The sequence below is a fragment of the Neovison vison genome, chromosome 2 (assembly GCF_020171115.1).
Source record: "Neovison vison isolate M4711 chromosome 2, ASM_NN_V1, whole genome shotgun sequence".
Classification (NCBI taxonomy): domain Eukaryota; kingdom Metazoa; phylum Chordata; class Mammalia; order Carnivora; family Mustelidae; genus Neogale; species Neogale vison.
Genome location: NC_058092.1, coordinates 48,997,601 through 49,141,779, shown reverse-complemented (window position 1 = coordinate 49,141,779; position 144,179 = coordinate 48,997,601). Strand labels below are relative to the sequence as shown.

General features: G+C 39.7%; 1 protein-coding gene and 1 pseudogene across 1 annotated transcript; both read left to right on the top strand.

The window, feature by feature from the left end:
- The first annotated feature begins 25,770 nt into the window (after positions 1-25,770).
- Positions 25,771-118,658, top strand: C2H1orf87 (chromosome 2 C1orf87 homolog). Its single transcript, XM_044236768.1, is given in 13 exon segments — positions 25,771-25,895; positions 27,909-28,021; positions 29,153-29,238; positions 31,967-32,025; positions 52,885-52,904; positions 52,907-53,147; positions 56,925-57,081; positions 73,163-73,196; positions 75,275-75,411; positions 80,994-81,158; positions 105,448-105,538; positions 111,574-111,843; positions 118,320-118,658. Coding segments are annotated over 13 exon segments (1,659 nt in total). The 3' UTR covers positions 118,481-118,658.
- Positions 34,272-35,711, top strand: LOC122898719 (annotated as a pseudogene).
- Positions 118,659-144,179: the final 25,521 nt, after the last annotated feature.

Here is a 144,179-nt window from a genome sequence, read left to right as displayed (position 1 = left end):
TGAGAAAGGGGAACCCTCCTACACTGTTGGTGGGAATGCAAGCTGGTGCAACCACTCTGGAAAACAACATGGAGGTTCCTCAAAATGTTGAAAATAGAACTGCCCTATGACCCAGCAATTGCACTACTGGGAATTTACCCTAAAGATACAAACGTAGTGATCCAAAGGGGCACGTGCACCCGAATGTTTATAGCAGCAATGTCCACAATAGCCAAACTATGGAAAGACCCTAGATGTCCATCAACAGATGAATGGATCAAGAAGATGTGGTATATATACACAATGGAATACTATGCAGCCATCAAAAGAAACGAAATCTTGCCATTTGCGACAACATGGATGGAACTAGAGCGTATCATGCTTAGCGAAATAAGTCAAGCAGAGAAAGACAACTATCATATGATCTCCCTGATATGAGGGAGTGGTGATGCAACATGGGGGCTTCAGTGGGTAGGAGAAGAATCCATGAAACAAGATGGGATAGGGAGGGAGACAAACCATAAGTGACTCTTAATCTCATGAAACAAACTGTGGGTTGCTGGGGGGAGGGGGGTTGGGAGAAGGGGGGTAGGGTTATGGACATTGGGGAGGGTATGTGCTTTTGGGTAAATTGGAAGGGGAGATGAACCATGAGAGACTATGGACTCTGAAAAACAATCTGATGGGTTTGAAGTGGCGGGGGGGTGGGAGGTTGGGGTACCAGGTGGTGGGTATTATAGAGGGCACGGCTTGCATGGAGCACTGGGTGTGGTGAAAAAATAATGAATACTGTTTTTCGTAAAATAAATAAATTGGAAAAAAAAAAAAGAATGGCTCCAATCTAAAACACAGGAAGTAGCAAGTGTTGGAAAGAACATGGAGTAAAAGAAATCTCCGTGCATTGCTGGTGGGGATGCAAACTGGTACAGATACTATGGAAATAGTATGGAGGCTTCTCAAAAAATTAAAAATAGGATTGCCATATGATCTAGTAATTCCCCTACTGAGTATTATCTAAAGAAAATTAAAACACTAATTCAAAAATATACATCCAACCTATGTTTACTGCAGCATTATTTACAATAGCCAAGATACAGAAGCTACCCAAGCGTCAATCAATAAATGAATGGATAAAGATGAGGTGGTATGTATATACAATGGAATATTACTCAGCCACAAAAGAGAATGAAACCTTGTCATATACAACAACGTGGATGGTTCTAGAGGGTATAAGGCTAAGTGAAATAAGCCAGGCAGAGAAAGACAAATGCCATATGATCTCACTCATAAGTGGAATTTAAGAAACAACAACAACAAAAAAAAGAGAGAGACAACTCAAAACACAGATTCTTAAATATAAAGAACAAAGTTGTGGTTACTAGAAGGAAGATGGGGGGTGGGGTGGAATAGGTAAAATAGGAAAAGGGGATTAAGAGTACACGAATCCAGATGAGCATGGACTGATATATAGATTTTTTTCTCCCAAGTCTTTATTTAGATTCATATAGTTAGTATATAGTATAATATTATTTTCAGTAGTAGAATTTAGTGATTCACCACCTACATACAACACCCAGTGCTCACTGTATGTACACTCCTTCGAACTGTTGAATCACTATATTGTGTACCTGAAACTAATATAACACTCTATGTTAATTATACTGAAATTTAAAAATACATACAGAAGTAGATTCTCTTCCTTAACAACAAACAAACAAACAAACAAAGATTCTGGAACTAAAAAAATATAATAATCTAAACTAAAAATTCAATACGAGCATCACAATGAACCTGAAGTCAACAGAAACTATTCAAGCTAACACAAGGAGAGCAAAAAGCATGGAAAATTAAGAAAATACCATGAGAATATATAAGAAATGATTAAAAGGTCTATCATGTATATAAATGGAATCACATAAAAAGAGAAGAGAAAGGGTCACAGGCAATATTTGAAATAACTAAAAATTATCCAAAGTAGACAAAAGACATAAAGTTATAGATTAAAGCAGGATATAAACAAAGAAAACCACACCTAAGCCTATCATACTAAAACTACTAAAAACCAAAAACAAAAATCATTTTAAAAGCTGCCAGAGGAAAAACCACATTTACTTTCAAAGGAGCAATAACAAGACTTAATGTCTGACTTCTCAGTAGAAACTTTAGAAGCTGTAGAACTATAAAAATGCTTTTAAGAGCGCTTCAAGGAAGTAACTCTCTACCTCAGAACTAATACCAACGAAAACTGGTATATACTCAATAGAAATAAGGGTTTACATCTACAAAAACAAGACATGCACAGTCATGTTCATCACAGAGTTACTCTTAATGGCCAAAAATGAAAAACTCTAGCATCCATCAGCCCTAGAATGGATAAACAAATTGTGGTATATTCATATACTGGGATACCACATGGCAATAAAAAAAAATGAACGTATAGTACTCAGACAAGATGAATTACTTCACAGACCTCATGTTGAGTCTAAGAGCCAGAAAGAAAAGTAGATATTGTAGGATTCCATTTATATGAAGTTTAAGAACAGACCAAACTAACTCATGGATGAGAACATGGCATTGTAGTTAAATCTGTAGCAAGGGTCTTGTCCGGGAGAGGGAATGAGAGAGCATTCGAGGCATTCAAAACCTTGACTTGGGTGGCACATGCAAAAATTCATCAAGCCAAACACATAAGATTTGTGCTTTTTAATATATGCAAGTTGTTTCTCAATAAAAACAATGTTATTTATATCAAGAGAAAGAAAGCAAAGGGTAAATAAAGATATTTCCATACAAGCAAACAAACAGAAAACTCTCAGAAAATGTGTTGTCAATAGAATTACACTAAAAGAAATATGAAAAGCATTCTTTAGACAGCAGGAAAATGATCCCAGACCATAAAATAAAAATTTAGGAAAGCATTAAGGGCAATTGGTAAAGATACATGAGAATATAAAGTTAAATGACTACTCTCTGTATAAAACAATAACAATAATAATAATAATAATATCTTGTAAATGTTAAAATGCAGGTATTACTTGACTTGGCATTAATCACCAAAAATCAGGAAGAGAATAAATGAAGTGTAAGGGCTCTAGATCCTAGCAGTGTCTGTGAAGTTATAAAAGATCTAATTAATATTACACTGTAATTAGTTAAGGATGCTTGTTATAACTTCTTGGTTACCCACTATGGTAAAAGAATGTATAACTAGTTAATGGAGGACAGATCATAAAGACATACATGGTAGAGAAAATTGAGCCAACATACCATTATACACATTAAGTGGACTAAATATTTCAACTAAAGACAAAAGTTGTCAGGTTGAACGAAACACAACACAACAACATGCTCCTTATAAGGGACACTCTTTAAACATAAAAACATAGACAAACTGTAAGTAGAAAGATCGCTTCTTCAGCCAGGTTTCCGCAGAAACAGACCTTGGCACAAGACTTTGAGTTTAGCTTAGGGGATGCCAGGATTGTGCATAGGGTAGTAAGAAAAATAAGATGGAGAAGAAAGGAATATGGGATCTATTAATGAACAGTTTAATTCTTGAGGCAACCATAACTGAATCCCGGCATGGACAACCGAGAGATGGTATAAAATATGTATCACAGTTGTCTCACCAGAGGGATGAGGAAACTGAAGTATTTACCCCTAAACTCCCTACCTTATTGGTAGAAGTCTGTATCTGGGAGACCACTCACCACCTACATCCTGCCTGCCCCAAGAGTCATACCAACAACACTTCAATAAAAAAAAAAAAAAAGAAAGAAAGAAAAACATTTTTAAAGGTAAAACTGTCAGGGAGAGTCATGGCTGACTTCACAAGGACTCCAGAAGATCCTTTGATAGGTCCTGGAAGAGGGAACACTGAGGAAATACGGACAGGGCATCAGTAGCTTCAGCCACAAATGAAAAATGTCTATCATGCAAACACTAACTAAACAAAACAAAAACAAAAACAAAACACGAGTGTGGCCATCCTAATATCAGACAATATAGACTTTCAGGCAAGACATGCTAGCAGAAATGAGTATTTCAAAGGAATGCCTGGGTGGCTCAGTCAGTTAGGCGTCCAGCTCTTGATTTCAGCTCAAGTCATGATCTCAGGGTCTTGAGATCAAGACTTGTGTTGGGCTCTGTGCTTAGCAGGAGTCTGCTTAAAGTTCTCTCTCTCCCCTCTGCCTCTGTCCCCCCCGCCAACCCATTCTCTTTCTCAAATAAATAAGTCTTTTAAAAAATTTCATTAAAGATTTAGCATTTACTAATTAATATAGATTCAGTTGCATAGCTTCACAATATATAAAATATAAATTGATGTAAGTAAAAGGAAAAATAAATCAACAATCATAGAAATATCAGCATGTCTCTCTCAAAAATGATATGTATGTTGACAAAAAATATCACTTAATAAAAAATGGCTCAGCCATTTGGTCATCTGACTTGGTTCTGGCTCAGGTCGGGGTCATAGGGTCCTGGGATTGTGGGATTGAGCCCTGCTTCTGGCTCCATTCTTAGCATGGTGTCTACTTGTCCTTCTCCCTCCTCCTCTGCCCCTCCCTCCTACTCTCTCTCCCTTCAAAATAAAATAAAATCTTTTTTAAAAAAAAAGGATCTGGGTCACCTGGGTGGCTTAGTTAGTTAAGCAGCTGCCTGCGGCTCAGGTCATGGTTCCAGGGTCCTGGGATCGAGCCCCACATCTGGCTCCCCACTCAGCGGAGAGCCTGCTTCTCTCTCTCTCCCTCTGCCTGATGTTCTTCTTGCTTGTGCTCTCTCTGTCAAATAAACAAATAAAATCTTAAAAAAAAGAAATAAAAATAAAACAAGGATCTGAGGGGTGCCTGGATGGCTCAGTGGGTTAAACCTCTGCCTTCAGCTCAGGTCATGATCCCAGGATCCTGGGATCAAGCCCCACATTGGGCTCTCTGCTCACTCAGGAGTCTGCTTCCCCCGCCCCTCTCTCTCTGCCTGCCTCTCTGCTTACTTGTGATCTCTGTCTGTCAAATAAATAAATAAAACCTTAAAAAAAAAGGATCTGAATAACACAAATAATACTCTGGAACTAACTGACAGAACACTGCAAATGAAAGCAAGCAGTAACATAACACACATTATTTTCAAGTGTATAGAACATTTTTCAAAATTGACCATAAGCTAGACCATAAAGTAAAGCCTCAACTACTGGCAAATATTTGAAATCATAGAGAATATGCCTTCTGAAAACAGTGGTTTACAGCTAGAATTCTGTAACAAAAGTCTAAATAGAAGATCCCTAAAATTAGGGCACCTGGGTAGCTCAGTCAGTTAAACATCTGCTTTTGGCTCAGGTCATGATCTCAGGGTCTTGGGATCTAGCCCAACAAAGGGCTCCCAGCTCAGCAGAGAGCCTGCTTCTCTCTCTGCCTCTGTCCTTCCCTCCTACTGCTGGTGCTCTCTGTCTCTCTTTCTCTCTCTCTCACTCCTGTGTGGTCTCTCAAATAAATAAATAAAATCTTTAAAAAAAAATCCCTAAAACCAAAAATTATGTAAAATATTTCTAAATGATTATTGAGACAGAATAAAAATGGAAATTAGGAAATACTTTGCATTAAATTACAATAAAACATATAAAAACTTGCAGGATACTGCTGAAGTATAAGATTAGAGGAAAATGTGTAGCTTTAAATGCACATTATTAGTAAGGAAATTTTAAATATCCCAAATCCAACATTTTAAGTAATTAACTCAAACAGTAGAAGGATGGAAAAGTTTTTAGAAAGCAACAAATAATGAAATGGAAAAAATACAATAGAGAAAGTGAACAAAGCAAATTGATTATTAGAATAACAAAGTGAATAAATTCCTAGCAAGGCTTAGCATGAAGAGAGAGATAAAGAGATAGAGATGATAATCAGTTATGAAAAAGATCATTTCATAATATATTTTACAAATATATCTTTAAAAAAAGAAAGAAGGATAAGAGGATATTCTGAATAACTTTATGACAAAATTTTAAATTTTTAAAATTTAAATAAAATCACCAAATTCCTTAAAAAAAACAAAACTTGCTTAAATTGACACAAGAATAAATAGAAAATTTGAATGAGCTATATCTATTTAAAAAGTTAAACCTCCAATTAAAACAATCTACCAAGGGTGCCTGGGTGGCTCCATTGGTTAAGCTTCTGCATTTGGCTCAGGTCATAATATCGTGGTACTGCAATCGAGTCCTGTATCATGGTCCCCACTCAGCACAGATTCTGCTTCTCCCTCTTCCCCTCCCCTCTGCTCGTGATCTCTCTCTCTCTCAAACAAATAAATAAAATCCTTAAAAAAAAATCTAGCAAATGTAGAATTCTCAAGGTTCAGAAAGCCTAAGTGGTTAGTTCTTTCATATATTTAAGGAAGAGCTACCAATCTTAGATATTTTTCCAAATAATAGTAAATAGAATTTAACTTTATGAGACCAGCACGACTTTGATTCAACAATCTAGCAAGAATAGTACAAAAAAGGAAAATGTGAAAAAATTGCTCTCAAGAACATGTAAAAATCCTAAACAGTAAGAACAATTAAAAATTAACCAGTCCAATCTAGCATATGCAAACATGATTGTTCCCAAGGCCAGTTAGGGTTATTCCAGAAATAAAAATCCCTGGTTGGGTTAGCACTCAAAGTTCAATCCATGTAACTCAGTATATTAACAGAATGAAGAATAGAATCATGACAATCTCAATAGATGAAAACATTTGATAAAACCTAACACATTTCATTCTAAAAATTCCTAGCAAACTTGGAATAGAGTGAACTTTCTTTTTTTTTTTTTGCTTTATGTTGACTTTATTACATCCAATATTATTTTTAAAAACAATTTAAAAAAGAGAAGAACAAAGAAGCTTCACTTTTGAAAGAGTTCATATTTTTACAATTATGTTACATTCTATGTGTATTTCAAATATCTTTTTTTTCAATTTATTTATTTTCAAAAAAACATTATTCATTATTTTTTCACCACACCCAGTGATCTTAATTGAATATGTATTATCACACTAAATTGTGAAATCTTGAAAACTTTCTCCATTGAAACTGGGAATAAAACACGTGCTTAAAGGGTGCCTGGGTGGCTCAGTCATTGTCTGCCTTCGGCTCAGGTCATGATCCCAGGGGCCTGGTATCGAGACCTGAATCAGGCTCTCTACTCGGCAGGAAGCCTGCTTCTCCCTCTCCGACTCCTGCGTGTGTTCCCTCTCTCGCTATGTCTCTCTTTGTCAAATAAATATATAAAATCTTTTAAAAAACCATGCTTGATACTAATGTTTCTATTCAAAAGTGTAGTGAGGACTTGACTGGTAAAATAAGGGAAGAAGAAAAATTAAGAACGGGTATGGAAGAAATTAAAATGTTCTTATTCACAGATGACATGATTGCATGCAATAGACAATCTAAAAGAATATACAATTAAAAGTAACCAATGAAATTAACAAGGTTAATAGAAAATGTTTTTGTATAGCAATAACAAGTATAAAATAGCATTTTTTTCATTTTGTAAGTTTTTATTTAAATTCCACTTAGTTAACCTACAGTATAATATTAGTTCCAGGTATAGTTTTCAATGACTCATCACTTAGAACACTGAGTACTTATCACAGCAAATGCCTTCCTTAATATCCATCACCCATTTAGCCCATCCCCCACCCACCTCCCCTCCAGTAGCCCTCAGTTTGTTCTTTACAGTTAAAAGTCTGTTTTCTGGTTCACCTCTCTCTCTTTCCCTCTCTCACCCTTTCCCATCTGTGTTCATCTGTATTGTTTTTTAAGTTCCACATATGTGTGAAATCAAATGGTATTTGTCATTCTGACTTATTTTGCCCAGCATAATACTCTCTAGCTCCAACCATGTCATTGTAAATGGCAAGATTTCATTCATTTTTTATGGCTGAGTAATAGTCCATTGTGTATACACACATAGACACACACACACACACACACACATCACATCTTTATCCATGGACACTTGGGCTGTTTCCATAATTTGGCTATTTGATAATGCTGCTATAAACACTGGGGTGCATGTATCCCTTTCAATTGGTAAAAACAAAACTATTTTTAAAATGGCATTTACAGTAACATCAAAGATATGAAATACTTAGGAAAAATAATGAAAAATGTGCCATGCAAGACTTCTGTTCTCACAATTATGAGACATTCATTAGAGAAATTAAAGAAAACCAAAATGAAAGGAGGGATATGCTATGTTTAAGTATTAGAAAATTCCTACTGTAAAAATGTTAATTCCCTTCAAAGTGGTTCACTGGAATCAATATTGCCCCATTCAACCTCTCCGGCTGAATTAGCTATTTGTTTTTGTGAAAATTGATTCGCTGATTGAAAAAGTCATGTAGAATACAAAAGACTAAAAATAGTGTCTTGAGAAAGAAAATACTGGGAGATTCACCTACCAAATACAAAGACTCATTTAAATCTACACTAATTAACACATTGTAGTATTGGTAGTACTGACATGTAGCTAGATAAATTCAACAATAGAAGACTAGAGAGTATTCAAAATTAAACCTATACTTAGGTGGTACCTTGATCTGGACAGATAATTCTCCAAAGTGCAGTAAGGAAATAATGCACTTTGCAATAAATGGTACCAGGTCAACTGGAAATTATTATGGAAAAAGTAAGTCTTGGACCCTTCCTAACAACAAAAACTATTGCCCATGAAATGTAGATCTAAACATAAAAAGTAGAACATTAAAACTTCTAGGAAAAGAGATAATATCTTTATGACCTGAAGGTAAACAAAGATTAAACAGGACACAAAATCAACAACATAAGAGAAAATGTTATAAATAACACCATATAAAACTTAAGTATTTTATATGCCAAAAACAGCATTTAAAGAGTAAAAGGTCCAAACACAGAGTAGAATATATTTGCCAACATATATACAGCAAAGAATCCATATCCAGAATTTTTAAAATAATTTAAAAAAATAATTTTTTAAGATACTTGAAAAAGTTTCATTTCATAAAAGAAGACATGTCAATAAGAATATGAAAAGGTACTCAACTTTGTTAGGCATTAGAGAAATGGAAATTGAAATTATAATAGCACTTCATATCTAACAGAACAGGCAGAAATTAAAATTTTTTAAAAATATTTATTTACTTATATGACAAAGACAGAGATCACAAGTAGGCAGAGAGGCAGGCAGAGAGAGAGTGAAGCAGGCTCCATGCTGAGCAGAGAGCCTGATGCGGGACTTGATCCTAGGACCCTGGGATCATGACCTGAGCTGAAGACAGAGGCTTTAATCCACTGAGCCACCCAGGTGCCCCGAAATTAAAACTCTGACCACGCCAATTGTTAGTGAGTATGTGGAGCTACCAGAACTCTCATTCTCCGCTGCTGAGTCAGTAGGTTGCACTACTCTAGAAAACCTCTGGAACTATCCAATAAAGCTAAAGATTCACACACAGATGGTCCTGCTAGCTACTGGAAACACAGACGTAACCTGTCCTTGTACAAAAACACTTTACAAGAGCAGCAGTCAATTAAGTCCTAGGTAGCAGTCTCTGGGTTTTTCATCAATAATGCCAAGTAGGTATTTTTACACCCAATATATAGAGGAGTGTAATGAAGCTTAGGGAGGTTGAACAATAGTGCAAACTCACAAAACTAGTAAAGACAGAAAGATCTGATCTCTGTCTGTGGGATTTCCAGGCCTTATTCCTAACTGCCACCCTCTACTGTGAACACATTGCCAGTAGTTACCTATTTAGGTAAATAACCAGATCTAAGGATCTCCTACTTCCTAAATGATTTTCCTAGCACCTATCTTTTTTGATCTTTGATGAACAGTGTAGATGTGAGTTGGAAAAGGAAACATGTTAGGACATAGCAACAGCTTGATTTCTTACAAAGTTGTCTGGATTTGGGTCCCTAGAAGTGTTTTCAGGGTTTGCACATGCTGAAGCCAGAAGGGCTCTAAAAGTGTTTGTGCATGAGCACTCATTTCGTTAAGTCACTGAAGAAGAAACATCCTTCACTCTCCAAATAAGCTCTGGTCCTTCCACGCTGTAGAATAAACTTCTCCTTATTCTCAACCTGGCCTTGGCCTCAGGCTGCTCATTTAACTGCAGAGAGGAGACCACACTGAAAACCCTTCTGTGGGACGTCTTCCTTTCCCTGTGCACGTCTTTCACTGAAGCCAGCTCAAGCGTTCACGTACTTACTCTGCACACTTCAGCACTCAGTTTCCTATTCCTCTAAAATCTTATTAAAAATGTGTTTGTTGTGGACTCTGGGCTGACTCAGTCATTTAAGCATCCAACTCTCGATTACGGCTCAGGTCATGATCTCAGGGTCATGAGGTGGGGTTCTGCACTCAGCAGGGAAACTGCTTGAGATTCTCTCCATCTTCCTCTGCACCCCCTCCCCGTGCTCATGTATGTGTGCACACATTCTCTCTCTCTCTTAAAAAACAAAAACAAAAACAGACAAAAGTGCTTGTTGTTCACCTAGTAGGTGATTTTTATGGTCTTATCTCAATTAATCCTCAACACACATTTTTAGGGTAACTTCTCAGATTTCCATTTTGGAGAGGAAGAGAGGGAAGGTCAGAGGTATGAAGAGGTACACTCAAGGTCAAACAAATATTAAGGGACACAGTCAGGATCTATAGGATACTCGAGATCTCTCTTGCCTTTCTACATACTACCTAAATAAAGCCCACAGCCAGAGGTAGAAACACAAATACCTTCGTTACCTGGGGCTCCGCAAAAGGCCGATCGGACATATTTCAGTAGCCTCTAAAATACTAGTAATTGAATTGCATTACAATTATTCAGGTTCATTTTATAATTATTTGGACCAACTTATACATGCATTCATGTCAGGCCTTTAGTTGACACTGGATGCCAGGTACTGGGCTAAGAACTAGAAATTCATACAGGATTATTGTTAACATTATGACAGCATGTTACCCATCCTCACAGACCTTACTATCTAATTGGAAAAATATGCAGTTTAATTAGCAGCATGATCAAGTGTGCTGTCTATTATGATAGGGACAACTATGACCTAGATTATCAAGTTGATATACAGTCATAATCAGAATTCTGTTGCCAAGAGCTATGATAGAGTAAAAGATATTTTAGGTTTAAATCAAGGCATTATCAAAATAAGTTTGTACCTTTTATATGTATGTGCTTTAATAGCTAGAAAAATCTTAATTTTTTGGATGATTCAGAATAAATGAGAGATTATTCCAATATGATTGATTATCTGCCTTTGTTTTACAGTAAAACCAAAGCCTATTAACATGTATGGTTCTACCTTCTCTATCTACCAGAATATTATAGAAAGAGCATGGTCTCTGGAAACACAGACACTGAGTGTAAATATCAAGTGTGTCTCTAGTTTTTCTAGTTCTTTATTTTATTTCTGTTAGAAAAAAAACATTCAAGAGAATACTGGCAGAGACTTGCTGTGAGAACTGAGGAAAACAATGTATGTAAATATACTTTGTTATGTGTTCTATCAATCAGAACCTTTTGGTTCTAGGTGCTAAAAATCTAACTTAAATTAGCTTTAAAAATGGTATTTATTCCCACCAACAGTGTAAGAGGGTTCCCCTTTCTCCACATCCCCTCCAACACATGTTGTTTCCTGTCTTGCTAATTTTGGCCATTTTAACTGGTATAAGGTGATATCTCAATGGAGTTTTCATTTGAATCTCCCTGATGGCTAGTGATGATGAACATTTTTTCATGTGTCTGATAGCCATTTGTATGTCTTTATTGGAGAAGTGTCTGTCTATAGCAGGCCTCTTTGGAGAACAGTGTGGAGATTCCTCAAGAAATTAAAAATAGAACTTCCCTATGACCCTGCCATTGCACTCCTGGGTATTTACACCAAAGATACAGATGTCGTGAAAAGAAGGGCCATCTGTACCCCAATGTTTATAGCAGCAATGGCCACGGTCGCCAAACTGTAGAAAGGACCAAGATGCCCTTCAATGGATGAATGGATAAGGAAGATGTGGTCCATATACACTATGGAGTATTATGCCTCCATCAGAAAGGACGAATACCCAACTTTTGTAGCAACATAGACAGGACTAGAAGAGATTATGCTGAGTGAAATAAGTCAAGCAGAGAGAGTCAATTATCATATGGTTTCACTTATTTGAGGAGCATAACAAATAGCATGGAGGACATGGGGAGATAGAGAGGAGAAGGGAGTTGGGGGAAATTGGAAGGGGAGGTGAACCATGAGAGACTATGGACTCTGAAAAACAATCTGAGGGTTTTGAAGGGGCGGGGGGTGGGAGGTTGGGGTACCAGGTGGTGGGTATTAAAGAGGGCACGGATTGCATGGAGCACTGGGTGTGGTGCAAAAATAATGAATACTGTTATGCTGAAAATAAAAAATAAATTAAAATAAAACCTCCTCTAAACCAATTTTGAAAGCTAAGTGCCTCCTGTTTGAAGGAGCTGCTAGAAATTGTCATAAAATAGTCCTGGTTTTCCAGGCAATACTTTGGAGGAGAAAGGTGGGACTGACACGCGTCTGGACCTGCCAGGCACACCTACGGAAGTTGGGCTCTAAAGGCAGTCGGCACGGAGTGGCAGGGCATCTGAAGGTACCAGGGATGGAAGTCACATACAGAAAATGCCTATGGAAAATCTCTAGAAATTAATGTTTTGTTTTTTTAAGAAATATTTTTATTAAAAATTTCCCAATATTAAAAAAATGGTATTTACTGAAAATCATGTCCACACAGAAACCACACATGGAAGTAAAGCTGCTTTACACATCGTTGCCAACATCTGGAGGCATCCAAGAGGTCCTTTAGTTGGTAAATGAATTGATAAACGGTGGTACATCCAGGCAGTGGAATATGATTCAGCTCTAAATAGAAATGAGCTATCAAGCCATGAAAAGACATAAAGGAATCTTAAATGCACACTCTTAAGTGAAAGAAGCCAGTCTGAAAATCTCCCTATAATATGATTTCGACTTCATGACACTCTAGAAGAGGCAAGGCCATGGAGACAGTAGGTCAGTGGTTGCTGGGGATGGCAGTGGGGCACAGGGAGGAGGTAGAGCTCAGAGGACTTCTAGGGAAGTGAAAATACTCTGTATGTTACTATAATAATGGATACATATCATCATACATTTGTTCAAACCCATAAAATGTATAACAGCAAGAGTGAACCATAGGTAAACTATGGACTTGGGTGACTATGTATCAGGGTAGGTTCACCAGTTGTAACCAAATGTACTGTAGTCAGGATAATAGGGGAGGCTCTGTATTGTGGGGTCCGGAGGATAGGGGAAATTGCAGTACTTTCAACTATTTGGTGAACTTAAATTTGCTCTAAAAATAGGCCTTTCAAAACAAAAATGGTATTTACTGACGCCAGTGACTGAGAAGGGTGGGGTGGTTCTCACCCCATACACCGTTGGACCTGGGGGCAGAAGTGAAACCACTGGAATGCTCTCCATCTCTTGCCTTTGGTACTCTGTTGACTGGATTCTTTCTCACCATAAATAGTCTTCTTTAGTCTTCATACCTCATCCTGGTTGGCAAGGCTACAGGAAAGAAGGTGTCTCTCTTTCCACTCTTGTATGTATAAATCCTAGGGATTCTGATTACCCAAGCTTTCATTCTTTACCTACTCCTTGAGTCAAATAATGAGACTAGAGTGAATTATTGTGACTGGCTAGGAATGGTCATACTTTTACCCTATGGTGACAGGAAGAGGTATGTGGAATGATTAGCAGACCTATCAGAGCACTGTGGAATATGTTCTGCTTGAGGGGCAATTCTCCATAGAAGAAGGGATAGAGATAAACAAGCTGGAGAGTCAAATCTATACAATCCACTACCCAGAATACCTAAACTTAAGGTCTGTGGGTGTCTACAGATACCTCATGTTATTCTAGCTCTGTGATCTAGGCTTGGATCTTTCTCTGCTCTGTGCTTCATTTTCCTCAGCTATAAAACAAGGCACTTCATAGGGCCATAAACATTACATGAAATCATAAACCTAAGATGCTTTGTATCTTGGACGTAGAATTGCTCAGTAGATGGTAGCCATTCATGATAATATGAATTCCCAGCTCAAAGATATGGGAACAAAGGCTCAGAGAGGTTGTGACTTGCCCTTGGCCACATCCCCGAACACCATGATAGAGAGATCATAACAGAAAGTACAAGAGCCCAGAGCTCTGCAGACATTCTTTGCATGCTGGGAATTACACCAATGATTTATCAGTGATGACATCTGGTCCTGAGGGAGATAAGGCTCACTTATAGCTGTGCTTCGGGATACTCGTATAATAATCGTAATGTCTTGTACTGCATGGTGCTTTTATTTTTCAAAGTGTTTCCCATCAATTACATCATTTTACTCTTAAATATCCCTATGAGTCAGGGAAGACATTATCACCATTAGTTGTTCTTATTATTGATTTTTTAATGCCCTGTTTGTTACAGAGCAAATATAGCCATTCTCATTTTTTAAGCTGTTACAATTTTTTTTTCAATGAATTCTGGTGCTTAGCTTTCTCTAACTTGAATTGTTGTCTCCAAGTTGAAAATGGCAAATTTCCTTGACAAATGCACAGCAAGATGGCTTAGAAGAGAATCACTAAGGAGTGGGAGAGCTGAACATGCATTTTTACATGCAAACAAATGGATTACAAAATATGTGTTTCCCAATCCTGAACTTCTGCAGGAGCTCAAATCAGGAAGACCAAGGAATCTGTGAACTAGCTAATTCCACAAGTTAGCAGATGTTCACATGGGTCCCAGGCAGTTGCCAAATGAATACATTTCTCAATGTAAACAGAACCAATGGAAAATCTGGGCTTCATGAAATCTTGAAATCTGCCAAATTACTCCAGCTGAATGAAAATGAATTCTTACCTTTTCTCATTATTCAGAATAGAAAGTCTGATGCAGAAGGGGGAGGAAAAGGCCTAAAGTTCCAGATTCTACCACTCGGCTTTGCCACTGACTACCTGTCTTACCATAGCAAAGTGATCCCTGCCCCCCGAAGCCCCAGTCCCTTCTGGAGAATAGAGATACCATTAACTTCTGAGGAAGGTAGATCTGAGTGTAAATCCAGCTTTCCTACATTATGAAGGCATGACAAGTTATCCAATTTTCTCAGCCCTAATTTCATCAGTTGAACTGCTTATATTTGACAATTAAATAGTATCAATATACATGAAGACCTAACAATGTACCCAGCACATAACCAAGGTCAATAATCATTAATTTCTCTTTCACTAGAGCAAAACAATTAAGTCTACACAAACTTAATAAATACACAGATACATACATAGGTACATACCTACATACTTAGGTACATATATATATATATATTTATATACACATATACTCACATACATATATAGTATTATGCAGATAAATTAAAATAGTCATTTAAAATGATCATAAGTATATGTAATATATAATGTGTAATATATAGTACATTTTTATACTCCAAGATTTTTGAATTCTTGAATAAATATTTCCTCTTCAAAAAAAGCATCACTGTGTAAAAGTAGGATAGGCTCAGTCTATTCTGTCACACAATAATTATTGAATACCTCCTCTGTGCCAAGCACTTTCATGCATATAACTACTAGCAAAACAGATGTGGTCTCTTCCCTGTATATAATGGATGTTCAGGCAGTGATAACAAAGTGTTGCTCCTTCATGAGCAAAGTACCTAGGGAGGGAATCTGGGGAACATGTCAAAGGGCCCCTAAACTCATTCTCAACAGAATTTAGCCAGATGAGCATAGAGGCAGAGGATTCTAGATAGAATGAAGGGCATACAGGCATTAGCTTTAAGGAAGAATCTGAGAGATGTTTCCTAAGGCAGAATCTGTAGGAACTAACTGGTCAGAGACAAAATCTTTATCTACACATGCACGATAAGCAGCTACCATATGACAAAGGTGATCCTTGCAAGGAATTTCAATTTCTCTTAAAAAAAAAAAAAAAAAAAGGTCGGTGGGCACATCTGTAAACACAAAGCAGAGAAAAGCTTAGCTGTTTGGCATGCTTGGGTAACCAAAAACCTTGAACAGGTCTCTAAAAGTAATCAGTGTCACTGCTCATTCAATGTCTAATGGGAAATCCGGTTTCACAGTCTGGCTAAATCACTCATGGGTCATATGTCTTTGGGCAAGTCGCTTAACACCTAGACCTCAGTTTCCCCATTCTTAAATGTTGACAGTCATAAACCAGTCCACTCCTCTTCTCGACCATTCACATAAGACCAACAACATTAATGAAAGGGGTGTTTTGATATCACCTCCTGCCCTGTGATTTTATGCATTTAACATAAAACCTGATTTTATCATCAGCCAATAACCACTTAAAAAAAATGGAAACATCCTTGTATAAAAAGACTCTTGTGGGAATAGTAAAGGAATTGGAACTCACTTATAAAAATCAAGTAGCAAAACAATTTAGCTGTTGGTTCTCTCCAGCCCGGGCTGTGCTTTGCATGAGAAATGAGCTCATCTTTGAATGTAGCAGATTCTGCTTGTTTGGGTAGTGCTTCTAATCGAGGCATATATATTTTCCCTCAATCACAGGAAAACAAATTGTCAGTGGCATATTGCTTTGGTATTTCAACCATTTGTTGGATTTCCCGCCTCCCTAAATGTCTTAAACAGAAGCATGAAGCATGAATAGGCCAAACTAGAAAACCCAGGATTTATAAGCCTATTCGAGCCTTGTAAAGATTTGATCAGCAAATATGCCAATTGATACACCATAATGTTTTACAACTGCAGTTGTCTTGGTCTATAAAACTTATTATAATTCTGAAGGGATTTCTGCTTTCTTTGCAGACATTTCTGTTTTACTGCCACCTAATGTTGTATATTAGAACTAGCACTTCTGCCGTTGGAGTTTCAGGAGGCAGATGTTTCCAAGTATAGGAGAAAGAAATGATTCCGACAGGCATCTTTTTCTCCTGTTCCACCTTGCTTTTCCCGTGCACACATACACTATTCAAGCCAAAATCTATAAGGTTCTAGGATGGATAATGGCCTAGGATAGAGAAAATATCCCAAATCTACTTTTGCCAAAAAGCTGTGGTCTTTAATATCTACTGTCCTTATACAGTAACAAAGCTGATATTCTGACTCCTATCTGACTCCTCTTTTCAAAATCTCTACCAGTTCGAATGCAACACAGAGAAGCTTCTGGTCTGAGAAGTTAGCAGCCAGGATCAGTTCCTCAGATTACTAGACTGAACTTGGCAGACTCATTGACTCATTGCCCTGGACCAGCACACTGGGATGGCAAGTAGAGTTCTTTCCTAGGAGATTCCAGAAGTACAAAGCAAAGGAAGCAAGAGAAAAATCTCAGTCCCAGTGTACTGAGCATACAGAAAGAAGAAAGGTCCTGTTCTACGGAGACTCAATGAGTTCCCACAGGAATATTGATTCTAAGACTGTGCAGAAATGTTGAGTCCCAGTAGATCAATGATTTTTAACCCAAGAACAGCATTCCCCACAATGAGAATTTGAAATGGATGAAGGCCGTAGGGAGCCTGAGTGGCTCAGTCGGCTAAGTATCTGACTTCCGCTCAGGTCACGATCTTGAGTCTCAAGCCCCAAGTCGGGCTCCCTGCTCAGCAGGGAGTCTGCTTCTCCCTCTCCCTTTGCTCCTCCCCTCCCACTTGTGCTCTCTCTCTCAAGTAAATTAATAAATCTTTTTAAAAAAAAAAGAGATAAATGGATGAATGACTATGTTTTGATTGTTATATTGAATGGAGTACACTCCTAGAATCAAGGGTTCAGGGGTTAAAGTGGCTAAATGTCCTGCAATATTCCAGACAGTCTTGCACAAGAATGCCAATACCATCCCACCAGGACTGAGAAAATTCTTCATTCCTTCTTTCTTTCTTTGATAAAGGATTTTCTGAGCCCCTTCATGTCAGACTTCAGATTAGAATCTACAGATCTGATAATAAAGACACAGCTTCCCATAAATTTCAGAAGATCCTAGTGGGTAATACAAGCCTTCTCACCAACACACTCACACTTGACTGTTGTTTTCTTTTTTCCCTTCAGGATTTGGTATCTGGTAAGAAAGCCAGTTGAGCACAGCATCTCGCCCCTGTCAGAGATGAGGGTGTCCTCCAGGAGAAGGTTAATTACTGGCCAAAGATGCTATGGTCCAGTGCACTGAAAGCATCACACCCCCAAGAGACTCTAGCAGACCTGCCTTCTAATTGTTAGTGTTCATACCAAAGTGGAGAGAAACATCCTCTCTTTTTTCTTTTGTGTCACACTTTGTCATCTGCTTACCAAACAGATGCTGCTTGTGTCTCTGTCCCTTGGAGTCTCACTACACTATCTCTTTGATCATTTGCTTCTAGTTATGTGCAGATGTGGGCTACATGGGTGGGATACCTAAATTTCAGATAAACACCATAAGGTCTCTCCTATTTCAGGCTCAGTCCTACATAGTCACATAAAACCAAGTCATTTTTCTCCGTCTGCAACTTTTCTCCAACCCTGGAAAAATCCTTCATGCAAACCCAACACCTCAGGTTCAGTTCATTGGATACTTCTAAATCTCAATGTGAAACACTCCCTCTGGCTACACAGGAACTGAATCAATGTCCTTATGCATGTTAATGATAGATGGTTGACTGATAGATGGATGGACAGGTACACTAGAGAATCACATGTAAAACCCCTGACATACACCTGGTTCACCATTTTAGCTATGATAATTAATACATCTTTGACAGCTCTAATGTTAGTAATGCCATTTCGACGTAGGGCTTGAACTCACCACACTGAGATCGAGAAGTGGATGCTGAATCTACTGAGCCACCTGGGTGCCCCAGCAACGCCATTTTTAAAATGAAGAAACTGACACAGAAGAAGAAACAAGAGTTAGGCTTCTAACTTATCTCTGACTCCAAAGCTCAGACACTTTTAATCAAATCCTACCAGTTCTATATTCCACGCTGTGTAAAAATAATATCTTTGAGACCATGTAACATGTTAATATCACATGTAGGCTACTGTGTGGCTACTCATCAAGTTGGTGCCCTTAGTTCTTTAAACATGGGTTTCTCTCTCATCACGCTCTGGTGAGGGGGTGTTCCTCTGGAAGCTCTGGTCTATACTGGTTAGACTGCAGCTTGCAGCTGAAGCCAAAGGAGGTATCAGCTGTGTCTTGGCAGAGCCTACATCGCATGCAATGTATACCAATTCATGCTACTCTAGAGATAATAACAGGCAGATGACGGAAATAAGTAGATATCTTTCTTTCATTATGTGCTGTGGGTGGATAAACCGTAAGCAACATTTCCTGCATTTGAAAGTGGTAAATGCAACAGATGGAAAATTTTCTGTTAATAGTATATTAGAAATCTTACATATCTTAATTTTGTTTGTAAATACAATCTTGTTCTGAATCATAGTAATTTTTTTCTGTAAGTGTGGATGTGGTAGACATTACTAGGGCTCATCAGTAGCCACTTCTCTCTTCTCAGGCATACAGAGACCATATTTCCCTGACCCCTTTTTTATGATGTAGGCCATGGTACTCATCTGCCCAATGGGCTTAAGCAGAAGCAGTACATATGTGGTATCTAGAACAAAGCACTTAGTTCCAGGTGGGTAACCTTCCACAACTTTCTTCCTTTTTGCCATAGTCATCACACAAGTATGTGTTGAAATGAGGTGCCGTGGGGTCCACAGAGACCAGATTGCTGAACCAGCACATAGAGGTAATTGTCCTTGAGAACTGCCCAAATCTAGAGCAGAATATGCATGAATAAAAATAAACTTTTCTTAAAAAAAAATAAATAAAATAAACTTTTCTTTTCTTAAGCCACAGAGCTTTAGGCATGGTCTCTAACCACAGCATAACTTGGACTCTCATGAGCAACACTATGGGTGAGGTCACTTCATTCATATTCTCAAGTAGAATCCATATCTCTCTGTCCAAATCAAAAATAATATATGCATTTTAATCTAATACTCAGTGTCTTCAACAATCTGCGCCCAATCTACTATCCAAATTTTATTTTCCACCATTGCCTGAATGGAACTCAACACAATCCCTTGACCACATAGTACAATTTCTTTTTTTTTCTTTTTTTTTATTACCACTCCCTCGCTTAGAATATTGTCTCTCCCCTTTTCCCCTGTGTGTTAATATCCGTCAACACACAGCTAAAAAATTTCCTTTTTGTGATGAGAACTCTTAAGGGCTAGTGGACTCCTGGGTGGCTCAGTCAGTTAAGCATGTGTTTTCAGCTCAGGTCATGATCCCAGGGTCTCGGGATCGAGTCCCACACAGAGCTCCCTGCTCAGTGAAGAGCTTGCTTCTCTCTCCTCCTCCTCCCCTCATGCTCATGATCTCTCTATCTCACTCTCAAATAAATAAGATTTTTTTAAAAAGATCTAGTCTCTTAGTAACTTTCAAATACATAATCCATTATTATTAACTATAGTCACTATGCTGTACATTACATCCCCATGACTCAGTTATTTTATAGCTGAAAGCTTGTACCTTTTGAACCCCTTCACCCATTTTTACCCATCTCCCACCCCCTACCTCTGGCAACCACTAATTTTCTGTACCTATGAGTTTTGCCTTTTGTTTATCAGATTCCACAGGTAAGTGAAATCATACCATATTTGTCTTCCCCTCTGACTTATTTCACTTAGATAATGCCCTCAAGATCCAGTCATGTCATTGCAAATGGCAAGATATCCCTTTTTATAGTTGTGGGCGCCTGGGTGGCTCAGTGGGTTAGGCCTCTGCCTTCAGCTCAGGTCATGATCTCAGGGTCCTGGAATCGAGCCCCACGTCGAGCTCTCTGCTCAGCAAGGAGCCTGCTTCCCCCTCTCTCTCTGCCTGCCTCTCTGCCTACTTGTGTTCTCTCTCTCTGTATGTCAAATAAGTAAATAAAATCTTTTTAAAAATTCCCTTTTTATGGTTGAATAATATTTCATTTTTTTCCAATTTATTTATTTTCAGAAAAACAGTATTCATTATTTTTTCACCACACCCAGTGCTCCATGCAAGCCGTGCCCTCTATAATACCCACCACCTGGTACCCCAACCTCCCACCCCCCCGCCACTTCAAACCCCTCAGATTGTTTTTCAGAGTCCATAGTCTCTCATAAACCCTGCCCATTTTTAATTGGATTATTGGGGTGGGGTTGCTATTGAGTTTTTATGAGTTATTTGTGTATTTTGGATGTGACTCTCATATCAAATATAGGATTTGCAAATATTTCCATTCAGTAGGTTGCCTTTTCATTTTGTTCATGGTTTCCTTTGCCATGCAGAGCTTTCTGGTTTGATATGGTCCCACTTGTTCATTTTTGCTTTGTTGCTCTTGCTTTTGAGGTCAGATCCAAAAAAAATATTGCCAAGACCAATAAGAAGGAGATTACTGTCAATTTTTTTCTTTTAGGATTTTTATGGTCTCAGTTCTCATATTCAAATCTTTAAACACTTTGAGTTGATTTTTGTGCATGGCATAACACAGTGGTCTTGTTTCATTCTTTTGCATGTGGCTGTCCAGGTTTTTCAACATTACTTATCGAAGAGACTGGTCTTTTCCCCATTGTACATTCTTGGCTCCTTTGTCACAAATTAATTTACCATGGGTTTATTTCTGACTTTCTGTTCTGTTCCATTAATCTATGGGTCAGTTTTTGTGCCAATATCACACAGTTTTTATTACTATAGTTTTGTAATATAGTTTGAAATTAGGAAGCACAATGCCTCCAGCTTTGGTTTTCTTTCTCAAGACTGCTTTATCTATTTGGAGGCTTTTGTGGTTCCTTACAAATTTTACAAATTACAAATTTTAGTATTGTTTGTTCTATTTTGTGAAATATTACATGGAATTTTGATAGAGATTGTTATTAAATCTGTAGATTGCTTTGGGCAGTATAGACATTTTGATAATATTAATCTACCTAGTCATGGATTATGATTATTAATGAATAAACTTTAACTCTCCTATTGGTAATTTTGAGAAGATCATTCAAATCTGATTCATCATTGTATCCTCAGCAACTTGACCTGGGGCCTTAAAATTAAGCCCAGTAAATATTTAATAGATATGGATATATCCATGCTACTAATATAGTAAATTTTACCATAAAATCAATAGAGGCCTTTTTAGGGCACTATCAAGAAGCATTTCTTTTCTCAACTACTTTCTTACCTACCCTACAAAAATGCAGCATTGTCTTAATCAAGCCATGCTTAGTAGCTGGTAGGTGTACTGGGCATTGAAAAGTCCTACATCTACACAAATTCTTCTTCCAGGGCATGAAGCCATTATTAGGAAATGAAGTTTCCCATAAGAATTTCAGAATGAAGGAGTTTATGGCATCGGGCTTGGTGGTTGGCATTAAGTAGATTGGAACTTGGAGGAGGGTAGCAACAGCACTGATATTGAGAATATAAAGTGTGCCAGGACCAGTTTTAGGTTTGTTTTATCACTTGTTCTTCTCCATACAGCAGGCAGGTATTATAGAATGGTGGATGGTGCATAAGCTTTGTAGGCAGACTGCATGGGCTTAAATCCCAGCCTTGCCACTAACTGGGTGACCTGGGACAAGGTAATTAAGTCTCCTCTACCTCAGTTTCCTTAACTGAAACCAATACTCCCAGCCTCATAGAATTATTGTGATGATAAATGTGCTGGTAAAAATAAAACAATAAAAAGAGGGCCTGCAACTACTGGGTATTTACCCCAAAGATACAGATGTAGTGAAAAGAAGGGCCATCTGTACCCCAATGTTTATAGCAGCAATGGCCACGGTCGCCAAACTGTGGAAAGAACCAAGATGCCCTTCAACGGACAAATGGATAAGGAAGATGTGGTCCATATACACTATGGAGTATTATGCCTCCATCAGAAAGGATGAATAACCAACTTTTGTAGCAACATGGACAGGACTGAAAGAGATTATGCTGAGTGAAATAAGTCAAGCAGAGAGTCAATTATCATATGGTTTCACTTATTTGTGGAGCATAACAAATAACACGGAGGACATGGGGAGATGGAGAGGAGAAGGGAGTTGGGGGAAATTGGAAGGGGAGGTGAACCATGAGAGACTATGGACTCTGAAAAACAATCTGAGGGTTTTGAAGGGATGGGGAGTGGGAGGTTGGGGAAACCAGGTGGTGGGTATTAGAGAGGGCACGGATTGCATGGAGCACTGGGTGTGGTGCAAAAACAATGAATACTGTTACGCTGAAAAGAAACAAAAATTTTTTTAAAAAAGAGGGCCTGCATATAATAAGTGTACAATAAATACCGCTTTGAAAAACAGAATGATGTAATTGTTATCATCCTTTCACAGATTAAGATGCTAGGCATGAATGCTAAACCCACATTCCAAAGACACACAATAGTCTATGACAAGGTTGAGATTTGAACCCAAGCCTTCTGGATTCAGAGTCAATGTTCTGAATTCTTCTACCACAACTTCTCTGAGGGCTTCAGAATCACTAGGCAAGCATGTTACAAAGAGTATCCATGCTCCATCTGGCTGGGTGGAGGAATGATTAGACAAGGTGCCTTGTGAGGATCCTTTCAACCTTGAGATTCTATGATTTAGAGATGTTCAAAACTAAAAGCAAGTAAGGTTCCTAACAATCTGGGGCAGAAGTGGCCAGAAGGGTCTTTCTGTGGTCTCAAATTTCTCTATGGCCATTCTCTAGAACTTTTAATCCAACCACATTTTTCCAGGCCTCTTGTATTATACTATAAAGGTTAAAAACCCATGTTCCAAGAGAAGATGTAATGCTTTAGAGTCACACAGATACGAATTTTCACCACTGCTCTGCCATTTATTTGCTTTAAGTCTTAGGCAAGTTATTCAACCTCCTTTCTGTTTAATCTCTACCAGATTCCTATGTTTTGTAACCTTCTGGATACTGGGTGTACTGGTCTCTTGAATGGAAATAATGTAAACTCATGAATTATTATGGGTAACTTTTCTTCCAGTGGCCTTGGGATCAGAAAACAGCAGTGAATATAGTGGAAAAAAGACTAAACAATGCTGATGCACAGAGAGAAGTAGAAAAAAACAGTTAGAAAAGGAGAATTTTCCTTCATGTCCCTGCCTGTGTCAGAGGACTATTCATTTCTGCACTTGGGTTTCATGACAAAAACACCTTTTGCTAAAATTTGCTTTAGTGGAGTTTCTGCCACTGACCACCAATACTCCTGTATAATCCAGCACTTGAGACCAGATTCCACATCATCAGAACAAATAAAATAATATACCCCTTATAGGATCATTATTGAAATTAAATGAGTGCCTCCCTCAGTGACTGGCACCTTAAATAAACAGAAGATGCCATCCTTTGTTAAATTGTGGTTACTTAACATTGTCATTATTATACTATTACAAATTATCCAACATGTGTTTATGATCACGTACTAAATATCAGTACTGTGCTTAGAACTGGCCACATAACAAATAAGACATAGCACTCACCATCAAAAGGGCAACTCAGCAGGGGAGAAAGATCTAGAACCAGTAATTATAGTGAAGAGTAGTGGGCGGTAAGACTGCTGGTTTCCTGAAGAGAGCACACCTACCTGCCTGGGGATATTGAGAATAGATAGCTTCACAGAGCTGGTAACATTTGACTTTACCTTCAAAGTTAGAAACGGGCCAGGTGGAAGATATTTCAAGCAAACACAACCACCTCTGCAAAGGCATAAGGGATAAAATTTATGGAAGTTTTAAGGAATTGCAGGTAATGTGGGGATGCTTCGGTTAGGTGATGAGAGACAGAGAGAGGGCAGAGACAAGGGTGGAGAAATGGGCAAGAACCAAATCAAGAGGGCCAGAATAAAGGGTATGAATATTATATTAAGGAAGTAAGGCTTCCAACAACAAATTCTTACCAGATACCAAACACTGTTCTAAACGTTTGTTAATTCCTTTTGATCTTCCATTATAGTAGGTCTTGGTATTATCCACAAAGAAATAAAGGTACAGAATGCTGGAAGTAACACCATACTAAGGGCAGAGCCAGGTTTGGAGCCCAAGCAATTAGGGTTTGCACTGGGTTGAATTGCATCTTAGTGCTGTAACAAAAATACCACAGACTAAATAATGCAAATAACCACCACTCATTTCTCACAGTTCTGAAGTCTGGGAAGTCCAACATCAAGGAGCCAACCAATTCAGTTCCAAGAGTACCTTCTCAGGGCCCAGAGAAAGGGAGTACGCATCCCTTCGCTTCCTTATCCTTTCAAGGGAACTACTTCCATCATGAGGGCCTGCCCTTATGACCTCACTTAAACCTAATTATCTTCTAAAGGCCCCATCTCAGATGCTATCACATTGGGGATTAGGAATACATATGAATATTGGGGGGGGCCACATTCAGTTGATAGCAAACTCTATCCCCTTCAAATTGAAATCCTAACCCCCAGTATATTAAAATGGGACCTTATGGGGACCCTGGGTGGCTCAGTGGGTTAAAGCCTCTGCCTTCGGCTCGGTTATGTTCCCAGGGTCCTAGGGTTCTGCTCCCCACCACCTGCCTGCTTCTTTGCCTATTTGTGATCTCTGTCAAATAAATAAATAAAATCTTTAAAAAAAAAATGGGAACCCATATGGAACCAGGATGATTGCACAGGCAATTAGTGACATTATCCTGGAGTAGAGTGGGTTCAGGTGTGCACATGGGGAGAGCACTACATGGGCAAACATAGAGGCTTGAGTTTACCAACCAAGGAATGCGAAATATTGTCCGTAAACCACCAAAAGCAAGAAGACACAAGCATGGAACAGATTCTCCCACACCTCCATCAGAAGGCACCAACCTCACTGACACCTTTTTGGACTTCCAGACCCCAGAATTGTAAAATAATAAATTTCTTTTTTTTTTTTTAAGATTTTATTTATTTGACAGAGAGAAATCACAAGTAGGCAGAGAGGCAGGCAGAGAGAGAGGGGGAAGCAGGCTCCCTGCTGAGCAGAGAGCCCGATGCAGGACTCGATCCCAGGACTCTGAGATCATGACCTGAGCCGAAGGCAGCGGCTTAACCCACTGAGCCACCCAGGCTCCCCTAAAATAATAAATTTCTGTTGTTTCATCCCCCAGTTTATCGTACTTCATTATGACGAACCTGGTAAATTAATGCAGGGCCCAAAACTGGCCTATCTAATTAGTATGTGACATGATCACATGATAGTTTCTCCAGAACTATGGGAGGGGTTTTAAAAAGGAAAATAAACTTGGCCATGTTTGCACTCTGTTCTGAAATCAGCCTGCTGTTACTTTTTTACCCAAAGTCCTCCATTAGTCATGACGATCATTGGCGTGGGTCCTGTATGTTTCTTAGGGGGAAAAAGTATGATGCCCCAAATTCTTTGCACTACAGCTCAAGTTAATGTCAGTATCTGTCCCCTCTATTTTTGAACAGGGACCTCAATGCAAAATCCTTCATTTTTATAGATCTATGATTAAACTGTTCAAAAAAGCAGTGTTTTATTTTTTTAATCTTTTTAAAAGATTGTATTTATTTTAGAGTTGGGGGATGTGCAGAGCAGAGGGAGAAAGAATCTCAAGCCAACTGCGCTGAGCACGAAGCCCGTCCTGGGGCCTCAATCTCAGGATCCGGAGATTATGATGGAGCCGAAATCAAGAATTGACCCCATAACCAACTGAGCCACCCAGGCGCCCCACAAAAGCAGAGTTTTATTGCTTCCTGCTTATAAATTCACTCTACTTTGACTTACATGGGCAAAAACAAAACATTGGAGACAAGTATTTTTTCTCCTTTTCCTTACTCTATTTGATGGTAAATGTAAAATCATGAAGTTTTAGGAGGGAGCATTCTTTGGTTTCCTTATTACAACTATTCATCTTTCTTTGGGGAAAGAGGGAGCCGACTCTTTTGGAAGACATTTCTCTGGAATATTTCTCTGGTGACTTGTAATCTAAAGCTGTTGAATTCAAGGAAAGTTTTAACCACAGTATTTAATCTTCTAGAGACATTTATTACATAGCTTTTTGTTTTGCCTTGTTTAATATAAACCACTAGAGAGATGTTTCCTGGTTGTGTCATTTCATAAACCAGAGTGTGAAGTAGAAAATCCCAGATAAGAAGAGGCCACTCCTCCTTCTGAATTCTGTCAGAATATCTGCATTCTCAAAGGGAACTAGAAACTTAAAACAGCGCCAATGAAAACATTAACATTAATAATAATAGTAGTAACAACACCAACAATGGTAAACTTCCACAGAGGAGGTATAGAGTAGTGATGATAAAGATACTTCTAGAATCAGACACACCTGAATTTTTTTGCAGCTCTTAGTCTTCCTAGCTACATTCTCTCTGAGCAAGTTATCTTCTCTAAACCTCAAATTCCTCATCTCTAAAATGGGGATATTAAATCCTTATTTCATAAGATTGTTGTGAAGATCAAAGAAGATAGCAAATGAAAAGGTCTTAGCACAATGTCTAGCACATAATAAATATTCACGAAATGTTAGCTTCTATTGTTATGAATAAGAATGCAATTTATGAAAGCTTATTACATGTCAGGGGCTCTAAGAATATTATCTCCAATCCTGATAGCAATCTTCAGGGTAATTATTGTTTGTCTCCACCTCAAAGATAAGAGTGAAATTGCTTATTCAAGGTCATTTGGCTAGGAAGCAGCAAAGCAGAGGTTCCCTCTGGTCTGAAAAAATATATCACATTGCAAATGAATACCTTCAAACTGACAGAAGAGCTACAATGAAAAGTCTCCCTCTAGGTCACTGTGTTTCGAGTTGGCATTTATAAAATCTGTAAGTCAAGATAAGGTTAAAGGAGAGTCTTTAGTAGAATATCTGATTTGATCAAAATCCATTTACTTCTTCAAGCTTCATCACAGAATTAACAATGAAACTTAGAATGGCATTGAATCACTGCACCCCACATATGAACCTTAGCAACCTGAAATCTGAAAATCTCTACATTCACAAGGGCTCTTCAGGTAAAGATTAACTAATCTCACCTCAAAATATCTGAGAGGGAAATTTTTCACTTCTGTGTTTGGGAATTCTAGAATCTTTCTAGCTTCAGGCATAGCTAGATCCAGGCTCTTTGCTCTCATCCCTTTCCCACACTGGCTCCATTTTTCAGCTCTGATCTGGCTTCCTCCTCATCTGCTGAAAAGAAATCGATGTATTGATATAAATCTCTTCCCACAACCTCAATACCTTATCCTCACACTTTAGTGACCCCAACAGATAGGCCTCTTTTTCATTCAACAACTGTACATTGGTCATCAATAAGAACTCTGTTTGGCCTACTTAAGTCACAGACTGTGGTCAGTTCTTTGAAGAAGTGGGTCCTTCAATAACATTGCAGTTATTTCCTATGGGTGCTATAATCAGTTATCACAAACTTGGCGGTTCGTGATAATACAACTTTATTCTCTCAGAGTTTTGAACGCTGAATGCCCAAAATCAGTCTCACTGGGCTGAAGTCAAGGAATTAGCAGGGTCTGGTTCCTTCTGGAGCCTCCAGAGGAGAATTTTTTTTTTCCTTGTCTAGCTTCTGAAGGCCACCTGCATTCCTTGGCCCAAACCCCTTCTTTAAATCATTCTAACCTCTTGCTTCCACAGTCACATGTCCTACTTCCTCTTATGTAGTCAAATATCCCTCTGCCTCCCTCTTCTAAGGACACCTGCAGTCATATTTAAAACCCACCTGGATAATCCAGGAAAATCTCATCTCAAGATTCTTAACTTAGTCACATCTGCAAAGTCCCTTTTGCCACAGAAGATAATATTAACAGGTTTTAAGGATTAGAACATGGTTGTCTGAGGGACCATTATTCAAAGTACCAGAAGCATAGTCCAGGAAGTTATGGCAACCAATGCAAACAAATAGTCATACCATCAGGCAAAGAAAGACACATTTTATAAAGAGAGAAACCAGATTATACAGAGAATGGAGAAACCATTTGCAGCTTCTGGGGTCTGACTTGGCTTCTGGACAGAAAATTGTAATAATGATGATAGCAAACATTTGTATTGCCCACTATGTGTCAGCTATTGTTCTAAGTGGCTTACTTATATAACTCAACTAATCTTCATAAAAAATCATACTCGTTTTATAGAAGAGGAACCTAAGGCACAAAGATTTGTCAAAGATCACTTTGAACTAGCACAGCTAGAACTTGAAACCAAGGTATCTGACTCCCAGGTACATACTCTTGACCATTTGAGATGTAACTTACACTATGGCAGGCTGTCATAGTGAGTAAACAGAAGGGTCCTACACAGAGAGAACAGAATGAAAAAGGCACAGAAACAGAAAAATAAGAAGCAGATTCAAACCAGTTGGTAGACTGGGTGGGACGGAGCATAGCAAGCCTAGGAGAAGTAGTGGGAGATCAAACTAGAGATCTAGCCTGAGGATAACGCAAAGAAGACTTTGAAACCATGGACAACCTCTGTGACTGGTGGGAGTCCTTTGAGACATTGGGCTTGAGGGGCCTTCTCAGAATTGTGCCTTGGAGGACTAATCTGAGAGCAAGGTAAACCTGGGCTGGAGGAAGAAATAGGAAGCTGCCCCCCTTCCTCTACTCTGAGGTACTTTGTATATCACAGAATGTGCCTGTGTGTCTTGCTCCCTTGAGAGTGACCCCTAGAGGGAAGTTGAGTGTATCACCATGCTGCATGTGCCAACAGATGATACAGAACCGCAAAACACAGCAGAGCCAGAGGACAGGAGGCAGGCAGTACGGATGCTGGGCTGCTGCTGGAAATAGTAGGAACATTTTAGAGTCAATTTAGTGTCTTTACCCATGTTTGTTGAAGTCTTTAAACATAACAAAAATTTTCTAGAAATTCGGGAGATATAGGAATATATATATATATATATATATATATTCAAATCTAGGTTCTGTCCTTTGCCTTGGTGGGGTCTTGGGTAATTAGTCAACACCCCAAGCTCTATGTCTTTAAAACACAGGGGCGCCTGAGTGGATCAGTTGGTTAAGTGTCTGCCTTCCGCTCAGATCATGATCCTAGGTTCCTGGGATGGAGTTCCGCATTGGGTTCTCTGCTCACAGGGAGCCTGCTGCTTCCTCAGCCTCTGCCTCTCTTTCATTCTCTCTATAAATAAATAAATAAATAAATAAATAAATAAATAAATAAATAAATAAATATCTTTTAAAAATAAATAAAATATAAATCAAATTATGTTACTAGTAATTGTTAATGTATAAGGTAAAAAGTTGTCTGGCTCCACTGTGGGATCTACTTTTCCTCATTTTACAGCTAAGGAAATTGAACCTCAGAGAAAAGAACGGATTTATCCAAAGCCATACGGTGGAAGGGTCTGGATTTGAAAGGACAAGTGCAAGATTCCAATTACCTGCCAATCTCACCAAGGGAAAATCAAGCTTCAGGGAAAGAGCAGGACAATTGTGACTACACAGGTGAGTGAGATGAGCTTCAAGAAGGATGCTCACAGGTCTTGGAGAAGCTCCAAAGCACAGATTTGATAACGCTGATACTCTTTGCCTCTCTGCTGGAGCACTCAAGCGCCAGCGGCAGGGAGGCCCCAGCCACGCACAGCTGGATGGAAACTTGGTCCCCGCCTAGCAACAGCCTCTGCATCCTTAGCAACCTGGGAGGGAGCAGCTGAAGGAGCCGGTGCAGTGATCGGCCTGACTCCGGAGCTCCTATCGCCTGTCCTGTTCCCCGCAGGCCACCGCAGTTCTCGATCCCCAAAAGTACCTCTGAGCTGCCTGAGTGGGGAAACACTTGCCTCAGCAGTAATGCCAATCCCCCTGTTCTATCTCAGGAAAGGGCTCAGGACTGATGCACAACTACTGGGCAGAGAGGGTACCCCACTGTCAGAAATTGTAGTTCCTAAAATTTCCAGACAACTTCAAAGAGGCTGCAGGTCCCCCTGGAGAGGGCTACCCACTCAGAGCATGTCTTTCTTTCCTGTAGACCACATACTAAGTGAAGCTGGAGTCCAGGGAAAAGCGCTGGTCTACCTCAGACCTGGGCACTAGAAACGGGTCTAGTCATACTTGCTGTGTGAGTTTGGTCAAATGATACACCTCTCTGGGTCTTTGCTTACCAATCTGCAAAACATTTGGATTAGAATGATCTCTGAAGAGCTTTCAGTCTGGGAAAGTCTCTGAAAGAGAGTGATCAGCCTGGGGCCAGGTTTATAGAACTTCTAAGTTGTCCTTAGCCTCAGACCTTTATAAGCACATAGTATTTATCTAGTACAGGTTCTCAACTTCAGATTCACCAGATTATTGCAGAAACACACAGCAAAAATAACAACAAAAATCCCTCTTTCCTATGCACAGCACTCCTTCAGATGCATTATCTTATTGGAGTCACCCTAAATCCCAGAAAGGAGCACTGGAATTATCCCAGTTTTGTAAGCAGGGAGACTGAGCAGTGAGAGCTGAATATAAGATCTTCATATAACCCAATAAAGCCCTGGTTTCCTCTCTGACTTCATGAAAATCCTATCTGGCATCAGGAAGGTAGCATCTCCAAATGACTCAGTAGACCTGTTTTGCAGATCTCTTGAGTGGGATTCCCAATTCTGGTCATTACTGATTCTATGCCATTGAGTAAGAGACATAACTACATTATGCCTGTTCCCTCAACTGTAAATCAAGAATTATAATAGTAGTTAAGAATATCTTATTATGCCTTTATTAAGAATGTCAAGTGAGATAACATAGGTAAAGCATTTGGTCCTGCTATTGTTTTTGTTAATACTGACAAGGATGCTAAACTGACTAATGGGAAATCAAGAGGAAGAAAGATTTACTTATTTTCCAGCCCAAGGATTTGAAAGGGCTTTGAGAAGAAGCATGCCTTCCATTTGGGAGACCCCCCCTGGATCAGAAGCAATGCATGAAACCCCAACTATTTATTTTTAAGGATAAAAAAATGTGGTGAAAATCATTGGAAGTAAACACTTTAGGTGCCTTCTAAAGAAGCCAAAGATGTAAGTTTACTGTTTGACAAATATCTGCTTCGCTGGGAAGATAATGAAGTCTGGGTCTTTTTTTCTTAATCTAGAAATTTACATTTTTAAAATGTTGTCCATGGGAAATTAAGTCATTAAGTAGTAACAGTAGAAATAAAATAGTGTTGATAACTTCCATGAGCCCTGTTTTCCTGATAATTTTCATCTTTTTAATTCCCCTTACTCTTTAATTACTTAGGCAGATTTCTCAAATTGATGAGGAATATGAACATTGAGACATTTATAACTATTAATGGGGTATTGCTGCAGCTTCTCATCACGTTTGTAATCTCCTATAGTAGGAATTTGGAGGGGGGAGGGGGAAATAGTGTTAGTCAATTTGTTATGGATTAAAGGAGTGGGATTAATAATGAATCATAAATTATATGATTTTCACTTAAGATTCTATACTCCTCCAAGGGAGGGCTTCTCAGAGCATAGCTAAAAGGTCTTTCTTCCCTTCAGGCTCATCACAGTCGTATTTGAGGGAGGACACTCAGGTATCTCTAAAATTCTCCAGATACTTGGCACAGAAGAGTATGACTAGGTCTCTCTTCCAGCATTTTGGTGGTTCACAAAAGAAAAGGAAAGCACCAGACCCATCTTTCATGTAGTAGCTGTTCCATTAGTAGCAGCAGTCAATAGCTTTTCCCACCTGAGATTATTTCCATAGCTTTTGCCTTTATTTCAGAAACCCACAGACCAAACAAATAGACAAGCAGAAAAGATCTGGCCTCACAGAACACAGGTGCAGAGAGTAGTGGATATCAAACCTGGCTGTCATCAGAAACATCCAGAAAATCCTTTAAGAATAAAGAGTTGGGGTCCAAACCAAGACCTACTAAATCAGGATCTCTGAAGATGAGACTATCCAGAACACTGCAGGGGAGTACAGGCTTAGCAGGGGAAATTGTTTTAACTCTCCACCATCACTGTTGTCAGACTAGAGAAATTCCAAAGTGAGTGCTGTAATGAATTAGTAATGTCTGTCCTGACACAGGAAGTGAGTTTTGCAGCCCATGAGTCCTGCATCTGAGATATCTATAGAGCTGAGAGATGTGGACTTCAATTCTGGTTCTTTGCCTTCCTGGCCTTTTGACATTGAGACAATATTTCTGGCCTCAGATCCTACCATCTCTCAAGTAAGGCTAAAACCCATATACCCAGTAGGGTTGTTGTGAAGACCAAATGAGAAAAAGTATGCAAAGCCCCTTTTCAGTGCCTAGTAGTATATGCAACATGCTCAATCCATGATTCTATTATTATGATTGAAGCATATCTTTCCAGGGATGTGAGATATTTAGTAAAAAAATCAAATCTCATTCTATGGAATGCTTGCCATCTCTTTCATATTCTGTGTCTGAGATGCAGTCTACCTCTGTGTTGTAGATGAGAAAACGAAGATGCTGTGATATAACCTTATAATAATCATAATTATAATAATAAGATCTTCTACCAAAGGCCCATGGTTCGTGAGGAATGTACTAGGATCTGTTTGGATGCTCTACTCAGTTCTCCTCCCATCCAGAAGCTGACATTGCTACTAGACTAATTCCATTCCCATCCAGGGTTCTTTGTTTAGCCTATTTGTTCCAAATCCTTTTTTTATTCCAGGAGTATCAGAATCTAATGTTCCTAAAGAGTTTGCTGGGGGAGGATCCTTGTCCTTTTAAATATGGAAGGGAAAATTCCCTCTATCTTATAAAAAAAGTGCCTTTTATTTTTTCTATTCTTTAAATTTCACAATCTAAGAAATAAAAGAGTACATTAGATTAGATACATAAATTGTGAAATAAAAGGCATAGTTCTATTTCTTCTGTGATAATGGTAAAAAAAAAGTTTAAAAAAATATCAAAATAGGTTGCTTCGTTTCTGTTTTCTCTGGGCTTGATGTTGCTATTGCTGGAATGACATAGGACCCCTGACATTCTTTGATAAATATTTCTGTATGGTTCAAAAACAAATGATTCTCAAAAGGGTTCTTATTGCTGAGGTAAGAACAGACCCACCACTATCATGTCATGTGTGTCCCAAAATCTGTCTCAGAACCATTTTAGTTGGGCTATCTCTGTAGCTTTCAGCCTGAGCCTCAAAAAAGCTTTTTCTATGGGTTGAATCTGTTGAGTCCATTAGTAAAATATCTATGCATGAAACATTAGTGAGGCTTTTTCTGCCCGTGGTATCTCAAACTCATTCTTAAGGAACTGAGAACATAATCTTTCAAAATGTCGGTAAGACCATTTTATGCCTCACCTCCCACCCCAGCTCCTACAACACAAATGCCCAGCACACCGGAGTTTGTGGGATATAATCCATATGGTCATCTTGCCTGCAACAACTAGAGGCTGGGAGGGAACCCAGGCATCAACAGTCAGGTCATGGCATCTTCTGGTATTATGATTCCAAACCCCCACAAACTACCAGATGAGCCACTGATGGCCTACATGAGGTACAGCAGAAAGGTCTGGGATCAAGTAAAATCTTCCAACCCTGATCTAAAGTTGTGGGAAATTGGCAAGATTATTGGTGGCATGTGACGAGATCTCACTGATGAAGAAAAAGAATATTTAAGTGAAGATGAAGCAGAAAAGGTAGAGTACAGTGAATCTATGAAGGGCTATCATAATCTCCCTGCATACGTTGCTTACATAAATGCAAAAAGTCATACAGGAGCTGCTTTAGAGGAAGAAAGTCAACAGAGACTCTCGTATGAGGAAGAGAACCTTACATGAGCATCCAGCCTGCTGAAGATCCAGATGGCTATGATGATGACTTTTCACTGAAGCATACGGCTACCACCCGTTTCCAGAGAAACCACCACCTCATCAGTGAAATCTGTAGTGAGAGGGTAGAGCCAGACGTTCTGTCAGTTGTCACAACAGCTAGTAGGCAGGTCCTTAAACAATGGGTTCAGTATTTAATGGTTCATCAGTGAAAACTAGAAGCTGAACTTCTTTAAATGGACGAGGGACACCAGAAAAAGAGGAAATTTCTGGAAAGCACAGATTCATTTAACGATGAACTTAAATGGTTGTATGGTTTGAAGTGGAACGGATATGGAAAAAATTGCCACTGAAATTTCACAGGAAGAGGAATGGGCTGGTGAAAGACAGGAGGAAAGGGAGAAAGAGGCCACAGAGCAAACTGGAATGCAGTCAGCATGGTTCCTGAGGGAGAGCAAGCTGTGAGTAAGACCAAGGAGAAGAAAGACCAACAAGAGGGAGCCTGGGTGGCTCAGTGAGTTAAGTCTCTGCCTTCTGCTCAGGTCATGATTTCTGGGTCCTGGGATGGAGCCCCACTTCAGGCTCTCTGCCCAGCAGGGAGCCTGCTTCCCCCTCTCTCTCTGCCTGCCTCTCTGGCAACTTGTGATCTCTCTCTCTCTCTCTCTCTGACAAATAAATAAATAAAAATCTTAAAAAAAAAAAAAAAGACCAACAAGAGCATCCCAGTGGAGACAGAGAAGACACACCTTGAAGAAGCACCAGAAAGACAACAGAATGGTGAAGAAGACACATCTACTCCTGATGACAAGGAGAGCAGGCAGGAGGGGGTGAGCAGGATGGCTGAGGAAGGGACCCGGGAGAGTAGCACCGGCTTAGAGAACAAGAGTGCAACAGCGGAGGAGACCAACAGACCCCACCCCAGAAGATGAGAAGAAAGAATAAATGTTGCCTTGTTTGATGTGTTCTAAGTACTTGCTTAAATGAAAAAAAATGTAAAAAGAAAAATCACAAATGAATAATGGATGAAAAACAGAAATCTTCCCATCTAACCACGTTTAGTTCATACTTCCCGTAGGATATTTGGAGAGGATGGAATAGGATGGCAGACCTGAATGTGACCTTCATGGTGTCAGTCAGGGTATTAATTTGCTAGGGCTGCTGTATCAAAGCTCCACACATGGGGTGCCTTAGACCACAGGGAAATGTATTGCCTCACAGTTCTGCAGGTGAGAAGTCTGAAGTCAAGGAGTTGGTAGAGCTGTGCTCCCTCTGCAGCTGCCCAGAAAGGAGAGCTTGTAGGTCTCTCTCTCTTCTTCTGATAGTTTTGTGCCTCATGGCAACATAACTCTAAAATTCATATGGCAGTCTCTCTGTATCTGTGCCTATGAACAAATTTCCCTTTCTATAAGAACGCCAGTCAGTTGGTTCGGGGGTCCATCCTATTCTAGTATGACCTCAATTTAACTAACTATATCTGCAATCACCTTATTTCCAAATAAGGTCATATTCTGAGGCCCATGGGGTTAGAACTTCAAAATATGAATTTTAGGGTTCAATTTAGCCCATAACAACTAATCTCCCATTTTACAGATGGAACAACTGTGAACTCTATTGGGCTTAAAGGGAGGCCAGTTACTAAGAACTAAGACTGGAGTCGAGCTCCTTTCTTCCTCTTTTCTTAATTTAGCCTGTACAGTTATCGACAGATGAAAGGAAAATACTCAATACCCAGTTAGTAGTCAAGTTCTCTACAAAGGAGATCAATCTCCAGGCTATAAAGAGTGAAACAAGTGTACCTGAGATTCACGACCATCATTTGCCTCTCAGATAACTCCACCAGACCTCCAACCTGCTCTTTCTCTCTTTCTCTAATCCACTTTATAAAGGCGTGCTCCCTAGAGGGTAACCTATGGACCACCAGCATCAGCCTCACCTGGGAGCTGGCTAGATGCAGATTCACAATCTGCATTTTTGTTAATTCCCAAGTGACTCCTGTGTAACATTCTAGTTTGAGACGCCCACTTCTCAACTATGGCCAGCATCATCTTCCTAAAACACAGATCTAATGAGATGCCACCACCTCTAGGCACAGATTTACCCCTCCCTCTCCCCCATAGGTTTCCACAGCACTGTTAAGGGACTGTTATACTCTGTGACAATTTCCTATGCATTTCTGGCTCCTCCATTGGACTATAAATCCCATGTGCACAACTGCACCCCAGGACTGAGTACAAAATCTGATACATATTGGGAGCCTAATAAATGAACTAGAGCAAGATGGATGCCAAGAAAAATAAAGATCTAGAAAGACAATACATAGTTGCTTTCAATCCAAGTCTAAAGGCCCACGTTGCTAAAGTTGCATGCAGATGTTACCAGGGGACCCTGAGGAGTCATCTTTGATGATAGCTCATGGAAAGCAAGATAATACCAACTGAAAGGAGACAAATATTCCCATTTTCTAAAAGGAGATAAAAGTAGGTAATAAAACCACAAAACTTGAAGCTTGTGGGCAATCCCTGGCAAAACTGCAGGCCAAAGAATTAATATATTCGTTGTGAAAACAAAAACAAAAGTGATGGACACTAAGGTTGGCAACACGTTGACTAAAACCAGATTATGCTAATACAGTGGTGACTGAACAATTGATGTCAACATTCTGTGTTAGAGGCGGAGAGGCTGAGTGGATTGGTGTGGGGCCCTGTTTTTAGTCATTTTTAATCCATAACTGAAACCACTTCAGTAAACATGTAGGTTTACTTAGAGGAATGCTGAAAAGCCTTGGCAGGAAAATGAGCTAAAACCAAAAAAAAAAAAAAAAAATGAAATCAACGGAGATATACGCAAAGTCTGTCCTCAGGTAAGAGTGCATGTAAATGATCATATGGAATAAAAGTTTGGGTTTACTTGCTGCAAAAGACTAGAAAATCTATCTGTCAGTCTCTGTTTCCAATTCCTGGCATGGAGCTCTTAGAACCCTTGCAGTTTCCCAAGAGATAAGAGCACCAGGTGCATCTTTTGTCCTAATATTTGGTCTTTAACCCTGGTTCCTGACACAAAGCCCCTAAATACCTTGGAATTTCCTGTCTCTACTCCCCTGAGGATAATCCCATAGGGATGGAGAGCTCTGGAGAGTTAAGGATGGAGGCTGGTCACCAGAAAGACCAAGCCATGATTACAAACTTAGAACTTTCAGCTCTACCCTCTACCCTCTGGAAAGGGGAGAGGGGCTGGAGATTGAGTTAATGATTAAGCATAACTACATGATGAAGCCTCCCTAAAAATCTCAACTGTATGAGGTTCAGAGTGTTTCCAGGTTGCTGAACACATCTATGTGCTGAGAGGGTGGTATGCCTGGAGGGGCCATAGATGCTCCACACCCCTTCCCACATAACTTGCCCTATGCATCTCTTCCATTTGGCTATTCCTAAATTATATCCCTTTATAATAATCAGTAATCTGGTAAGTAAACTGTTCTGAGTTCTGGGAGCTGCTCTAGCAGATTCATCAAACCCAAGGTGGGGTTGTGAGAATCCTATTTTATAGTGGGTCTATCAGAACCACAGGTAACAATCTAGACTTGTGACTGATGTCTGAAAGGGGTGGGACAGACTTGTAGGATGGAGCCCTGAACCTGTGGGGTCTGTGCTAAATTAGGTAGATAGCTTCAGAATTTAATTGCATTGTAAGGATACCCAACCGGTGTTGAAGAATTGTTTGGTATGGGGAAACCCACACACATTTGGTGACTGGCTGTATGTGGTAGTCGTAGAGAGTAGAGGATAAAATGGAGTGTTTTTTCCTTTATATTTCTGTTTGTGCTCAGCATGAGCTGAGAGCATCCACAGGGAAGGATGCGGGTGGCCCAATTATTCAGAACTGGATACATCCCCTGTGCAATACTGCACCTCCATTTGCATGCATGCCATAATTTAGGAGGGACCCTGCCACACTAGAAGTGTGGATGCTAAAGGTATAGCATGATAGAAGATCCAGGGTATGAATTGTGGCATAGGAGAACATTTACAGAATCTGGGGATTGAGTTGCTAAATAAAAAAGGAATTGGATCCATTTCAAGAAATTCCTGTGAGTAGAGATGCTTCCAGTGAATAAAGCTGGCTTCTCTAGTTCCTTCCAGTGCCAAGACTCAATGACCCAAAGCCCTTCATTCTAGTTACACTGCTGTTGGTATAGTATTGTCATGTACAGGGGAAGTGGGTTGCAAATTTTTATAGGAAAGGGTAGCAAATACTTGTAATAATATGTGTTGATATTGATAGCCTAGAAATATAAAATTTTGGTATTTTCCCACATGACTATCCTGGAGCCTGTCATTTTTTGGCCCCTCAAAGCCCTTCATATTAATACATTATTGTTTCCCTTTCTTGAACTTTTTAAAAGCACTAATGTTAACAGTTTTATAAATTAATGCATATATGGAATTCCATCATCATTCCTTCCAAAAGCATTAATTGAGCACCTACTGAGTGCCAAGCCTTAGGAATACAGCAGTATACCTAAACTTCTAAATGATATACCTAAACTTCTAATACCTAAACTTCTAATGATGGGAGACAACATAGCAGACATATGAATAATGACTGTTTAACTGAGCATAGTGCCATGAAGAAAAATAGAGGAGGATCATAAAGGGATGTTGAGTCACAAAAGGTGTTCCCAGAAGGCCTCTGAGCAGGTTATTAGTTAGCAGTGAACTGGCTAAGATTGGCCCTAATTTATCCAGGTGGGCATGGTTCGCCAGATTCCAACTTCCCATATAACTAGCAGTTCTAGTTTCTTCTTCCTGCTCCTATCTCAGAAGAAGAGGCTGCAACTTCCCACAGCCCCAAGTTCTTTAAATATTAGACATCTGGCTTTCCTAGCAACTGCTGTACACAGCACCTGCTGCAAACAGCACTTAAATTGACCACCTGGAGCCCAAACAGATTTTTTTGTACAAGGCTGCCTTATGCTCACTTCACAAAAAGTGAGACTGTGTGGTTTTCCAGAAGCACAGTACTCAGAGATCAGGGCACCCATGTAGCCACCACTATCCTGCCCTGGAGGTTCACCCTGTCCCAAGTGGCACCACAGGTATTCACCATGATCCTGGTAGAAAGTAAACCATGCAGATCTCTGAAGAAAGAGCATTGTGGGCAGAGGGAACAGTGAATAGAAAGCCTTTGTGACATTTAAGAAGGAGCAAGGAAGCTAGTGTTGGTACAGCCGAGTGCACAAAGTGGGAGGGGATAGGAAATGAGGTCAGAGAGGCTAGCAGGACTCAAGATCACGGGCCATGTGGACCATGGTAGGAACTTAGAATTTGTTCTATGTAGAGTGGGAAGCCGTTGGAAAATTGGGAGCACCATAAAGAATAGTTCTGGCTGCTGTGTGGAGGACAAGTTGGAAGAGACATGAGTAAAGAGAGAGAGATCATTTAGGGATTCATGATGGTAATCTATGCAGGAGATTGTAGCAATGACCAATTATAACCTCTATGTAAAACCTGGATAAAAATTTGTGATTTATTCTTTTTTGAAAAGAAATAACTGATCATAATGCCTTATCTTTTTTTATTGTTTTTCTTGCTATATAATCTACATACTTTAATATCCATGAACTCAATCTTTCCTTAAAACAGAGCAACATCAGAGCACACACTATTATATCCATTTTCACAAGTTCACGATGGAGTATTATGTTAAAATCATATGTCTCATGCCTTTTTACTGCAGAAAGCTGTTTCTTTATAATCTCCTACAAAGGGTTGCAAGACATAGGCATGAAACCTACAATAAGAGTATATGGAAGTACGTAAATGAATGCCAAATCAGTGTTGTAAAAAAAAAAAATAGGCCCCCATTAATCCTAAATTTTAGAGACTATGAAATAAAAGTTGTTATTTTACCATTTGAAATCCTATATTTTAAAAAATAGAATAAAAAGTAAACAGAAAAAAACACTATTTACAATACAGGGGAAAAATTAATCCTCTTAAATGTGTGAGGTACTCCTGCAAATCAGTAGGAAAAGGAAGAGCAGCCCAATTTCACAAAGTGACAGATCTATGTGGGCAATTCACAAAAGAAGAAATAAAAATGAACACTAGATATGTGTGTGTGAGGGGGTGGGGGAGATTCAATCTGGGACTAAAAAAAAAAATTAAACAGCAACTAGACATTATTTTTACCAATAAAATCAGAAATATTTTTGTAGCAGAGATATCCAGGGTTGATGAGAATTTAGAAAAAAAGTACTCGTATGCCACTGGCTTTTTTTTTTAAAAGATTTTTATTTATTTATTTGACAGAGAGAGAGGGATCACAAGTAGGCAGGGAGACAGGCAGAGAGAGAGGGGAAGAGAGAGAGGGGAAGTTGGCTCCCCACTGAGCAGAGAGCCCAATGTGGGGCTCAATCTCAGGACCCCAAGATCATGACCTGAGCCAAAGGCAGAGGCTTAACCCACTGAGCCACCCTGGCATACTGCTATCGGCTTTTAAGTATATTTATCAAAAGCCTTAAAAGTACATGTAGTTTGTGATGAACACTGGGAGTTGTACCTAAAGTGATGAATCACTAAATTCTACTGAAACCGATATCACACTATATGTTAACTAACTAGAATTTAAATAAAATCCTTAAATAAGTGTATGTACTCTGGCATAAAACAGCTCTATCCATGAACCATTTCTGTAGAAACAATTATAGATGGATATATGGTTTGGTTTCAAAAATTTACGTAATAATGTACACACCCGCTAGTAGGAAATAGATGACCTAATTCAGAGGAGGATGACTCAGAAAGAGTTTGTTTATAAGAGTAAGAGAAATGCACCAATATAGCAGGAACTGTGGACCAGCAGAGGCAAAGTTGGACAGCCCCCTGCAATGTTGTCGAGGAGGGACACTCTGTAGAGGGACCCTCTGTAGCTCAGGCTGCTTAGAGAAATGTAGTGACCTTTGAGCAAGAAACACAAGAAGTTTAAGGCAATGTTGCACGACAGAGCCATCTTCTGCCAGGGCTACACATTGGCCAAAACCAGCCAGAATCAGAAGGCATGAGAGGAGATCTTTAGTCCACACAGATCAGCTTTCTGGGGTAAGGAAGACTGCAGGGAGCTAACACAAAGGAACATGTCCAACAGGGCAGCAATATTTAAATGAGTAAACATTGGGGAAACAGTAAATGTTCAACAAAATAGGACTAGTTAAATTAACTCTTCTATCTGCATGCAATGAAACACTAGTTACACATATAGAATGTTCTCACAGAGACTAAGTATCGATGTGTAAGGATATCGGCATTATATGGTGGACTGGAAATTCTTTTAAAAGATTATAAAATGGTATAATTCTAGTTTGGTTTAAAAGCAAAACAAAACAAGTTCTTGTGTGTCTAGGCAGAAATTTTCTATAATGAAATAATGTAACACCTAGCCACATTTAGTTTAACCACTTATAATTTTGAGAAATCACAGATTTATATTTATATAGTACACTTTTTTTAGAACTTATTTTTTTTTAGAACTTATTTTTTTAGAGCAGTTTTAGATTCACAGCAAACTTGAGAGGAAGGTACAGAGATACCACATACACCCTTTGTCTGGATTTTTGCATCATCTCCTCAATTATCTGCAGCCCCCACTGAAGTGATACATTTGTTACATTTGAAGAACTCACATTGGCTCAGCATGATCCCCTGAAGTCGATAGTTTACATTAGGGTTCATTCCTGGGGTCCTTCATGCTAAGGTTTAGGACAAATGTATAGTAGTAAGTATCCATCATTATAGTAGCATACAAAGTATTCCCTGCCCTAAAAATCCTGTGCTTCATCTATTCATCTCTTTCCTCCTTCCCTATAGTATGCTTTTTAATTCAATGATATCCCGATACCCCTAGTTCAACCTAATTAAACAAAGTAAAATAGCAATAATTATTACTCCCCATTCCCATAGACCATGTGGATGTATCCAGAGGGTAGTTTAGGAAAAGAACTGTTTGTGCTACATCCTCTCACAATATGGACAGAAGTCCTGGCTCAGAAATTGTGCCTTAAAGCACTTGAGATAATTGGGGGAAAGGTAAGCCAGTTGCACAATCACTTTGCTTAGAGTTGCAAAAGCAGAACAGGCTAGATTGCTGTGCAAAGGACATTAAATTTCAAGCTGATAAAGACTGGCTCAAAGATTTAAAGGCAGCACAGTCTGCAAAACTCTTGGGTATAAGCCATCTGAGGACATCATGATGAGGTGATGTTTGGTTTTTTTGTTTTTGTTTTCTTTTCTGTAAAATGAAGGAAACAGATTCTGAAGAATTGTGCTTAATCAGAGCAGGTTTTGATACTGATTAACCTGCGTTGGTTTTTTTTTTTCCAATTTATTTATTTTCAGAAAAACAGTATTCATTATTTTTTCACCACACCCAGTGCTCCATGCAAGCTGTGCCCTCTATAATACCCACCACCTGGTACCCCAACCTCCCACCCCCCCGCCACTTCAAACCCCTCAAATTGTTTTTCAGAGTACATAGTCTCTCATGGTTCATCTCCCCTTCCAATTTACCCAAAAGCACATACCCTCCCCAATGTCCATAACCCTACCCCCCTTCTCCCGACCCCCCTCCCCCCAGCAACCCACAGTTTGTGATAGGGAGGGAGACAAACCATAAGTGACTCTTAATCTCACGGAACCTGCGTTGGTTTTTAAAGAGAGTGACTTCTAGAACTCCTATTCACGGTTACTTGTAAAATACAAGGTGGTCAGTTAGGTTACATCATCTCTTTTTACCTATTTAAATAAACTTTCCTCAGTTCTTATGTACTACAAACTTTGATCTTTTGAACTTTAGTTTTGCCTATCAATAAAGAAAGTTCCAAGATTCCAGTGGCTTTCTTATACACTTACAATGAAAATACAGAAAGGGAAATTAGAGAATCGATTCCATTTACTATAGCACCAAGAACCATAAGATACCTGGGAATAAACTTAACCAAAGAGGGAAAGGATCTGTATTTGAGGAAATACAGAACACTAATGAAAGAAATTGAAAAAGACACAAAAAGATGGAAGACCATTCCATGCTCTTGGATCGAAAGAATAAACATTGTTAAAATGTCTATACCTCCTAGAGCAATCTATACTTTTAATGCCATTCCGATCAAAATTCCACTGGCATTCTTCAAAGAGCTGGAGCAAATAACCCAAAAATTTGTATGGAATCAGAAAAAAACCCCAAATTGCTAAGAAAATGTTGAAAAACAAAAATAAAACTGGGGGCATCACGCTACCTGGTTTCAAGCTTTACCACAAAGCTATAATCACCAAGACAGCATGGTACTAGCATAAAAACAGACACATAGACCAGTGGAACAGAGTAGAGAGCCCAGATATGGACCCTCAACTCTATGGGCAAATAATCTTCGACAAAGCAGGAAAAATATACAGTGGAAAAAAGACAGTCTCTTCAATAAATGGTGCTGGGAAAACTGGGCAGCTATATGTAGAAGAATGAAACTCGACCATTCTCTTACACCGTACACAAAGATAAACTCAAAATGGATAAAAGACCTCAACGTGAGACAGGAATTCATCAGAATCCTAGAGGAGAACATAGGCAGTGATCTCTTTGATATCAGCCACAGCAACTTCTTTCAAGATATGTCTCCAAAAGCAAAGGAAACAAAAGCGAAAAGAAACTTTTGGGACTTCATCAAAATCAAAAGCTTCTGCACAGCAAAAGAAACAGTCAAAAAAACAAAGAGGCAACCCATGGAATGGGAGAAGATATTTGCAAATGACAGTACAGACAAAAGGTTGATATCCAGCATCTATAATGAACTCCTCAAACTCAACACACACAAATCAGACAAGCATATCAAAAAATGGGCAGAAGATATGAACAGAGACTTTTCCAATGAAGACATACAAATGGCTATCAGACACATGAAAAAATGTTCATCATCACTAGCCATCAGGGAGATTCAAACCACATTGAGATATCACCTTACACCAGTTAGAATGGCCAAAATTAACAAGACAGGAAACAACATGTGTTGGAGAGGATGTGGAGAAAGGGGAACCCTCTTACACTGTTGGTGAGAATGCAAGTTGGTGCAGCCTCTTTGGAGAAGTGTGGAGATTCCTCAACAAATTAAAAATAGAACTTCTCTATGACCCTGAAATTGCACTACTGGGTATTTACCCCAAAGATACAGATGTAGTGAAAGTTCCAATATTCCAAATGAAAGAGCACTCCTTCTGAACTCAGGTGATGCGGGAGGTGTTTAGAAAGGAGACAGCACTCTACTTTATGACTAACATAAAATTATCATTTGTCAAAGGCTGAGAGAGGCTCTGTGCTAAATATTTTATATATCATATTTTGATAAGAATTATTTTTCTAACATCACAGAGTAGAAATTAAAAATTAGAGATGTGAAATAAATTGCCAAAGGGAAATGACATTTGGAGCTAGGATTCAGAATCAGGTCCATGAGACAGATAGTCCATGTCCTCAACTTCTATACTAATAGTGATTATAATTACGGGCAAATTTTGCACAATTATGGAAAAGATTTCTTTTTCTTTCTCTATGCTGTTCTTTCTCAAACTTTAGTGTACACAGGAATCATTTGACATGTTTGCTAAGAATACACATTTTTTTGTCCTGTTTTCAGAAATTCCAACTCAGTGAGTTCGGTGTTATCCAAGTTTGTGTTTTATTACCCAGCACCCTGCATGATTATGACCCCCTTGGGTGGTCTGAGGTTCAAAGGTTAGAAATCACTGTCACTTTCTCCAAGTCCAAGCACTTCATCCAATCTGGAGTATTTTTCTACCTCTCATTTCCTCTTTCAACTACATTTTGTATGTCAGTTCCTTGGTGAAAGAAGATTCCAAAGTGAAGTAAGCATTTCTAAGAGAATCATTCAAAACATGGAGGGGAGAATATTGAGGAAGCAAGGCCTGTGCACTGTCTCCTGTTTCAATTTTTGGACTTTTGACTTTTGTCATTTGCAACTTGACAATTGCATCCACCACCTCTTGAGACACATCCTTCACCTTTGGACTAAAACACATACAATGTAATATCTATCAACTAAATAGCCACTTTCTATTAGTTTAACTCTGTCAGCGCTGATCATAATTCCTTCAAAACAATCTGTATAATCTTGTGGTTTTTGCCTTTTAAAGCTTGCACTTTCAACTTGCAGTTTGAAGCACACTTTCAATTTTGGTCAACCCTGTGTCTCTGAGATTGCAGTCCCTCAAGACCCCACACCAATGTTTTTGCCTGCTTTCTAGCCTCTTCCTCTTGGCCAGCACCTTCATAGAAACATTTCCATCCTCTTTAAGCAGATTTGGTTTGAAATTCCTCTATGATCTTTTTACATCCTCTATTTGTTTTTCAGTTATCACACTATTTTTTTCATAAACTTGAAGACAAAATAGTCCACTGGATGCCAATACAACATTGACCAATAAAGTAGTAATGCACAGCTGAAGGACAAGTCAGATAGAAGGAAATATCCATGGTGTAAATATACGTCTAATGCTGTAGAACTGCGTGTTTAAGTGAAGAAAGAAGGACGCAAATGAGTAGGTGTGCTTGGGTATCACTTTCTAAGAGCTAAAAGTACTTCCTACCAAAGCAGAATTGTTGATTGGATGGGTTGCTAATTCTGTGTATAAAATAACCCTTTTATTTTATTCTTCCCTGAAAAAGTATACTTTGGTTATTTTCATTGGTTTCAGAATTTGGCTCAGTGTTTTAAGGAAAGAAATGAGATACGCTGTAAATATCTTTGGGAACATAATGAATTCCTTGCGCCTGGGAAGTTTACAAACCAAAGTTGAATGTCAGCCACTTAAGTGTTCCAGAAGGGGACTTTAAGTCTAGCTGGGAAGATAGACTAGATGGCTTTATATATGTTTTCTTTATTAACACTTGGATAAAAATCCTATTGTTTAAAACAGACAGTCTGTATATTATGGGTATAAAATTGAGGAGTAATGCAGAGGAAGGGGCATATGCTTTAGATCCACACAGATCTAGCTGTGAATCCAAGATCTCTACTTGCAAGGTGGCCTTGAGTAATGTACTTAACCTCTCTGACCGTCCATTTTATCATCGGCAGAATATAGTAATATCTAATATCTTTAACAATATTATTAGAATAACATGAAAGAATTTATGTAAATTTATATGCGGTATCTGACACAGAAAAGCATTTAGAATGTTAGCTCATATAATTCATTGATGAAGAGATGATTCTGGTATAGGTTTGGGAGTTAAAGTACTTTAAAAATCTTTCTGAAGACTAAATTTCTATGATAATAATATATGGTATAGCTCTCTGGAATTTATAAAAAAAAAAGAAGAAGAAGAAGAAGAAGGAGAAGAAGGGGAAAATAAAAGCCTCACACTTCATCACAATAACATTTGCTACATTAACACAGACTTCACATTTCAGCTTCCCCATGGAGTTTGGTGAGATTTTCAGCTGCGCTCCCCTCCCCAGTCCCATTTTATATTTTTATTTGGTTGTTGTCTTTTTCAAAAAGGAAAGTCTGGTTGTGTTGATTATCTGCTATTACTTCCAAATAAGAACATGCTTTCATTTACTGAAATTAGATCCCCATTCACTGCGTTGGCACGCTCAGGACTGTCTTCTCCAGAGGGTTGGAGGCCTGTTAGATGGCGCACAGTTGGAAATCGGTGGCACTGAGTCGCTGCCAAGGCTGGCAGACCTTTAAGATGGCATCTGGTGACCTTTTTGCTGAGCCCCCCGGGTCCTCCATTTGAGATTTGATGTTCTCGGCAGGGGTGTAATCCAAATCAAATGTGAGATCTGGTGAGTTGGAGTCACAGGGGAGGTAGGCCTTCGGGCAGACGATGCTACCAGACGCCCTTGCAATGTTTCTTTCTAACCCTGAGCCTCTGAGCTGTGGTAGAGGGTGGCACTGTAGGGCTGGTTTGCAGGAAGAGCCCAGTGTGACAGGAGACAACGGAACAGTTTTCGCCTCATTTATTTATCATGCAGCAATACAGTAATCCTCTCTAATTGCTGTAGTTCTGGGATGACACTAAACTCTTCACAGCATCCCGAAGTGCAGCAGCTGAGGACAGAAGTCCCTATGAAGAAGCTAGCTCTGCCTTGCTTCCAAGAGAGTGTTGGTGGCATTTTTTTTCTTTCTTCTGAAATGGCAAACTCCTATTTCCAGTACTTCAGGTAGATAGTACACAAGTCTAGAAGAAAGAGCTAGGAGTGTGTGAAAAGCATAACAACCAACGCGTGTTGACACATTGTTTGTGCTAACAGGCACATGCCATTTCTCAGTTGGGGAGTCATTTCATGATAATTTTAAAGTACTATGTATGTTGTATTTTGCTTTTTGATTTTTGTTTTTTTAAACCAGCTTTTACTTTGAACAGATTTAACAGGTTATTTTTGGTTTTACATCTCCTGTGACTGTTTTAAAAGGCAGGCAGATACATTTCACGTTTCTCGGGGAATTCTATCCTGAGACTGTTCACAAAAGGATTCCAAGGTGATTAAAGCAAAGTTGATCGCCTTCAGCCTGAGGAGTTAACTCTCAGCCCCAAACCCATCTTTGCTTTTAAATTTGCACTTCCTCCTCCTGTCCCTTCTGCTCCTCATATAATATAAACATCCATGGATTCTCTCTGGACCCTACTACCACTATGTGGGCATCTCAGTGCAGTCAGGCCAACTTAGGTTTAAATTCTAGTTCAGCTTCTGAAAAGCCATGTAAATTGGACAAATCACATAAACTCTCTGAGTCTTCATTTCTTCATCCTAAAATGAAAGTAATACAAGCACTTACCTATAGGGGTGATCTGAAGATTAACGAACTAGTAGTGTATGTTGAGTGGTTATAATGGGATTGTCATGTATTTAAATGCTCAGTAATATTATTTTTGCAACCATTGCAAATCATAGTTATTTCTCTTTTATTTATTTACTTACATATTTATGTATGTATTTATTTTTTATTAGAATTCAGTATTATATTATGTTGGTCACCATACTAGTCATCATTAGTTTTTGATATAGTGTTCCATGATTCATTGTTTGCGTATAACACCCAGTGCTCCATGCAATACATGCCCTCCTTAATGCCCATCATCAGCTCACCCATCCCCCCACCCCCTCCCCTCTGAAACCCTCAGTTTGTTTCTCAGAGTCCACAGTCTCTTTCCTCCTCTGATTTCACCTCCTTCATTTTTCCATTTCCTTCTCCTAATGTCTTCCATGTTATTCCTTATGTTCCGCAAATAAGTGAAACCATATGATAATTGACTTTCTTTGCTTGACTTATTTCACTCAGCATAATCTCCTCCAGCCCCATCCATGTTGATGCAAAAAAGTTGGGTATTCATCCTTTCTGATGGCTCAGTAATATTCCATTGTGTATATTGACCACATCTTCTTTATCCATTCGTCTGTTAAAGGGCATCTCGGCTCTTTCCACAGTTTGGCTATTGTGAACATTGCTGCTATGAAGATTGGGGCAAATATGGCCCTTCTTTTCACTATATCTGTATCTTTGGGGTAAATAACCAGTAGTGCAATTCCTGGGTATGGGGTAAGTCTATTTTCAATTTTTTGAGGAACCTCTACACTGTTATTTCTCTTTCCTATGAACTTCAAACAGCACTGATTCTTTGTAATATTCATTTGACATTGATTTATACACTAATTAGGTATGTTTCATATTTATGTAAATTTTATATGAATTTCTTTAAGCATGTTATAACAATGTAATATCTATCATATATACACACACATAAAGCCACACATATTATATATATAGTCTCACTGAATTTTCACAAAAGTGATACACCCTTGTGACAAACACCTAGATCAAAAAAACAAAAAAACAAAAAACAAAAAACCAGAATAGTACAGAAACCATGGAAGGCCCTAGGGCTCCCTTCTGGACTCTCTATCTCCCTAAAAAGGTAACCGCTACATAGAAGCTATCAATCTGACTTCTAGAAGCAAGTTTATACCAGTTGGTGGGACGCCTGGGTGGCTCAGTGGGTTAAGCCTTTGCCTTCAGCCCAGGTCATGAGCTCAGGGTCCTGGGATCAAATCCCGCATCCAGTTCTCTGCTCAGCGGGGAGCCTACTTCTCCCTCCCTCTCTGCCTGACTCTCTGCCTACCTGTGATTTCTCTCTGTTGAATAAGTAAATAAAATATTTTTTTTAAGTTTATGCCAGTTGTTAACTTTATTATTTGTGTTTTTTTGGGACAGCCAAATGAAATTAAATTTCTTGAGGTCAGAGATCATATGTTCTATGTCTTCTCTCATTGCAAGAATTATTTGTTAAATATACACTATTTGTTCTCACATTCCCACCTTGCTCTGTTATCATTTGACTGCACCTGTCTGGCAAATCCCAGCCTGGAATGAGTCGGACTCTCTCCTTCTCCGCATCTCCACAAGGACGTCCAGGCAATCCTAGAGAAGAACATGCACCCTCTCACACTGAAGCCACAAAACTGTGGTCTCTAACCTTCATGGATACTTGTTCTGATCAGCTCTTCTCCACTCGTCATAGCGGTTATCTCAGGCCATCTGTTCTTAGTTCAGACTTCCTTCCCTAGTGCTTCCCCCTTGAGAGCCAACAGGTAAAGCATACCTTCTATAACAAGGCGAAAGGCAAGCTGTCACCTGATATACAAATAAACTTGCCTATAGCCTCACCTATCTCCCTACTGCCCCCAACCTGAGATTTCATTTCTATCTCTGTTCTCTCAATGATACCCCATCTCCCTTTGTCAGTGTTCATCATAGTTCATCAATAATGTCCTCTCTTTCCCTCTGGCCCAGTGGATTCTTAACCGTTGGCATTTAATGTGTTGAAGTGCCCACAGTCCTTCAACGTAACAATAAAGCCCTATCTGAAACCCATATTGCACTCCAGTCACCAACCCCTCTTCTCTCCTCTCTTGCAGCTAAACTTCTTCACAGAGATTATACTTCCGGTATTTGGTTTCTTGACTCCCTCTTTCCCCAACCCACTTCAGTCTGGGGTCTACTTCCATTACCTCACAGAAGCACCTTTGTCAAGATGCTTGTCAGTGTCCTTAAGGCTTAATTCAATGGACATTTTTCAGAACCCACATTTCTTTGGACCCTCTGATACTGCTGACGATGCCCTTTCTCTGGAAACATCCTATCGTACTTTGCATCCAAGACCCCATACTCCTGGTTCCCCTCTACTTTACTGAGAATTTCTTCTAAATCTCCTTTAGGGCTCTTCTTCTCTATGTAAACAAAGGTGTTCCTCAGAGTTCTTTTTTTTTTTTTTTAAGACTTTTTCTCTGTCTATGCTGCCATGACCAAGAAGATTATTATAAAAAGTATACATACATTCAAATCATTGTCTGTGGTTTGGCTTTTTCAAATCAGTAAATACCAGAGCGACTGTTTTATGCTCAGATAATATGGGTTTTTTTTAAAGATTTTATTTATTTATTTGACAGAGAGAAATCACAAGTAGATGGAGAGGCAGGCAGAGAGAGAGAGAGGGAAGCAGGCTCCCTGCTGAGCAGAGAGCCCAATGCGGGACTCAATCCCAGGACCCTGAGATCATGACCTGAGCTGAAGGCAGCGGCTTAACCCACTGAGCCACCCAGGCGCCCGATAATATGTTTTTAAAATGGATCTTTTCCATTGCATCAGTACTAACGGCTAAAGTTTATAGAATACCTTCTATAGTTATACTGAAATTGACTTTCCTGATTTTAAAATAATATTTTATGTAAAAAATTTAGAATAATAATGTTAAAGATAGTATAGTAATATTCTGAGTTCTACTACCCAGAGAAACTTACTATTTATTTCTGGCATTTTTTTTACACATTTTTCTCACATAAATATATATATATATATATATATATATATATATATTATGCACATGCATCTTACATAGTTGAGATAATTATATTTTTCACTTATTTGTATAACTGGACATGTTTTTGTGTCATTAAAATTATTACTATTTTCGGGACGCCTGGGTGGCTCAGTTGGTTAAGCAGCTGCCTTCGGCTCAGGTCATGATCCCAGCGTCCTGGGATCGAGTCCCACATCGGGCTCCTTGCTTGGCAGGGAGCCTGCTTCTCCCTCTCCCTTTGCCTGCCATTCTGTCTGCCTGTGCTTGCTCTCTCACCCTCTCTCTCTCTAATAAATAAATAAATAATCTTTAAAAAAAATTATTACTATTTTCATAGCTTTATAAATTCTATCATATGAATACAGAATGAAATGCTCAACATATTCACCTGTTACTAAATACTTAGAGTTTGAAATTTTTCTTCTTCTATATTTTTACCCATAAAAAACAACCTTAAATATTGATTTAGTAGGTCAAACCATTACAACTTCCTGACTGACTCTTCAAATGTTTTGTCAGGTCACCCACTATACTAATTATGTCTATTTATATGGCCATTAGCATTTGACTTTCTTATTTCCAAAGACATTTCCTAAATTTAAAATGATGTCTTATATACTTGTTTTGATTTGTGAGTCTTTAGTTATTAAACACGGTTGAATCTTTTAAAAATTGTGCTGTTTATTTGCATCTATTTGAATCATTCCTACAGTTTCTTTTTTCCTTTTCTTTTCTCTATTTAATATTAAACTTAAATGGAGGACTACTGTGAGAAAAAGAAACCACAGGATGAGAGACACGGAGCAAGACTGCAGCTAGCAAACCCCCTTGACTGGAGGTCTTCTTCTAGTGGCCAACCCTAAAAATACCCATTAGATTTGTCAGTAAGATATGTGATAACCTACAAGGTTCATTTTTTACACCGCCATTACTTACCTTAAGGATCTGAGAGGATTTGGATTCTCTTCATGAATATGAGGAAAAGGATAGAGTTAAACTCTGAGAAGATAACACAGTCTCTCTATAGTAAATGATTCATACAGATAATCAATGTGTACTCCTTCGTTCCACCATGCTGAGTTACCACTGTTCACACCACGAGACTCACACCTTCTGTTTCTTACGCCAGCCTAGTGTATGCAAGACTGCCCTGTGATTAACAAAGAATAAAACTGTTTCTTCACAGCAAGGAAAATGAGAACTTGAAGGCAGAACTCAAACAGTACTCCAGAAATCCATGAATGGTGGTACAAGGCAGATGAGCACAGACCCCCCAGTTCCTACTTATCCTACTGATCAACAACTCAATCATGACCCAGAGGATAAGGAAGAAAGCAAGGACCCAGAGAACAATCAGAAACCAGAGAACAACCAGAAAGTCCTAAAAAGAGCACTCAGTAGCAGATTTCTGGATAGCAAAAGGAGTGACGAATACCCAAACTTTCCTTGGTAGTTGACTAGGAAAATTCAGGATTAGGTTGGAAACAGATTCACACCACAGGCTCTTGTTCTATTGGTAATTATTATATTTTTCTTAAGATAGACTTGGAATTTGTTTAAGTCCAAAACTAAATTTTTAGGTCATTTTGTATATTGCATCCTGGTTGACCACCAACCAAGTTGGCCAACCTACCAAGTTGGCCAACCTACTCTATCGGTGGCTATCTCAGTGATTCTCATACAGCAATCTGAGTAAATGTACATGCAAATTCATGGTGTGTTGGGTGGGGAAGGTTTGTCTGCTTTAACTTTACAGGAAGAGATCATTTATTTTCAGAATGCAAAGCAACCATTCTACATATCAAAAAATTATCAGCCAAAAATCTTGACAGAAATATACATCACTGTACTCTGTTAAAAATCAACCAAACAATCCACAACAAACTAACATGATAATGATAAATCTATATGATTAGTAATTTGTGATTAAAAGGAAAGAATAGCAGCAATTGAAAACTGGATCCGAATCAAAACAAAACTAATGATTCATTGATAACAAAGTACCATTTCCAAAAATTGCTGAAATTGCAATTAGACGGATACATAGAGTAGGAGTTTTGCAGTGCTGCCAAGCATTAAGTGACAGCCAAATATTTTAGTAGAATACTGAATTAGAGTCTGCAGTAAACTCTAACATAACTATTTTTAGTTTATAATTTTAATAGCCCTTGCTAAATCACTCAGATACTAGCTAGTCTTTAGTCATCTGAGAAAATAAAAGTCTATGGATTTGTGGACTTTTGCTCATAAGAATTCTGCAAAGCTTATAATTTAAAGTGGTTAATGGTCCCCCAGTGGACCTCAGACCATACTCTGCAAGGTCTCGTTGAATGTGGGTCCAGAAATGAAAGTAACTTGCCCAAAATGTCAGTGGCACAGCCTACACTGCAAGCTGAACCTTCGAAATCCCCAGTTAACGCGTTCTTTTGAGTTTTGTTTTTTTTTTTAAGATTTTGCTTATTTATTTGGAGGAGAGAGAGAGAGAGAGCATGAGTAAGGGAAGGAGGATGGGCAGAGGAAGAGGGAGAAGCAGGCTCTCTTGAACAGGGAGCCCAACTCTGGGCCACCGAGGTGCCCCTTTTTTGCCTGTCTTACAATTAGTTCTTGAATTTAAGGTCTGGTTGGAATAGGACATAGTACATCGGCAGAGGTAAAATGATCCATTCTGAAGTTCTAAAGACATCTGAGTTTTACATAATTTTGACTCTAGCTTTAATGTATTTGTTGTTACTCCCTAAGGATGACCTTGGTAATAATATTATAGTTATAAAACACTTTATTACTGCCTAAGTAATTTATGATTACTTCCAGGTAAATTTTAAAATTTATTCCTTGGAATTAATCCTTTTCAGTAGAAACTGGTGTTTTTTGTATCACTATAGTATAGATGATAAAGCCAAGGCTTAGAAAAGTTGAAGTCACTCTTAAGTGTAGAGATAAGATGTTTATCCAGGTTTTCTTCTCTAGTCCTTTCTTCCTTTTTTAAAAAAATCATCTTTTTAATTATTAAGTATTGCATACTCATGTACAATTTTGGCAGATGGAGAATATAAATAAAATAAGAAGAAAAGAAAACTCAATGAAAGAAAAAATAATAATATTTCTTTCTCTCCTTTTCTCTATGCATAGATAAAGAATAATTTTGTATATATCTTTCATTATCCTGCTTGATTCATTTCATATTAAGAAATTTCATCCTGGCTTCAAAAAATTCATACAAAGCATCATCTGGAAAGGCTATGAGAATCATACTCAGAGTGAACATTAAATAGCATTTATTATGTGCCGGGCACCATTCTAAGTTCTTTACATGTGTTGACTAACTTACTACTCCCAAGCACCCAAAGAAGAAAGAACTCTTATTGTCTTCAGTTCATAGATGACACAAATAAAAAACAAGGTCAAGCGCCTTGCCCAGGTCAAAAGGCTGAGAAGTGGCAGAGCCATAACCAAAGACCAAATCCTAAATCCTTAATCACCAACTGTATTCATTCCATTGTATGGCTATAACATGGCTCATTTGACTAATCCCTTAATGGTGGGCATTGAAGTCATTTATAGTTTTTCTCTTACAAACAGAAATATCTTTTTCTGGTACATTCTGCATTCGCCATTATCATGGGCAGAATGTTCTTTGAGGAAGCTGTCCTTGGACCTCCAAGATCTGGATTCTTTGCTAGCTCTGTCCTGCCAGAGGGAGATGATTTGCCCCTCCCCTTCTACAACTTGATGAGATTTCTTGTGGAAGACTCAGCAGAGCTGATACCCAGCCACCAAATACAGCAAGACCTCCTGGGAGGTGTGGGGCCTGACTAATTGGTTCTGTCTGCCGAGTGTGTGGTGCTGGCCTGCCAGATGGCAGCCACAGTTGCCTGGTATGGAGACCCTCATTACCACCTTGACTAAGTGGTAAATGGAATTCTGCTGCAGTGAAAGAAGCAAACCAATCAGAACTCCTTCTAGATCCTTCTCCCTCACACATAGATGAAAATAAGCCTTCCTGCCTGGGATGTAACAGGCAATCTGGACTGCCTGAATTTGTTCCAAAAGAAAAGTTGCTGATAAAGACTGAGCTAACGTGGGTGAGGACAGGCAAGTGTGAAACTCTTTTCTAAATTACAGATCAAATTTGAAGAGTATCATTAGTTAGTAGGAGGTAAGTAAAGCTGAAAATGCTATGAGAACCCATGATTTCACATATCTGAGAACAGCAAGATATTTTAGAAATCAACAAGTACAAACCTTCACTTCAGAAATGAAGAAGGGGGAGCCCAGAGAGCTTAAATGATCAGTTTGAGGTCTCATAAGTCAAGCACCTGACTCGTCTCAACAGTAGCCCTACTATATTTTTACTCCAAATTCTGTACCTTATGTGTCTTTGAAAACACAAATATCATTTGTATTATTTCTCAGAAGAATCAGCTTTGCCTGCTCTCAGAAAATAAAAAAGAATGTGTGACTAGCTACAAACTCTGTAGCACAGTTTCAAAAATAAAATTAGAGTGTGTTTTTTGCATCTGGCAGCATGAAAATGAAAGTGTTAGTGCTTACATTTTAATAATTATCGTAGTTGATGGGTTATGTGTTCTTTTCAAAGCACTTGTGTGTTTTATCTTGTTTGTTCTGCACAGTAGCCTTCTGAGATAGGTAGAGGCACATGATGTCATCCTCATTTCGTAGGTGAATAGACAGATGTCAAGGACATTGCCACTTGGCTGTGCATTGGTAGATTCACTAGGTTCAAAACAGAACCTTTTTTTCTTGTTCTTTTTCTGTGGTCTGTGGCTCTCAGAACAGTTTCAGTACTCTCCCAATTATACCAGCAAGAACCCTGGGCATGCTTTCCTCTTCCCTCTCCCTGAGTCAAATATCCATTGAAAAATTCTGCCCCCTATACCTCTCAAAATACCTTCTTACTTCTGCTTCATCTCCCATCAATCTAGTCAAACCACCATACTACTTCAACAAGATGATTTTAATTATCTTCAAACTGACTCTGCTTTTCTCTGCTTCCCTCTCTGTACTGGTCAGCTATTACTACTACAGTGCAACAAATCACCCTAGCACTCAGTGGCTTATAACAATAAGCATTTGTGCTCCCAGCTCCAAATATGACCTAAGATAGCTTTTGCTTTTTTTATATATATTGGATTTTTCTCAGCTTGGTTCCAAATGGTAGATTTGGTTCAGGTCTGCTCTGTGTTTTTCTTATTGTTCTAAATCCAGGGGACTCCTCAAAGCAAGTTCTTCTTATGGTAATGGAAACATTTCAAGAGGACAGACTCAACCACAAGTACATTTTAAGTCTTTGCTTATGTCATGTCCACTAATATCCATCCCATTGGCCAAGGCAAGCCACATGGCAAAGCACAATACCACTCAGGTAAGGATATATATATATATTCTTCCTCTTTTAGGAGGAACATCAAAATTACTCAAGTGTGGCCACGACTTAAAACACTTAAAACCATTATTTAATACTCTTTGCCCTACTATAAAATGAAAATTCCTTGACCGCCAGTCCAACTCCCTTCTATCCACTCTCTACTTCTCCCCTTACCCACCCTTCCCTAAACAACCTCCATTTCCCCAATAGAGTTCTGTTCCATTTTAACTTCTAGGCTTTGCCAATGCTATTCTTTTAGTATGAAAATTTCCCTTCATCTTCATTTAACTCCTGATTATACCAGGGGTTCAATTTAGATATCAGCTCTACCAAGAAGCATCATTGTCCGATTGCCAAAATAAGTGTTTTTCATAAGGTAATCGTAAATCAGTCTGTACATTCCCTTACAGCAGTTGTTGCTATACTATTAAAATGGGTCGTTTCTTCTAATATAACATTGTGTGTTAATTGTGCTCAAAAATGAATTAAAAAATTCAAAAGCAGTGGTGTGAAGTAGGGGCTAATATCTCCATTTTATAGGTGAGAAAACTGAGATACAGTGACATTAAGAAACTTGCCAATGCTCATACAACCAGTCGAATATTGGTGGGTCTAGGATGTGAACCTAAGTTGTCTGGATCCACCACACCCATGTTTCCCAATCTCTTTTTCATTATTGAACCCCACCGCTTAGGAGAAAAGGAAAACTCTCCCTAAAGAGAGAGGCATTAAATAACAAGAAACACTGTTTTGTTGAGTAGAGTTCAACTTTGAAGCACTAGAAACCACTGTAATATTTTAGAAATATTTGGCCCAAAGAAATAATCTTTACCACACTTAAGGGCAATATTTAGAAAAATGTGTGCATTGGGGCACCTGGGTGGCTCAGTCAGTTAAGCAACAGATTCTTGGCTTCAAATCAGGTCATGATCTCAGGGTCCTAGGATCAAGCCCCTGCATCGGGCTCTGTGCTCAGCTGGGAAGGCTGCATAAGGATGCCCTCTTTCTCCTTCTCCCAATACCCCTCCCCTGATCACATTCTTTCTCTCAAGTAAATAAATGAATCTTTTTTTAAAAATGTATGCATTACACTATAATGCTTCTCATAAACACATAATTTATGGTAAAACTTCTTGAAAATACTTGTAAATAAGTGAATAGGTCTTTTATAAATTAAAAAAAAAAGGCTTCCTTGTCTCCTTCCACAAGTCTGTAAATCTCCTGAAAATAAGAATTTTCTTCTTCACTTTTGTTTCTAAAATGGTTCTCTCTATATATTAACCCAAAGCCAATATTCTATTAATTAACAAATGCTAGAGGCTTTCACATTGGAGTCCGGAAGAAGTCAAGGATATCTGTTATTTCCACTGTTTTTTAATATTATGTTGGAAGTATTGGCCAAAGTAATTAAACAAAAGAAAGCAATTATAGGCATAATAATTAGAAGGGAAGAGGAAAAACTATTTTCAGATGGTAAGATTATACATATAAAATTTCAAAACAGATTATGAAGAAACTACTAAAACACTAAGAGAATTTGGCAAAAACAAGATAATATCCTCAACATATACAAATCAGTGTCCCTCACATATATAAACATATATAAACAAAAACTAGTTAGGACAAAAGATAGAAGACAGCATTTATAATAACAAAGCATAATTAAATTAACTAAAAAAATAAATAAATCAAATGAATAGCCAAACATAACAAGAAATGTCCAAAACTTTATGAGGAAAAAAAATAAAACTCTCCTAAAAGACACAAGAGTAGATTTGAACAACAGAAAGGTGTAGTATGTTCTTATACTGAAAAAAGTTTACATCATCAATCTCTATCATAATTCCAATGGCTTCTTTTTGAAGAAATATAAACCCATCCTAAAATTCATATGGAATCTCAAGGGACCCTGAAGATCCAAAGTAAACCTGAAAAAGAAGGTACTACAAAGGTACAATAATAAAACCATTATGGTACTGACATAAAGACAGATATAGAGACCAACAGATTAGATAGGGTCCATAATAAATCCTCATATACATGGTCAAATGATTTTTTTTTAACAAGGGTACCAAGATGATTCAATGGAGAAAAGATGGTCTTTTCAAGAAATGGCACTGGAAAAACTGGATGTCCATATACAAAGTTTGCAGTTGGACCCTTATCTAATACCAAATACAAAAAGTAACTGAAAATGGATCCACGACTTAAAATATAAGATGTAAAATGATAAAGCTCTTAGAAGAAATATCTTCAGATTGAAGACAAAGTCTTCATATTGGACCTGACAGTGATTTCTTGGATATGACCCCAAAAGCATAGACACCAAAATAAAAAATTGACTATTTGGGTTTTATGCAAATTAATTTAAAAAAAAAAGTTGTGTACCACAATACACAGTTGATTGTAGAAAGGAAATCCACATGTTGGGAAAAAGTACTGGCAAATCCCATATCTGATGTGAGATTACTATTCAGAATACATAGAGAGCTCCAAAGCTAAACCACCAAAAAAGAAGCAATCTGATTCAAAAATCAGCAAGGACCTGAATAGACATTTCTTTAAAGAGTTAAAAATGGACAGTAAGCACATGGAAAGATATTCAACATCACTAACTAGGGCAATTCAAATCAAAACTACAATGAGATACCACTTCACACCCATTAGGATAGCTACAAACATAGAAGACAAAAAAAAAAAAAAAACAGAAAACAACAAATGTTAGCTGGGATATGGATTCATTGGAAACTTTGCGCATTCTTGCTGGAAATGTAAAGTGGTATAACTGTTGTGGAAAACAGTATGGTGGCTTCTCAAAAATTTTTTAAAAATTAAAAACTTAATTACCATATCATCCATCTCATCCACTCAAAAGAATTGAAAGGAGGGTTACATATCCATGTGCTTAGTAGCATTATTCACAATAGCTAAAATGGGGAAGCCACCCAAGTATTCATCAAAGGTAAGTAGGTAAGCAAAATCTGGGGTATAGGCACATGATGGAATGTTATCCAGCCTTACAAAGGAAGGAAACTCTGACACATGTTATAAAATGGATGAACCTTGAGGACAGGAGGCCTGTTCCAAAGAGGCAAACTCTATGTAATTCCACTTACAAAAGATACTAAGAGTAGTCAAATCCTAGAAACAGAAAGTAGAAGAGTGACTGCCGGGGACTTGGGTAAGGAGGAAATAGGTAGTTATTGTTGAATGGGTATAGATATTCAGTTTTGTGTGATGAAAAGAGCCATGGGGATGTATGGTGGGGGGGTGGCTGGACAATAGGAATGTACTTAATCCCAATGAAATGCACTCTCAGATATGTATATTTTTATACATACATATTTTTATGTTTTAATGTTATGTATATTTTACCACAATAAAAAAAATCTTGAAAAAAGTTAACATTATCGATCCTCCCTAAGGTAATTTATAAATTTAATGTGATTCCAATAAAAATGGTACTATATTTTTGTTTCATTTTCTTTTGGAACTAGTCAAACTGATTAAATGTTAATTTGAAATAACAGTCAGGAAAGAAGAGTCAGGAATAGAAGAGAAATGGGTGTAGGGCTAGCCTTAACAAATACAAAACACAAAATCTCTGTATCTAAAAGAAAATGATTTGGGCCCAGGGCTAGATAGGAGACTACGGAATTGAAAAGAAGTATCAACAAACAGACTCAATGGCATATTACAGTTTTGTATATAATAAAGAGGATATTGCAAATTTGTAGAGAAAAGATGGACTTTTTAATAAATCATACTGGGATTATTGGATAGCCACAGAGAAAATTTTAAATTGGGCCTCTCATATATTGTACATATATATGATATACACTGGGATATATTCCAAATGGACCAGAGGTTGAAATATAAAAAAATAAATTTACACAATAGTATAAGAAAATGGATGATTTCCTCTGTAATCCAAGATAAGGGGAAATTTCTCAACTGTGACTCAAAATGCAGATACAATAAGAAAAAAAGTGATAATTTTGACTAGCCATATGTGGCCAGAACCATTGTGTACAAAGTATACATACATACCTGACAAACTGAAGAAAAAATCTGCAATTTATATCATAAATATATCCCTAACATATAGCATCTTCTATCAAAAAGAAAAAAGAAAAAAAGACAGTAAACTATTAGAAAAATGGGCAAAACATATGGACAGTTCACAGCAAGATAAATGTACATGGTCCTTAAGCATATCAAAAAATATAGCATTGCTCTTAATAAAAGGAACATAAATTAACACCACCCTGAGATATAATTTCTCACAATTACATTGGCAAAAATCCAGAAAATTGACAACATACTTTGTTGGGAGGTAGAAGTTTAAAGTAGAAAACTGCTTTGGCAGGAAATTTGGCAATAATTAGCAAAACTATATGCATTTATTTGTTGACATGAAAAATCTCACTTTCAGAAATCTATCCTAAGGATACACTGGAAAAAATGTGAAAAGATTTATGCAGATAGTATTCATTGTAACATTATTTGTTATAAAAAATATATATATATATAAAGACCTAAATTCTCATCCATAAGGGATTGGTTGAATAAAGTACAGTACATCCACACAGAGTATTATAAAACCTTTAAAACTTTAAGAAGGAATGAAGAATATCACAAAGAAATAGTTTGACAGTATATGAATATCACTGTGTATCATTGTATGGAGTAATCTAGCTAGATACAGCATTAACTAAATGAAAGCAAGGTGAAGAAAAATACATAGACTATGCTTCAAGGTATCTATCTATTATCTATCTGTCTGTCTGTCTATGGTCTATCTATCCTCTACCTATTGCTTATGTTTTTCAAAATGAAGGAATTAATAAAAAGGATTTTTTAAAGTGATTATCTCTTGGAGATAAAGGGAAAATGTTGGAAGGATCAAAAACAGAAACAACTCATCTCTGAATTATTCGTTTTTATAGATTTGGCTTTGGAATCACATAAATATTTCACATAAATCTAAAACAAATTTAAAAATTAAAAAACCAATTCCTAAAAATCAAAAACAAAATAAGTCTCTGTTAGTTATCTATTGCTGAATAACAAATTGTCCCAAAACATAGCTACATAAATCAGTATAATAACCATGTATCATCTTGCACTATATCTGAGGGACAAGAATCCAGGAGGAGCTTAAATGAGTGCTTCTAGCTCAAGGTCTCCCCTGAAATATCACTCCAAATGTTGGCCAGGAATACATTCACCTGAAAACTTGACCACGGCAAGAAGATGCACTTCTCCGCTTATTTGAGTGGCTATTGATAGAGGCCTCAGCTACTTGCTAACTGTTGCCAGAGATAAGTCATTTTTGTACTGGGGCCTCTCCATAGGGCTACTCAAGACATGGTATCTGGCATCCCATAGATGAGTTATGCTGGGAAGGAAGATAGAGAGATGTGTGCACCCAACCATAGCAGGGAGCCCAATGTTTGTAATAACCTAATCTCAGAAGTGACACGTGATACTCCAGTATTATACGGATTACAGAGATAATCCTCATGAGATGTGGTGGGGGGAGGACCACACAAGAACATGAGCCCTAGGAGGCAGGGACTACTTAGAGCCACCCTGGAGGCTGGGTGTGTACATAGACCTATGTACTCACTGGAAATAAAACCAAAGAGAATGAAACTATTGTAAAATGATTTTTTAAAAGAGGTATTTATTTATTTATTTGAGAGAGAGTGTGCATGTGAGCCAGAGGAGGGTAAGAGGGAGAGAGAGAGGGACTCCCCACTGAGCGTAGAGCCCGATTCAGGGCTCTATCTCACAACTCTGATCTTACAGCCCTGAGATCATGACCAGAGCTAAAATGAAGAGTCAGAGCCTTAAGGAACTGAACCACCCAGGCACCCCAAAATGATTTTAAAACACAATGACTTCACTGTGTGTCTCTAATGGGATGTATATCCTGAGGAAAATATTTTTTGAAAAACTGTCTCCAAGTGTTTTCTGTAACTGTTATGTTGACATTGTTATTGTGTGTACGTATTGTAGAATAAAGCAAATGAGTCATTATATTGGTGGTTTTAGATCTGGGATTTCTAGTGTAGGAGAAATGAAATATAGATATAGTATTGATGAGCTTTTATAAAACACCAAAGTCCTAATATTTGAATTGGGAATATCAGTATGAACTCCTTTTAAGAAAATAGATTTCCTAACTTTGTTCACTGGAAAAAACACAGAAACAATGACCAATCCTATAACAACGAGTACTTGAGCACCTGCATCATGTTTGGTAAATTCTGAAGGCTGATCCCAGCTTTGAGCCTGGAAAATCTATTTATACCAAAAGCAGTGAAGATAACCAACACCGCTTTTTGTCAAAAAAAAAAAAAAAAAAAAAAAGATGAGGAATCTAATTTCAAATGGCTCTCACTACAAACAAACAATCAAAAAAAAACAATCAAAAAACTCAAACCACTTATATTTGGCTATCAATAAAACAATATATACAATTATAGTGATTTAAACACATTATATATATTTAAATCTCTAACTTTATAGTGATTCTTAAGAAAAGAAAATAACAAAAGCTTATTGGTCACCTCTGAAGAATACTAGGGAACAAACTACTTTTAAAACTGTTCAACCAAAGGAGCATTTATTGTTTTCCTTTTCTATACAAACTGTATTTTAGATAATAGTTAATGAGGGCAGTTTCTCTGGAGAATAGTATTCCGATTAATCTATTAATAAAGGAAGACTTATAATGGGATAAAAATATCATCATTTCCAAAATTCTAATGAAAAAAATGAAAATTTAAAAAAAAACAAATGGACTAAAGCAATGAGTAATCAGCGCCTATGAAAAGAAAGACAACCTGACAGCATTTGCTCACATGAGACAATGTACCAGCTATGTAAAGATCTTATTTAAAACAATTGAACTTGAAGAAGATCAAGATCCTAGTTCTGGCTATTATTTTACAATAAATAATGTGAAAGTTTGTTGAAAAACATAGAAATACAAGCAACAAAATCCAGACCATGGAAAATTTTATAGGGCAGACAACACATCTTCTTCAACAAATATATTTCAAGGGGAAAAACAGCACACAAAGGGGCAGGGGGTAAAGGAAGAAGTAGAATTTTTAAAAGGTGTAGAAGATTTAAGTCAATGGCAATATATGGTTCTTATTGATTGCTGTTTTGAATAAACAAACTGTAAAAATAAGATCTATCAGATAATTGGGAGCTTTTGAATAATTGCCTGGATATTAGATGATGTTATGGGATTACCATTTTTTTTAAGATTTTATTTATTTACTTGACAGAGAGGGATACAGTGAGAAAGGGAGCACAAGCAGGGGGAGTGGGAGAGGGAGAAGCAGGCTTCCTGCTGAGCAGGGACCCTAATGCAGGGCTCCATCCCAGGAACCTGGGATCATGACCTGAGCCCAAAGCAGTCACCTAAGGACTAAGTCGCCTAAATCCCTGGCGCCCCAAGGGATTACCATTTTTTAAGGTATTATAATGTTATCATGGTTATATTTTCAAAGAGTAGTTATCCTTAAGGCAATGGTTCTCAAACTTTAGCATGCATTACAAGTACTGCAGGGCTTACTAAAACGCAGATTTGGGGACCCCAAACCCAGAAATTCTCATTTGGTGGCTTTGAGCTGGGTCTCAAGAATTCACATTCCTAACACATTTCTAGAGGGTGCTGAGGCTTCTAGCCCAAGGACATCACTTTGAAGACCACTTCTTTATAGAGGCATCCTGAAAAAGATTCGGATGAAGTAATACACCATCTGTGGTTTCCTTCATTTCTGGTTGCGGGTGATGTGGGTATAAATAAAACAAGAATGTCAGTTGATAATTACAGCTTGGAGATGAGTATATGGAATTTCCTTATCCTATCCTGGACACATGTGTCTATGTTTGAAGTTTTCCATAATCACAAGTTAAAATCTAAAGAAAATATAAATTTTTTTACAAACATAAACAAAACAGTCAAATGATTAATTCTAATATTGTGTTGGTTTATGATATATATTAACGTCATATGTTAAATCTATTAATTTGGAAATACTGCTTTTTTGTCAATTCTACATTTCTTGAGAAATCTTATCAAGCTTTTTATATGCATCTTTCTTGTGGTTGTATTTATTATCACTAGCATCCCTTTTTGAGCCATTTAACAGCTTTCTAGAACACGTCAACACCTTGGTCTAAAATGTTGAAAAAACAGGAATTTTCAAATCTGCATTTGATGCTGTCTCTGCAGATTTTCTCACAAGCCCCAGCTATGCATTGCGCAATATTAAGATAATTTGTTGTGTCACTTGTCTTGGAGGAGTGTTCACGGACTGCACAATACAACCACCTTAAAATAATTTATTAGTGATCCGAAAAAAAAAAAAAACTTGCAAGTTTCCAACACCTCAAGAAGATTTACTAAATCTGTGTTAGATTTCTGTGCTCCTTTTGTAACAATTCCTCTAGGTAACTATCACAAAACTAGTATTACGCCCCAAACTCATTTCAGGCTATCGTGTCCTCCACAAACACTGTTTTGTGATTCAAAGCAAAGCAAATGACAGAAACTTATAGTACTGGAGACTTTATAGATATTCTGCTAATTCCTAAAGTCAGAAACATGGTGATTCTTAGTCAACATTTTCCATTTTATCTATTTTGACACTGTGTGGATACATTGTTTTGAGAAACAGCAGTCTAGCGTGATTGATGTCAGTGAAGAGAGAAATGTAAATCCCCACATATCTGGGGCCTGAACAAGCCATCGTGGCCACTCTGACACCATGTTTCTCTATTTGTTCTTCCAATCTGGTAGTGTTCTTAAGTGCTGGGAGTCAGCAGGACACAAGACAGTTCTGGCCCACCCATAGCTCACACTCTATTGGAGGGAGACAGACAGCAAATACCAAAGTTCTGGAATTCACAAAGTGTTTAAAATACATTATAATACTCATTGCTTGCAGCAGTCCTGGGAGTAGAATGTATATTCCTCTTTCCATAAGAGAGGCCATAAAATTTATTCCGTGATAGTTGGGCTGAAAGATGAATGAGGGCCGAAATCCTACCTGCCTTGCTCACTTGTACTCATAGTGCTGAAAACAAAGGTCCTCAGCAAGCTTTGGTGTTTAAATGAAAAAAGGGACACCTTGACTCCATGGGCTTGATGAAGTATTGATACATGGTCCTTCAGAATACTGCAGTGTAGAAGTGTATCAATTCTCAGAGACAGAAAAATATTTATATGTGGCTGAAAATGGAAATGTTTTCTATTACCGAAAAAATTTCTAGTGAAACATATTGTTCTAAGAAACACCTGATGGGACACCTGGGTGGCTCATTGGGGTAAGCCTCTGCCTTCTGCTCAGGTCATGATCTCAGGGTCCTGGGATCCAGCCCTGCATCAGGCCCTCTGCTCAGAGGGGAGCCTGCTTCCCCCCTCTCTTTCTCTGCCTGCCTCTCTGCCTACTTGTGATCTCTCTGTCAAATAAATTAAAAAAAAATTTAAAAAAAGAAGAAAGAAAGAAAGAGAGGAAGGAAGGAAGGAAGGAAAAAAAAAGGAAGAAAGGAAGGAAGGAAAAAAAAAGGAAGAAAGGAAGGAAGGAGAAAGAAACACCTGAAATGGCTAGCCAGATATTTAAAAGATGAATCTTCCTTGTGGACAGAATGCTGAATCTTTTCTCATGCTGGGGTAGTGGTACAAAGCAGGGTTCAAGTCTCATCTGCAAATTTACTAGGAGGTAAGTTTTGGAAAACTCTGACCTAGTAATAGCTCCACTGGAAACATATCCATGGCTCCCACTGCCCTCAGAAGAAAGCAGAGACTAATCAGACTTGAGGCAATTCACCCTCATTCTCCTGTCTCCCTCTGCAGCCTTATCTTTTGCCTTTTCAAAACTTAAACTATGCTCTGGAAGTATTCCTCTCTTTCTTAGGAGCCTGTGTGTACCTTTAAGGTTTTCAATATCCAGTTTCCTTTTCCTGGGCCCTTCCTTCTTCTCTTCTTCTTCCTCTCTACTCATTAGCCTATTCAAATCCAAATCTAATTCATCTTTCAAGCCTAGACTTAAATGTCATTGCCTCCAGACCTGGGCCACCAAGCCCAGATTAGGTGGTTCTATGGACAGTTCTGACAGCGACCCTCACTGCTCCATGTGGTGCAGTCATGAGTGCTTGCTGTCCCCTCACATCTACAAGCTCTGTGAGAGCAGGAGCCAAATCCATTTTGTTCACTGTAGGGCCTGTCACCAGGCTTGGCCCAGGTTAGCAAGCCATAAATATTTCTTAAATTATATTTAATAAACTTACTTAACTTCTGAAATATAAAAGGGTGCTAAGACTATCTGCCTTATAGGCTTGTTGTAAAGATTTTTTTTAAACAAAATATTTTATTCTTTTATCTAAGTTCTCATAGCCACTTCATAGCCCATCTTTATTTTTTTATTATGTTAGTCACCATACAGTAGTACATCATTAGTTTTTGATGTAGTGTTCCATGATTCATTGTTTGTGTATAATACCCAGTGCATCACTGGGCTAGCCCATTCCCCCACCCCTGTTCCTTCTAAAACTCTGTTTGTTTCCCAGAGTCCATAGTCGCTCATGCTTCATCTCCCACTCCAATTCCACCCCCCTTAGCTTTTCCCTTTCCTTCTCCTAATGTCCTCTATGCTATTCCTTATGCTCCACAAATAAGTGAAACCATATGATAATTTACTTTCTCTGATTGACTTATTTCACTTAGCATAACTTCCTCTAGTCCCATTCATGTTGATCCAAAGTTGGATATTCATCCTTTCTGATGGCTGAGTAATATTCCATTGTATATATGAATCACATCTTCTTTATCCATTCATCTGTTAAAGGGCATATCAGCTCTTTCCACAGTTTGGCTATTGTGGACATTACTAATATGAACATTGGGGTGCATGTGGCCCTTCTTTTCACTACATCTGTATGTTTGGGGCAAATACCTAGTAATGCAATTGCTGGGTCATAGGGTAACTCTATTTTTAACTTTTTGAGGAATTTCCATACTGTTTTCAAAAGTAACTACACCAACTTGCATTCCCACCAACAGTGTAAGAGGGTTCCTCCTTTTCCACAAGTGTTCCTCTCCAACACTTGTTTCTTACCTTGTCAACCTTTGCCATTCTGACTGGTATAAGGTGGTATCTCAACGTGGTTTTGATTTGAATCTCCCTAATGGCTAGTGATGATGAACATTTTTTCATGTGTCTGTTAGCCACTTGTATGTCTTCTTTGGAGAAGTGTCTGTTCATGTCTTCTGCCCATTTTTTGACATGGTTATCTGTTTTGTGTGTGTTGAGTTTGTTAAGTTCTTTATAGATCCTGGATATCAGCCCTTTGTCTGTAATGTCATTTGCAAATATCTCCCATTCCATGGGTTGCCCTTTTGTTTTGTTGACTGTTTCCTTTGTTGTGCAGAAGCTTTTCATCTTGATGAAGTCCCAAAAGTTCATTACACTTTTGTTTCCTTTGCCTTTGGAGGCATATCTTCAAAGAAGTTGCTGTGGCCGATGTTAAAGAGTTTACTGCCTATGTTCTCCTCTAGGAGTTTGATGGATTCCTGTCTCACTTCAGAGTATAAAGGATAGAGGGAACACTCAACCTCATGAAAAACCCACAGTGACTATCATCTCATTTAGGGAAAAGCTGAGAGCCTTTCCCTTGAGATCAGGAACATGACAGCATGCTCACTCTCTCCACTATTGTTCAACATAGTACTAGAAGTCTTAGCAACAACAAGTAAGAAAACAAAAAGAAATAAAAGACATTTAAATTGGCAAAGAAGAATTCAAACTCTCTCTCTTCACAGAGGACATGATACTTTATGTGAAAACCCAAAAGACTCTATCCCCAAATTACTAAACTCATACAGCAATTCAGTAATGTGGCAGGATAGAAAATCAATGCACAGAAATCAGTTGCTTTCTTATACACGAACAATGTAACTATAGAAAGAGAAATTAGAGAATCAATTCCATTTACAACAGCACCAAAAACCATAAGATATCCTGGAATAAACCTAACCAAAGAGGTGAAGATCTATATTCTAGGAACTACAGAACACTCATGAAAGAAATTTAAAAAGACATGAAAAGGTGGAAAAACATTCTATGCTCATGGATCAGAAGAATAAACATTGTTAAAATGTCTATGCTGCCCAGAGAAATTTATAATTTCAACACCATCTCGATCAAAAAAGTGCTGGAACAAACAATCCTAAAATTTGTATGAAACCAGAAAAGATCCCAACTTGCCAAGGAAAAGTTGAAAAAGAAAAACAAAGTTGGGGCATCGCATTGCCTGATTTCAAGCTATATTACAATGCTATGATCACCAAGACAGCAAGGTACTGGCACAAAAACATACTCATAGGTCAATGGAACAGCATAGAGAGCCCAGATATGGACCCTCAACTCTATGGTCAACTAATCTTCAACAAAGTAGGAAAAAATATCCAGTAGAAAAAAGACAGTCTCTTCAACAAATGGTGCTGAGGAAAATGGACAGCTATATACAGGAGAACGAAACTTGACCATTCTTTCACACCATACACAAAGTAAACCCAAAATGGATGAGAGCTTGTTGTAAAGATTAAATGGAATGACATAAACAAAGAATCCATATTGTGCCTTGTACAGATTGTGTGTCCAATAAATGTCTTGTTATTTTTAAGTCTATTCTAGAACTCTCTGCCACTCCTGCTCACTCCTCCCACTCTAGAGAGTCTCTTGATCTTTCTATAAAATGCTTCATGACTATAAAGCTCCTTTAGTTTTTTATCCATACTGACAGGTTTTTTAACATGCCAATCAATTGAGTACAGACATTGAGTTTCCAGTGAATCATTCTGGGATCTGTCTCCTTTCAATTGTCTGATGCTAAAAATAACCATGTGTGTCAATTTGTACCCAAGATGTTATTTTTATCTGGTATGATAAGATAACAGATAGAGTGACAACCACTTTTGAACGAATAGTTTAGTAACATTTCCCACAAAAAGGGGACATGGGACATCACAGGATCACATGGGGGAGCACCACACTCAGTCAGGATGCACAAGTGAGGCAAAAGACCAGGCTATAGCTTTTACTGAGGTTTCCACAGGAAAGGAAAGGCAAGGTAGAGTAAACAGCTTAGAACTGGCTAGTCTGAATAATTCCAGCAGGCTTCAAGCCTAAGGACTGTCCCTAGCTGTTTAGTATCTGGACTGGGTTGATTTGGGGCAGGGGAAATATTTGCTTGAAGAGAAATTAATTAACCCTGGGAAGGGCAATCTCTTCCAGCCAGCAAGGCTACCCAAGATGTCAAAACATCATAAAATCTAGAAAATTTTTAAAAAGCATAATTAATATACCATATTCCATTGCAAGAGGGAATGACACTTTATCCTTGACCTTTGTTCCATCATTTATTCCATTGTAACCTTTAATAACATTGCTCTTAGGATAAAACATGCTGGGCTTTTTAATCTCTTCTATCCCATTCTTAACAAAACTTATAGTTGCCATTGCTGCCCTTCCTCAATCTGCTAATTAAAACAGCCTAAGGAGGTGCCTGGTGGGCTCAGTCAGTAGAACATCTGACTCTTAATCTCTGGGTTATAAGGTCAAGCACCACTTTGGGCTTGGAGCCTACTTAAAAGAAATAAATAAATAAAAATAAAACAGCCTAGGATACCTTTATCTCTAATAAGAACTTTACTTTTGCCTATGAATATTTTATGTTAGATCTACTTTTCCTTTGTCTAACACAGACACCTCCTTTCTTGCACAAAAGAAACAGCATTGTTTTATTGTTAATATATTTGTCAGACATGTTAATTGCATAATGCTGAGATCGATGTAGAGGCAAGCTTTCTTTTGGGGGGACTGAATGATTCAATGACTATATGGGCTGAAGTTATTTGGAACTGGGAATGTGTTTTAAAGATTTGTTCTGAGGTGCCTGTGTGGCTCAGTGGTTAAAGCCTCTGCCTTCCGCTCAGGTCATAATCCCAGGGTCCTGGGAGGGAGCCCTGCACTGGGCTCTCTGCTCAGCAGGGAGCCTGCTTCCTCCTCTCCCTCTGTCTGCCTATTTGTGATCTCTTTTTGTAAAAAAAAAAAAAAAAAGTGTGGTTTCCTTTTGTTTATTTTACTTGTATCCACCAGAGTAATAGAATTAAAAGGTTGGTTTCTTTTTAAAAAAATAACCTTTACTATTAAGCTCTAAGATACAAAGCTTATTTTTATTCATATGTGGAATTCTCTAGTCAGAATAGACAAGAATAGAAAATAGATTGTCTCAGCTCTATTTGATTTCTTTTTCAAAGACTACTCTGTCCTGACTTTCATTGTCTGCTCTTAGCAATATTGAGGTGGTTACAGATTTAGGATAATGGACTCACTTGAGTCTCATTGACAAGTTGGTCAGTCTGTAAGTTATGAGATAAGAACGGTGAATTTGACTAGGATATATCAGGACAGTTCCTAGAGAGTTACAGGTGGGAGGTATCTTTGAAATATATTATAACCACCATTTTTCTAATTAGGAAACCAAGACCCGTAGTTGGGAAGGAAATCGTGCATCACACCCAGAGAATTAATGGCAGACCCAGGGCAGAGATAATGGCTCCCCAGTGATAAGACCAGGGCTCTTGCTCTGAGCACTGCAAGCTTATATTTGTGGGTGGATACAAAGCATAGTCCAAGTGCAACCAAATTCTAGAGGAATATATTCTACAATAGGAAAAGTAAGAGCAGTGGGTAAAGCATGAGTGAGCATGTGCTGATAGAAAACCAGGCCAAAACCAACCTCACAGGGGTAGTATGAGAATTTAGTAATATAATAAATATAAATTATCTGGTCATGTGCTTAGCATTCAGTAGACACTCAAGTAAATATTGGTTGTCCCTCATGCCCATCTCTAACCAACTATAATTTGTTGTATACTGATGATAAGTATTTAGTGATACAATGTCACTTAGTACAACCACTATGAATCTTCAGCTTCATCAAATTCTCTGGTGTGAGACCAAGTTTATATCAGAACCTTATATAGCTTCCCTCCCCAACCGTTACCTCCTCCAGCACTGTGGAGTTGTCTGCCCACCAGAGGTCCCTAGGATGTCATCTAGACCAGAAATGGAAATAGACAACATTCCTTCAGTCCTTTCCTGGGGGGAAAGAGTCGGGGAGGGGGAGGTTCTTAAGATTTTTCACTTAGCTTAATAAGGCCTTTTTCTCAAATAATCTGAATGTATCTGTTGGATATATCTAAATATAAGCCTATGCTATATATAATAAATTTATAAGAGATGTGAGAGAGACAGAAGCTAAAGGCTAGGTTAGGCTATAGTAACAAATAGTGTCAGTGGCCCAAGACAACAAAAGTTTATTTCTCACTTACATTTCTATAATTAGTCAGCAACCATATTGTCATCTTAGCTCCAAAACCCAGGCTGATGAAGCAGTGACTCTGGTATATTTTGGGATGTGCTGGCAGAGGAGAAAAAAGAAGGCTCTAGAGCATCTCATGTGAGCAGTTTAATCCTCAGCCAGAAGGAGCACACGTCACTTCTGCTCATGACTCATTGGCCATAAATGTTCCCATGGCCCTTTCCAATCACAAGGCAATCAGGAAGGGAGAATAATAGGAATAGTTGGTAAAAAGCACTAATAATTATTATATTCTATTTTTAAAGCCAGTTTAAAAACTTTTATTGAAAGGATTTTTTTGACGATTTTATTTATTTATTTATTTATTTGAGAGAGAGAACACAGGTAAGAGGGAGCAGAAGGAGAAAGAATCTGAAGCAGACTCAGACTCTGTGCTGAGCTTGGAGCCCAATGCAGGCCTCAATCTCACAGCCCCGAGATCATGACCTGAGCTGAAACCAAAAGTTGGACACTTAACCAACTGAGCCACCCAGCTGCCCCTTCATAAATTCTTTTATTAAAACATTCCCAAGTGCTCTATGTCACCTGGCATTTCCCTTATGGGCATTTCTTCCTTTTACATATCCACTAAATGAGGATGTTCTGTTTCCTATTGGATTTTCAGGTGAATTATGGAAAGCTCCTCTGGTTTTTACATAGTATTAGAAGTCCTAGCAACAGCAATCAGACAACAGAGAGAAATAAAAGGTATCCAAATTGGTAATGAAGAAGTCAAACTCTCTCTCTTCGCAGATGACATGATTCTTTATATGGAAAACCCAAAAGACTCCACCCCCAAACTACTAGAACTCATACAGCAATTCAGCAGCGTGGCAGGATACAAAGTCAATGTGCAGAAATCAGTGGCTTTCTTATACACTAACAAGGAAAATACAGAAAGGGAAATTAGAGAATCGATTCCATTTACTATAGCACCAAGAACCATAAGATACCTGGGAATAAACCTAACTAAAGAGGTAAAGGATCTATACTTGAGGAACTATAGAACACTCATGAAAGAAATTGAAGAAGACACAAAAAGATGGAAGACCATTCCATGCTCTTGGATCGGAAGAATAAACATCGTTAAAATGTCTATACTGCCTAGAGCAATCTATACTTTTAATGCCATTCCGATCAAAATTCCACCGGCATTCTTCAAAGAGCTGGAGCAAATAATCCAAAAATTTGTATGGAATCAGAAGAGACCCCGAATCGCTAAGGAAACGTTGAAAAACAAAAATAAAGCTGGTGGCATCACCTTACCTGATTTCAAGCTTTATTACAAAGCTGTGATCACCAAGACAGCATGGTACTGGCATAAAAACAGACACATAGACCAGTGGAACAGAGTAGAGAGCCCTGATATGGACCCTCAACTCTATGGTCAATTAATCTTCGACAAAACAGGAAAAAATATACAGTGGAAAAAAGACAGTCTCTTCAATAAATGGTGCTGGGAAAGCTGGACAGCTATATGTAGAAGAATGAAACTCGACCATTCTCTTACACCGTACACAAAGATCAACTCAAAATGGATAAAAGACCTCAACGTGAGACAGGAATCTATCAGAATCTTAGAGGAGAACATAGGCAGTAATCTCTTCGATATCTGCCACAGCAACTTCTTTCAAGATACGTCTCCAAAGGCAAAGGAAACAAAAGCGAAAATAGACTTCTGGGACTTCATCAAAATCAAAAGCTTCTGCACAGCAAAGGAAACAGTCAAAAAAACAAAGAGGCAACCCACGGAATGGGAGAAGATATTTGCAAATGACAGTACAGACAAAAGGTTGATATCCAGGATCTATAATGAACTCCTCAAACTCAACCCACACGAAACAGACAAACACATCAAAAAATGGGCAGAAGATATGAACAGACACTTCTCCAATCAAGAAATACAAATGGCTATCAGACACATGAAAAAATGCTCATCATCATTAGCCCTCAGGGAGATTCAAATTAAAACCACATTGAGATATCACCTTACACCAGTTAGAATGGCCAAAATTAACAAAACAGGAAACAACATGTGTTGGAGAGGATGTGGAGAAAGGGGAACCCTCTTACACTGTTGGTGGGAATGCAAGTTGGTGCAGCCTCTTTGGAGAACAGTGTGGAGATTCCTCAAGAAATTAAAAATAGAGCTTCCCTACGACCCTGCAATTGCACCCCTGGGTATTTACCCCAAAGATACAGATGTCGTGAAAAGAAGGGCCATCTGTACCCCAATGTTTATAGCAGCAATGGCCACAGTCGCCAAACTATGGAAAGAACCAAGATGCCCTTCAACGGATGAATGGATAAGGAAGATGTGGTCCATATACACTATGGAGTATTATGCCTCCATCAGAAAGGACGAATATCCAACTTTTGTAGCAACATGGACGGGACTGGAAGAGATTATGCTGAGTGAAATCAGTCAAGCAGAGAGAGTCAATTATCATATGGTTTCACTCATTTGTGGAGCATAACCAATAGCATGGAGGACAAGGGGCGTTAGAGAGTAGTAGGGAATTTGGGTAAATTGGAAGGGGAGGTGAACCATGAGAGACTATGGACTCTGAAAAACAGTCTGAGGGGTTTGAAGTGGCGGGGGGGTGGGAGGTTGGGGTACCAGGTGGTGGGTATTATAGAGGGCACAGCTTGCATGGAGCACTGGGTGTGGTGAAAAAATAATGAATACTGTTTTTCTGAAAATAAATAAATTGGGAAAAAAAAAAATAAATAAAAGCTGCAGCTTCCGATGATCCACCACAAAGCAAAGAAGCTGCAGGCAGCAACCAGAGGAAATCTCAGGGTTGTCATCATCATGGCCAAAGGTTCTTTCTTTCTTTCCTTGGGCATAGTGCTCCTAGGCTTCTAGAACAGGTCATAATTTTTCAGGTCATTTCACCCAATGTAGAATCACTGTGCCCTTCACCAACAGCCATATTATGCTTGTCATTTCCCTTCTCTCGTGCACAGGCCAGCACAGAAATTTGTCTGCAACAATTGCATAGGTTTCTTGAGATCAAGCATGTGTCTTATTTTAATGAGGTTGCCATGTGACAATGAAAACCCTCATGGAATAAGAAATGATCATACACTGATGCAGAACTACAGTCTATAAAATGTGATTACAAAACTATGTTCAGTCAATGAACTCCTGGCTTACAGGCACTAGCAAAGAAGGGTTTCAGGTACCAGAATCAATAATGTAATCTAAAGGGTAAGAAATGACATAAAGTAAAATAGGATGTGAGGGGTATCTTCAGAGAGGAGGCACAGTAGAGTGTGCTAGTCTCTGTGTTCTCCAAGGAAGTTGACAAACTACAGTGGTTGGGAGCATAGCCTCCATTACCAGAAGCCCAAGCTCAACCCCTGTTTCTGCCATTTAATGGCACTGTAACCTTGGGCTCGTCACTTACCCTCTCTGTGTGTCCATTGTGAAATGGGAGTCATAAGAGATATCCCTTCACTTCATAGATCTTGAGAGTAACTTAACCAATGCAAAGTTCTTAAAAATAGTAACTGATACATAAGAAATGCTATATAGGAATTTTTAAAATTATTTTTAAACTATCCTACCAGAAGACACTTTTTTCGGTTACAAATAATGTGACATAGTAGTTAAGAGTTGCCTTATTGGAATTGATCCCTTCACTCTAGGATAGTAGTTTCCTGTAAAAATGGCCCTGGATCAAGTGTTGGACTTGCTTCCTTTCTACAGTGTGCCCTTTTAATGCCTTTTTATATTCATTGAATACCAGCTGCTGGCCAGGTGAACCTTGCCTAGCACAGTGAATATAGAGGTTGGCAAGGTCCAATCTTTCCCTCAAGGCTAAAAGTGAAAAGAAAGAAACTGTCAGGTAGGTATGCCAGTCAAATATCTGGGAGCAGCTGTCCTACGAGGGCCGTGAAGTCCCAGAAATATCTAATAGTCAGCAACCACACTTCATAAAACACAAGCCATGAGATCTGGGCCCTGCGAGGTGGCAGGCTATGCATTAAAGACATGGCTACCCACTGGCAGATATGGGTCTTAGGAGTACAGGACAGGATGGCACTCCTGAGCCCTAGACTAGGTTAGATCTCTCTGTCACTCTGTGGTATTTGGTCCCACCATCCTTTCTCTTTCTGACAGCCATTGTACCTGTAACTACTCCCTTGACATTTGAGGTTAGTAATAGTGTCTATCCTGGATAACTCAGTATCTAGTATCATTCCCAGCACAAGGTAGACGCTCACTGAATATTGTTTAATGTAATTGGCACCTTCAATGATCCACTTGCAGAGACATCCGGATACCTACTCTATAAAAATGGTGTACACAGAGGGATCACTTTGAACTCATGGGAGAAGGTACTGCTTGATACAAAACAGACAGCATATCTGTGGAAGTGCAGAACTGATGACCTATCATGAACCCAGGTTCTTTGTTAATTACCGTGCTGCAGAAAAAGGCCCTCCCGTGTTCTGTCAGGAATAGCCTTTAGGGGGGCAGCTCTGTGATGTTTAAAAAGCCTCCAGCATCACCTGTGGCAACAAGCGTGGCAACAGCTCTCCTTACCTAAGTTGGACCAGATGAAACAATGTCCCACAGCAGGTTTCCTAAGAAGCCCCACCAGTTGAAGCAAATGGGTTCCATACAACTCCTGCCCATTTTGTACTTACTGTTCAGAGACAAGGGCCAAAGGTTCATGAATTCCTACCCCTAGGAACTGGCATTGCAAGAAAAGGAAAGAGGAAGGAAAACTGGCGATTCAGATCTGGGACAGATACATCTGATGACCAAGGTCTTGATCATGTGCTCTCTCAGCAAAGAGAGCCTTATAAACCACATAGTTGGCATTTTCCTCCACTAGACTGAGAGATTCCTGAGCTGGAGAACATTCTGAATGGGGAAGGAGGGTGTAGAAACTGTATGACCTAAACAAAGTTAAACAGCCACTCCTTCTTTCCTGTACTAAGCTTTCAGAAAATATGAGCTATTAGGCAAAACTCAAGTAAAAGTCACAGAGCAAAAAGAGGATAGAGGGGCACCTGGGTGACTCAGTTGGTTAAGCAACCACATCTTGATTTCAGCTCAGGTCATGATCTCAGGGTCATAAGATTGAGCCCCACATCAGGTATTGCACTCAGAGTCTGCTTGAGATTCTCTTCCCCTCCCTCCATCTCTCCCTCTGCCCCTCATCCCACTCACATGTACATCCTCCCTCTCTCTCTGTCTCAAACAAAATCCTTTAAGAAAATACAATATGACCTCTAGTAAAGGTTAAATACATATAAAAATAATCAATTCCATGTACTGTACAAGATCCTCAGGAAATAGTAAGAAACAAAACAGACTTGAACCACATCTGATGGAACAGTCTAGCAGGGAAGTCAGACATAAAACAATAGCTAAAGAAATAAAAATGTGATTGCAACCTGAGGAAGACTTATTAAGGGAAAGAAGAAGGAATTATGAAAGAGCTGATCAAGCACAGGGTGCTAGAGAACCACTGAGGGCCAATTAGGAGCACCACTTCCAAAATCCTTATTCAGTGACAGCCTCTTCTTTTTTTTAATTGTGTTATGTTAGTACCCATAAAATACATCATTAGTTTTTGGTGCACTGTTCCAAGATTCATTGTTTATGTACAACACCCAGTGTTCCATGCAATACATGCCCTCCTTAATACCCACCACCAGGTTCACCCATCCCCCTACTCTCCTCCTCTCTAAAATCCTCAGTTTGTTTCTCAGAGTCCACAGTCTCTCATGGTTCATCTCCCCCTCCGATTTCCCCCAATTCACTTTTCCTTTCCTTTTCCTAATGTCCTACATGTTATTCCTTATGTTCCTCAAGTAAGTGAAACCATATGATAATTGTCTTTCTCTGTTTGACTTATTTCACTGAGCATAATCTCCTCCAGTCCCACCCATGTTGATGCAAAAATCGGGTGTTCATCCTTTCTGATGGCTGAGTAATATTCCATTGTATATACAGACCACATCTTCTTTATCCATTCTTCTGTTGAAGGGCATCTCAGCTCTTTCCACAGTTTAGCTATTGTGGCCATTGCTGCTATGAACATTGAAGAACATATGGCCCTCATTTTCACTACATCTGTATCATTGGGGCAAATACCCAGTAGTGCAACTGTTGGGTCATAGGATAACTCTATTTTTAATTTTTTGAGGAATAGCCACACTGTTTGCAAAAGTGACTTCACAACTTGCATTCCCACCAACAGTGTAAGAGGGTTCCTCCTTCTCCACCACATCACCAACACTTTTTGTTTTTTACCTTGTCAATCTTTGCCATTCTAACTAGGGTAAGGTGGTATCTCAATGTGGTTTTGATTTGAATTTCCCTGATAGCTAAGGCTCCACCCCCAAATTACTAGAACTAATATAACAATTCAGTAATGTGGCAGGATACAAAATCAAGACACAGAAATCAGTTGCTTTCTTACACACTAACAATGTAACTGTAGAAAGAGAAATTGGAGAATCAATTCCATTTACAATAGCACAAAAAAATACAAGATATCTTGGAATAAACCTAAGCAAAGTAGTGAAGGATCTATATTCTAGGAACTACAAAACACTCATGAAAGAAATTGAAGAAGACATAAAAAGATGTAAAAACATTCCATGCTCATGGATCAGAAGAATAAACATTGTTAAAATGTCTATGCTGCCCAGAGCAATGTATAATTTCAATGCCATCTCAGTCAAAATACATTTTTTTTCAAAGTGCTGGAACAAACAATCCTAAAATTTGTATGGAACAAGAAAAGACCCCAAATCACCAAGGAAATGTTGAAAAAGAAAAACAAAGCTGGGGGCATCACGCTTGATTTCAAGCTATATTATAAAGCTGTGATCTCCAAGATAGCATGGTAATGGCACAAAAACAGACACATAAGTCAATGGAACAGAATAGAGAGCCCAGATATGGACTCTCAACTCAATGATCAACTGATCTTCAACAAATCAGAAAAAAATATCCAATGGAAAAAAGACAGTCTCTTCAACAAATGGTGCTGGGAAAAGTGGACAGTTATATACAGAAGAATGAAACTTGAAAATTCTTTCACACCATACATAAAGATAAACTCAAAATGGATGAAGGACCTAAATGTGAGACAGGATCCATCAAAATCCTAGAGGAGAACATAGGCAGTAACCTCTTTGACATCAGCCACAGCAACTTCTTTCAAGACATGTCTCCAAAGGCAAAGGAAACAAAAGCAAAAATGAACTTTTGAGGTTTCATCAAGATCAAAAGCTTCTTCACAGCAAAGGAAACAGTCAACAAAACAAGAGGCAATCCACAGAATAGGAGAAGATATTTGCAAATGACATAATGGACAAAGGGCTGATATCCACGACCTATAAAGACCTTCACAAATTCAACACCCAAAAAACAGATAAACATTTCAAAAAATGGGCAGAAGACATGAATAGACACTTCTTCAATGAAGACATACAAATAGCTAGCAGACACATGAAAAAATATTCATCATCATTCAATGATATTCTATTGGCACCTTGAAGTCATCCATGGTGGGAGTACTTACACCATGAAAATTAGTAATGCAATAAATTAGGGCATTATCTTTGAGAGCAGGTTATTAAGGTTTATTGACACATCACTGAAAAGAAGATGATTTACAGGAGTGGAGGCTTGGAGAAGTCACAGACTGTCCTTGTAGGGAAGTGGCACGTTATGTTGAGACAGTGGAAATTAGGAAAAGCTTCACTGCCAAGAAGATAGCTGGATCCAGAAGGAGACATCACTTGAATGTTAAATGAGTAAACATCTCAAACTAGTTTCATAAAATAAATGATTATAATGCTTTATCACCTATCATGGGTTTTCACCTTTCATTTAAAGTTACAATAGTCAGTGAGATAAACAATCATAATTATTAGAAACATTTGCAAAATCATTACTGCCAAAACTTTTCTGAGTTTTCCAGATACTAATTGCAGAGTCAAAGATAACATGGGAAGGTCACTTGATTCAAGATTTCCTTCTATAGAAGGAAATCCATGGTTACAGGGATCTGGCAGGATCCACTTTGCTTTGCCTGTGGCAAGGGACAGTTTGGAAATTTGAATTGCCATCAATAATTATATGGGCTTAAGAGAAGTAAGATCAAGCAGCTAAAGTAAACTACTGTGGTCACTTGTAATTTTTCTTCTCAACTTGGAAAAAAGTTTTGGTTTATGTTCTAGTCAAATTCATTGGTGCCTCCTGGAGAAGAGGCTCCAGTGGTCAGTAGACTAGAACAGATTGGAGATAATCTGTGAAATCTCCATGCAAAGACCCCATGATAAGGTTTCTGAGATCTAGAAGCTCTTATTGGGTGGGTTCTCTGGGTTCATGGTATATGTCAGAACTGAGAAATGTGGTATGGAAACACAGCAGCTTTGGGAGGTTCATGTGTCACAGACTTTCCCCTGCCCCTCCACAGAGTACTGCTCCTCCAGAGGCCAGCCCACAGTCAGAAGTGGGCGAGAACCTACTGGAGATCCTGATGGCACTAAGGACAATCCATGGCAAACTCAACATAGAGGGCCTCAGTCTGAATTTCCAGAAGGAAGACTACTCTTTCTCTGGCTCCCTGCCCCCACCCAAGGTAACCAAAATTAGAGTTCCAGTGTGTTCATCTCCAGAGCCCACCTCAGGATCCAGCAGAAAGCGCAGCTATAATCTGTGTTCTGCCCATGGATCACATTTACAATTGTTTGTTTTCTGTGCCTGAAAGGAGAAAAACAAAAGGAGAAAGGAATTGTAGAATGTGCAGAATTGGTCCAGGAATTACTTGGGCTGGGATATGTTCTATATTAATAATAGAGAATATGACAACACTCAAATACTATTTCACAATGGAAAACAAACAATTTTTCCAAGGCCAAATGTTTATTTCTCACACGCTCTACTAGCTTCCAGTGACATCAGCATGTGGTATCCCATTCCTTAGGAACACTGAGTTTTTAGGAACTAATGTGATTTATCGCTGATAGAGATTAATGTGCTGTTTTGGAGAATTAACAGTGCAGATGTGTTTTATGGAAGAGGATACAGAACCGCATAAACTCAAGTGTTGTCTTGAGCCAAAGAAACCCTGGTCATAAGGCTACCTTGAATACAGACAAAATAATAATTACAATTATTACTACAATTCCATCAATAACAACTTATCACCTCCACTTTATTGAATTCTTACTAAGTAAGTGCCAAACCCTGCACTAAATGCTTTATTTACTTTCTCTCATTTAACATTTACAGATAACTATAAAATCCAGATGGATATTATAATACCAATTTAATGAAAAATACTGAGTCTCAGGGCGGCCAACGGAATCATCCAAGGGCCACAGCTAGCAAGTAGCAGAGCCAGGGTTCAAAGTACAGAAGAGTACTGGATATTGAAAGTCAGAATTGGAACTCTATTTACCAAAAGCTATCTGGAATTATCCATTGAGTTAAGGATGTAAGACTTAGAATTCCAGAGGAGTAGAAGGGATTTACAATTGGGGGCGGGGGGGAATAACAAAGAATGTGCTAGAGAAAAGATTGGAAAATACCTTTCATCTAGTTAGACAGGAGTTAGAATGGAGGGGAATTAAGAGGAATACATGACATTTATTAAGGAAGCAAGGACACAGGATGCTGGAAGTAGATTCTTATTCCAGGACAGAAGCAGCTTTCTCTATGCTTTCATACAAAAACAAAGGTCATGATAGTGTGTACGTGTGTCTGTTATGTATGTGAAGATTACACATGCAAGCATGTTTCACTGGAGAGCACACTGCAGAAGTTTCCACACAACATAAATGGCTTTTATTATGCTCATAATATCAGTGGAAATAGAATAAGAAGCAGCAAATATTTGTTAGATTGGAAATTACATGACACCATCAATGAAGCCTGTATGTTCTCAGGTGATATTAGTAGAATAACACATAAATAACTTGTAAAGCAAAATAAATTTGCTTAAACTCTTTTGAGTCTTCAGATTTTTCAGCTGGAAAAAAAACTGGGTTTCAAATATCTATTTCCTGTATCTGTTGTGAGGATTAAACAAGATAAGTGTGTGAAGGCACTTCCCACACTAATATAGGAGGCACTCAGTAAACACTAGTTCCTTTCTCTTCTAATAAAAAAAATCAGTATTTGGTTAAATTATTACTCAAAACAGCCCAAGGAAGAAGGATATTTCCAGGGTCAAGTGATGGCCACATTGAGCACTGGCTATGAGAGCTGGCCCTGAAAGCTTAAATTTATGGTTCATGTCCAAAGAAATGGGGCACATTTTCCTTGAAGCTGGTCTGTCTCTTTTGAGCCATCTGGCATCTCTTAAGACATCTGGAACTCACTCAGAGTATATTGCAGTCTGGGAGGCATGTAAAATAGAATTCTGTTTCCCCAGAACATGAGACAAATTGAGGCCCAAGGGACATTGGATACAAAAAGCAGCAGCAGCTGTACCCTTGCATTCATGTTCCTGGACATAGGACTTCAGGCTAGACTGGGAAAGGCTACAAGTTGGAAGGGCTTCTCTTTTTGAACAGCAATTTTTAATCTCCTTGGAGTGTAGGGGAAAGAATCACAGGCTTCTTAAGTTTCTCATGAAATCTACATTCCCTGTGCCCTTGCAGTGTGTGTGTGGCAGGGGTGCCACTCTTGCAGTCATTTCAGAGGGCTCGCAGATCACCTGTAGCTTCTCAGATAAATAAATGTAGTCTTGAAGGATAATCTTGCATCTTGCCGCTCAAATGAATGAAATTTTGCCATTCTCAAAGAATAGTCTAAAAACATGTCAAATATCTACCATCCCCATTCCATGGACTCACACCTCCTGTTCCTCTAGTTCAACTTTGATGCAATGATGGCTTCTGGCAGGACTGCTGAGGCAACATAGATCCTCATCCAGTGTTCTGAGCACTCTTATAAGCCACTAAGGACAAGAGACTATTATGAACTCAGTTCCTGAGTTCTCCAGGAGCTCAGGGGAAAGGTGCCATTTTAAACATGACATAGTTCTGTATGACAAATGCAGTGATGGCAGTATCTTGGAACACAGAAAAAGAACAACATAGCCTGGCTCAAAACCCGTCCAGAGGAGATGATGCAAATACTAAATCTTACGGGACAAGTGAATTTGGCAAAGAATTAGGAGGAAGGGCAGAGACAATGATGGGGAAAGTATTCTAGGTAAAAAGAACAGTGTGAAATGGGACTGAAATAAGAGAGAGCACAACTAATTCAGGAAACTGGAAGTCATTCATATAGACAGAATATCGTGGGTGTGTGGTGGCTGGGAATGGTGGGAGATGCTGCCCAAGTTGATGTAAGAAAGGAAAGTTGGAGCCAATTTATGATGGGTCTTTCTAAGGAGCTGAACTTTGTCCTGAGGCTCAAAAGGATCATCACAGTATATTAAACAGTAAATGATATGATCAAATTTGAAATTTGGAAAAAGCTCTCTAATGGAATATGAAGAATCAGAGGCAAAGAGACCCTTTAGAAGGTTATTCCAATAATTCAAGCAAGAAATTAGGAGGTTTTAAATCAGGATGTTAACAGGAGAGATAGAGATATTAAGGAGGTAGGAAAGTATATCTTGGTGACTAACTAGATATGGGCCCTGAATTAGGAAGATCAAAATGACTCTCAGGGTTCTGGTCTTGGCAACTTAGTGAGTGGTGGTACCATTCTCTGTGATAGAAAACCAACAAGGAGTAGATTTGGAGGGATGGGGGATAGGATGAGGGGCTTCGTTTTAAACACTTTGTTCTTGGTTGAGACAGTAAAGCTAAATAATGATTTAAAGGTCTTTAATATACAGGTCTTTTATAGATAGATAGATAGATAGATAGAAAGATAGATATAGATATATCTATCTATCTATATATTTAATATAAAGGTCTTTAATATAATGAAGCCATGGGAGTAGTTAGGGTTACCCAAGGACATAATGGAAAGTGAGAAGGGAAAGTAGAGGAGGACACTTATTGTTAAGGAGTAGGTAGAAGAGAAGGTAACAAAGGAGACTAAAAATAATCACAAGAGGCATGGGAGTGGTCAAGAAAGCCAAAAAAGAGATTTATAGAAGGATGGCATGATTAGTCATGTTATATGATGTGAAGAGACAATCTATAATTAGGACTGAAGGGTACTCATACAATTTCAAACCATGGAAGTTACCAGTGACTTGGCAAATACAGTTAAAGTACAGTGATGGGGTAAAATGCAAATGGAGCTTTAAGTGGGAAGAGAGGAAGTTGAGAGAGCATCTGTGCACCACTCTTTCAAGGAGCATTTTGGGGAAATGAATATTTATTTCACATGTCATTTTCTAAATAACATAGACATTTTATTTACATTTGATTAAAAAACATTTCCTTACTAAACAGAAGAAACTACACATAATGAAATGTTTTCTTTTTGAACAAGGGTCATCATTATGAATATTCAAGCTTTAAGCAATTTTAGTAATAATCCTGAATAACACTAAGTTGCCAGGATTCTGGTAGATGTTTTTTTGCTCCTTTATAACTGTCAGCTCTTAGCAGCCATCAATCAATCTGCTTCTAGGAACCCTGATGTACTATTTCTAATCTGCTGTTCATTTTAGCCTAGAGCAAAACTCAGTGTTGCCAGAAGTAAATGAACTGTTTTTAGAATAACCTCTTACACTGATGTTTAAAAATACATTAATATGCTATAACCATGAGGATAATTCAATTTTTATTTAAGGAGTAAAATGGCATAATGTGACTAATTTCTACCTCTCTAAATTTATTTTTGCCACTCTCTGCCCATACACACTCTAGTCTTTACTGTCTTCAATTCATTCATTCACTTCCTTGTTCATCTATGTATTTGTTTGTTCAATAATTATTGGCATTTTCTTTTTCTTTTTTTTATTTTTATTTTTTATAAACATATATTTTTATCCCCAGGGGTACAGGTCTGTGAATCACCAGGTTTACACACTTCACAGCACTCACCAAAGCACATACCCTCCCCAATGTCCATAACCCCACTCCCCTTCTCTCAGTATTTTCTGAGTCTAGTTGACAAATCATTTCTCAGTTTGGTGGATGGGTGACATGTCAGACTATAGGGGTATGATAGCATATATTGTGTGCTTAGCATGTGTGTGTGTGTGTGTGTGTGTGTGTGTGTGTATGGAGAGAGAGAGAGAGAGAAAGAGAAAGAGTGCATGGGCATGTGGGGTTGGAGAGGCAGAGGAAGTAGAGAAGTGGGGGTGGGAAGGGAGAGAGGGAATCTTAAGCAGGCTCCACATTCAGTGTGGTGCCCCATGTGGGGCTTGATCTCATAACTCTGAGATCATGACCTGAGCCAAAATCAAGAGGTGGACACTTAACTGACTGAGCCACCTAGGCACCCCTAGCATAATGTTTAAACATAGACTTTGGAATGAAACAGGAGTTATTTTGGACACAAGATCTGCTGCCTGTGATTTCTGTGACCTTTCTGTGCCCAGTGTTTCATCTACTAAACAAGACTAGTATTTTCTAATTCCTAAGGTTCTGTGAGGGTTACATGAGAAAATAAACAGTTAGAATAATGCCTTGCTTTTAGTATGCATTTGATTAATATTTGTTGAAATGAAGAGATGAAGAAAGGCAAGAGAGGAAAGAGGGATGACAGGAGAGGAGAGGAGAGAAGGCAGAGAGAAAACAAGAAAAGGAGAGAGAAGGGAAGAAGGGATAGAAAGAAGGAAAGAAGAAAGGATGTATTTAGAAAATACTTAAGAAATGTTTGCTTAAATTAAGACAGCATTCTTGGTCATCAAAATACAAAGCAGAAAACTTCGAATTCCAACCATTATAGACTATCAAGAGTCAGATTTACCATTTCATCTGAAATAACTTAAAAATAGGACAAAATATATGAAGCATGGTTTTTCAGATGTATATACCAGGCAACACAAAACAGTGATTCCCTAAAGAAAGAAAAATAAATGAGGCAAGCTAAGCTTATGGAACAAGAAAAGGAAATCCAGATCCCAGAATTCTTCTTCCACTAAAGAGATGGCATTTGGAGTTATGGAAGGCCAAGAAGGCTAGAATGCACAGTACAGAGAAGTGGAGAAGAGAGATCCCCCAGAGAGTTCTCTCTGGAGATTTCTAAAGAGTTGCTCTTGAGTACTGGCTAATGTATTCATTTGAGGAAACTACCCATGGCCTGGGGTGAGGAGGAAGAACAAAAGAAAGAGACAGAAAAAATTTTAGGTCTTGCACAAGGGTTGAGAATAGTTCAGGTCAAGTTAAAATAGACTGTTATAAATATAAGCTGTTATATGTAAGCCTCATGGTGACCACAAAGCAAAAAGCTATAAAAGATACACAAAAGATAATGAGAAAATCTAAACATATCACTAAAGAATCATCAAATCACGAAGGAGGAGACCAAGAGATAAAGGAACAGAGGAACTACAAAACAACCAGAAGGCAATGAACAAAATGGCAGTAAGTATATACCCATCTATAATTACTTTAAATGTAAATGGACTAAATTCTCCAATCAAAAGATACAGAGTGACTGAATGGATAAGAAAGAAACAAGATGCATCTATATGCTGCCTATAAAAGACTCAAATCAGACATAAGGATAACACACAGACTGAAAGTGAAGGAATAGAAAAAGATATTCTATGCAAATGGAAACCAAAAGAAAGCTGGGGGAGCTATAATTACATCAGACAAAATAGACTTTAAAACAAAGATAAAATGGAGATGGGAGTGTTCATAACCATCAGAGCTATACCACAAATATTAAAAGACCTCAGGCAGAGGAAAAAGATAATTTTGGATCTACACCAAAACATTGAAAAGTACTGGAAATAGTAATATATGGATGAATAAAAAATATATTTCTCATTAAAAAAACTCTTTAAAAGAAAATTTACTATTTAAAGCAAAAATAAGAACAATGCACTATGGGATTCATAACACAAGTGCAACATTTGACAATAACATACACAGCTGCAAGGGGAAAGGAAGATGTACTTGATAAGGTTCTTATACTATAAGTATTATAGCTTTGTTTGAAAGAAGAATATAATGAGTTAAAATGCTAATTAAAAAGGATACACATGCATACTTAAATAATAAAATATTAAAAAAAGGAAAATGAAACAAGAAACAAATAAGATAAATAGGAAATAAATATCAAGGTATTAGATTTAAACCCAACCATATCAAGAATTCCATTAAGTATTAATGATCCAAATGTACCAATAAAAAGTCTGTGATGTTCAGATTTCATATAAAAAGCAAGATTTAACTAAATGCTGTCTACAACCAACACATTTAAAATACAAGACATACGAAAAGTAAAAAGAGGGAAATGATACGCCATGTTAACTCTAATGAAATGAAAGTCACCTTGGTTACATTAACGTCAAATAAAATGCATTCCAAAGCAAGGGATGCCAAAAAGTCAGTTCATCAAGAGAACATAACAAACCTAAATGTTCATGTCCTTAATAATATAGCTTTAATTTACATAAGGCAAAAACATAAAACTTAAAGGAGAAACAGACAAATTTGCAATTACAATTGGAGAATATAATATCTCTTTGTCAGTAATTGATAATAAGCAGTAATAAAAAATTGGACAATCAAGTAGCAATTACAGAATACTCCATATAATAGCAGAATACAGATTCTTTTTCATCATACATGAAATATTTAAAAGATTAAAGCATATTCTGAGCCATAAAACAAGTCTCAGTAAGTTTAAAATGATGAAATCATATAAAATATGTTCTCTGGGGGCGCCTGGGTGGCTCGGTGGGTTAAGCCGCTGCCTTCGGCTCAGGTCGTGATCTCAGGGTCCTGGGATCGAGCCCCGCATCAGGCTCTTTGCTCAGCAGGGAGCCTGTTTCCTCCTCTCTCTCTGCCTGCCTCTCTGCCTGCTTGTGATCTCTGTCTGTCAAATAAATAAATAAAATCTTTAAAAAAAAATTTTTTAATAAATAAATAAAAAATATGTTCTCTGATCACAACAGAATTAAAGTAGAAATTAAATGCAACAAACAAAAATCCTGGAAATCTCCAAACATTATGAAACTAAACAACACACTTCTAAATAACCTATGGTAAGAGAGAAAAAGGAAATTAAACATTTTGAACTGTGGGAGGTTGGGGTACCAGGTGGTGGGTATTATAGAGGGCACGGCTTGCATGGAGCACTGGGTGTGGTGAAAAAATAATGAATACTGTTTTTCTGAAAATAAATAAATTGGAAAAAAAAAGAATGCAAAAAAAAAAGAATCTTTGCTCTTGGGGTGCCTGGGTGGCTCAGTGGATTAAGCCACTGCCTTCAGCTTAGGTCATGATCCCAGGGTCCTGGGATCGAGCCCTGCATTGGGCTCTCTGCTCTGCAGGGAGCCTGCTTCCTCCTCTCTACCTGCCTCTCACCTACTTGTGATCTCTGTCAAATAAATAAATAAAATAAATCTTTAAAAAAAAAAATGAAAACACAACATACCTGTAATTTTTACCTGTTCTCTTTTTCTCACATTTCCTATTCAATCCATCAAAAATTAATGAGGGAAGCAACTCGATCTTCAGAATACCCCCAGAATCTGGTCACTTCTCACCACCTCTATTGTTAATTAACTACATCTCATTCAAGTACCATTGTATGTCTCCTGGATTAGTATAATAGCCTCCTAACTGAACTAGATTTCTCCCTTGTCCCTAGTTTATCCTCAGTACAGTAGCTACAGTGATTTGTTAAAACCTAAAACAGTTTATGTCATTGTTTTGCTCATGGAACTGTAAGAGAATCTTATTTCACTCAGAGGAGGAAAAAAAGAAAAAGAAAAAAAAAAAAAAAACCCAAGTCCTTATAAAGAGTGCTACCTGATTTGCTCCCCGATTACTTCTCTAGCTCCGTCTACAACTTCCTTTGCCCATTCTGTTCCAGTTACCCTGTAATCCTTGTCCTTCTCACACGTACCATGCATATAACCACCTTAGCAACTAACCTCTAAATACTTCCTCTACTTAAAACACTTGTTTACCCAGATATCTTCGTGTTAACTTGATCATCTTCTTTATTTTTTACTCAAATGTCACCTTGTCCACCTAGTCCGTAGCCTACACTAACCACCCTAGTTAAAGTTGTAGTCTCTCAGCCCCTCTTCCTCTTACCCTGCTTTCCTTCTGCTTTCTTCGACACACTTCTAATGTATTCGGTGATTTGCTGATGTATGATGTTTATTGTTTACTGTTGATCTCTGATAGACTATAAGCTATACTGCCAGGAGTCAGGAAGATTATTTGTTTTGCTCACTGATGTATCCTAAGCGTCTAGAGCATAGCCTCTTAGAATTCAATTTGCACATATTAGAATTCAATAAATATCTATGAAAGTGAACTGAACGAGGGAAGGGGTAGAACGTCAAGATACTCTCGGGGATGCATGCAGATACACAAATTCTGACTAGTCCCTCTTGTGGCCAAATTGAAGAAGGCCATTCGTAAAGACCTCATCAAAATCAGGTTCCTTGTGCTATCTTCTTAGCACTCAGCTATTTTCTTTCCTAAAACTTATCTTTATTTATAATTACACATTTATTTATGTGATTTGTTACTTTAATGTCTAGGTAGGTATCTCCATGCTGGCAGGGAACAGGACTGTTTCCTTCACATTATATCCCCAGCATCTTGTAGGCCAATACTTGGCACACAGTAAATATTTGATTAATTCATTTATTAATTTATTTAACAAATACTTATTGAGCTGCTACTATATACCAAGCACTACTCTAATCACTGGGGACACAGATATGAATGCAACAGTCTCCTCCCTTGTGAATCTTGTATTCTAATGGGGAAGAGAAACAATAAAGAAGCTAGAATATGTGACATGTATTACATGATGATTAGAGCAATACAGAAAAGCAAAGAAGGGTAAAGGTTACAGCGAACATCAACTGATAAATAAATGATGGAAGGAGACAGAACCTAGCCAATGAATTTCCACTAGGCCAGCTTCAGGACGTGGGGGTTTCCCTCATCTAAAACCTTGGAGGTGGCTGAGTAGCGGGGAGGGAGGTGGTTAAGCAAAAAAAGCAGAAAAGTGGGCTAAGAGCCAGGTAAAAACCAATGATCTAAAATTGAGAGTCCCAAAATACCCCCCAAAACTGGAGAAAAGCAAGTATCAGCACTCACATTATACCTGGTACATAGTATACTTGATTAAAAGATGGGGTCCAGAACCAAGGTTCCAGGAAACAGATGTATGAGAATAAAGGGATTGGGGAGCAAATGAGGTTAGGCTACATATATCAATATTGTCAGTTTCCCGCTGTTTTATGTGCATATCAGAGAAGCACACTGGTTTCTTTATTCACCTGTCTTTGACCTTTGAATGTTCAAGGACATCAAACCATGAGAACTAGTAAAGAATTGCATTTATAAGTGATAAACCTGTTTCATCCTTAAACAGTCATTGGCTAAAGCTTCTTCTGTTGAATTAAATCCATTCCGTTAAGGGTTTTGTATGCAAACCTATATCCTTAAGAGATTAAAGATGCAATTTAGACACACATTTTAGGAGCTGAATGCACGAATCATTATTTTAGTACATATTGTCCATTAATCTGCTGTTCAATTGGGAACCCATTTGGAATGTGGCTGCTTGCTAATTAGCAGGATTCTAGTGCTGAGCTGCTTCCTGATTAAATGTCCTTTAGAATCAATAAAACATCAGGAGGGATTATGGTGATGTGGGATTAGCCCCATCTAACCAAATAAAATGAGTTGTGTTCCCTTCTTAAACTGTCACGTTGCAAGAGCTGATGAGAGGAGCAATTTCACGAACGATGTTACAAAGTTGTTGTTTTTTGTGTTGTTGTTGTTTTTTTTTAAACTGAGATTTTGTTTTTTGCCATTTGCCTACCAATTAGCAGAGACATTAGTGAATGTCTGCTAGGGTAAGGCGATTTTGAGAAAGACTTGATTACGATTTCAAATCTCTACTCTGAATCACCCTTATGTAAAATGAGTTCAGGTTGTGTTGGATGGAAATTATTATCCTCATTCTTGGCCAGGAACACGTAAGTCAGAATTAGCATTTAATGTTTCTGTGTGACTTTGCAATAAATGGTAATTAAGGAGGGCAGAGAGAGAACAGGAGGCAAACTAATACCCTAAAATTGTATTGGCAAAATTAAATGCTTCAAACCCAGTTTAAAACACAGGCACACAAGCCAAATTGTGTTGGGGGAGGGGATAAATAATGAAGCTGCTCTGGAAGCTGCATAAATAGAATGCAGCAATTGACACAGCCACAAGTAGGACTTATCATACACATCTGGTCCATTATGAAGAGTGCAATTAGGTTGAAAAGGACTGGTTTGATAATCCCAGGAACAACCAGAGGATTTTAGGAGATAAAGCAAACATGAGGTGTCCGATTCAGCAATTACTTGTAAATGGGAATAGGAAAATTGGTAGATAGTGAGCAATTAGAGAAATGTTATGGATCTGCCCATCAGCTGGGTCTTGGGAACTGGACCTGGCTCTTAAGAGTTCACTAATTTCGTCTTCTTTTGCAGAAGTCTATATCCATATGGGATCTGAATAATAATAATAATGATGATATTATTAGTAGTAGTAGTAGCAGTATTGACTCAACTTTTATATACTGGTAACTATATTATAGGCAATATTCTAAGTGTTTTATAAATATTACCTCTTTTAATCCTTGTAAATGCTCCATGAGGTAGGTACTACTATTTTTCAAAAGAGGAAACTAAGGCACAGAGAGGGTAAAACCAATAGGTAACTGATTAATGAATTCATCAATCAGTCTGAGTCAAAAGCAGACTCTCTAGCTTCCGAGTCTTCACTCTCAATACATCATATAGACTCTCCTGCAAGTCCTAGGAAACTCAGACGCTTCTAGGACACTGACTAAGCGTAAGGGCTTTAGGCAAACCCACTGAGTTCCATGGCTAGCTCCATTCTTGGGCTTGGTACTGAGCAGTCTGGATTTGAGGAGCTCAGTATCTTCAGTCCTCTCCCCTAAGACCCAGGAGAGGTGTGAGATATAGATACAAAAGCAAGGAGGCTCTTAAGTGCCAGGGTGAGTCATGATCCAAAGAAACTCAGGGCCCAGCCCAGGAGGTAACTTCCCCTCACTGGTGCAGCACCTCTCCTAGCCCTTCAGCCCTTTACGTTGGGGAAAGGCAGCTTTAGTCCTGGAATCATATGAACCTAGATAGAAAGCCTTGCTCTGGAATGCTCTAGTTTGGGGAAGTTGGGAAGGTAACTAATTTCTCTTAACTTTAATGTTCTCATCTGTCAAATGGAAACAAAAATTATTTTGTATGGATTTGAGAGTTTATTCCCTTATGAATCAAGGAAGTGTTGTGCTTCTCACAGATAACTGGAAGGCAAAAAGAATACAATGCAGGGCCCTCCATCAAGAAGGTGAACACAAAGGAAGATGGTGGAGAGGAATGAGCATTCCAGTGGCTGAGTTAAATGACATAACAAAAATAACCTCCTGACTTGACGCTATAAGGGACTGATTCACGTGGCACCTTATATGCGCCAGGCATGGGACTAAATGCTTTACATGGCTTATCTCATTTTACTCCTAATAGCCCCATGAGTTATGTTTTTATATCCACTTCACAGATGATTAAACTGAGATTCAGAGACCTTAAGTAAATTTTCCCAAAAGATGGGCTTCATTGAATCTTTATTTCTGTTATGGGCTGAATTGCATCTCCCCAAATTCATACACTGAAACCCTAACCTCCAGTAACTTACCCTATGACCCTGTTTGAGATAAAGTCTTTAAAGAGGCTATTGAGTTAAATAAAATGAAGCTATGAGGGTGAGCCTTAATCCAGTTTGACTGGTATCCTTACAAGAAGAGGAAATTTGGAAATAGAAACCCCAAAGATGGGTTAACACAGAGAAAAGACCATGTAAGGACACAGTGAGAAAGTGGCCATCTACAAGCCAATGACAGAGCTTCAGAATAAGTTGAACTTGCTGATACCTTGATCTTGGACTTCCAGATTCCCAAGCCATAGAAAATAAATTTCTATTGTTTAACTTCCAGTCTATGGTATTCTGGTACAATAGCCTACCTGCCTCCTCCTTGTAGAATATTCTGTACTCTCTCAGCTGGAGGAGAATATTACAGGATCCTTAAGGGAATGGCATGATAATTAAATGCTTCAAACCATGGTATTTAAACTATGATTCTAGCAGTCTGAACAAGCTGGCACCTCAGTGCTATTTTACACTACATTTCAGCTGAGCTTGGGGAGACCGGTAGGGACTAACCAGATAAGAGAAGGAGAAGAGTGTCTCAGAGGGAAAAAGAACAAGACAAAGAAGCAAGCAAAAGTATTGTGGATTTAGAGAACTAGGACTATTGGTTATGGCAGGAGCATTCATTTCATAAGCTGGAGAAAGGTAATGGGCTTAGGAAGTAAGCACCGACATACTTTTGGTTTAAGCCTTTATGAAACTCATAAAGAAACAGGTCACCTGTAATTAACTTAATCAAGATTACCAGGGTGTTTCTATGAAATAGGCCACCTTTTGTATGTTTGGTATGTTTAGACTTTTGTTCCATGTTATTTTGATATATAAGACTTACTATATAAAATTACTTATTGTATAAAATGTCATCCACATACTGTATAAAATATTATCCACTTAACAATCCATAATTAAAATTTCAACGAATAAATAAAGAGGCAAAAACTTCACCGGTAGCCAAAACTAATAAGCACTCTAGTGCCAAAATCTAGAAGGAATCTCCACTAACTATAAATAAATGGAATCTGGGAAAATCAGTGAGTTGGCATTCATCCTTGGCCCTGTCTACCTGTGAGAAGTACAACTGACAGAAGATCTCTCATTCTTTCACCAGACTTCCCCTTGATTTGGAGGCCCCAAGTCTTGACCCACTAAAAAATGACACAAGCACCACTTTCTGTAGCTGCAAGAGTATTGTTAGCCTGTGTCCGTACCCACCCAAGGGTACATACCCATACGCTTACCCACATACTGCTTTTCTGTACCAATGCAGAAAGCACAACTTCAGAGAATGACAGTGCAAAAGTTTGGGGTGGGGAAGGAGGGCAGGGGCAAACTTGGCTGTGATGTCTGCATTTGATGAGGCATAATCCCTGCCAATATAGTCATGTGGGTTGGAGCAGAGAGAGGTAGATCCCTGGTAGTCATATATGCGAAGTATATTGATAATGACATACATGCTAATTTCATGTCTAATACGCAACCCATCTGAGCTGGTCCCAACCAAGGGCCACCAGGTGTCAGTGAGGGTTGGCACTCACTCCGTGACTGTAGGACTAAATGAGCAGCGAATAGGACCAAGGAAAATCTATGCAACTGATCTGTTGAGTTGTGCAGAATGTGAAGAGTTCCTCATTTGACAGTGAATAGAGAGAACTCCAAATATGAGATCTGATTTTAAAAATAATGCAGAATACAGAGAGGCAATGAGAATCCTGCAGATTCCAAATAGCAGCAAATTCTTGAAAATGATTACTCTAAAAACTAGGAAATGTTTAGAAAACCATTGATGTTCTCTGTAGGCTGTATGGAGCCATGTCCTCTATTGAAACCAACTGGAAAGTAATAATCATAATAAATTACTAAAATTAAATTTAGAAAGCACTAAAGTGAACAGAAGAAACTGAAGGAACTTGGTAAACATGGACAGTTTCAAGGAGCGGAAGCTTTTATAATCCAAATTAAGTGATAATCAGGAGTATAACTCTATGTGCTGATGTATGTCCACTAGACTAAATGGGATCCCTTGTCTATACTGCATCATTATGTTGTACACCAGAAACTAATATAATGTTACATATAAATTAGATCTCAATAAAAAGTTATGAGACAATCAAGGAAATCTGATCATTGCTAGATAGTTGATGATATTAAGTTATTTGTATTACATTTTTAGGTCAACAAACTTTTTCTATAAAGGACCTGATAGTAACTCTTTGGGTTTTGTGAGTCTACAGTCTATTTACACTACTCAGCTGTGTCAGTGTAGCTTGAAAGCGGCCACAAATAATGTATAACAAATGGCTGTCGTTATGTTTCAATAAAATATTAATTAATTGATTTTTTTGAAAAAGAGAAAGCAAGCATGATTGGCCAGGGGAGTGCAAAGGAGGAGGAAGAGAGAGAATCTTAAGCAGACTCCATGCTGAGTGTGGAGTTCAACATGGACCTCAATCTCACAACCCTGAGATATTGACCTGAGCAGAAACCTAGAGTTGGATGCTCAACCAACTGAGCAACCCAGTCACCCTCCAATAAAATACTATTTACTAAAATAAAAGAGGTAACCAGGGATCAAAAAAAAGTAAAAGTGACACTAGGTAAAATCTATTAAGAATATCAAACTTGAAAGTTTTCCACAAAATTTAGAAACAAAAAACAGAGAAGAAAATGAGAGAAGATAGTAGACATAGAAGAGAAAAAATAGAAATTGAACCTAAGAGGCCTTGGCATTGTGGAAGAAGAAACTAGAAAAATGGAACAAGAACTAGCAACAAAACCTACAACTGAAAAAAACTTTGCAGAGATGGGAAAAAAGAAAAAAACCTCTGTGTACAGATCAAAAGGACTCAGTATGACTAAGATAAATGAAGGGAAAAATACATCCATGTCTATCCTAACAAAAGTTTTGTGTTTACAGAGACAAGAAAATTACTTAAGGAGGCAGACCAAAACCAAAATAAAACTAAACCAAAGCAAAGGAAGGAAAACATTAATTTTAAATGAAACCCAAATCAGATTGACCTCAAACTTCTACAATAAAGAATACCAGAAGACACTGGATCTGTGTTCAGGAGAAAAAAAATGTAACTGAAATAAAATTATATTACATTCATGTGTAAGGCCATATAATTCAATGGTTGAGCATGCAAGATTTGGAGTCAAACAGCCAGAGTTTAAATTCTGGCTACCTCATTGATCAGTGGGTCCTTGGGCAACTCTTCTACACATTTCATAGGATGGCTGTCTCAATTAAATGAGATAATGCACACAAAGTACTCAGAATACTTACTAAAGGCCATTTTAACTTAATAACCTAGTGGAATTTAGAATTTGAGCTCAGATTTGCCTGAATATAAAATCAGGCTCACAGACCTTATCCTCCAGTCCTGAACTCTCTGACTCTGCATTGGAAGTTTGTCACCTGCTTCTGTGATTAGATTTATAGTGCCTGTTATGGTAACTGGAACCCATTCTCCCGTTTAAATTGTCAATGGCTCTTTGAAGATCCTAGGGTAATGTAAAGAATACAGAAGAAAGAAAAAATTTAATTAGAAGGATCTCGAGGATTCCGTAGATCACATAAATCCCATACATTTAAATCAGGCAGTGTCCAGTCTCAATACTTAATAAACTTTTCTCACAGTCTCCTCCCCCTACTATCAGCACTATTCAAGAAGGGGCAGAAGAGTTTCTGGTGCTGTTGGTCCAGATAACTTGTCCTATATTTGATAACTCCTAACAGCTCTGAAAAAATAAAGGTTATGCAATAAGGAAACATCGATGATCTAGATTTTTATTGTCACATTGTTGTGGCTGTTTTTCTAAGGGTCAGAAGATGCTGTAGGCCTAAACCTGGCCCTCCTAGGAGGACAAAATTGCAGCAAGCATCGAAGTCAGGAGTTGCTTCCCCTGTAGCTCATTTCAGATCTGTGCTAATATCAGACCTTTGCATGATCATTGATATTTCCCAACAGTGCTGCTTTTCCAACATTCTTTCCCTGTGTATCCTTTCAGCAGCTGATAGAGTCATCATCTTATCAGGCTTATGATTTCTGCATACCTCCACCTTATCTATTCTTGTGCCCAAACTGACATGAATCTCCAGAGGCCAGATTTCCATACCAAAAAAAGAACTACTCTGACTTGAAATGTCATGTATGGGAAAAGTTATATGAAGTATAAGCAAAACAATGAACCATTTTTATTTAAAGAGTAAAATCATATGATATTAAAACTCTTCTAGGAAATCCAGGACTTCTATATCTCACAATTTGGGCTTTATATTTCCTTAACTACTGATGGGCAAGGAGGAGATAATAATTCTTACAGTCGCAGTTTGGTGGCTTGCAACAGAAACTGCCTTTTGTTAAGCTAAACAAAAAGAGATATTTTGAAAAGATATGTGGTTATACACAAAACTGGGGGAAAACTTTGGGAGGAACCAGAGCCAAAAGTTAATGAAAGATACAGAGACAGGGAATCGGAGATAAGGAGGAAGGTAGGGAAGGATATGTGGAGAAAGTGATAAATAGATAGTGATTAATTAGACAAGGTGAGTCACAACACTGGCCAGGGTAGGGATATTGATTATAGTCCATCATCCCAGAGAAGACCATATTTGTATATAAATGGAGGATGGATGCCAGGCAAGCAAATACAGGTAATTTTCATGACCAACATTTTCCTAAAGTACTTGTAAACCTTCAATGACCGTCACATGTAAATATATGCTTAATGCTCTTCCTGCTTGGGGATTTCACTAAATGTTACCTATTTGAACTCAGAACTCATTTCTATCCGCTCTTGTGTTTTTTCCTGTATCACAATAGTTCCCATTCTTGGGAAGACTACAAATAACATTTCTAACTCCCTTGACACCAAGGTTCTGGAATTGATTTAAGTTCCATCAGTGAAATGCAACTGGGTGAGATTTGAAAGGCAGAAGTGGCGGGGGTGGGGCCAGAGACATTTTAAGTATTTACTTATTTTCCCAAAGTAGTAGCAACTTCAGACCCTGGCAGGCAAGAGTTTTTGCCTTGGCCAAAATTTGGTACTGCCTAGTCAACAACCTCGTAGTCAGGGACAACTGAGACATTTGTCAAAATTTTCTGCAGTTCACTGGTCTCCAGAACTGGTGAGGCCTAATTCTGAGCCTAGCAGCAGATGCCAACCTCCATTCTACTAACCCCTGCAATAATTCTGTAGGCACCAAATTTCCTATATCAAAGCCCTGTTCTAGTAGAGACCCCTAAAATAGTTTCTGTTTCCTGAATTATACCTTGAATGATACAGGTATCAAAAAGCTCCTTCAATATCACTATCAATATAAACATTGACCTTATTGCACATTCTTTCAGAGATTTCTACATTGAGTACCAATGCCACGTTTACTTCTCTTGTACAGACGGCAGAATTTTGTTGAATTGTTGAACAAAGCTTCCTCTGATTTGCCCACAGGTGAGTTTGGCGGTTTGGTTCCTTGAAAGACATCCCAGTTCTCAGAGCCACTGTTGACTCTGCTGCTTTGCTCCAGTAGTTTTCTGGTTGGGTTTCATCTTATTGCTCTCAGAAATGTAAATGGCACAGCAGTGCAGAAAAAAATAAGACTCAGGATTGCCTTACTGGCTATTCTTTTAGGCCAGGGGGATCATAAAAGGCATAATTCTCCAAGTTGTATTATATCATGAAACATTCTCTAGTGAGCTCCTTTTCAGATGAATGCAGCTCTTAGAGAAGAAGTGGACATGGTTTATTAGAACTTCAGTTGCACAGTCCCTTAGATCTAGGAATGCCACATCTCAAAAAAATAAATGGCATCTCAAAAAAATAAAATTAGAGTAAAATAAAATAAAATAAATGTAGCATTTTTTGGTAAATGCCTCTAAAAATGGAAGTAAAAAAAATTTAAGTTAAAAATAAGAATGGAAACAATAAGAAATCCTTCAGGGAATATTTAATTAAATTACGGTATATCCAACTGATAAAGTTATGCAGCTGTAAAATAACATAGCTGGCCTTGATACAGGAAGATTTCCAAGACATATTATTAAGTGAAATTATAAAGATTAATTTGGGCAAAATATTTAGCAATTAGCAAGTTTTAAATGTGACAGGTGAAAAAATATGCATTGATATTAATCTGCTGTTGCAATTTCTATTTACTACATTCATCAACCATTTAGTGATTACCTTTTGGATCAAAACACAAGGTACCAAAAGATTGAGGGGAGTGGTGGTGTCTCAGTTTGCATTCCGGCAGAACAATAACCTTCCTGGGTGTTTCAAACAGGGAACTTACAACAGAGGATTGGGGGACAGGTTGCACAAGCTTTAAACAAGCAAAAAGAGGATAGTGTGTGTATTCATTTCTTTAGGGCCACCATAACAAAGGTCGACAAACTGGGTGGCTTAAAATAACAGAAATCTATTGTCTCACAGTTCTGGAGATCAGAAGTCTGTCCTGAAACCAAGATGTCAGCAGGCCATGCTCATTCTGAAGTCTCTAAGAAAACATTCTTCCTTACCTCTTCTAGCCTCTGGTGGCTCCAGGCATTTCTTGGCTTGGCTTATGGTTGCTTAATTCCACTGTCTGCCTCCACCTTCACATGGCCTTCTTCCCTCTCTCTCTTTGGTGTCTCTGTATCTCCTTTTTCATATAAAGCCACCACTGTTCATTGGATTTAGAGCTCTCCCAAACCCAAAATGACATCATCTTAACTTGATTATATATAAAAAGAGCCTGCTTCCAAATAAGGTCACATTAACAGGTACTGGTGGTAGTACACAATTCAACCCATGACAGTTGAGGTAACCCAGAGCTTAGGAGTTGTGGAAACCAGCTCTCATCCTTAGTGCTGAAGGAACATAGTGAAAGGTGTACTGTTAGCAGAATCTTGGCAAGTGTTACTACATCGCTGATTCTAGGATCTCCAAGAATAGGCCAAGCAGCTAGAGAAAGAATTTTGAAGGAGGTGCCACACAGCTGGTTACACCATGTAGTTTGAAACTCAGTGTTTCAGAAATAGGGCTGGTGCTTGGATTTCTGACAGAACACAATGTGGTGAATGCTGGGCCTACTGAATAAGATGTCCTGTCGCTATTCATCTAGATTTTGAATTTTCACATATGACTTTTGCTCAAAATGTTGAAAAACTCTTCAGGAGTCTCCTTCAGACCCAAGAGTGAGGTCCAGGAGGCTTCTCTGACATTTCAATCTTAGCAACAGCAGTAGCTCTCCCCTGATGATGGACAGATACTAACAAACTCCAAAAACAAGAAGAAAATACTTCTACTCTACTCTCCCCCACAGTTTAATCTCCCTCCAAGCATCTCCCCTTTCTGGAATTTAGCCTGAAGCCAGTAGGCCAGGGAAATATACTTGTAGATCCCCATCCCAGCATTATAGAAAAGAGATAGGAGGGATGTGCTAGAAGACAATAGGGTAATAGCCAAGTGAGGGTTCATTTTTCATGATGTCATCTGTAACTTCAGAGAACTCAGTTTTGTTGAAAAAACAAAACAAAGACATTCAAAGGTGATCACAACAAACATTTAAACCAAATACTTTCTCTTTCTCGCTCTAATATAAATCCAGGTCACTTGATGCATTTGTTTGCTAGAGTCACTTACACAATAGATGTTTACTTTCTGAGAGTTCTGGAGACTAAAAGTTTAAAGTCCCAGTGTCAGCAAGTTTGAAAGTGTAGTGAAAAGAAGGGCCATCTGTACCCAAGTGTTCATAGCAGCAATGGCCACAGTCACCAAACTGTGGAAAGAGCCAAGATGTCCTTCAACAGATGAATGGATAAAGAAGATATGGTCCATATACAATGGAGTATTATGCCTCCATCAGAAAGGATGAATACCCAACTTGTGTATCAATATGAACAGGACTGGAGGAGATTATGCTGAGTGAAAAAAGTCAAGCAGAGAGAGTCCATTATCATACGGTTTCACTTACTTGTAGAGCATAAGGAATAACATGGAGAATATTTGGAGAAGGAGAGGAAAAGTGAATTGGAAGAAATCAGAGAGAGAGACAAACCATGAGAGACAGTGGATTCTGAGAAATAAACTGAGGGCTTTGGAGGGGAGGGAAGTAGGGGGTTAGGTAAGCCTGGTGCTGGGTATTAAGGAGGGCACATATTGCATGGAGCACTGGGTGTGGTGCATAAACAATGAATCTTGGAACACTGAAAAAATAAAACAAATTTTTTTAAAAAAGAGAAAGAAAGAAGCCTTCCTCCCCTTGCCTTGCAGATGGCCTCTTTCTCACTGTCCTTACATGGTCTTTTCTCAGTGCAGGCACATCCCTGGTGTCTCTTTGTGTATCCAAATTTTTGGTCTTATAAGAACACTGGTCAGACAAGTGTCTTCATTTTAATGGCTTCAGTTGAACTGAATCACCTCTTTAAACAGCCTGTCTCCAAATACAGTCACATTCTGAGGTACTAAGGGTGAGGACCTCACCATGTATTTGAGGGGGGCGCAGAATTCAACCCATAATGGATGACATAGAAAAGTGTACAAAAAGATGAGCCAAAGTCTCACCTTTGCAACTAAATAACCATCTTCTATTGGAACACTTATTTTACTTCTCTTGGACTCATTTTTCTCATCTTTAAAATGAACACAAAGTAGGAAAAAAAAATACCTGCTCTATTGCTATGAAAAAGTTTTTTAGGCAATATTGCACTCCACAGAGCAATAGGATTTTGACTTTGGTGATACTTCTATTGCACTGTTGTTGTGATAGCCCATAGCTTATTGAGAAATTTAATGCCTTAATCTCTTCCCATTTCTGTGTTGCTGGAGCTGTGATGATTAAGTGCTTCTAGGCACTAAGGGAGGTACATTTTACTTGCCTGTTTTCTTGAAAGAAAATACATTATAAGAAACTAAAGGCAGCTACTCCTTTTGGGTGTGAAGAATTGTGATTTTTTTTCATTCCTGGAGCCTCATTTCACTCAAAAATTCTATAATGACCTATTAAAATAACTCCTTTTTATAGGTACTGCTTTATATCACAAATTTATCTCACTGGGACCCCCCAAGAATCCTATGAAATTCTTTTTTAATGCATACTTGATAATCATATAAATACTTAATATCTGTGACTTGGGCTAAGGTCTAGAATGCACTAGTTTACAGCAGACCAAACCTCTTGGCAAGACCAACTAGAAGACTAGATAAAATATACAACAACATCTTTTTGAAAGCTATTATTTGGAATTCAAACTGAATACCAGAAAAAAAAAGAGGAAAAAACTCTCTGGAAGAAGTTAACATCATATAAAACCTTGAGACTTATTTATGCAAAATGTCCAGCATTCAATTACAAATAATCAGGAATGATACAAGATAGGACATGGATTTTCAAATAACTGTAATTAATATGTTTAAGAGAATGAATAAGATGGAGAATTTCAGTAAGTCATTTGAATTTATAAAGAATATCTATAACAGAAAAACATAAAAATTAATTTTTAAAAACTCACTAGATGTGTTGAACAGAAGGTTGAGTGTAGCTGAAGAGAGGATTAGTGAACTGAAATATAGTTCATTAGGAAATATCCAGATTGAAGCATGAAGGAACAATGAGGATAGAACATACCAAAAAAAGTATATGAGACATAAAGGAAATGGCAAGAATATTCAGTATACATCTAAAGAAAGATAGGAGGAAGAGAATAGAGCTAAAGCAGTATTTGAAGCAATTATGATGAAAAAATCTCCAAAAGTGATAAAAGACCTCAAGCCACAGATCCAAGAAGTGTTATGAACTCCCATGGAGACAAATATAAAAGAGCTTAGACCCCTCCAGATATGCTATTGTCTCAGGTCTAAAATAGTATTTCTCGAAAATGAAGTATGGCTCCAACTTTAAATCTCTTTGTTGTAGAGCCTGTGAGTGAGGAAGAGGAAGAAAAAGCAGGAAGCACAGAGCAGGGTTATAGCAAGGCTGCTAATGGAGGGAAATTGGAAGGAATAATCATAATTTCAGAGTCTCATTGATTCCTCAAACATCTCTTGAAGACCTATCACTCAAGACAACACAGAAAAATGACTAAGAGTTTAAACTCCCTTTTATTAAGGAAAAAAAAATCCATAGTAATTCCTACTTAGAATGGTTTCTCTTGACAGAACAGAAAAGCTAACTCAGTTGGTTTAGACAATAAAGAGTTTTGGTTTATGTAAATAAAAAGTCTGGTGGCAGTAAGAGCCATAGGCTGGTTTGATGTAGTCATTAAAAATGTCAAAATCTGGGGGGCACCTGGGTGGCTCAGTGGGTTAAAGCCGCTGCCTTCGGCTCAGGTCGTGATCTCGGGGTCCTGGGATCGAGCCCCGCATCGGGCTCTCTGCTCAGCGGGGAGCCTGCTTCCCTTCCTCCGTCTGTCTGCCTCTCTGCCTACTTGTGATTTCTGTCAAATAGATGAAATCTTTAAAAAAAAAAAAAAAGTCAAAATCTGGGATCTGGTTTCTTTCTGGCTCTCTGCTCTTCTGTATATGGTGCTGGCATCAACTTTAGGCTCTACATGGTAGTGCCTCAACTTCTCCAGACACTTTAAGAACAAAATAGCTATGGTAGCCAAGGTCATCATATCTTGACAGGACTCTCTTTTGGCCAGCCCTTCCCAGAAGAAGAGAATTTTATGAGTTGAGAGACTGTAGCAGGTGTCTCCTCTCATCTCAGAGGCTTAGACTGAGTTTTATATCCACCCTAGAACCAAGACTGTGATTAGAACACCATGATGGTCTTCAACTAATCAGAGACCAACCTCAGAGTTGGAACTAGGTGTCATTCTTACCAAACCATAGCACTAGAAGGGGGTGGGGGGGCACAAAGTAAAATATAGTTGCTATCACCAGAAGGGGGTAATGAAGAGGACAATTGCCAGAGAAGAAATGAATGATGGAAGAAAAAGAAAATCAATTCCAGTCACATGCATGGCCCATGAGACCCTTCAGTTCTGTGAATAGTTAAACTTCTCTTCCCCTGTCATCCCACTTTGGCTAAGCTGTCCTCTCAGCTATTGCCTGAATGTACCAAACACTTCTCCCTCCCTTGGACCTTTGCCTTTATGATAGCTTTTCCCTGAAATGCTCTTTCTGCAGACATTTGCATGCCTTTCTCCCATGTTTCTCAGGGCTCTATTTGAATGACACTTGGAGAGGCCTTTGGTGAATTCCCTCCCTAAAATAGCAACTGCCACTGGGACACCTGGGTGGCTCAGTCGGCTAAGTGGCTGCCTTCAGCTCAGGTCATGATCCCAGCATCCTGGGATGGAGTCCCACATCCAGCTCCTTGCTCAGCTGGGAGCCTGCTTCTCCCTCTGCCTTTCCCTGCCACGCTGCCTGCTTATGTTCTTTCTCACTCTCTGACAAATAAATAAATTAAAATTATATAAAATAAAATAAAATAACAACTGCCAAGGCATTCTACCCCCATAATTGGCTTTAACTGTGTGTCTAGCCCTTATCACTACTTGCCATTACTTTATATATCTTTTGCCCTCACCACTGGAATGCACACACTCCATGGGAAGATTCTGTCTTGTTCACGGTTGTATCACAGTTAGCATTTAACGAAAGTTTGTTGAGTGAGTGAATGAATTAGAATCTAGACCTAACCCTACCTCTGTTGTCTTTTTTTTTTTTTAAAGATTTTATTTATTTATTTATTTGACAGACAGAGATCACAAGCAGGCAGAGAGAGAGAAGGAAGCAGGCTCCCTGCCGAGCAAAGAGTCCAATGCAGGATTCGATCCCAAGACCCTGAGATCATGACCTAAGCCAAAGGCAGAGGCTTTAACCCACTGAGCCACCCAGGCGTCCCTACCTCTGTTGTCTTAAGCAAGAAACTGAACCTGGTGTTGCCTCAGTCCCCTCATTTGTAAAATGGAGGTAATTTCTACCTCACAGGGTTATTCTTTAGGTTGAGTAAGAAAACCTGTGAGAAATGTCTGGCATATATAGATATTTAACATATATTTATGTTTCCTTCTCATAAAAGTTTCATTCACTAGGTCCAAGGAGGCCAGAAACCTTTATTCAAATCTGTTTTCTCCCGTGGCTTCACTTTAGAATTACCTAGGGAATTCTTCAGAAGTCCTGAGCTGGGTTCTCACCCCTCGAGATTCTGATTTAATTGGTCTGGTGTGCCGCCCAGGCACTGGTAATTTTTAAAGCTCCCCAGGTGGGAGCACATTAGCAGCCAGCGCTGAAGACCACTGATTCAAAGTCATTAGTGGGGAAGGGGGGGAGGGGAGGGCCGGCTGTGTGACTGTCAGAATCCACTGGAAGCCCTGTAAAACCTGGCCCTTCCAACACCTGGAAATCTCTAGAAGCCAGCTTGGCTTATTTCCTCCAGTACAAATCATCAACTGGCAGACTAGACAGATGGTTATTATTTATCCTTCCTGCTGTGTTAGAAAGAAAAAAAAAATTAGCTCTGCCTCGGGTTTCTCAAACCATTTTTACATGTGCAAACCATTACCTTTTTATATGCTCCTAGATATTAGAAGGGAGAAAGGGAAGCTTAAGTGAGATCAGGAAGACCAGCATTTATTTTCTGCTAATGTAACTTCGAGAAGTGCAGACCCCAGAAAGAAACTGGCCTGGGACAAAGACTAGGTTCTAGATCTTGGGCTAAAAGGGATACTATACAGGAACAGTGCCCAGAAAACTGCCTGGCACATGATAATTAATGTTAAATCTTCTCTTCTGGGGAAGCTAGATTTGTTTAAGACCACTGAGCATCTTCCTGTGTTAAGTATTTTTAGTTGGTAACTTTTTTTTTTTTTTTAATCTCCACAATCTTCCTGCAAACTGCTGGTCCACTTTTCACAACTGACAAAATTAAGATCTGAAAAGCTGCAGCTGGTAAAAGCGAGAATCAGGTTTAGCATTCAGGTTTGACACCGAGTTTATCTTATATGCTCTATACTGCTTCTAGAATCCTCTTAACTCTCAACCTTGGTAATTCAGAGTAATTAGAACTTTTCTTCACTGGCAGCAACCAGAAGGCTTTTCTCTCATATACAGGGTGAGAAGAGCAGGGCCCAGGGCTGCCTGATGGTGATGGGTTCCTATGACAAACTTGCAGCAATTAAAACAGATCTGCCTCAGCTGGCTATCAGGACTCTCATGAAGCATCTATTAAGTTGTACTCTATCTAGCATCTGGGTTAGGGATGGACAGATAAAGAAATGCAGAGAAAAAATCTTCCTCCCATCCAGTCTGAAAAGGAACTGGGAGAAATACAACTATCCACTCAGCAGCTTTAATTTCTAAACTTCCTATCAGGGCACATGGTCATTCATTTCATCTACAAACATGGACTGAGTACTTATTCTACTGCTTGGTGCCCGGGTTGTGGACATTCTGAAGTCACATTGTCTTCATCAGGAGACTGAGGGTGGGGAATTGATCATGATTAACAGGTGCAATATTAAAGGGGCAGCAAAAGCTTTTTTAATCTGATATGTAAGTTTTTTTTTTAAAGATTTTATTTATTTATTTTACAGAGAGAAATCACAAGTAGATGGAGAGGCAGGCAGAGAGAGAGAGAGGGAAGCAGGCTCCCTGCTGAGCAGAGAGCCTGATGCGGGGCTCGATCCCAGGACCCTGAGATCATGACCTGAGCCGAAGGCAGCAGCTTAACCCACTGAGCCACCCAGGCGCCCCAATCTGATATGTAAGTTAATTTACATGAACGTCCTTACACAGATGACACTATTAGTTCACATTTACTGAGCACTTGCTATTTCCAGGTGTTTGCTTTACAGCTTCTAGCCCATTTATTCGTAATAAACTATGGGTGGTATTAGACACCTTTTGCAGAAATGGAGAATGAGACACAAAGAAGACAAGTAACTTGCCCAAGGTCACACAGGTCATAGAGAAAGGAGCCAGGACAGACTCAATCCTAGGGCATCTGGCTTCACAGCCTCCACTCTCCACCATAATGTTACACTGCCACTCTCCACCTTTTGAAAAAAAGAAAAAAACTTAGTAATTGAACCATCTTTATCGAAAACAGTGAGAAACCATATACATTTGTTAATGGCATACTTGAATTATGCACCAAATACAGAAACCAAAGCTCCCAGAAATTGGTATGGTGTGGTAGTTGCTTGGATTTGTAAAATAAATGAGTAAGTCACCAAAGGTGCTAGTGACAAATGAATGATACCCACCATAAGCCTGAAAACACCTGAGCAGAAGATCTGCATGTCTTTTCCTGGATCCTAAGGAAATTTCTACTCATAAGGCAACTGCCTGAGCAAGTAATACCTGGACGGTAGAATCCTCCAGGTTAGGGATAATGTTCAAACTTCTGAACACTGACAGGAGTAAGGAAGGGGGAAGACAAAGTTTTTCCTTGAGGCACACACCTGCATGGAGTGAGAGGCAGAAGTTCGTGCTTTGGGAAAAGAAGCCTAACTATGGAAAGAGGCCCCTTGCTGCTGCTTGCCAAACTCTAGAAGCCCTCCTGATTCAAGGCAATGCTATAGGCTATTGTCTCTGCTTATCTGGAACAATCTGCCACACAGGAGGCATTGCCAGCATCACTCTGACCTGGAAACTCCTATTCATCCCTCAGGGGCCCCCAGTAAGTGTCACTCCTCCAGCAAGCCTTCCCCGATCCTCCCCAACTCCTGCCCCATCTCAAAATAAGTGTAAATATTTTCACCTTTTCCTTGGTTGTGTTTATAGTAGTTTGTAACCCAATAAAAATTTTGAGTAGTAATTTAGCATCAACTTGCCCTCTGTGAGCTCCAGCAAGACAGGTACTAAAGCTCCAATCTACCAATGTATCCCTATCACCTAACACAATGTCCGCCACCTAACAGAGCCTCCACATTCTCTTGGCCTGGGTGCATACGTGTAGATGTTAACATAAAGAGAACACACTAAACCCTTCCAATTTTTTCTTGCTTGTCCAGGAAAGAACTTAAAGAAAACCTCTGGCAACACAGGCTGAAGTCCCAGAGATGTCTCCAAGCAAAACAAAACATGTGGTGTGCACCTGGCTCTACAGAGCTGGAGGACGGGCTTGGCCCATTTTTTGCCTTGTATTCTCTGGGGCTGGGTGGGGCCCTCCCTTCTGGGTTTTTGGTTGCCACCCAGCACCTTGATGTCAGGCTCCCTTTGACTTTGAGACTCTGCTGCAACAGAGAAGGGAGGCAGAACTCTGAGAGTCTGTGGTTTGGTTCCTGTCCTTGCTGATATGCATGCAGAAATCACACGGCGATGGGCCTACTGTCTGCCCCAAGAAACTGGACTTGTAGCTTGTATACAGGTGTCCTTCCAAAGCCCGTGACCGATCCACCAAGTGCCATCAAAATAAAAGATGGTTATGAGACCTATTTTAACATCGAAAGCCCAGCTTCCAGAAACTGAGGGTGACCTTTTCCCCAGACATCACATTTTAAAATGTAATGGGCTCTTTGATTTTAAAAAAAAAAAAAAAATCTGGCAAGCAGTTAAAATCCGTATTAATATTTCCAGCACTTAGCCAAAAGAAGATGCAGACGGAATTGAAAAACAGCCTGAGTTTTTCTGTTGTTGTTGTTTTTTAAATGCCCGGATTAGAACATAATTCATCTTAAAATGACGGGAGGCCTCTTCACGCACTTCACACTTTGAAATATTTTAGAAAATAGTATCCATTTTGGCAAGCCTCTTGCCACGCAAGAAACAACAGCAAATGCTTTTCTCCTTGAGTGTTAAGTCTGTTGTGAATAAGATTATAAAAAATATACTTTGCTCTTTTATTTTGCCTCTTGTTTGAGGATTTTACTGCATCTCTGCAATAATTGATTCTTCTCACATTCCTCTATGAGTAGCATTCATTACCCCACTTTTAGAGAGTGAAATTGAAGCAGAAGTTTGGTAAAGCACATTTCCTCTTTTCCCAGAGAAAATCATTTATTCATTCCCTTATTCATTCAGTAAACATGTCTTTAGAACCAACTATGTGCTGGCCACTAACCAGACCTTGAAGGTCCATGGATGCCTACCTCACAGGCCCTGTCTCTAGATCTCTGGTAGAGGAACAGATACTCTAACTTCACGTCACAATATCCTCTACTACATGCTGTGATGGACAAAGGGGTCTACAAGGAATCACCCCTCACACCACCTGGGGCTTTGGGGAAGGGTTCCCCCAAGAGGTGAAATATAAGTTGAGTCTTGAAGGATGAATAGAAGCCCAACCAATGAAGACAGAAGTGGTAAGAAGGGCTCTCACGACAGAGGGAATGGCATGTATAAAGCATAAAGACATCATACAGTTTCATTTTTTTTTCCTGGAAAAAGATGAGAGAAAAAGATACATACATAGGACTAAAAGAAGAGAAGCAATAATGATAACTTGAATGATCTTATGTGCCAAGTAAGGAATTTGGACTTTATCCTGATACAGGGGAACCAAAAGAGTATAGGGCATGTTACTTATTTCCTTACTACTTACTCATTTAGTTAAGCCTAATTCAGGTCCATACAACCACCCCCCACCGTCTTTAGTGGTCAAAGAGAATGTTGAACTATCTGAAAGAATACAAAAAATTATTTAAAAACAGTTTCTCAGATCCAACGACCTCTCTGAATTCTCTAAAATCATCCACCAAAATCTATGCCAATGTGCATTTAGCTAGGTAGATTATCCAAGTATTCTTCAGATTTCTAAAGTGGTCCAAAGCTCTAAAAAGTATAATGATCCTATTTATTTACTTTGTGAAAACCTTCAGCTCTTTCTCAAAATTGATTTTATCAAAGTAGAATTCTTTTATATTAATCTCTTAACAATTTGCTGGCTGTTGGTCATCCATATGGTTATAATTTCAAATAGCATTCTACTCTTTCAGATAAAACAGTGCTTCCCATTCCCCACAGCAGCCTAATGAGTGTTTGTTAACAAATTCAAAACTTGGGGTCTTATTGCAGTTTCCATTCTTCAGGGCTGTGGGATTTTCACAACTTGTATGTGAGAAGTTTGAGACAAAGGTACAAAATGAGAAATTCAGATATTTGAAAATTGGGGAAAGCACAGATTTACAGAAGTTAGAGACATAATTCTATAGCAAATTAGTTAAGATTATTTGCATCAAGGTGAACAGAACCAACTCTACCAATTTAATACGACCTAAGGACAGACCCGTAACAATGAACTAAGATTAAGATCTTGGCCAACATCACGAATTCCTATATCTTTTCTTTTCTCTCTGCTGTCAGCTTCATAACCTCTATCTACCTATTTTTCCATCTGTCTGTCTGTCTGCCTCAGTAGACCATCTTTTTCTCATTTCCAATACAAAGAGGAAAACCGGCTAGAGTTCCTACATCTCACAGAGAATGGCCTCTGTTTTTCTATCTTTCTGTCATTATCACTCACAAATAGTTCCAAAACCACTGGACAACAAACATACTGTTTGTTGGCCCATTTTGCATTTGATGCCCAGGCCTGCACCATGTACATACCAATTCTTTCCATAGCCATGGTGATAGGGAGGATGGGAAATTCCTGGAGCAGCAGGGTTCGGCAGATCAAACAGGTGATGCCACTCTCTCTCTTCACAGTGGATGATAAGATGTCTTACATGGTGCAGTGGGAATTCATCTATTTGTGCTAAAAGCATCTCATTTTGTGCTGGACACTTAGTTAGAATACCAAAATGAGCTGGATGTAACCTCTATACCCTCCTTCTAGTTTTGGGTCTACCATTGACTTGTGATCTTAGTAAATCACTTCCACTCCCTGGGCTGCAGCCTCCTCTGTTAAAGGAGTAGGATTGCCAGACCACAGAGGGGCTTTATGGTTTGTTAGAATGAACCCATGAGCCTAAGATAATATCAATATTGTTTCAATCACCTTTTGTCAAGAATCTCACACTCATGATGCATTTTCCCATCAAGAAATTATAAGCATTGCCTGAAACCTATCCCTTATGTATCCCACTAGTATAAAACAAAGTAGAATATCATGAAAAGGCTCAGTTACAAAAACCTTTGTTTTGTGTAAATCAGAAATGTAAACTGAATAAAGTCATGATTCCACCCTTCCCTTAAAAAAAATACTATTTATATACAGCAAGAATTGGCAGATATGGTCCTATGGCACTGAGGATTTGAAACACATCCTCTAGCTTTACAAAACCAGACCTTACAATAAATATTGCTAACTGTGTGGCCTCATCTTTGGCCAAGAGACTAAAGGAGCTCTGTACAGTATATGTATTGCCAGTAAGAAGCTTGTGTTATTTTGGTGGAAAACTCCAAAAGAAGAACCACAACCAAAAAACCTTCCTGCTGAGATTTCAGCCACCTAAGATTCCCTGAATGCTCTGAAGTTCAGGCCAGTCTCACAGCCTTTTTTAAGTCCAACCATGAAGAACCAGTCTGAAGAATATGAGACATGGATTGACAGGTTCAAGAAGCTGGAAAATGCCCTCTAGCTGTGTGATCGGAGTAATACAGGTAAAGTGAGAAGCTTAGAGCTGATAGGACTTTCCGTGTGCGTTCTAGTCTGGAAGTGGACACCTCCTTTTCTTTCACTTCTTAACAAACACAGTTTGTCCATAAACCATGTGCACTGGCACTGGGAGCACAACTGGGAAATACAGAGACAAATCAGAGGAAGACCTGAATCCCCCACCAAGTTACTCACAGTCTCTTTGTGTCTTTGATCCTCCTCCATTCAACTCCTGGAGTCTAACCTACAATCCAGTCTTGTAACTCCCAACTGAAATCTTCAGTGTGCCCACTGATAGGCTGAACTCCAAACTCCTTAGCAAGGCAAAAGCTAGCTCTGTCCACCTAACCAGTCTCTTTTTCTTCAGTGGGTATTCTCCCAGTATCTCCTACCCTATCATAATGGATAACCTGCCTTCCTTAAACATACCATGCTTTCTCCTGTGGCTGCTCCTTTTCTCACCCTATGCTCTCCATCTGAGTTGTCTGTTTTTCTTCTTCCTACCCCACCCCCACCAACTCCCTATCTTGTTCACTTGTCTAGCTTATGCCTAAACATGTTTCAGGTTAGAACTCAGGCTCTACTCCTCTGAGACTCCCCAAATTTCCCCAGACATATCTAGGCTAACCTTTGTCTGGCCTCCTAGAGTTCTGTAACAACTATTACCATATTTGATAAATATCTTTTTCATTTGGAGACTTAATACAATCTCACCAGTAGGCTATATTCCTTTTTCCATGCTTGCACCTTGCACAGTTCTGTTCAACTTTTTTTTTGAGGGAAAGAAGAAAGGAATGAATGTAAACACATAAATAAATCCAAGAAGAAAGGTAATAAATACCATTACAGTGTGCAATGTGGGCATTCAGAGAAAGGAGTATTCCTTCCTAGTGAGGCGGTCAGGGAAGGTTATCTTAGTGTAAAATTAACCATTAAGGATAAAGTGCAGTTTATATATAAAGAAATGAAATAGACCTTTTTGGCAAAGGTGTGCATTAGCCAAGAAAATTGTTATGTGTGAAGCTCGGTGCGAGAAGTTTTGATTGGAAGTAATATAAGGGCTATTAAGAAGAATGTTAAATGATAAGGGTAGAAATGTAAGACTCCAGATATAGGAAGATCTTAGATGCCAGATCAAGGAATTTGAGTTTAGTTGCAAAAGAGTAAGTAGCACTGAGCATTTCTAAGAAAGGAAGTGTTATGATGAAGTTGTATTTCAGAAAGATCCTTGATGGCTATGTGCAGATGGAAGGAGAAAGAGAAAGTAGGGAAAGGGGTAAGGATTTGCAATGTCCAAGTGAAAATGAAGTCCAGAATAAGGTCAGAAACCTGGAGAAGAGGGAGAAAAGGACATGGACTGAAATGGTGGTACTTTTTTTTTTAAGATTTTATTTATTTATTTGACAGAGAGAGAAAAATCACAAGTAGGCAGAGAGTGGGGGGGGAGCAGGCTCCCTGCTGAGCCGAGAGCCTGATTTGGGCCTCGATCCCAGGACCCTGAGATCATGACCTGAGCCGAAGGCAGAGGCTTAACCCACTGGGCCACCCAGGCGCCCTGAAGTGGTGGAACTTAATTACATTCTGTAGTTATGGTGAGTTAGTGTGTTACATGTGGAGCCTAAAAACATGGAACCCACAAAAGTGGCGACTAGAATGGTGGTTGCTGGGAAAAATGGGAGCTGTTGGTCAAAAGGCACAAACTTTCAGTTAGAAAATAAACAAGTTCCAAGAATTTAACATACAGCATGATGACTCTAGTTAACGATGCTGTATTGTATACTTGAAAGTTGCTATGACAGTAGAGCTTTAATGTTCTCACCACCATAACACAACCACAATAAAGTGGTAATTACATGTGATAAAGGATATTTTAACCAACCTTATTGTGTTAAACATTTCCCAATATATACATGTATCAAATCATTACATTGTACACCTTGAACTTATAATATGGTATGTGTCAATTATATCTCAGCAAAAAAATAGGGGATACATTAGCACTCTCTAGAAGTAATCACATAACAGTAGCAATGCATTTTCTGTTTCATTTTGTTTTGGATTTCCAAAACACTTAACTCTAGACCACATAAAGTATAACTACCATACAATACCTCAGGACTTCTAATAATCACTTTACCAAAGAGAGGAGGAGATGAAAATTTTAAATGAAAAATTCATCTAGTTTATTAAACTTCTTAAACATGAACTTTTAAGTGTTTAAACTTATTAAACACAGAGCCCAGCACTGTGCTAGAGGCTGGACCAGAAGGGAAAACAAAATGAATGAGACATGATCTCAAGGACATTTGGTAAGACACCAAAGGGGTGCCTGGGTCAGTTATGTGTCCGCCTTCAGCTCAGGTCATGATCCCAGGGTCCTGGGATCGAGCCCCACATCAGGCTCTCTATTCTGTGGGGAGCCTGCTTTTCATTCTCACTCTACCTGCCACTCCCCCTACTTGTGCTCTAACTCTGTCAAATAAATAAAAAATCTTTAAAAAAAAAAAAAAAGGTCAAGGACCTTTTAGGTAAGACTCCAAGATAGATAATAGTTAAATGCTAAAAAACAAACATTCTCAAGGGCAACATATAGCAAAGTATTATAACTGAAGAAACAAATATGAATTGAGTTTTCCGAAAAGGTTCCATGGAAAGAGGGCTTGAATGAGACTGCAGGAGAGGCTGAGGTTGACTTTGGAGAGCTGGAGAAGGCATTCTGAGTTGAATGAAACCATCTCCTGCAAAGCTTAGAAGGTTTGTGCTAGATTAGATAGTAGAGTTGAGACCCTACTGTGACTCTCAAGTGCTAGGCTGAGGCTTAATCCTCTACCCAGTGCTCACCAAAGTTTCGATCAGAGGAGAGCACCATAAAAGAAGAGACGGATAATTTAGGGAAGATACTGGCGAAAAGGAAATCATCAAAAGGTTACTGAAATAATCACGAGGATGTAGTAACTGGGTGACAGGCATTAGGGAAGGTACCTGATGTGATGAGCACTGGATGTTACATCACCTGAAGGACTACTGAACTCCACCTCTGAAATGAGTGATGTTCTATATATTGGCTAATGGAATTTAAATTAAAAAATAAATCATGAGTCTAGGTATTTATACCATTAGAGTGGTGATGTGGTTACAAACAAATACAAAAAAAATCAGGTGGAAAAAGAAGACATTTCTGAAGAAAGAAGTGCTGAGTGGCAGTGATGGATGATGGATCATAAACTTAGTTGCTAAGAGACTCCCCAAAGACTGGGACCTTTCTCATACTTCTGAACTGTTCTAAGGAAAAACAGAGTTTTGTTGACTTTGGAGGCAGATTCCGGCAGATTTGAAATGCCTCTCTCATGGCCTCTTCACTATTTATGCTTGTTTTCTCTGTTTCTATGAAATTCATTAGCTCCTTGTCAGCCAGGGAATGTGTCAGCCTGATCTATAACTATCTTTAATGAGGAAAGAGGATTAACTGAGGTCACTTAGTTGGTTTATTAACCAGTATTTAGCTGACCACCACAGCTTCATTCGAGACACTGAGCAGATGATACCTTCTTTGCCTATTGATGAATCAGTGTTCTCTATTATGCGCAAGGAAATATGTAGGCCAGCATGTTCTTCATTCAGGGTGAAGACAGACCATCCATCATCAAATTAGTGTTTCTGGGAACCTACTCTGTGCTTATGTTCTAACAGGGGTTGTCAAGAAAATATCCTTGAGGAGAAAGAATAAGAAATGACTGTGAGTAACTGGTCATGTTTTCTAAAGAAAGAAGGGGGTTGGGATAAATGCTTGGGTGAATGGTAGATTTGGAATTTTCCCAATGAACTGAAGGCTAGATAGAAAACGTTTTCCATTCAAGGAGGCCGAAAGCAATGAGAACCCTCAAGGACATTCTTTGCATGAGTCTGGCCTTTGCACACAGTGAATCACTAACTCCTCACATAAACCACATGCTGAAGGGATTAATGGCCTTATTTAAGGAGGAAAAAGCCAACCTCAAAGTGGCAAAAGACTAGCCAGTGGGAAGTGGAGCCATAATTCAAACCCAGTTCTGTTGGACTTCTCCTACACTAAACTCCCATGGCATAACAGAAAGAACATGAGGTTTTGCTTGTTGCTTTGTTGGTTGTTTCTTTGTTTTTACTGGGAGACTTAGAAGCAAGTCCAGACTAGACTAATTGCTGAGCCCTGAAGACCAGTTATTTATGTTCTCCAAGCCTATTTCCTCATCTATAAAATAAGACTGATAATAATAAAACATACCTCCCACATGGAGAGAGGATCACACGAGATTTGAGAGTTTCTTTGCAAACTATAGAATGAAGTGGATGTTAAGGAGTTTCTTCTTATTATGCCTTTCATTTTGGTTCTGGTGGGACAAGAACAGGCTTTTCAGCACTAAAAGGGATTGTAAGGGCTATTGCATGCAGCTTTCCTGGGCAGCCCCAAATGACAGTAAATTAGATACAAATTTCAGTCAATGGACTTTTGTTTGACACTAGGATTCCTCTACCAATGGTAAAACTTAGAAAATAGTAGAAAATGCTCCTATCCACACCAGTGGTGATTCCTACATGTATTTTTTAACACTACTTTTAATTTTTAATTAAATATAAACTCAATTTTATACGTTTTTAAAATTTCTTCCTATTAAGACACATTCTTATTTATTTTGACTAATATTGTTGCTACAACTATTATAATCATCCTATAAGAATGCTTGTATTATGGGTGCTTAATAGTTCTGAACACTGTGTTAAGATTTGTTATTTTATTGATTTTCATATTGTTCAATTATTCCTATTTTAAGTTGAAGAAACTGAGGCTCAGAAAGTTCAAGTGCCTTCCTCAGTCAGACACTTACTCCAAAGCCTATGCCTTATATTTCCAGAGGCAGAATATGAGGAAATATCTTGAGGGATCCAACCTAGACCAGACCAACAGTAGACAACCAGTGGAGAAAATTGCAAAGATGTTATTGACCAACTCACAGAAAGAGATTTCTGCAGAGGAAAGGATCAACATTCTAATAGAAGAGAGAGACATAAACAACCCTACACAGAACAGAAGATAAGCAGAGATGGGATGGGGTGGGATGGAATGGGACAGGATAGAAATGAATTAGAACTGGATAGAATACATCACATTAGGGCCCCAGCTATCTGTAGCCCACTGTTAAGAATACCCATCACAGAGAGGTTCAGAAGGGAGCACCATGCCCAACAGTCCTTGCTCATTTAAATATGAACAATATTTGGCCACTTAAACAGAGTTAATAGGTGTCCAAACTCTAACTCTAAAAGACTGGTTGTGGTGTTTCATTTTGTAAATGAAATGACAGGAGGACCGCAAATGGCCTCTTTGAGAAAGAAATTCACTATCATTGTTACAGCCTGTACAAGTACAGGATGATAAAAGAACAAACTGCAAGGGATGCATCTTCAATTCCTATAAAAGATACTGAAAAGCTTTTCTTGACACCTGTGGTATAGATCTCCACAATTCAAGGAACATCTTTAGGAAACGATCTGAGCCTTACTTGCAACAATCTCTTCCCCCTTATTCTGTGATGGAGTGTAGTGGTTAAATGCATGAATTCAAGCAACCTTGGACAAATGACTTACCATGTCTATGCCTCAGTTTCTCCCTCTATAAAATGGGTTGTTGTGAGCATTAAATGTATTACTACTGGTAAAATGTTTGGAGGCATAACTGAAATATAGTAAATGTTATATACATGTGTAAATATCAGTCACTATTGTGATACTCTAGCTAATTTTCTTCATATCTTACCATCTTAAAGGTTGGGGAGCTTCCTGAGGTAAAAGGTCCCTTCTTTAAATCTTCTATATTCTTAAGCATAGTATCTGACGTATATGAGCTCACAATTAGGGGCTTAAGAATGAGTTATTCATCTTTGCTGATGCCATGTTCCCCACTTAAAGCTCCTCTCCACAACCCCCCAAGTCCCCCTACCCTTAACTTGGAAGGGACCTTGGCATTGATGCATATAACGGACGGGTACAAAAGAACATCCTGTGGTGATACACACTACCAGCCCAATTACACAGATTCAGACTCTGAGCCATGAGAAACAAGAGGATGTACCTGTGATCACACCACACAGCAAGCAGGAGGGAATCACAGTAAATACATTTCCAGAAATGAATAAAAATGAGCTGTTTGATGCTGCATGTTTAGGAACGTGTTTGGCTACTTCAGTAAGAAAAAAATAATAATAAACCAGAAAAATTAGAAATTGATTTTAGCAGGCACCCCCTTGTTTTAAAAATTGGCCTTTAAAGTTTTATAACCACAAAGAAGAGGCTTAAATTGCTTTAAGAAGCTGAAAGCGACAAAAATATTAGCATTTTGTTTCTACTCAGAAGTCATTCAAGCTAATACAGATTTTTTTCTCTCTCTCTCTTTTTTGGTTTCTCCACATGCTTTTCAAAACTTCCCACCCACCCAAACCAATTGCAGGAGTCCTGGAGAAGGAATAGGCCAGATGCCTCATTCACAACTACAATCTCATTTACAACCTGTCCCTGAGCCCTCAGAAAATTGACCAAGCCTTGAGGTAATTCCGTGAGGGAGAAAATCTGCTCTTGGAGCCAGCCCTTCGGTACTTAAAGGAGCTATGATAACAAGCCCATATTGTGAGAACAGATGTTTCTTTTATCTTCCTTTTTACCCAGACACGTGTTTCTCCCTGGCCTCAGTGAGGCTGATACGGTGACTGGAGATCTGGAGATGCTCTAGACTTGGACTTTTATTCTGGCTATAATGCTCCCTCATAAACAGCTCAGAGTGACCTCCCCCCACCACCAAAAAAAAAAAAAATCCAGGATTCCTCTGCCAAGATAGCAAGAGCCCAATTTCTTTAAGTCCCCTTCTATTCTAATAAAGCTCCTTATTAACATTACATGATTTGTTTCTATATTCCTGATGAAACTTTGTTTTTGCAAACCCTGCAATTCCATAGAGTAAAAAATATGCTAGATATTGTTGTCAACCCCCCCAAAATGCCTGTCATATTAGAGACCTTGACACACCATTTTTGGATGAGTAAACTAGACTTTTCCTATACTTACTATTCTAGGAAGAATTTACATCATAAGAAAAATAAAGAATTCCCAGAGAGTTCTCTGAATAAGTGAGATATTTTCTATAATACAAAACTAAATGATGCTACACTGTCCCCAAAGATATTTTCCCAAATATATCTAAAACTTGGAAGTTTTAATGATTGACATATCGGACAAAGGGTTCTGGAAGTAGGTAACATCTTTGCTCTCTCTGGCAGGAAAATCAAGCAAAACTTTCCACAAGGTCCCATAGTTCTTCTATCCAACTTTGCATCTCCCACAGAACTCGTCCTCACACGCACATCACCCCACACAGATAGTATGAGCTCACCAAAGGAATACTGACCCAGGACTTCAGAGAAAAATGTGTTCCCAGAACCATCATTAATGCTGAGTGACCTGGATTCTGGTTTTCAAATTTGTGTGGGAGACAGGACAAGGGAGTTAGGTCAAGGGGAAAAGTAAAAAGCTCTCTGAGCATCCCTTTTTATCCATTTTTATGGAGGGGGTCTCATAAAATCTTATAAACAAAACCTTAAGAACAAAATAATTTTGATCCACTTACATCGAAGATCTCCAAGGGCTCCAAGTCTGACCTGCTTCAGTTTTAATAACCCCTGAGTAACCCAGAAAAATGCCTCCTGAGGCCAGCTGACCATCTCTCTAACATTCTAGAACCCTTGCACCTGATAGCTGCCTCTTAGGTCAGAGAAGTAAGCAAACACATATGGCTTTCTCATGCTACCAAAATGCCAAATGAGGAAAATTAGAATATTAGAAAATTAGAACATTAGATCAGACAAATAAGCATACATTGGGCAACTAACATGTGCTGGAAACTGGACATACTTTGTTTCATCCAACTCTGACAATTCAGTGTGGTGTGTTTTACCATATTGAGTAAATGGTACTCAACACTGTTGAGGAAAGAGAGGCTCAAAGAAGTAAAGGGTAGAAAAACTGTTGGGCTGTTCCTATTGATAACTGACCAGGGAGATAGAGCCTTCTGGAGGTCATTGGTCACACACCTAAGAATGTCCTGTCCACCCTACATCTCTGTGGGGAAGTAGACTGGAAAGAGGGTTGGATGATGGGAGGCCCTCAACATGAAGCCAGGGTTATCAGACTCAATCATGAGATCCTGGAAGCTATAACCTTACCTTACCTAATTCTTTGTGTACAACATCTAGATTAGCTCCTGATAGATAGCCTCAGCACTCACCAACTCACACGATTGGAGGAGACTCTGTTGACATACAACACAACATGAAAGGCGCCCCAGAGCTATGCCACTAGAGGTCACGCACACCACAACCTCCTACAGAGCTGGCTGACTGAATGAATGCTTCTGGAAGTGCATGGCCATATCTGGATCCACAGTCACCCCACCACTACTACCTACCCTTCAACAGAGAGCAGAAAAAAGAAAAGGCTTTATAATCAGCCAAAATCCAGCTCTGGCACTTGTAGGTGGTAGCCTCGGCAAGTGTTTAAGCTCTCTGAACTTCAGTTCCTTCAACTGTAAAAGAGGAATAATATAAATACTTAGAGTTTCACAGGAGTGTTTTAAACACTGAGAGTCATGTCTTTTGGAAAGTTCTTGTACAGAACTTTCTGGAGATGGACCTTTCTTGGGCCCTTTCCCTCAGCTGCTGAACATTAGGACATTTGACGATAGTCCCTGAAATGACATAGGGACATAAGGCTACCACATAGCTAAAACAAATTTTGAGGTACATCTGTCTTCTAGAACCAAGAGACAATTGTTTCTGGATCATCTTCTGTCTGGAACTGTCCACTATTTTACCCCAAGGGGTGTGCATGTGTGTGTAAGTGTGTTCATGTGTGTGTGCACACAAATGTGCATCTGAGGGCCTTTGCAAGACTTCAGCTTTGCAGAAGTAAATGCTCATTAGATTTTCTCTGAGTAAACATTAAAAGAACCAAAATTCAACTTAACTCATTGATAAAGCTAGGATACCAAGGTGACAATGTGACAGCAGATTTTGGATGAGGTCTTACCTTGAGACAAACCACTGGACAGAGAAAGGAAAATGCTATGAGGTCATTATGCTTTAGAATCTGGTTTGACCTGTATCCCAGGACTTCTCCATGATTTGCTTATGGAAAATCTGTTACCTTTCTCTCTCTCTCTTTTTCCCTCAGATCAGTGTTGTTTTCTACACTCCCTGTGACGGTATCACTGGGATTTTCTAATACTGGGGAGAGAAAGTCTGATGCCTGTGGTCTTGACCAGGTTTCTCTAGCAGAACCTTTCTAACATAGGTATCTGTGTACAGTGGACTGTTCAAACTCCAGTATGCCCTGGAGAGACTCAAGGTCAACTGTGTCTGCCCTAACTGTCTGAAAGCCTCAGCCCCTAAAGACGGATCACTGAAGACATGGTAGAGGCTGTGAATCCCAACAGCCGGGCAGACTCCTTCCCAGATGTATGACCCTGAGCAATTCATAACCTATCTCACAGAGTCATTCATACTGAAGAAGATAATGGGACAAACTGCCCAGTACTATACCTCTCACATAGACATACTCCATTAAGGAAAACTGGCTTTCTATTTTATTCTTATACAGTATCTCCATTTACCCCATTCAGTGAACCAAATCACTGATGCCTTTTCCAAGTACAGACCCCTTCCCAGCTAACAGGCGGCTCAATGATCATGTGGTCCTGGAGGACAGAGATCAAGCCCCCCACATTACTGTTCTCCATTCTCTCACCTGCTCTGATTTTTCCCAGTAACCCAGCTCAGGGGACATTACTACTATGCCCATTGTACAGATCAGAAACTCAGATCAGAAGCTCAGGGTGATCAAGGTACTTGCGTAAGGGCTAATAGCTATTGAATGACTGAGGCAGGATTAGAACCCACGGCACCACTTCAAGTCCAACAGCGACTTACAGGTCACAGAGCAAAGAACCTGCAAAATTCTCTCTAGGATGCATGGTCTCTCTCCCCAGTAAGGGCTGGTGTCTTTCCCAGCTTTGTCTCCAACACAGAGCACAGATTCACCCCCAAGTAGGCACCTGGAAAACACCTGTTGAATGGAGCCTCCACATGAAACTTTGGAAGCTCCACAGCCTTCTGCCCTCTCCCGGCTCTCCCAGCTACATCACTGCCTTGTGGGGACTTAAAGGAAAGGTGTTTTCAGAACTCTTGGCATTGTGTGTTCACACAAGCAGAAACACAACTGTATAGATCACGCAGTCCAAAGAGTTTGCTAAGTGCTCCCTGACTCTTCAGAGGAATTTCCCAAGATCATTAAGAGAAAGAATACAGGGTTTGATATTCTAATTGGGATCAGCAACTGGACAGCTTTGGAGCAGGCCAGAGAACTGTGGAGCTCTACAAACAAATGCTGGGCCTTTCTTCTCTTTCTCTCCTCTCCCCTCTTTGTTAGAGCCTTTCAGCTACAGTTCCAATGCTCCCTAGCAACAAAGGTGGGGGTCCCTGAGCTGGGGTGCCTCAGGAATGCCAGCCATCCCTCTCATTAGCATTCAGGGCCCTTCATCTGCCTGCACAGTTAGCCGCAGGACCATGCAAAAGGCAGTGGCTTGGGGGAGGCCCCGCACTTAGCGTGGCTTGTTGGGAAATGGGAAGCCTCCAAGAAAAGTTTCCAAACAAAAGGCATCAATATTATTTGTGGAGCCATCAGACTGCCTGGGACACAATATGGCTCTGGCTCAGCCAAATGCTCTCTCCCCAGGTTCTATGTGAAGTCCTGGTGGGGACTTTCCAGACACGTCATGGCCCTGTGTGCCAACACACTGGAAGGTCTCCTTTCTCTTCCCCTCTCTGCTGCACAGTCTCTCCTCAGACTCAGTTTATGTAGCTTGGACAATGGGTAGACTCTAGCTGGCAGTGAGAATCCAGAGGAAGGGAGTTGACAGAGAGTAAATGGTCAGATGGAAGGGCAATCACAAACAGATGGTGCTGCTAGGAATGGATTCCAGACAAATTCACAAGCAGATTGAGCTCTGACGAAGACTTAGCTGGTGGAAAGCAAGCAATTGGTGCCTTGCACCAAGCCTTGCTCAAAACACACATCATGCTCTCCAATACACTCTTCAACAGTTCCACAAAGGGACCTCTACTAGGTTCTGTCTCACTGGAATTCCCAAATACTGTTCAACAAGCCAGTCCCTGGGAGATTCCAACCAGCAGTACCATTTTCAACAGTCTCATATTGTCTCTAAGTAGAGTTTCCTCCAGACTCCCTATGTTTGAACACCTCCAGGGATGTGGACCTCATTACTTGCCATGTCTAAGACAAGTCCTTCTCCAGACAGCTCCAATTTGTTCTTTTGCAATTGGTCTCTTATCTTAATCTCCTTTCTACCCTCAGTTGTGGCCAAAGAGGATGTAACGTTTCATCAAGAAATCATGGCAACAGCAACTGTACTAACCTTGTGTCTGGCCCTTCCAGGCATCAGGTAGTTAAAAACAAAAAAATAAAACACCACCACCACCGCCACCACCACCAACAACAAAACCAACAACCAAAAAAAAAAAAAAAAAAAAAAGAAAGAAAACTTTGTTTCTCTCTTCTAGAACTGACTCCAGTTGGGGAGGGTGCTAAGGAAGGGGCCCTTACTATATAAAACTTTCCATAATCCATACCATGACCTACACTCTCCATTTCCACCTTCCTATGTATGTACCTCTGAATAAGAAGCCCATCCCAAATAAGTCATCTCAGCCTCAGAATACCCCCACCCCTTCCCTTGGTTAGCAACACTACTTACTCCTTACTCAACCATGGCACCACGTGCTCCTGCATCCAGCGTGTGACAGAGAGCATGAAGCAGAAAGGCAGGTATGAGAGGCACTCTGTTCCCTTTTGGGTCCATGAGTGGAGGAAGGACTTGATAGGTAGATGGATTTTGATTCAACCAGAGAGAAGACATGCTAGCGATCAGAACTGGTAAACAATAAAGCGGGCCGCTCCCTAAGGTCAGTAGCTTTCTGTCCACCAGAAGCACTTGAGATGGATAAAAATTCATCAGGGATGGGAACGATGAGCAGGTCCTTCCAAGTATAGGATAACACAAATGATGGAATATTTGGGTTATGAAGCATCAGATAGCTTGCTAGGTCTTGGACACCTTCGCCCAATGACAGAGAAGGAGAGAAAAGGTACCGCTATCCTTAGACAGGCTTAGTCTCCTCTGCTCTTATGTAACCATCATCACACTTGTAATTAAATCAGTGTTTTCTTGCATTCAGTCTAGTCAGGCCCTGGCTCTTTCTCAGGCAGACCCAAAATAAAGAACTCTACACAATGGGAGCTTGCAGAGCCTGAGATTGAATCTACACCCTGCCTTTGGAAGACACATTTGGGGATCATTATTCCCCCACCTCCTGAAGGAATTGATTTCTGACCAAGTCAGCTGTGATGTCCTGTGTAGTATCTAGGGCATGTTTCCAGGTAAACCCTCTATCCTGAGGGAAGACAAAAAGCACAAGAACCTGCCGGGAGTGGAGTGAAATGCAAGAATGGTGGGCATTTTGCAGGTGAATATGATGAGCCTCCAAGAAATTCTGTGGCTTTGCTAAAGGTGAGGGAGGAACTGGAGACAGATAAGAACTCTCCTTCCCTCACACCGCCCTTAGGGGCATTCCTCGCCTGTCCTGCCAGTCCAACTCCCTCCTGGCTTGTTTTCTAGCCGCAAGCAGTACATCTGCCCACTCCAAGAGCCAGATTGGCAGAGTGCAAGAAACTGTGTTCCCACACACTGGACGCCTTGGGATCTGTGTTCTGCTGCCTCATGCCAAGGTTCCCTGAACCCAAGGGAAGGGGAAGGGAGCTCTCAGTATTACACACATGCTGTGGGCCCAGTACTATAATTTCTCCTAATACTCATGACAGCCTTCAGAAATGGGAATTATTCCCACTTCATGAATGAAGAGCTGAGGCTTAGAGGTTCAGGAAAAGAGCAGCAGGGACATGATTTAACGCAGACCTTCCCAGCTCCAAATCCTGTGATGACCCCCACCCTGTGTTGCCTATGGGGGCAGAAATGACCTGGTGCTGCTTCCTTCTGGGGCTTCTAATAACCTGGGATCATGTGTGTCTAGGAAGAGAAAAGAGGAAATCAGACCTGTTCAGTTCTTTTTTATTTAACAAGTATTTACTGAGCACCTACTATGGTCAGGCCTCAGTAAACAGTTTGTGCGCATTTCCCAAAATAGTTCTAGACTTCCCAGAAAAAATGCTTTTGCCCAAACCCTGCTGACCGACTTGGACTTCCTTCCTTCTAATACTGACCTCTGTCTGGAATTGGAGTGTTGGTAGCTTCTCTCCCTGGCTCTTATTGGATCAGAAAATGCAAGCCTACTCCCATTTACCTCTCTCCTCACTTAATCCTTCTCACTCTGTGAACACCACTCAGCCAACACTATGGTTTCCCTGAGCCCTCTTTGGGATCTCGATGAAGCATGAGTGACTTATTCCTACATGGATATCTTAGTTATTTGTTGGTCTGAGACCATATGGAAACCACAGATATACCACACAGATCCTTCAGCAGGAAGCATCTGTCATTCCTATCCACCCATCCATCCATTCATTCATTCATCAGTTCAACAACAGCAGCAAAAAAACACCCCACTGTGCTTAGAGCTGGGCTGGATACGAGGCATACGGAGATGAATGAGGCAAGACTCACAGTCTGGAAGCAAAGGCAGACACTAGAGATGTCAAGTCCAACAGAGTCTAAGAGCTGTGCAAGAGAGAAGCCAGGAGTACTCGGCCACAACGGAAAGGCACACAGCTCAGCCCAGTGACCACAGCGTGGCTGTTGTCAGGGAAGGCTTCCTAGAGTGTTTAGGACTGAGCCAAGTTCTGGCAAAGGAGAAGCAACTGGCCAAAAGGGGGATGGCATTGGCATGCTTGGGTGGCAGGGTTGAGTTTTCCAGGTAGGCCAAAGATGATGAACAAAACCCCTGAGACATGAATCTACCCTCTGTTCTGGGAACTGTGAGCTGTGGTTACCTACACTTCAAGCATGATGCTCCAGGAGAAAGTGGAGGAGGCAAAGCTGGAGATGGTAGAATCAGGTCTTGAAGGCCCTTGATGCCCAGCCAAGACTCCATGCAAAGCAGAAAGGGCTGTGGTATGATCAGATGAATGTTTTGATCGCTCAGGGGCCATTTAGGGGGAAGCTCGAGATGCAAGATGAGAGGCAGGAAAACCTCTTACATACGATTTGTGTGACTTGGGTAAGTCACTGAACATCACTGAATCTGAGATTCTTCATCTGTAAAACAGTAGGATTTAAAGTACTGATTTGCCAGAATCATTATATAGACTGGATATAAGGTGTGGAAAACACGCACAGTGCCTAACACTAAACAGGTCTCATAGAGTGATAGCTACGTGTTTTATAATATTCCTGTTCTAGAATAACCTGATCACAAAGACGAAGGACCTTGCAGTAAGAACAGCCTTTCTTAGGAAGGGCATGAAGGATAATGCCGTCAGCAGAACTGCTTCAAGGGAGTCACTGACACTGACACACACACACACAAGTAAATAATTTATGTGTTTGAACCATTTTTTGAAGGCCCATTATTATTCCTACTCCCTGCCTCACAGTGACGCTGGTAGTCACAGTGCATTAGTTAATTTCATGGCCCTGTTGTGAATCTTACAATATTTCATCCTCCTAATTCAAAATATCCATTCCAAGTGGTTCCAACTTCACAAATAAATAATTCCTGTTGGAAAATGGAGTTTTTCCATCTGCCCAGCCCATTTTCCATCTGTTCCTACGAGCTCGTGGTAGGACGGAGCTGGGTCTTGAGGCCCCGTTGATTAGTCCTGATTTAAGAAGGAATGGTTTTCTCCCAGATGGATTGTGCATTAATGATGAAGATTCATTCCCACCGTTATTAGTTACTATGTTAGGAGACAGTTTTAGAGATCTGGAAGTGGACCAGAAGCATGTTAGATAAAAGGAAGGAGAGAAAAGTCACATTGACCTCACTCCCACCATGCACTTGACCTTATAGGCGCTGTATGCGCGACACACACGTAATTTGACCATTGCAACAGCTCAACAGGTAAATGTGATTACGTCCATCTGACACATGAGGGAGCTGAGGGTCTGCAGGGCCTTAAAAAGTGCCTAAAATCAGATACTATGTAAATAAGGGAGCTAGAACTGAGTCCCAAACTCAGACTCTTTCCGTAATGCCAGGGATTCAGGGGAGCACTGTGCTTTTTGAATGGAAAGTACATTGACCAAAAAATTATGATGTTGTTTCTTTGGATAACCATGTCATATTATAATAGAAGAGTATCCAGTAAAAGAAAGATAATCCATTTTTAGGCCCTTACAATAACATGGAGCTGGACAGAGGAACAGAGTCACTTATTGATATGGTCAGAATACAGCCCAATCTTAGAACTTACAACAGTAAACTATGAGTTAGAAAACTTGGACTCCTATCTTGGACCCCTAACTTATCTTAATAGCAAAGACAAATCACTTAATACCTCGGCCTCAGTCTCCTCAACTGTAAAGTGAATCTACCCTATGTTGCCTCTTCAGGGAACCCCAGAGGATGTGGAAAGGCACACCTAGAAGGAGCATGTAAGTTTACAAAAGGGAGTACAATTTGTCAATGGTTAAATTCAGTGCAAGTATTAGATGACGTTTTCATTTCTGTGCCTGCTTGCAACAAAATGTTTGCCCGCAACAAGATAAGGAGTTTGTGTCGGCGTATACATCCAGGCAATCTTTCCTTCACTGAGAAAGTCTGGTTACAAAAAAACATCAGTTAAACTAAATGGAGTGCTTAGTGATGCCGATGATTTAGGCAAACAGTCTATTGGCCAACACCAGCCTGTGGCCCACACACTGAGTTTTGCCATCTAGACTACCTCCAGGAAAGCGGATGGTATAAGCACTGGCGTATACAGTCTCAGCAAACTACTTACCAGCTTTATGTGATCTTTATCAAATTATTTAATCTTTCTATACCTCAGTTTCCTCTTCTAACAGAACAACACAAAACTCATTGGGAGGTCGTAAAGATGAAAAGAGGTCATGACTACATGTGTGACTGTGTAAAACAGGGCCTGGGACATAGTGGCCAGAGCAAAAGGGTTATTCACCGTCATCACCAACCTAAAGCATCTGTCCTCCTGGTCTACCACAGTGTGTAAATTCCCACTACTAGGGGTTGAATTTGGTGGTGGTACAACCAACTCAACTCGAGAAGGTTGTGGTACTATTGGCATCCTGTGGACAGGGCCAGGGATGTTGTAATACACAGGACACCCCCCACAATGAGGTATTATCCAGCCCAAAACATCAATAGTGCCAAGGTGAAGAATTTGCATTGGACTCATTCCTTTGGTTTGAGGTCTCCTGCCATCATATGAAGATTTAATAATATACTTCAGGCTTTACATAAACTTGTGGTTTCATAGAATGGCAGTCCTAAAAGAGACTTTCGACCCTAAGAGTCACCATTGTGCCATACAAATACCTGTTTTACTGGAAGTAAACCTCAGAGGGGCAAGGACTTCCCTTCTCCCTCTCTCATGTAGTAACAGAAATGGTAATTCTGTTTCTTCTACCTTTCAGTCTTACCTCATAAAAACACACATGCCCAGATTGATCAGAGAAACCCAAGGTCAAAGTCACCAGGCTACCAACTGAGAGAGCTAAAATTACACCCCATGTTTCCAGATCCAGTGGCTAAGAAACTCAAGCAGGGGAGAGGTCAGTGTATCCCAGGGCACTTGCAGCTCAGAAACGAGGCTTTGGCATTTCTTGACCCTTCACATCCATAAAGCTCAGCAGAGAGAAGGGGGGTGGGTGGGAAACAGAGTAGCAGCAAGAAGCAGTGAACTTGGAGTCAGTCTTGGAACCAAGTCCTGCTCTCTGACTCTTCTTCTGTATTACTGACCAATTATAGGAAGCCTGGAAGACTTGCACTGTATCTGTTGAACACTCCAAGCCCAAGGTCAGAAAAGTTCATCCTCCTTTATTCCATCTCTCTCTTGGTCTCAGATTCTCCACTCATGAAATAATGATAATAAAATGTACTTATCTCATACAGCTGCATGTAAGATCGAATAAAATCAAAAGTGCAAATGCAACTTGTTATTAATGACTAAGAGTACAAACAATTATTAGCTGTATAACCTTGGAGAAGTCACTTAACCTCCCTCTGCCTCAACTTCCACACCACAAATAGGCTTCGTAATATTATTACTTTCCTCATATTGCTGTTGTGAGAATTTAATGAGTTAATATACATGACGTACTTAGAACAGTGCCTGACATGTAGCAAATTTTATGCAGAGTGTTAGCTAATATTGCAACTAATCATCCTTTGCCCTCTGGGTCTTCCTAGTGAGGTCTAAGAGCTATCCAAATGCAATCTTCCTAAGTAAATTGTGGAGCTCTACGACAGCCAACAAGGACAGGGCAAGATTCTCCCAAAAACTCCATGATGGTCACCTTCCTGCGGACGTTATTTCAGGATCAGGAAACAACAGCTCCCTCTGCTGCTCAGAACTGAAACAGCACCATGGTCCCCTCTGACAGCTTCATTAATATTCTGTCCTTTCTGCCCTGCCAATCTTGCCTCTTGAAAATGCTCTTCCCAGACTGATGAAATTGCTTCTATGTACTAATATCATCAGTGAGGCATTTTCCTAAGCAGCTGACTCATGACTTTTTTTCTTTTTTTTTTTTTTCTCCAATCAAAAGGAACCATCCTTCTAGGCTCTAGTTAGAATTTGAATAGCTCCAGTTCCCATTCGGAAGCAATGCTCGGGAGCCTCAGTAACTGAAGAGGGCATTCTCCCCACTGGGAAAGAAGCAGTGGAATTGGAGCATATAACAAATTGTTCCCATCCAGCAATCACTTTGTAATGTGACTATTTTCAAGGTAAACTCATTCGTCTTGTTGAACAGATGGCAATAAATAAATAAATAAAGGTCTATCTTTGCATTTCTGAGACCCTAAAAAAAAAAAAAAAAAAAAACTCTTTCCCAGATTCAGAGATGAGTAAACAGGATTTTTATCCAGATGGGTCCCATGGCCTGAGTAAAATGGGACAGGGTAAAATAAGTAAACACTTATTTCCTCAGTTGGAGGCTAGCACTCACTGAAAATCTACAATGTCAAATATTTTTAAGTATAATCTCCTTCAATCTTCACAAAAGTTTGGTCAGCTAAAATGTGCTGTGCCCTGTTATAAATGCAGGAACTGAGACTCTGAGAGGTCCAGGCAGTCACATGACTGGCACATAACAGGGCCAAGGATTCGAGCTTTTTCTAACATACCATGCTGTCTCCCAAAGACTCAAAATCATTCTGGGAAGATGGTGGCCTACAGGTTGGTGAGATAGCCCCAGAAGTGATTGGAGAAGAGGAGTCTTCTGTGCTTCGTTTGGAGGAAAGGGATTCCTCTTTTCAAAGGGGGCTTCTAAAGGGCTTGAGGAGGGCCACCCCTCCAAACCTCCCCCAGGAAGCACCCTCACTTATCCTGCAGCCGCCTAGAGCATGAACAAGCTTCCAAGTGATGGAGTCTGCTGAGAAATTCCACCAAACATTTGAGGAAGAAATAATACCAGTTCCATCTGAACTCTTCCAGAATATAGAAGAGGAGAGAACACTATCCAATTCATTTTTCAGATTACCCAGATACCGAACCAAAGACATTACAAGCAAAGAAATCTATAGACCGATATCCTTCACCACCATAGGCTCAAAAATCCTGAACAAAATATTAGCAAATGAAGTCCAACAATACATGAAAAGTTTAATGCCAAATAAGGTTTACCCTGGGAATGCAAGGCTGGTCCAGCAATCACAACCCAGCCAATGCAATTCACCATATCAACGGACTAATGAAGAAAAACCATATGATCACCCGGTGTTCTCCAGATGAGAAGCTAAAGCCCAGGGTGGACAAAATACATTCTCAGTGTAACAAATCTGGTGTGACAGATCTGACAAATCCAGATTTAGAATCCAGCTCTCCAGACCTCAGAGTTGTGTTGACCTATCATCCCACGGTGGGAGCCAGAGAAGGCTCTAAAGTATAGACAGACAATAATCCAGAGGCTTCTTCGCAGCTCTCACATGACACAGTGAAGTGAGGCAGTAGGAATGAGCTCCCTCTAGGCCACACTGTGCTCAGAAACACCTGAGGTCCATGCACAAAGGCACAGACCCGAAAGAACTCTGGGTTGGTGGGGAAGGACTATGTGCCCCCTGTAAACTTTCCAAAACAGGTCGAAATTCCAACGGTTGAAACCATGACATAAAAAATCCACTTTGTAATTTGAGAAATATGAGCCAGGCTTCTTTCAAAGCAGTTTTTATTTTTTATTTTTTTAAAAGATTTAATTTGTTTAACAGAGAGAGAGATTACAAGTAGGCAGAGCAGCAGGCAGAGAGGGGAGGAAGCAGGCTCCCTGCCGAGCAGAGACCTGGACCCTGAGATCATGACCTGAGCCGAAGACAGAGGCTTAACCCACTGAGCCACCCAGGTGCCCCTCGAAGCAGTTTTTAAAAAGTCACGGAATTTTTATTAAAAGGGTGGGGGGGCGGAGGAAGCTGTAAACACTTTGGTATAGCAGAAATGACACAATCCTCCCCATTCTACCACCCCGCTGGGGGCCAGATCAGCAATGTTCACTTTTGTCAATACCCTACACTAAGCCATTCAGAAAAGCTTTTTGACTCTTCCTTAGTAATCTGATATTTGAGTCACTATCATAAAGCTGGTAGTTTCTTTACTCTTAGTTGTGGTTATTGGAAAATAATGTTCAGACAAACGTGTCTTTTTTTCCTCCAGGCAAATTCTCAGTGGTTCTGTCCCCAGAAAACCTTCTCTCCCCCTGCCATTTCCCTCCCCAAAACACATAAATACACACACACACACACACACACACACACACACACACACACACTCACACACCCCTCTCCTTTCTCTGCCTCTTCCTTACCTGATTCAGAATTGGTTGGGTGAGGTGAACGCAAAATACCTGTGTCACCAGGGGAATAATCAGCTACAAACTAGCCCCAGCCCCAGCATCTTCAAAGTGAAGTAGAAATTCAATATGCCTTTGCTCCACACATTTCCTCTCAGACAACTCTTTTAAGTAGATTCAAATTGCTTTTGAGATTTACAGTTTAAAAGGGACTCAGATATGTAATGCTGATGATGATCTCATAACCCCAATTTATAGACAAGGAAAGTAAAGCCCAGCAGGGTGGGGAAGTTTCCTCCATTCCCCCAGCCATGAGCTTGGATCATGCTGCAAGGTATAGAGGTATTAGAGCACCTGACCAAGCAAATATGTAAATAGTGAATTAATAATAGCAACCATTTAGTGAGGTTTTTTGTTTGTTTGTTTGTTTTTTAAGAGAGAGAGGGAGGTCAAGCACAGGAGTGTCATGGGGGAGGGGCAGAGGGAGAGAGAGAATTGCAAGCAGGCTGCAGGCTCAATACAGAACCCAATACGGAGCTCAATCTTAGGACACTGAGATCTTGACCTGAACTGAAATCAAGAGTTGGATGCTTAATCGACTGAAATACCCAGGCACCCCCCATTTCATGAGTTCTTACTGTGTTCCACACACTGAGCCACTTATTTTCTCTTCAGTATCTCATTTAATCCACACGCCTACCCTGTGAAACAGGCGGGATTATATGCATTTTAACAATGAAGCTGGGAGGTCATTCAACATGTCCAAAGTTAGATGTAACAAGGCAATGTCAGGCTCAGGATGGGAACTTGAGCCTGAGGCCAGAGCCTGTGCTCTCCACGGCCCTTGACCGAATCCTGGAAAGCCACATATACTGAAAGAGGTGCACACAGTCTGCTGTGGGGTTAGTGTGCAGTGGAAGTGGGGGTGCTGGAAAGGGGTCTGTGGTTGAGAAGCGATCACATGTGCTTGGGGGAGGGCATATTGGAGAAGACGAAACAGGAGTTGAGAGCTGACTTGATTGAGGAACAGGATTTGAAAAGGCACAGATGAGTGAGAGAAGGACACCAGGATTCTGGATGGAGGCGATGCCGCTGACAGAGGCTCAGGGGTAGAGAGTGTACTTTGTGTGCAGAGAACAATCATCCTGTCTGGGCGGAAGACACGGGCACCTGCTCTCATGACCAACCGTCATGTATTTTACAAGAAATGTCATACTGAATGATACTGAATGATAAAGGATGGAAGTCTTCATTCCATGCATTTTTTTATGAATTCTAGTCAAAATCATTCCTGTAAATATGGTTTCTGCACTCAAGATACCTGCCTTCTAAAGAGAAAGTAAACAAATGAGCAATTTCAACCCAGCAGTAAGTCCTAGGAGAGGGTTAGAACAGGGTGATCCTACCAAGTGGGACCTCCTGAAGGCATGCCAGAGAGTGATGAGGGGCTGGTGGGCATTGCCCACGTGGCGAAGGATGAGGTCCTGGATGGAGGCAACCGCTTGTTTTGAAGGCCCAGGCAGGAAATGGACCAGAGCTTGTGTAGGGGGCTGCAGGTGTCGAGCACGGCCGAAAAGGAGAGAGCAGGTGGGAGCTGAGAACATGCGAGGCCAGAGGGGCCTGCAAGGGGTCAGCTCGTGATGAGACTGTGTGCGATGTTGGAGGATACGGTGTCCTGGCCCAGCGCGGGCACGGGCGGGCTTCCCACTGCAGCCAGCAAATCAATTACGCCCTCCACCGACTTTCGCCTTGTGTGTTTAGAAGGCACGGAGCCAGCCTGCCAAACATCTGCTCTCGCTATTAAGCATGCCATGGTAACCATTGCACTCCCGGGCGTCAGCGCCACCAGGATCGGTAATAATCACAAGTGTCAAAAACGAGAAAGAATGGAGAGGGAAAGCTGGGCAAAACCCAGCGGCAAGATGATTGGGCTGGCGGCTCCACTCCGGGGCCCCGCCAGCTGCACCTTCTGCTGCCCCTGTTGGGGGCAGGGGAATTGATGCGGCTCTGGCCTCCTCTTGCCCCTTCTGTTGATCCCTCTCCCTGTATTATTCATCCGCTGCTTCGACCGACATTGGAAAATGCGCCTCGCCTTTGCCAGAACAACATATGTGCCCCTGCGTCATTGTGTGTGATAGATAAACCCGCCAACAGCTCGCCAGACCCGGGGGCCCTCTGGGTGAGGACCCCACATTGACACAGGCAGGCAGCGCGGTGTCCTGGCAGGAGCGCAGCTCGGAAGACAGAGCTGGCTGAGGAGTTCAGCCTCTGAAGTGGCAACTTCTCGGGCTTGAGACCAGGGGCCAATCTCCTCCCGTCTCCAAACCCCACTTGTCTCTTTTGTAAAATAAGGGCATAGACGCTCGCCTCCTCGGGTCGTTGGAGGACTCGGAGATCATGCGTGGGAGACGTCTCCATGCCTTTCACAGAGGAGGCATTGAAGAAGCATTCACGGTTAGCTACTGTGATCTTTTGTGGAAAAAAAACTGAGCTAAGAAAGAAAAAGGAAGGGAGGGAAAGAGGGAGGGAGGGAGGAAGGAATGCTAGGCGCTATGCTGAATTCTTTCTCCAAATTATTGATTCTCCACAACCTGCAAGACAGTCATCATTATCTCCGTTCTACAGAGAAGAGGACTGAGGCTGAGTGGGGAAGTGACTCGTCCAAGTCACAGAGCTAGCAATGGCAGGCCAGGGGAGCACAGGGCCTCCTCCACAGCCCACACCTACTGCGGGAGCCACGCTGCCTCCCACCCCTACAAAGTTCTCCCTGTGTTCAAGGGAAACCTCCTCCTTGACCCGTATCATTCGTAAGTCCCAGTTCTGCAGCTGGAGCCCCATGAAATAAGCCTAGGCTCTCTCCCAGACAAAGCCCTTCAAAACCTCAGAGCCAGATCCCATCACCCCAGTCTCCTTTTCCCCGGACGGACAGGCCCAGGGCCGCTCGGTGGGTTCTCACAGAGCCCCTTCCTGCCTGGAGCCCCGGGGAAGGATTCCCTGCAAGCTGGCTGGCCAATGCTTCTCTCCCAGGTGGGCCCAGATCCCGCGCTCCTGGAAGCCAGCCGGGGCTGATATGCTCACTTTGAGTCTCTGCATCGGGGTACACACTGAGTACCTGAATCCTCGAGCTGGCAGGGCCGGTGCCATCAATTGGAACACACCCAAGCAGCTTTTCAGCCTTTCCCCATGCTCGCGTCCAAGCCAAGCGCGCGGTACCGTGGGCTCCAGCGCCCTCTTGTGTAGAGGGAGAGACATCGCAGGAAATAAACACGACAGAGGGGGAAGAGGAAGAATGGGGGTTGTGTCTGTTTAAGAGCTCTGAATTGTGTAAGCCTGATGATTCACAGACCTGTACCCCTGAAGCAAATAATGCATTATATGTTAATAAAAAATAAGGAAAAACAAAAAATAAGAGAAATAAGAAAGAAAAAGGCGGTTGACCCAATCCACCCCCACAGCTGCTGTAAATTTGTGTTTCTAGCTTGAATGCCCTACCAGGTTGTTGTGAGGTGGGAGATTACCCTGCAGGGATCTGTAGGTAAACCTGACTCCTGATGACGTCAGTCTATACGGGGGGAGGGAAGCCTAGCCCCATCCCTCCCACCTCATTCCTTTGGTAAAAATCTCATTTAGACCCCCCATCTCTAGCGTTTTTCAGCCATGCTAAGGACATAAGGACAAGAATATGTAGCCATGCCTAGTCCCAAGTATCTGAAGTAGAGACACCTTCTCACCTCTGCCCCGTAGGGCCAAGGAGACAACTGTGTGAGAAGCTCATCTAAAAAATGTGCCCACTGCCTGAGCAGTGAGCTAGTCTGGGGGCATTTGGAGACTCCTTCCCACCTCCCCTGTCCTTGGAATATTGGTTCAGCTTCCTTTCCTGCCCTCAGGAGCTGCTGCAAGGATACAGCCTTGAAACAGTAACGGGGTACTGAGAACACCTGCCCAGCATTCGTGACTGGACCCAGTTAAGACCTTTTTATAACTTTTTAAGGTTTGGTGGGTGGGTGGGGGCAAGGGTCCATTCCTCTTGCTCCCGCCCCAGGCAAGCCTCATGGGTAGGTTCCCTTTGCTTATTAAAATGGCTACCTACCAACCTGGAGTGGTGTGCCTCTGGGCTCCATCTCTTCCTGTGTTCCTCGTAGAGGGGCCTGGCTTCGCATTATGTCTGGGAAGCTCCTGAGAGTGTTTCCAACCAACAGCAACAGCAGTAAGAGAAATGGATTGAGGAAGGCCGTATCTGAGGCAGTCTCGGGGAATAATTAACAGCAAGCTGAGGTCGGAGAGCTCCTCAGGTTAACTCTCAGGGTTGTGGACATACCCACCACTGATCCCACTCTCCTGCTTTATACAAATGTTATATGGGAAGTTTTGCCCAGTAAATCAAGCAACCGTTCCTTTCTCTACCAAAAACTCTCTGGGGAGGTCATTGGGCAAATCATTTCTCATCCTCTGTGCCAGGTGGTGTCAAAGGTCCCTTCAGTTCTAATACTCAATGAGCTTTAACATAGAATCATCTCCAGATCAGTTGCAAGCGCCCTGCGGACTCCTGAGAGACTGGGCCACGGGATGACCAGGATTTCATAGCAAGATACAAAAATCTACAGAATACATTCCCACGGAACATGAACCATCATCAAATATTTATTGAACATCTACACTACTCAACAGACATGGTGTTGACATCATGGTTTTCTTCCTTTGTGGAAACAGGTCTTCAAGAAGCTGAGAATAAACAGCAATATGAAGGATTTTTATTGCCTTCATTGAGCGTCCTTACAACGAAGGGAGCTTGTATGTAGGAAAGGAACTCAAAATTACAGCTGTCCTATCCCTCATATAGAGGGCTGTAGAGCATCAACTTTCCCTGATCAAAACTTTTCAGTGGTTTTAAAACTTCATGAACGTAGCGTGAGCCACTGAGTCCCACCTGGATTGGAGCCATGGGGAGAGGTACATGCCTATCAAAAGAAATGCCACATAACTGCCCTTTTTGCATTTTGTGTGCTCTGTCCCTCTACTTGTGCCCCTTACAGCTCCCCATCTCAGAGATCCATCCTCTGACTGGTGACAACCAGTCCATAGAACCACACACAGGGTCCCCATCCATGCAACCAGTGCTGAAGACCAGAACTGTGGTACCCTAGAGCTCTGCCGAAACCCTCCATGGAGAAGCCCTGTGCGGTGAAAGCCAGCCACTAGCTGCCCTGGCCCCCTTCCCCATCTCTCCTCCCTGGTTCTCCACCAACCCTGCCAGCTGTCCTCTGCTAGGAGAATCTAGTTACTTTCTTCTGGGAGACAACTGGGACAAAAAGGGAAAGGAGTGAAGTGGGAATGCAAGCCAGAAAAGAGACAGGACAGAGGGGAGGGGAACAAGGGAGAGGGAAAAGGGAATGGTAAAAAGATGGGGTTATAACATAATTTCAAATGCATTCATGGGATGCCACTCGGGTAATCCCATCTCTTGTTTGAGAATTTTAGAGATCTTTTGTAAACAAATATTTGGAGGAGGGGGCAAAGGGAGCCGGCACCACAAGGTTTTTGTTGAGAGCATAGTTTTGGCTTCAGATAAGCCACTCTGGATTCATCTCTGCTTCCTTCAACACCACCATCTACCGATGGAGATCCCAGTGAGCATGGGGCTCCCTGCATCATTTTCAGTTCACACCCCACCCATTTGGGAAAGCACAGAGGAGTTGTTGCTTCAATAGGAGCTTTGGGGTAGATGACCGGGGGGCTTCCTGGGCACGTGAGCCACACCATCCTGGCCAGGCTGGAAGATGGTCTGGCAATGTGTCTTTTTACATGGCTTGAAAAAGTTGAGTCTTTGACCTTGATCTCAAGACACAGATGATTCAGATTTGTAAAAATACCAATAAACAAGCATGATACTACCCCAAAAGGCCAGTATTTTGGTACTCAAAAACAGCATGTAGCAGCGCAATTCCATCCTGTCTACACCCAATGCGGTCCATTCTTTCTCAAGAGATACAAATACGAGCGTGAACTTTGCCCCACGACGTAGACACAGGAGGCAGAGGCTGTGCAGAGTGTGTTTTCCATCTCATTCAAAATGAAAGCCCAGAAAGCCAAGCCTTGCTCACAGAGACATACCCAGAGACGACGCACACAAAGGCAAGTCCCATCTGCAGGAGGCAGATAACACGGCAGGTGCAGGCAAGCAGAGGCTTCCACAGCCCAGAAAGGAAATGCCAGCCCAAAGGACACCTTGATAACAGAATCCCATCCCTGCTCCTCGTGGTAGGCCATGTTAATGCAGCTTAAGGGTTATTTTCTACTTTAAAGAATAGGTCGAGTTTTAAAGCCTCGTCTTCTTCCAGCTGACAGGCTCATGCTTTGCCAAGCTCCGTTAAATACGGACTCATTGGAAAGGAACAGCCCTTTCTAAAGAAGAAATTGGATGTGTGTTTGTGTAAACCTCCTTTAAGAGGTTTGCATAAGCCCCTTGTGATTACATGGCCTGGAGATTTGTTCCTGGCTTTGTGGCTCCTCCGGCAAGAACTTCCTTTAGTAGTTATCACAGCTCTTTCTTAAAACTTGTGTAAGCTTTTGTATTGGGAGTTCTCAACCAAAGCCATAAAACCGCATCTGCTCAAAGGCTGGCTGGTTCGGAGGCGGAGGCCAAGGTCACATTTCAATGGGAGAAAACCAGGGAAGGTGAGATAGGTACTGGGAATGCAAAATGAATGGTTTGGGGAGTACTTTTGCCTGAAGACCTCAGGTTTCCTTGATCGCAATACCTTGTCCCTTTCAGCCGCCCACCACCAGCACTGCCTGAGACATAAACGCCCTATCTTCACAGTGTATTAACAATTACCCAGAAAATAAAATATTCAGTCCCAGGTGTTTGGTTTGGAGACACGGAGCAATATATACTATTTACCTCTTTCTTCCAACATGAATTTAGCCAACTTGGTCAGTGTGTGAAGACGGTCCCAAATAGAGCTTTCGTCTGCCTTCATGCCCACTCACTGTTGCCAAGAAGTTCCTACTAAAGAAATCCATTAGGGGCACCTGGGTGGCTCAGATAGTTAAGCGTCTGACTCTTGGCTTGGGCTCAGGTCATGGTTTCATGGGTTGTGGGATCAAGCCCTGCGTCCTCTTGTTCCTTACTTAGCAGGGAGTATATGCGAAAGATTCTCTTCCTCTGCCCCTCCCCCTGCTCACATTCTCTCTCTCTAAAAATAAATAAGTAAATAAATCTTAAAACAAAAAAAAAGAAAAAAGAAATCCAGATTTGGTTTTTGTTGTTGTTGTTGTTTGTTTGTTTGTTCGTTTGGTTTTTATCAGCCCCACTTGCACTTTCCCTGGGAAAACCTACTTAGTCCTCACCAACAACCACTAACAGTTTTGTTGCACATCTGCACTGATCACATTAGGTGTGTCATTAGTACAATAAAGCAAGATGAACAAGGACTTTGGAGTCAAACAGGCCTCTGGTTCTTAGTTCTGCCATTTACCTGATGCATGGTCTACCTGAATCTCAGTTTTTTCAACTGTAAACTGAGGATAGTAAGAACTAAAGAAAATGTATATCATGGGATTGCTGTGATAATTCTTAATTAAATGAACTAATAAATATTCTTAAGGTACCCAGGATGAAGCATACTTTTTAGAAATGTCTTCATGAAAGACTCCAAGTAAAGACTGCCCAGAAAGGTCTTTGGACATGGGAAAAAATGAGGAAGGAGAAGAGAACTGCTCTGGAGGTTTGAGGCACCATCATAAAAAGACTGGGATGAGCCTACATTACTCCCAGGCTGAGGGTCAAGCTTAACCAGCACTGCTTCTATCTTCCACTCTCTTGCTTCTGGGTCAACTAATGACAGGACAAATAAGGATCTATGATACATGTCAGAAGGTAGATCTAAATATCACAAATCTTCCAAAACAAATTAACCATGCCATACACCAAACCATGGGACCTTACCAACTAACACAACTAACTGGTTACCAGCTAACAAAATCTTAACACCTGTGCTGCTCAGTTACACTATAACACCAAGGTCACTGCCATTGTTTCACTGGGAAGCTGATGACAGGACCGTCACACAGCAGCCACAGAAAAAGGGTAACTGGGGAGTCCATGCTGCCAAACAGACAAGCTGGGCCACTGTGGCAGTGGCTGATTACTCACAGTGTCTCTCACACTCTGTGCCTTTTCTCACAAGTATGATAACTCTCTTCTTGGGTTAGTGGCATAGAGTTGGAGGAAGCCACCTGCCTGCTCTCTGAACACTGCTCTTCTTGCTCCAAACACACCCTCAGTTGATTTCCTCTGGCCCATGGATTTGTGTGCCACCTACATCCAGTGTTTCTCATTTATATTTCCAGCCTGGTCCTCTCCTCTGCACTGCCGACATCCAACTCACTACTCAATATCTTCACTTGCATGTCTAAGAGTTACCTCCAATTTAACAGTTCCAAAAATGAACTAATTCCCCACTGCTATCACAACTCCAAACCTACCCCACCCTCTTTCAAAAACATGACAACTCACTTGATCAAGCCAAAAGTTTAGAATCATTCTTAATGCCTCTATTTTTCATATGCTCCATATTTATGTTATCATAAATTCCCATCTCAAAATGCATCTTCATTCCACCATATTCTTGTGACCTTCCAAATATCAATCTAGCCAAAGATCCCATACATTATTACAATAGCCTCTTAATAGACCCCAAGCTTCAACAGCACCCCCCCAATATAAATCTTCTTTCCATATAGCATGAAGAGTTAGTCTTTCAAAATATAAGCAAAATCATGTCATTTCTTGAACAAAACCTTCTGTTGGTTTCCCATGGCATTCAGAATAAAAGGCAATCACATTTTTTAAAGGCAATCACTCTTTAAGTCTTTATAATCATTCAAATTTTACTGAATCAATCACACTGCAATTTTAAAGTAAATTCACAATATGGAATATTCATTCCATTTTCCAGAGAAAAGAAATCAGGACTTCAAGGGACATGAGTCTAATTGGTAGCCAACCATGAACTTTGGATATATTTCTTATACACGGGGAACTCCCCATATTATACATTTATCTCCCCAAAGTAGAAGGCAGAACTCAATTTTTCTAGTCTCTCTTGAAACTAGGACAGAGGCATGTGACCGAGGCCCACCAATTAGTTGCCACCTTAGCAAGACTTGCATTCACAGTACAAACTGAAAGTAAGCAGGCAATGCTTAAATCCATTCCTGGAGTGGGTAGGTGGCACTGATGTAAACTTCCATGGACCTCAGTGCCAGAAGTCCTCCAAGTAGTACTCAGCCTCCACACTACCTGGTAGACGTTAGATGGCAGTTAAAGGCATTCCAGAAGGCATTTGGGTATTTTCTGCCTGTGTAACCTTAGGCCCCATTCTCTGTCCAACCTGGAGTTTCTTTGACCTGCCTAATACTTCTCATACACTTTTCTTAAACCAGTTCAGATGGATTTTCTTTTTTGCCATGATTAATCAGAGATCAAATCTCTTAGAACCTTGAAAAAATTAAGTGGATGGTCTTGTGCTTTCAGAAAGAGACGCATTAATAGGCTAAATAGGTAAAAACTCTCATTAATAGTCTCAGATTTCATTTCTTTGATATCAAAACAGCATAAATTATGGTCACTATTTTGTATTATAATCTTGAATTTACAAAATATGTTTGTACTAATAGAATACAACTTTTATGTGTTTATTTTTCAAATGAAATCTTATGTTAAATCCTAGTATCTATAAGTATTCTAATAAAAAAAAATTTTAGAGCTCTCTTGTATATAGATGAGAGAACTGAGCCCAGGGAGAAAGTTATTTGTTCAGGAACTTACTGCAATTCATAGACAGATGCAAGGATACACTTGAGGCCCCCTGACTCCCACTTCCATGTAAGTTTTAATTCAAGATGGTGTCTCAGTGGAAAGTGGGGATTCAAACAGGTACTTACACGACCATGTTCATGGCACCATTCATCACAATAGCCAACAGAGAGAAATAACCCAAATGTCCACCAACAGATAACTATGTATAGAACATGGAGATCCATATACAAAATAGGATATCATTGTCTTAAAGACAGATGAAGTCCTAATATAACCCACAGCATGGATGGACCTTGGAAACATTGTAAGTGAAATAAACAAGACACAAATGAAAAATACTGTATATGAAACATCTAGAATAGCCAAAATTTTAAAGATAGAAAGTAGATTAGAGGTTACTAAGGACTACATTGTAGAGGCTTGGGGGACTTACTACTTATTGTTTCTTAGACCTTCTGTCTGAAGTGACAGAGAAGTTTCAGAATTAACGGTGATGGTTGCACTGAACTATACACTTGAAAAATATATATTATACATAATATTATATGTAAATATAATATAGTATGTAGTATTGTATTTATATATGATTTCATTTTCTATAATTTGATAATGGAATACCAACAAACACTGAACCATATACTTTCAAGGAGAAAACTGCATCTCAAGTTGAGATTATACATACATAGGCAAGTGAATTATGTCTCAATAAAACTGTTTAAAAACAAAACGTCCAGATGACATGAAACAATCTTTAACATTATTGAAACATTAGAAATGATACGGTCTCATCAGTTCTCACTCATTGGAACCACTTTTGAGTTCACAGGGGAAAACAAAAAAGTATTCAAAAGTCGAATAGTTGCAAAGAGCTGGAACTTGGGCTCTTCTCAGGGACTGACGGGATGAACCCTACCGAATAGATGTTTGAAACACCCTAGAGTGAAGCCAGTTATCACTTTTAAACCTGTGAGATAGAGTGCCAGCCCAGTGTTCTGGCAGACGTTGAATTCAAAGCATACCCAGTTCAGTCCCAACTTGACCATGTGCTCATTGTGCTACATTGTCTATTGTCCCCTGGGTAAGGCCAATTGTATCAATCTTCAGGTATTTGTCTGGATAATGAATACAAGCTTCCAGCCTTTGAAACAGCAGGTTATATGAAGTCGAAATAAATCAGCCCTTAGAAAACCTGTCCAGTGTGTCTCACAAAGGCAGAGGAGGAAAGGCCTCGTTTTCCTTGTAAATCTTTTCACCTGTTAAAATTAGTTGGGGTAAAAAGACAAAACATAACCAAACTTTGGACATTCAAAAATCAGTGCTATGCACTTTCCAAAATGCCCGACTCATGGGTTTAAATTCGAATGTGACCCAGGTTGCAAAAAAATACGCCTGCATTTATTGGATTCAGAAACACACAGAACTATGGACACCTGCAATATTCCTTCTGTGAAACCCTCTAACATCTTCCCAGCACTCCTGGAATAAAACCTATACTCCTTACTCTGGCTTACAATCCTCTACAAGATATGACCTTGACTGTTACTCCAAGCTCATCTCCTATTCTCTTTCTTGGATTATACTCTGGCCACACTAGTCTCCTTGCTACGTGTTGACACCTACCACATTTTCACCTTATCAGAAACACTTTGCACACACCCCTCCCCCACCTGGGATGCCCTCCCCACTACCTTCCCACAACCTTCTGCCTCAGACTAGTTAGGTCCCCATTCAAAGGCCACTTTGTCAACAAGGCCACCCTTGATTCCAGTACCCCTTCCTTTCCCTCTGATATCTCTCTTTGGCCACTTCCTCCATTTTCTTTCACAGCAATTATCACTACCGAAATTATATTCATTTGTTGTTTTTTTTTTGTCTTTTCTTTTTTTTTTTTCCTCTAGAATGAGGACAGTGTTTTTACTCTATCTATACACTCATCATGATAGCCCCAGGGTCTAGAGTGGTGTCTAGCACAGAGAATTTGCTCAATAAACACGGGCTGGACACATAAATGAATGCCTCCCCCATTCACCACCAGAATGTAAGCCTCAGTAAGATGGTTACGGGGGCTTAGCAAACATTCCAGGGGAGAGTGGACCTGGACTCTGAGACAAAGGGCAGTCTCCCCTTATCAGAAGGGCTTTGACTTGCCCCAAACATCCTGGCCACCATCTAGCCCCAGCAAGAGCGACTACAACAAACCAGAGGAGAGCTTTTCCTGGGCTCTCCTAGGATTTCGCCAGCTCTGTGATCGTCCTTATTGCTCTCATTCTGCTGGCAACACAAACTTTGAGTCTCTTCCAATTGTTGAATATCCTTCCCATGCCGAGTGCACCGCCTACCTGAACTTCTTCCTCTAAAGCTAAGTGACCCATTTGTTTGCTTAGGATACAACATGCATGCATTTCATTATGCGCATGCAAACCAGCCACAGATCCAACAAGGACCAA